The 128584-nt window shown below is 43.2% G+C and overlaps 1 protein-coding gene across 1 annotated transcript; it reads left to right on the top strand.

Annotated features, from left to right (window-relative positions):
* The first annotated feature begins 28858 nt into the window (after positions 1–28858).
* Positions 28859–117019, top strand: COLEC10 (collectin subfamily member 10). The gene is made up of 7 exons (XM_073590260.1): positions 28859–28933; positions 60624–60793; positions 100055–100126; positions 104942–105013; positions 109297–109350; positions 114147–114242; positions 115958–117019. The coding sequence occupies exons 2-7, from the start codon at positions 60661–60663 to the stop codon at positions 116347–116349; spliced, it is 819 nt and encodes a 272-aa protein (XP_073446361.1). The 5' UTR covers positions 28859–28933; positions 60624–60660; the 3' UTR covers positions 116350–117019.
* The last annotated feature ends 11565 nt before the right edge of the window (positions 117020–128584 follow it).

Raw genomic sequence — 128584 nt, 5'->3', positions numbered from 1 at the left:
ACAGGATCCCCAAATCCAGGGGTGAAAAACTTTTTGCATCATTCCCAAGAAAACTCATGGCTGTACTAGCTCAAAAGGTGCTTCTACTCAATGCTGAGCAATGGGTCTGAATACTTATGACCATGTGATATTTCAGTTTTTCTTTTTAATAAATTTGCAAAAATTTCTACATTTCTGTTTTTTTTCCCATCAAGATGGGGTGCAGAGTGGACATTAATGAGAAAAAAAATGAACTTTTTTGAATTTACCAAATGGCTGCAATGAAACAAAGAGTGAAAATTTAAAGGGGTCTAAATACTTTCCGTACCCACTGTATTTATTTTTTGCAGGATGAGTTGTAGTTTTGAATGAAACCATTCACTTTTCCAAATAAAAGAGAAAAAAGGAAATCCCGTCATCGTTTTTGAGTTTGTTCATTGTACAGTAAAGATAACATGGTAATAAGCTTCTCCAGGTCAGTACAATTAGATACCAAATACCAAATGTAAATTTTTTTTTATATTTTTATTTAAACAAATAGCTCGTCTACTTTTCTGAGACCCATAACCTTGAATGGAGCTGATTGTATTATACTGTATTAAATTAAATTATTATATATTTATGTATCTATTATTGAGCTTGTCAATTAAGTGATTTAAACTTTTTTTGTATATTTTTTATATTTATTTTTACTTGATATTGCAGTACATAGAGAAATTGATATTCTTATATGTAACTGGGTTTCAAATAAGGATTACAGCGATGGGGGTCTTCAGCACCCCATGACTTCATTTTGATGCTCCTATGTAGCTGGGTTTTAAACAAGGATTACAGCGATGGGGGTCTTCAGCACCCCATGACTTCATTTTGATGCTCCTATGTAGCTGGGTTTTAAACAAGGATTACAGCGATGGGGGTCTTCAGCACCCCATGACTTCATTTTTGTGAGGCGATGGGCAACAGTGCATGCACGTGCCAATAGTCAATGCATTTAAATACCTTTTTCAGAGATTTACAGCATCATTTAATTGGTTAAACAACAGCGATTGGAGCCGGTTCTTGAGCATGCACCATTCATCAGGAACCCAGCATGTGACATATAGAGATCAAAAATGATCTGGTCATATTTGCTAAAATGGCACCAATGCTAAATGCCAAAATAGCACCAAAAAGTCACTTTATCTTGGTGAAGGCGTTTAGAGTTAGGGCTTCAATAAACTGAATCTTTGACTTGGATGAAGCTACAACCCTGAAAGAACCCGCAAGTCTATTTTATATTTTTGGCATAAAACATTAAAAGAACCAAAAGAGAATTATCTGTAACTATTGTGCAACGTTCCTTCCAAACTATTCAGTTGTTTTTTGAATCTTCCTTTGTCATGGATTAGGAAGATGAATACGGAGAAATAGATTTGATGACTTTGACTCACTTTCCGGCTGCACCCTAAATCTTCCCACATTACCCAGCATTACATTCTTCCGTGATGGGAACCTGTAATTGAAGTATATGGCACAAAGATACAAAGCCAATTCATTTAGCCAAAAAAAAGCTGAAAATCAAACATTACGTAAATCCTCCTACTGGAGCTTCTTCATTAGAACATTTGGCACTTCTGCACTTCGCCTTTTTCAGTCTCAGATGTTTTACTCATTACCGGGAATCTGTTATGGGTTCAACTTTGTACCAAACTGACTGAAATAGCAGGTAGGAAATGAATACTACGACCAGGAAGAAATGGTAAAAATAGCTGAAGATGGGCGTATAATTCTTTTAATTAACTGGGAAAACCACATTAGAGAAGACGTAAAAAACATAATTAAAAGCTAACCTGACAAAAGAACAGCTGAGTGATGAGGATATTAATAAGAGGCCCGTGTCTGTTTTTTTAAAAAAATATTTTTGTGATTTTTTTTTTTACTTTACTGGAACCAAATGAAAAAAAATGTTTTTCATTATGTAAATTTGCAGATATTCACTTCATACACAATGCTAGGATAATATAATTACTTACATTGAAAAGTAATATTCACTCGAATTGCCATAATTTCTAAATCGGTTTTCTACCTTTGTTCAAGCTTGTTGCATCTTAAAGGGACTCTGTAACCATCAAGCTCATTGCCTTCGAGTGAGAAAAATCTCCTTGATCTGTTGCTGGTGTCCACCTGCATTCTTTGTGGCACCCTAGTAGAAAATCCCTTGCAAAAGTAAATGTATCCATTTTGAATGAGGCACAACACACCACCACCTAAGATCTTATGGTCAGCGGGGTCCTCTCTCTCTCCTGTAGAGTGTAAGCTCTTATGGTTATCAGGGTCCTCTCTCTACTGTAGAGTGTAAGCTGTTCTGGTTAGCTGGGTCCTCTCTCTCTATTCTGTAGAATGTAATCTCTTATGGTCAGTGGGATCCTGTCTCTTCTGTAGAGTGTAAGCTGTTATGGTCAGCGGGGTCCTCTTTCTCTCCTGTAGAGTGTAAGCTGTTAAGGTCAGCGGGGTCCTCTTTCTCTCCTGTAGAGTGTAAGCTGTTATGGTCAGCGGGGTCCTCTCTCTCTCCTGTAGAGTAAGCTCTCATGGTCAGCGGGGTCCTCTCTCTCTCTCCTGTAGAGTGTAAGCTCTTATGGTCAGTGGGATCCTCTCTCTCTCCTGTAGGATGTAAGCTCTTGTGGTCAGTGGGATCCTCTCTCCTGTAGAGTGTAAGCTCTTATGGTCAGCGTGGTCTTCTCTCTCTCCTGTAGAGTTTAAGCTCTTAAGGTCAACGGGGTCCTCTCTTTATCTCTCCCTTCTCTCACCCACATGTATTTTCTGTACAACTACAAGCTTTCCAATTTTGAAATTTGCGCAAATTTATTTGCTGAAAATTTATCGATTGGGGAAAATTTGTCAGAATTGGCAAATTTTATTTTTAATGATCTGCTCATATCTATGGCTGCCATAAGTTTGTGTGTCTCCACACTCTGTGAAAAAGACTACAGAACCACACAAGTTTCACTTTCTACTAGGCTCTCTGCGGCCTAAGCCAAACTGGTCTAGTTCTTAAAGAAGCCCTCCTCCTCCCATCAAAATGTTTATCCTCTTAATATATTGCAATCATTATATTATATAACACTGTTCACTTACAATTGCTGATTTTGCCTTTCTATCCGGCTAATTCCTCCCTTTTCCATTAGATCTATGACATCACTTGATTAAAAACTGACGAGCTGAATCCTTCTAAGCTTTATGTAGAAACAGGAGGTCAATTTTGCCTGTATGAGTCATGAGTCACTGCAAAAGTCCCTGGCAGGGATGGAAAAGGAAAGAAGGAAGCAGTTGGGCCAGGGGTTGAAGAGGGGGATGCTAAATGCAGGGACAAGAGACTTCCTGTTTCTATACAAAGCAGAGAAAAGAGAAGAATTAACTGGGTAGAAAGGTAAAATGAGCAATTGTAAGTGCACAGTGGTATATAATATGATGACTGCAATAAATTAGGAGGATAAAAACTTTGTCCTCTTTAAGGACATGTAGTCATGTAACAGTGCAGGTTTTATACACCAGGCAGAAGCATTTTGGAGATTAAGGCAGCAACAGAGCCGGTCTAGAGGCAGCAATAGAAAATGGCAACAAGGAAAGGAAAATTTTTGTGTAGGAGGTCAGTGAGTGATAGACCTCGAATATGAAACTTGGTAAGTGGCAGTCCTGTGTAAAATTGGGCACGTAATAAAACTCAATGAAACTAAAACAGGAAAAATAGGCAATTATGCAAATATTTGTTTGGAGTCTACAGCTCTAGCAGACCTAAGTATCTCCATAGTAACAGACTACAAAGAGCCCCTGTGTAGTCAGATCTTGTCATTGTGCTGATATCCATCTGTCCCTTACTTGTGGTTAATGTTGTTAGTAAGAAGTATTGAACAGATGTAGAGAAGTACGACTGCAGGATCAGATTACACAAGGGTTTTCTTTTATAGCCTGTGGTAGATCGGCTCACTCAGGTGTACACAGAGGTAGACACAGGAACACTGTCTCTTTAAGATCTTCACAGGTTTATTATATATGTGGCATAAACCATGGTGAAGTAAAAATATACATGACCCTTTGGGCAAAAACAGGAAAACAAAACAAAATGGTTACACCAAACACAGTCCCAATGGTAATGGTGATTTGCTCACTCAGGGTTGGCAGCAACACACGGTTCATGTTCGCACAAATACGAACACTTCTCTGAAGTTAGCCTCTCCGGTCACTTTGAACCCTATATGAATCAGGAGGCCATCTATTTAAACCCCAGACTACACCCTGGGGTGGAGATAAGGTGGATAACCTCCTGCCCACTCTATGGCTGTCCAATAAAACCCAACCCTTAAAATGGCTGATTAACCCCGCTCAACACCTAGTGTGCTGGAGCAAACTTCTGGGTTTCAATTCAATGAAGCTAATAGCCTCAGTGAAACGTATCTCCACTCCAGCACTTTGCCAGTGACTTTGTCATAAACCTTTTGTTTTACTATGATGACATAATGGTCTGAATGGAGGCTGTAGACGCAAAACAAAAATGATATTTTAGGTGCACTGGAGCAATAAAGTGAAAACTAAGTTACAAAGGTGAATATATAAATGAATATTGAATTGAAATATTGAATATATATACTATATTATAAGCCTATAAATGATGAAATAATCACATCTGTTAATAAGTAATAAAGTATATAAAAAATAAATACATAAAGCAAAAAATGCAATAATAAAAAATAATGCATAATACAATAATTATATACTGCATAAAGTGCAATAATAAAAAATAATGCATAATACAACAACAATGAAATATTGCATAAAAAAAAACCAGTCAATGCAATTTACAACCAGAACAGAAAAAAATAACTCATTGTTTCCTGTACATTACTTATTTAGCTACGCAGCAGTTTCTGCAATTCGAACAAGCATAAACCGCCTCACATCTCTTTGCCAGCCCTGATATTCTAACATATCGTGGACGAGGGTGATCAGTGGAATAAGGTGACAGAGCGATTTCTGCCCTACGTAACTGGAAACATGCTGCAGTCATTTTACTAGTAGTTTAGAGCCTGGCGAGTATGGTTTCCCGTACTCTGCACCCATCAAACAACAGTCTAAACCACAGGGTTCTTGGAATGAGAAATAACACTGTTTTAATTCATAACTAAAAGTAGAAGACGTCCTATTGAGTCACCCTGAGGTCCGTCTCTAAATTATGTATGGCAGTGAATGGTCAGTCTACAGGTGGATGCAATGATTCATATTTGGAAAATCCCAAAGTGATTTCTCCACAAATGACATACTGTAGATGTACACTACAAAACCACCTAGAATAACAGATCTACAGCCAGAACGGTAGGGTTATTATCTGTCTCGTAGAGATAAGGTGCAGGCAGGTATACAACAACGTTATTAAAGGTGCTCTCCAGCTTGGACAATATCTAAGTGCTAAAAGGGTCATCTGACAAAAGATGGATCACGAAATGTCCCCGGGCTCAGACCCCCAGCAATCAGCTCTAATCTAGAGCAATACTTGGCATCAAGTGTTACATTTTCTTGCCGAGCCACCACTGTTGAAGTAAAGCATTATATCCATTCAAATCAATGGGTTGTCTGCGTAACACAAGACGGCACGAGAGACGGTCCATGTGATTGCTCTTTGGTCTAGAGGTGGAAGAGAGGACAGAACAGATGATACCCCGTCTTCTCGAACAGCGATCTGTTTATGAAAAGGGCTTTGGACACTTCCTTTAAGGGGCTTTTCCTCTTCCATTAAATGATCTATAGGTTATGAGATTACTTACTGAACCAAGTGGGTCCGACTGCAGGGACCACCAGCAATTCCAAGATCCAGGACTTGAGAGTCCCGAGCAACCCCTTTCTAAATGGTACCGAGTAGCGATCAGCAAACCCAAACTTAATCACCGAACACAGACTTCTCCGGGATGTCCGTTGCAATGTTCGGGGGTCCGGGCGGAGAGAGAGAATATTTTTCAGATCAAAGTTCGGGTACCCATTATTTTCAATGGGATTCAGGATGTGGTTCAAGTTTGGGTAGATTTTGGTACTTGAACAGAACTTTGGAATAAAGTACTGGTCGGGTACCAGAACCTGAACTTCCCCGATCATCCCTAGTGCCGAGTATCCACTCTATCCATTGTCTATGGGACCGTTAGAGAAAACTGAGCGCAGAGACGTGTTCTCGAATTTCTAAATCCCCGATCTTGGCATCATTGGGGTCCCAACGCTCGGAATCAGTAAGTTATCCCCTATCCTATCGATGGCAGATAACTTTTTTTGAAGGAGGAATATCCTTTAAAATTCTTCTAAAATTCTTAGAAAAAAAAAGGAGTTTGGTGATTTCCAATATAATATTGTTGACTTTCTCACTAGAGAACATGGTCATTCTCACATTACATAGTCAACTGCTTACCACCCAAAGCCACCACTGTTACTTCTATTATCCTATGAACCCCAGTATCCCACCAAGAACATTACCGTTCGGCTGTTCATTCACCAATACTTTCTAGGATATTATCAATAACCTATGGAAAATAAAAACCGATGTGTGCATGCTGCGGAAAATTACGTGCGGAAACGTAGCAGTTTATTTTCCGCAGCATGTTAAGTCTTTGTGCGGATTCCGCAGCGTTTTTATACCAATTTCATTATAGGAATCCGCAGGTGTAAAAGCGCATGCCAAATCCGCACACAATCCACTATAAATCCGCAGGTAAAACGCGGGTATTTTGACCTGCGGATTCTGCACACGAATCTGCAACGTGTGCACATACCCTTATACGTTTAGAATATTATTCATTGAGATGATTAATTGGACGAGGGAAGTCCCAAAGCCAGACCAACGTTAATGTCCTAATATCCCCCCTCTGGTATGACATGTTAAATCTCAAAATGGAAAATCCCTTTAAGACCAAGTAATACATTTTTTTTTAACAAATTCTGTTCTCTCCCAAAAACAAGATTTTTTATATGAATCATTTTTACAGTGAATTGTAGTTTCTCACAATAAGTGCAACACTTAATAATTAGTTTTCCAATTATATTATCCAAATTAATGTTTTTTGCATTAAATGTCTATTAACATTTAGAAGGATGAGAACTAGAGTTGAGCGAAACGGGTCGGTCATATTCAAAAGTCGCCAACCTTCGCTGAAGTCGGGTTTCATGAATCGAAACCCGACCATAGCGTGAGGTCGGCCATAAGGTTGGCAACCAGAGCACCAAAGTCACGTTTCAAAAGATGCTTCCAGCGCCCTTTTTCAGCCAATGATGGAGGACGCACACTGTGGGCAACGCGATGACATAGGCATCGGTCACCACCATCCTTGAGAAGGGCATGCAAGTGATTGGCTGGCTTTGTATGGCGTCACAGGGGCTATAAAAGGGCGTGAACGCCGACCGCCATCTTACTTATGGCGATCTTAGCATAGGGAGAGCTGCTGCTGATGCTGCTGATTCTGTAGGGAGAGCGTTAGGCAGGGAAGAAGAATCAGAAAAACTGCTTCTGCTGTTAGCGATTTCCACTTACAACACACAACACTTTGTGTGCAGCGACAGTGGAGGGTCTATTTTTGTGCATCAGCTCTGTTGGTTATTAGACTGCCTTATAAGGCTCCCTGATAGCTGCATTGCTGTTTGCACACTGCTGTGCAAACTGCTTTTTTAAAAGCAAAAATACTTTTCTTCCTCTTTTCTGCACAGTTACCAAGCGTTCATTTTTCCACCCTTTTGTGTGTGCACTGTGCAGCAGTCCTGCTTATTAGGCTGCCTGCGTCCATACTTGGACTGAGAGCATCATTGTCAGCGTCCTCAAATCTCTAGTGAGATCCAAATTCTCACCAATCCTATAGACACCCTCCACCTTGTCATACACCATCCAATTTCAGCCTGTTTCATTGAGGTGTAATCTCTTCTGTGCCTGAGACAATAGTTCAGCGTCCTCAAATCTATAGTGAGATTCAAATTCTCACCAATCCTATAGACACCCTGCACCTTGTCATACACCATCCTGTTACCTCTGGCTTCTGGTGATGGTGGTGGAGCTGGCTGTGTTGACAGAGGAGTCAGGAGTTCTCCATCCGGGCTCCCTCTAGTGGTGACAGTAGGTAATGAAGCTGATCTAAATGGCAGAGACCTGCCACCTGAGGAGGACGACTGTGAGTGGACATCAGGAGTCTTTGACTGGATTTAAGACAGCCGACTCCCTAATTTTGTGCTGGTGATTTTTTTCCTGCCCTGAGTTTCTGGTTTCCAGTTCTGTTCCTGCCTTCTCAAGCTAAGTGTGCTCTGCTATTTTTTCACATGAGATTTGGTCTGGTTTACTCAGTTTCTGTGGTCAGCCAGCCCCTGCTGGGGCTGTGCTGAATTTCCATTCTTATGTCTCTGTTTTTGCCAGTTTGCTTTTTGTCCCTGATCATCAGATTGGTCTCTTTTTGCTCTGTCTTCAGAATATACCAGAGTGCTGATATAGGGAATTGAAGTCTAGCGACTTCAGGGTTTTTTGTTATCAGAAAGTGTTGGACATTTTTTGGCAGGGTTTTGTGCAGACAGCATCTTTCCTTTCCTGTCCTTTCTAGTTAGTGTGGGCCCCATCGTTTGCTCAGCCTATTTTTCTATCTGTGTTAGTGTTTTCATCTTGTCTCACCGACAATACATGTTTGGGGGCTGTCTATTGCTTTGGGGTCTGCTCTGGGGGGCAGTTTAGATTTCCACTTTTCTTGCTTTAGGCTTATTTAGTTCTCCGGCTGTGACGAGGCATCTAGGATCATCGTAGGTACGCTCCACGGCTACTGCTAGTTGTGTGGATAGGATCAGGAGTCTGCAATCCGCTTAGTTACCAACCTCTCTGGTTTTCTGTGGCTTAGCTTGTTTTTCCTCCTCGGTGACTCATTCATAACACCATCCAATTTCAGTCTGTTACATTGAGGTGTAATCTCTACTGGGCCAAAGACAATAGTTCTGCATCCTCAAATCTATAGTGAGATCCAAATTCTCACCAATCCTATAGACACCCTACACCTGTCATAAACCATCCAATTTCAGCCTGTTACATTGAGGTGTAATCTCTACTGGGCCAGAGACAATAGTTCAGCGTCCTCAAATCTATAGTGAGATTCAAATTCTCACCAATCCTATAGACACCCTACACCTTGTCATACACCATCCAATTTCAGCCTGTTACATTGAGGTGTAATCTCTCCTGGGCCAGAGACAATAGTTCTGCGTCCTCAAATCTATAGTGAGACCAAATTCTCACCAATCCTATAGACACCCTACACCTTGTCATACACCATCCAATTTCAGCCTGTTACATTGAGATGTAATCTCTACTAGGCCAGAGACAATAGTTCTGTGTCCTCAAATCTATAGTGAGATTCAAATTCTCACCAATAGTAGATACACCTTCTACCTTCTTTTACAGTACCATATAGCTGGTGGTATTTTGGATACATTTTCTCAAAAATGAGCAAGTATGGTGGAAGACGCCATGGAAGTGGGTGGGGCTTGCCAGCTGGTCCCGATGGTGGTGGTCATGGTGTTGCATCTGTTGGTAGTGGCAAAAGCACAATAGCACCTAAGGCAGGAGGTGTTGAGCCTGCGTCATCGTCTGGCTCCACAAGGCCTCGAAGGCTCTCTTTTCTGGGAGTAGGTAAACCACTTTTAAAGCCGGAGCTTCAGGAACAAGTTTTGGCTTACATTGCTGACACAGCCTACAGCTCTCTCGCCTCCTCTTCTGAAGTTTCAAAAAATAAAAGCACTGAGTTGTCATTGGAGGCTCCTGGTCAGGAACAACACCTTTCCTTGTGTCCTTCACCCCTACCAAAAGTGAAGGATGTGGCAGGCCACACTACCGATTACTCCATGGAGCTCTTTTCACATACCATGCCTGGGTTAGCAAGTCAAATTGTGAATTCCCCAGTCCAAGATGAATCTGACATGGAGTGCACTGATGCACAGCCACTGCTAGATTTTTCTGCTAGTACATTCACTCAGAGCACTACATTGTCCTCGCAGTGTACTGAGGCAGAATCAGACCCTGATGAAACTCAGGTGCCCCTTCCCGCATACTATACCATCTTACACGGTGACACAGAGGAAGGTGCACATGAAATTGAAGAGGAGGTGATGGATGACCCAGTTGTTGACTCAGATTGGCATCCATTGGGGGAAGAGGGTGCCGCTGCCAATAGCTCAGAAGAGGAGGAGGATCCGCAGCAGGCAACGACATCGCAAGGCCAACAAAATCCTAATGATCAGGCAAAAGTTATCTGTAAGAAGTGCGCAAAGACCTTTAGCCGAGGGAAAAGTCTGAGAAATTTGAATACCAGTTGCATGCTTAGACATTTATCCACCATGCACTTGCAAGCGTGGACTGACTACCAAACCTCACGTACCACATGTGCACCTGCTCCGAATGAAGGTAGTCAGCAACGCTACATCGCTTCCCCCACTGTAAGCCCACCGGTTAGCACACCACCAGCAGCAAATGTCGAGGTGTCATCGCAAGGGCAAAGCAGTCATGGAATCACAATGTTATTGCTATGAAAGACTGAATCTAGGCCATCAGCAACACCACCAACACCATCACCATCACCAACCCTCTCTCAGTCCGCCATGTCCACCGCTAGTTCCACCATATGCAGCTCTCAAGTCCAGCTCACCCTACCAGAGACTCTGAGTAGGACAAGAAAGTATTCATCCTCTCAGCCGCGTACACTGGCTTTGAACGCCCACATTGCCAAACTAATCTCGTTAGACATGATGCCCTACCGGTTGGTTGAAAGCAAAGCTTTCCGCGAGCTCATGGCCTATGCAGTACCACGCTATGACCTACCCAGTCGGCACTTCTTTTCGCGAAAAGCCATCCCAGCCCTCCACGTGCATGTGAAAGACCGCATTGTCCATGCATTCAAGCAATCAGTGAGTGGAAAGGTGCACCTCACAACAGATGCATGGTCCAGTAGGCATGGCCAGAGCAATTACGTGTCCATCACTGCGTACTGGGTTAATGTGGTGGATGCAGGGTCCACAGGGGACAGCGGCGGTGGGACAGTGTTGTCTAGCCCACGGTATAGGAAACAGTTGGCTGTAGGCGTTCGACCCTCCTCCTCCTCCAGAAGCGAAAGCTCGTCCACTGAGCGCAGTAGCACGAGCACTCCATCCGCAGCTGGCAGTGTTGCACACGAGGTGTCCCACTATCGAACAGCTAGTGGTAAGCGTCAGCAGGCTGTGTTGAAGATGATGTGTTTGGGAGACAACAGACACCGCGGAGGTACTGGCCGACTACTTGCAGCGACAAACTGAGTCATGGCTGGGCAGTCTACATCTTGAGGCAGGCAAGGTAGTTAGTGATAACGGCCGGAATTTTGTGGCAGCCATAGCCCTTTCAAAACTCAGTCACATACCTTGCCTGGCTCAGACCTTGAACCTGGTGGTGCAGTGCTTCCTCAATAATTATCCGGAGTTAACACCCCTGCTCTATAAGGTGCGAAGATTGTGCTCGCACATCCGCCGGTCGCTCGTACACTCCAGTTGTATGCAGAAGCTGCAGCAATTGCTCCACCTTCTCAAGCACCGCCTAATTATCGACGTTGCAACAAGGTGGAACTCCACCCTGCACATGGTTCAGAGGCTGTGCGAACAGAGGCAGGCTGTAATTCATTTGTGGGAGGATACACGGGCAGGCAGTTTGCAGGCAGACATGGAGTTGTCTGGTGTGCAGTGGTCGAAGCTGAAAGACCTCTGTAAAGTCCTTCAGTGTTTTGAGGAATGCACACGGCTGGTAAGCGCAGACGACGCCATCATAAGCATGAGCATCCCACTTATGCGTCTGCTCATGCAAACTTTGACGCACATTAAGGAGCAGGCGTCTGCAGCTGAGGAGGAAGAGGAGGAGGGAAGCCTTGATGACAGTCAGCCATTTTCTGGTCAGGGAAGTCTCGTTGACGAGGTGGAGGAAGAAGAGGAGGAGGAGGAGGATGATGGGGATGATTATTTTGGGGAGGAGGATGCTTCTCAGGGGGCAAGAAAAAATGTTGGCGTGGCAAGGTCAGGTACAGGGTTTGTGCGTGACTGGAGGGATGTGGATTTGCCATAAAGTGCTCCTCCACCCAGCACTCGCAGTTCATCATTGACACCTGGAACATTGGCCCACATGTCTGATTATGCCTTGCAGATCCTAAAAAGGGACCCCTGCATTGCCAAAATGATGAACGATGACGACTACTGGTTGGCCAGCATCCTGGATCCACGCTATAAAGGCAAATTCCAAAACATCATGCCACAGGAGAACCTAGAGCTAATATTGGCTAACAAACAAGCAACTCTGGTAAACCGTTTGTTTGAGGCATTTCCAGCACACAGCGGCGGTGATGTTTTTCCAACAAGCCGTAGGTGGCAACATGAAAGAGGTGTTCGTGGTGCACACAGCCGAAGTGGCGTTGGACACAGGGGTTTCATGACCATGTTGTGGACTGATTTTTCAAGCACCGCTCACACGACTGGTAATACTGCATCGATCGAAAGTGACAGGAGGCAGCAGTTGTCAACTATGGTAACAAACTACTTCTCCTCCCATATCAATGTTCTCCCTCACCGGTCATTCCCCTTTGACTATTGAGCCAGTAAACTTGACACCTGGCCTGAATTGGCACAATATGCCTTACAGGAGCTCGCTTGCCCTGCTGCTAGTGTGTTATCTGAACGAGTCTTCAGTGCTGCTGGATCAATCCTGACAGAAAAAAGGACCCGTCTGTCGACCCAAAATGTGGATGATCTAACCTTCATTAAAATGAACCATGCATGGGTTTCAAAGGATTTTGTCCCACCCTCCCCTGCTGACACGTAGGTTGCCAGAAAAATGGCTTGCTATTGTCCTCCTCTTCCGTGGACTTCTCCAATTACTCCATTTGCAGCTGATGAATGTCCAACATCAACATATGCCAATTTTTTCACCTCCCTAACTGGGCTGCCTCCACCCACAGGGCCGGGGTCACCACCTGGCGCACGCACCCGTGCGAGTGCCGTTGCCCTGGACAGGTGGGTGGGCACACTGTTTGGCAACGGCACTGGCACAAGGTCCCTCATAGTACACTCAAGAGTCTCTGACGGTGGGGGTGGACACCCGCCGTCAGACACACTGGCGTACAATGAGGGGCCCTGAGCCAGTGCCGTCGCCAACGAGTGGGCCCCCCCGCTTGCTCAGGATCACAGCACTTGCAAAGTTGAAATACTTACCTCTCCCTGCTCCACCGCCGTGACGTCTTCCGCATTTCCTGACAGTGACATTCTGGTCAGAGAGCACAATGACATCACGTCTGTACGCCCTCTGCCTAAACAGTCCAAGTGCAGTGAGATGGAAGATAGGGACGAGGAGGAGTCCAGACTAGTACCGGGATTCCCTAGTGAGGAGACTTATTTAATTGTTTTCAATGTTGGGACAGCTATTTTTGGGGAGCACTATACTCTGGAGAATGATATATGAGGCCCACCATACACTGGAGCATTCCAAAGGTGGACATCAGACACTGGAGCAGCATTTACAGGGCCCATTATGCACTGGAGCATTAGAAATGGGGCCCATTATATATGGAGTATTAGTTGAGCCCATAACACAGTGGAGCTTCATCCATGGGGACCAACATATACTGTAGCATTATGTGGAGCTCATCATATACTGTATGGAACATTATATGGGACCAATGATTCTGTATGGAGAAATATATGGGCCTCATTACTCTGTATAGCGCACTATGCGGAGGCCATAATACTGTATGGAGTAATATACTGTCCCTTTTTGGAGCTATTGGAGAATTTACAATGGATATCAGTCATGTGATGTAAGAAGTGAAGTATTTTTCATTGTATTATACCGCTATTTCTCTGCCATATCAGAGGATCATGAATTGTGGCATGTGTTAAAGGAGCCCATTGACACTCTTTGGCCCTGGGCCCACGAAAATCTGGAGCCAGCCCTACCCCACCACAACTTTAGCCAAATAACCCCCAGTTTTCAATGCGTAACTATTATTATAAAGTAAATTAAGGTTGACAAGCTTAAGTAATAAGAATTGATGTTTTGGGCATTAAAATGGGCACTGTAGGTGTGTTTCCTGTCCTCCACTCCCTGCCGACTTTTCTTCCCCATTGACTTGCATTGGGTTTCGTGTTTCAGTCGGCCATCGACGTTTCACAATAATCGGCCGATTTCGTTCGACCCGACTTTTGAGAAAGTCGGATTTCATGAAACCCGACTCGACCCGAAAAAAGGCAAAGGCGCTCATCCCTAATGAGAACTTTAACCCCTTCCTGCCCCAGCCATTTTTCGCGTTTCCGTTTTTTCTTCCCTTTCTTCCCAGAGCTATAACTTTTTATATTTTTGTCCACATATATATATGAGGGCTTAGTTTTTTAACAGGACGCGTTGTACTTTCAAATGATACCATTCATTTCACCACAAAACCTACTGGAAAATGGGAAAAAAAATTCCAATTTCGGTGAAATTGTGGAAAAAAAAAGTCAATTCTGACATTGTTTTTTTAAAAAATTGTTTTAACAGCGCACATTGTGTGGTAAGAACAATCTTGCAATATAATTTTGCTAATCAGAATTTTGGCGTTCTTATATTTTTTCCTTTTACTGATTGGGTTAATTTATTTTATATTTTGATAGCTCGGACTATGAAGGAAGTCAATGAAGGAAGACGTCATATAGGACTGGGCCGGGTGCAGAAGAGACTATAAACTTAAAGTGGCATTCTCATCTCAAAGATCCTATCTAAATATGTAGTAGATGCAATAATATTAGCAAATCCCTCCAATTAGAAATGAAATATAGTTCTTCTGATTAACTATGTCTCTTTCCTCATATGCAGGCATTGCGGAATCTTGGGTATCCATGTTTACCATCACTAGCAACTCACTAACTGTGAGGTATCTATGGTTATGACCACTGATATATTAAGTCCTTCTGTAATGACCAGGCCGAACGTTCCCTGCTATCCACCCCCACACAGTGTCCGCAGCCGAAGGAATTATGATGCACACCGGTCTTGGGGATAACAGTTGCTTTTACTTCAGCAGGAACGGGAATTATAACTTGGAACAAATAAGGAACAGTCTCTCATGGGTAGTCCATGGCAAATACAGTTCACACTTACATGCTGAGATGTGATTGGGGTCCGGAGTTTTAAGAGCACTGGACAATGTCTTTTGGTAGTTTACAGAGGGAGGTAGATGCAGCAATTAGAGGTTACAGACTTGTACTTGGGGCTATCTCCACAGTGTGTCATGGCACGTGCACAAGTACTTATAGGTGAATGTAGAAACTGGTGAATCCTGTCATAAAGACTTTAGATGTGATGAATCCTGTCAGCAATACTTTAGATGTGGTGAATCCTGTCAGCAATAGAATGATGGCTGGACAGGTTAGAGGGAACTCAGGCTTTTATGCCTGCAGGAGATCTTGAGGTAAAAACCTCCTCCACATGTGTTCTGCTCTCCCTGAAGGCATCCCTCAGACTACCCTACATTCTAGACTTGCCTGGAAAAACAGCTCCTCCTATTGACCATGTGACTAGGAGCTGGCCAATAGGAGACCGAATTCACATCTCAGATCCTTACAAAACAATAATTCAGTCATTGTACACTTTCACCATTAGATGGCGACAGAACGCAGCAAACGAGAAATGCATTGCATCTAAAGTGAAGGTGACTAGAAATGGAGAATTACAGCTCACAAATAATGTAGAGAGCCAGTTAGAGAGTGAGCAGTAGTGTACAGAAGCTACTCACAATTCAGTATTACTTAAAGTGACGGGCACACTCTGGACTGGGTCACTACACTTCAATGCCTGGACATGAGGAAAAATACATATTGAATTAAAAGAACTATCCTACATCTCTAATTGGAGGTATTTGGCAGAATTATTATTATTATTACACCTACTACATTTTGGGATAGAATCTCTGAGATGCGAATACCCTTTTAATCACTGAGATAAATGGATTTGTGTGTATGGCAAACACATATAAGGTCTGCAGAACAAATGTGTATGGTGGTAAATTAATATCACAGTTATATAGGACTGCAGGTTACATCTACTACATTATCTGTACTCAGAGTTATCACTGTGTTATTTGTGGTGTTACATAGGACTGCAGGTGACATTGCGTGTACTCAGAGAGTTTCGAAGTTTTGCTGTTATGCTGAATTTGACTACAAGCAGATAGGAAGCCTGTATTTGTGTAAAACTGAATAAATACATATTATCTGATAACTTTGAAAGTTCATTTCTTTCCTGTCCTGATGCTCAGTATCAACAGCTCAGAATATTATGTAAGACTTGGTAAACCTATGTCCGGTATGTGACGCAGGAACGGCATATGCCTTGGGTGCAGCCAGCAGAGGGCACCATTGGGCCACCTAGTATGAAGGTCAGAGGAGTGTACCAGGGGATATTTTGCCAACCCCCTAGGAGTGAGCTTCAGCCCTTCTCCAAGATGCCTGTAAAACTGACAGCCTGCTCAAACAACATGTATAATGCCAATTCCCTTCACCCTATTGCACTCATGTCTTTAATGGGTGAGTGCAACTGATGCCTTGACATCACTTGTGCACCACAGAAGAGCATGAGGGGACAGTTTCGGGGGAAGTTATGAGGTGGAGTGTAAGAAGGAAGTATGGTAGAGAGAAAGTGTAAGGGTACAGTATGGACAGGAAATTTGTGAAGAGACAATATGGAGAGCAAAGTTGTGAGGAGACAGTATGGGGTCAAGTGTAAAGAGAAAGAATAGATGAGAATATGGGAGGAGACAATAAGGTGGCAGAAAATTGTGAGGCTAACTTTTTGAGGGGAGTGAGGGGATAGTGCTTTGGGTAGTGTAAGGGGATAGTATGAAGAGAGAAAAGCATGAGATGAACTTACGGCAGAAAAAGTGTAAGGGGAGAGTATGAGACTATGGAAAGAAAAAAGTGTGAATGGATAGTTTTTGGAGGCAGTAAGTGCAGAAAGTGTGAGGAGACATTATGGGGAAATATGCAAAGGGACAGTATGGGTAGAAAGTGTGAGGGGATTGTGTGGGGCAGAGTGGGTGGGTACTGTATGGGAGAGGAAAGTGTGAAGGGACAGTGTGGGGAGTGTGAGGTGACAGTATTGGAAAAACTGTGAGGCAATTATAAAAAAAAGTGTAATGGGTGTATGGGGGGGAGTGTTAGGGGAAAGAGTTGTGTAGTGTAAGTGGAGGCCATGACAGAGCATAGTATAGAGACTGGATAGTGTGGGTGGGTCAAAGTGGGGGGACAGAGTGTTAGGGGACAGAGATGTGTAGTGTAAGTGGAGGCCATGACAGAGCATAGTATAGAGACTGGATAGTGTGGGTGGGTCAGAGTGGGGGGACAGAGTGTTAGGGGACAGAGTTGTGTAGTGTAAGTGGAGGCCATGACAGAGCATAGTATAGAGACTGGATAGTGTGGGTGGGTCAGAGTGGGGGGACAGAGTGTTAGGGGACAGAGTTGTGTAGTGTAAGTGGAGGCCATGACAGAGCATAGTATAGAGACTGGATAGTGTGGGTGGGTCAGAGTGGGGGGACAGAGTGTTAGGGGACAGAGATGTGTAGTGTAAGTGGAGGCCATGACAGAGCATAGTATAGAGACTGGATAGTGTGGGTGGGTCAGAGTGGGGGGACAGAGTGTTAGGGGACAGAGTTGTGTAGTGTAAGTGGAGGCAATGACAGAGCATAGTATAGAGACTGGATAGTGTGGGTGGGTCAGAGTGGGGGGACAGAGTGTTAGGGGACAGAGTTGTGTAGTGTAAGTTGAGGCCATGACAGAGCATAGTATAGAGACTGGATAGTGTGGGTGGGTCAGAGTGGGGGGACAGAGTAAAGGCTAAATCAAAAAAGGAGGGGACAATATGCAGACGGAAGTGTGAAAAGGGGGCACAGTGTTTAGACTGGTAGTATGAGTGGCACAGTGTAAACAGAGTGCCCACCTGTTAAGGGTTAGCGGAACGCACCAAACAATAAAGATGGTATAAGGTGCGTTCGCAGCCCGGGGTCCACCGTGCAGAGATGTTACCTGCTACTCGGTAATGACGGGTGCAAACACACACGGGTTATGCCACTCGGTGTGTAAAAGAAGAACCCTGTTACATCACAGGGCCGCTCTAACATAAGGAAAGCGCTAGTGACGTGGTCACAGGACTCAGCCCCAAGGACACGGGGATGGAGTCCCTCTGGACCCACAGGCGCACTGAGCCACTACTGTGGTGCCAGGGAAAGACGCTTGTTGAACGCTGTGCCCTGTTAGCTGTCACAGGGTGCAGCAGATAGACGCGTACCGCACTAAGTGCATACAGCGCAGCTCTGGCGGACGCCAATAACCAGCCTAAGCTTAGGTCTGGGAAGCACGTTAGTTGCTCACGGCGCCGCTCAAACGGAAGCTGCTGTACACGCGGTACTGTAGTGCCTGAGGTAGGATGGCACAATGACGCTAACTCTTGTGTATAGACTGGGAGCACTTGGGCACATAGACTTTGCCACTACAAGGTGCTGACTCTTACTCAGATAACCCTATAACATGCACAACCAAGGGAGGGGATCTTAATGAGTCAGTCACCAGATACATGCATGCATCTCCACACACACAAGAACATGTCTGTCTATACTAGCGCATGGCCGTGCGGCCATGTGAGCCTTTTATTGGCACCGCCTTCTGGGACCTTCCTAATGGCCCAATCGGGGCAGCAACAGGACCTGAGCGTGTGACCAAAGAGCTCCAATGAGAGGTCGACACACGGGCATGCTCAGTAGTCCGAAAGGAGGACTTAGTCCCTGGAGCTGCTCGCTGCTGAGTAGTAGTACCAGGGATGGCAGCAGCAAGCAAACCTACCCTGAGCAAGACGCTGGGATCGATGTCTTTGCTGAGCAGACTCCTCTGCGGTCGGGACTGAATGGGAGACCCGCAGATGCAAGGCTCGGGATTCCTCCTTTGCAGAGGCAGGAACCCGACGCCTAACACCGCCCAGTATGGAAAGGGGAAGCGTGGTGGTGGACATTTAAGATACAACAGTGTAGAGGTTATTTTTCATAAGGTATACAGTGATGAGACAGTATTTCACAGGAGAGGACACTGTGGTGGACATGCTCAATAAGAACAACAGTGTAGGGGACATATGTTGTGCAGGGAGCACAGTAAGGGGAAATGATTTACTCAGGAGCACAGGACGGGCAGATATTTTTATTCAGGAGTATTTTAATGACACTGTTATTTTTAAGGCACTATTTCGGGTTGTGCTTCAAAATGTCAGAGAAGATGTCAGTCTGCAGAAAGGAGTTATGGATGTCCAAATTCATCATGGTCTGGGCAAGATGGAGAAGAAAAAAAGCGAATTACTCCACTGCATTCCCCCTCTGTTGCAGATTTCAAGAGTATTTACTCAGGAGGGTGAAGGTACTTTTGAAAACATTGGTCGAAGAGGGAGCCCTCAGTTCCGTTTCACCGTTTAGCCTGTGGATCTGAGTCTGAGCACAGCCATGAGATCATGTCTGCAGCATGGAGACCATCATGCCACGTATGAGTAGCTATGGGGTCATCTTACTTTTTGTGGGTCATTATGCTATGTGAAGGGGTGTAGTGACATCATACTGTAGGACATTATACTGTGAGGGATCACAATGGGGGACATCATACTGTATGGGGGGTTGCTTGGGGCCTTATAATATGTGTGAGGAAGGAAATATAGGAACATCAAACTTTGTGGAGGGGAGGGCACTGTGTTAACATTATACAGTGTTAGGGGTGCTGTGTAGCCATCATACTTTCATCAAGTAGGTATCATGCAGTGTATTGAATGCTTTTTTGGGGACATCATACTTGATGAGGGCGATGAAAGGGGTATGGTTTGCCCTTCTGTGGATGCACCTATGTGCTGCGATTACGCCCACTCTGCTAATTTTCATTATTTTTATGTACACTCTTGACAATGGCGGCACTTTTCTCCCTCTTCATGTATGAGACCGACTTTCATTCTAACAACAATTAGAATCTGGGATTTTAATGCCACCTTATAGTATAAAAGTGGACAGCGAAAACATGCATAATCAAAATATTGTTATTTTTCACTGAAAAGAATGTGGTGTTTGAATTTACAAATGTTCTTTGTGGGAAGGTTAGACATTTCTGTCCTTCACCCTTCTTGTAAGAGACTTCTGTCATATTGGCTTGGCCAGGTGGTCCCACAAATGTTTTTTGCTTAATTTTCTACTGCGTTGTTTCTGTTAGGCATGTCACCCTGGAAAAGCACTGATTATATATGTGTTCTTTTGGGAACCCTACACTGTAGAAATGGAGTAGTTGACAAGTTAGATGGCACATGCCGATCTGGATCTGGATAGTATTCCTAGGTTGGCGCATGGGCCAACAAAAGTAGTGCACATGATTGTTGTTGTGTGTGACATCCAAATCGTGCAAAAACATGTCAAGTGGGTTGAAGCACATGACTCAGACAGGAGGGTTTGGCTTGAAGGCAACATCAGAATGCTTCCAGCATGACTTAGTGGATAAATTGTTTTGTTCCTTACCACTCATAATCAGTCATGGAAGCCTTGAGCAGCAAGTGGGTGCCACACAACTCGAATCATCCAATTTGTAAATGAGTGCTGGCACGTAAGCTGTAACAATGAGCTCCCTCAGGCTCCATCTTTGGAGGTTTGGCTGCCTTTTTAAGTGTCCCAGGTGTGGAAGACTAACAGAAGAGAGAACGCTGCGAGAGAGACCACTGTGTTAACTGCAGTCAAAGAAATAAAACATTTCTTCCTTTGTATACTGCATGTGTTCTCCACCTCCCCACTTTTGTTTCATTTATGGTTTTTAATTGTTTTTATTGTACACTTGGATCTCTCTGGCTATTGTATGTCAATAAAAGCCTTTTTTCACATGGACATTCTGCTGTTGCGTGCATGTTATCCTGTGTCTCTTTTCTCCCTTTTTTTCATTTGATGTACTTGGCACAGTGTTGCACCCAGTTGTCATATTTTCCGTGGTGCCCACCTATATACATATATATCTGCAGTCAAAGAGCCATGCCAAAATCATGAAGTCAGGTGTGAAAGGAACTCTTGAGGCTGGAAAGATGCGATTGCCCGGTTGAGGACAGAGCCATGGAAATACAAGTCCAATGGGGTGTACCTGATGGGTGAGATACCACCTTTGCAGGAAATATTTGAGTGAATTCAGGGAGGTCTGGCAAGGTGCAAGTAAAAGCCTTACACTGCATGTAAGAAGAATGGATGAATCCAGCGCAAGCACAACTGAAAGTGTGAAAAAGAGACAGTGAAGAGTAAAAAATATTGCTAACAACTTGTATAAAGTTGCTATAACATTTGTGTCATGTCCGCCATGTCTGTCATGTCTGCCCTGTCTGTTTTCTCTCAAGAACTCCTGGAGCGATGTGCATGCGCATATCTTGTCTGCTATCCTGCTCGTTCCCTAGAGCAGTGTGCACACTCACTTCATGTCTGAGCTGCAGGATGCCTGCGTTTCTGCTCTGTCTTCTGTGATCTTCTCGTCATGTCTAGAATCTCTGATCAGGTGTCCCTGTCTGGATCCTGCACTGTCTGGTTGTGCAATTATCTCGTCATGTCTGGAATGCTGATCATGTGACCCTTCCTAGGATCCTGCACTGTCTGGTTTGGTAATCATCTCGTCATGTTTAGAACTCTGATCATGTGACCTGTCTAGGTTTCTGCACTGATTCTGCAGTCGTCTCGTCATGTCTGGATCTCTGATCATGTGACTACGCTCTGTTATCCTGTGGATCTGAATCCGGAAGTGCTCCCCTGGTCCTGACCTGGAAGAGGAGGTGCTATGCCCTATATCAGGCCGCCCCTTCCTATGCTCAGGGCCTGAGTATTGTGTGGTGTCCTTGCATGGCTGCTTGGTCTGTGGGGCGCTTCCTCTATTCTGTGCCCTTGCACTCTGCTCTATCGTGCATCTCTGCACACTCTCCATGCTCGTATTCCGCCTCTGGTCTCGTGTCTTGTCTAGTGTTTGTCCTTCGTGCCATGTTTTGTCCCTGCTCTGCTTTGCCTTGTAGTCCTTGTTTGCTCTGATTCTGTTCCGTGTTTCTGTCCTCATGTCATGTCTCACTCTGCTTTGTGGCTTCAGGTACCCTGTCTCTGTACCATCTCCCTGGCGTGTCTCTACACGTACAGGCCTCCGCTCTGAACCTCTCCCTGGCGTGTCTCTACATGTGCAGGCCTCCGCTCTGAACCTCTCCCTGGCGTGTCTCTACGCGTGCAGGCCTCCGCTCTGAACCTCTCCCTGGCGTGTGTCTACGCGTGCAGGCCTCCGCTCTGAACCTCTCCCTGGCGTGTCTCTACACGTGCAGGCCTCCGCTCTGAACCTCTCCCTGGCGTGTCTCTACACGTGCAGGCCTCCGCTCTGAACCTCTCCCTGGCGTGTCTCTACACGTGCAGGCCTCCGCTCTGAACCTCTCCCTGGCGTGTCTCTACACGTGCAGGGCTCCGCTCTGAACCTCTCCCTGGCGTGTTTCTACACGTACAGGCCTCCGCTCTGAACCTCTCCCTGACGTGTCTCCTTACACATGCAGGCCTCCATCTCTGTACCCTGCCCTGACGTGTCTCCCTACACGTGCAGGCCTTCGTCTCTGAACCTCTCCCTGGCGTGTTTCTACACGTGTAGGCCTCCACTCTGAACCTCTCCCTGTCGTGTCTCTACACGTGCAGGCCTCGCTCTGTACCCTGTCTAGTCCCAAGGTCCTTCCTTGGCCCAGCTCTTGGCTTCAGCCTACGCTCCGCTGCTAGACTGTCCCTGTCCCTGGCATGCTCTCCGCATGCGCAGGTCTCTGCCTCGCTCTTTGTCTCGTCCCTGTTGTTTCGTGCGCTCTTGCACATTTCGTACTAGGCTTTGCCATGCTGTCTCGCATGTGGCTCTGTCCTGTACCCTTTGCCTAGCCCTGCCTTGTGGCTCCGTGCCTCTGTGCACGTGCCTGGTCGCCTGTGCCTACCTGGTGTGCCTCAGCCGTGCCGCCTCTAGCCGTGCTCGCCTGTCTGCCCAGCCGTGCCCTGTCCAGTGCTATAGTGGTCTGGCTGCGTGGCCCCGCAGCGGTGCTGCCTCTAGTCGTGCCCGCTTGCAACTGCCATCGTCAGTACCACCTGCCGGTGCTCCCCAGTCGTGGTCTCTGTGCTTCCCTGCACTCACGCTGGTTCTCGCACGGTGCCTTTTCGTGCTGCTCTTGCACAAAGCCTTTGTCTCTTTTGCTCTTCTCTGTTCCCTAGTTTGCCTGCCGGATTCCATAACCTACCGACCACTGCCAGAGGTCCGGACCTAGATGACTGCGGCCTGATGTCCGGAGCTGATGTCCGTAGCCAGATACCTGGACCCTGTCGGTCGATACCAGCATTTGGATTCCGATGCCACCGTACTCTGTGCCTCTCCCTGGCATGCCCCTTGGCATGCGCAGGCCACCGTCCTGTGAACCTGACCCGTCCCTGGCATGCCCCTTGGCTTGCCCAGGCCACAGTCCTGTGAACTTGACCCGTCCCTGGCATGCCCCTTGGCATGCGCAGGTCTCTGTTCTGTGAACCTGATCCTGGCGTGTCCGTTGACACGCACCATGTCACAAACTCTATCTTGTTTCCTTGCATGGAACCCTGGCTGACTTCTGGATGTCCGGATCCTGCTGATCATCCTCTGAGCTACAGACCCTGATGCCCTGGTTGATCGTGGACTGTTGTTCGGAGTCCGATGTCCGCGTACCATCTGCACGTTCCATGCTTGGATCTCGGCGTGCCATTGCACGCACCCTGTTCCACGAACTGTGTGTTCACGTTTGTTCCTGTTGCACCCTGAAGAGTTCCTCAAGTCTTGGACCTCGGTGTGCTCTTGCACGCACCTTGCCTTATGTTCTGTGTGTCCATGTTTTGCACCTGTTGTACCTGAAGTCTTCCTTAATGAATTTTCTTTGAATTAACGACTCGTCTTGCCTTGTCTTGTTTCCCTGAGCCGGCCGTCTGGTCCAGCTGCCGTGGTGGCTCACTCCCTTGGTCTTGTACCTGACACTCCCTGTATAGGGGGTGGTTCTCATTAGGTCAGCTCGCCCTAGGTGGGTGGGTGCTACGGCCCAGAGGGTCCACTCTTTCTAAGAAGAACGACTCAGCGTTAGCAGACGCTCGTCACAATTTGAAGACCATACCTCCTGCCACAATTGTCCTAGTTAAAACTGTGTTTCCTGTCTTGTGACTTCCCGTCGGGCTCCAACCTTGTTATCCAGCCCTGGCAGTGAGAGGGCATATCAACATCTGATGTACCACAGCCATCTTCATTTATGTTTTATTGTACCAGGTCATTAGAAAATGGATCATGCACACATAGGTGTTATGGATCATAACAGTTTTGGGGGGAAATGTGGTGATTCATAGGGGCAGCTTATGACAGCACACAGAGTTCATATGGATAGGTAATGCAGACACATAGCAACTTCTATTCTGTACAAGCAGTGGACACACACAGTCGTAAGTTAGAGCCATATGTGCACACAAGTTACCCATCATCTCTTCAGGGCTGATATTAAAAAAGACTAAATCTAAGTGCCAATCAGACAAATGATCATGAATAGACCTCATGTAGAACTTTAGTTGGACTTCATGTCTAAACATTATCCCCAATGGCAAATAGTGGCCATGAATTTTACAGTATGGGGTGCATTTGCAAAATATTTAGGGATCACTGGGGTTTGTTTAATTTCAATTACATTTGAAAAATTGGCTCAATTTTTTTTAAAATTTTGCTGATTAGACAGTGTAATAGAAATTGTGTTGATCTCTTGGACTCACTACTACGCAGGAGGTAAAGGTGAGCCATTTTTAGACTGAGTCTACATTATGTGCAGTTCTATACAGTTACATTGACCCCTGTTCCCATGGTGTTAATGTAAAGTGACTGCAGGCGGTAGTTATGACCGAGCTGTTGATTTCCATCGCCCGGCACTTTACAGGAAAATCGCGTTCATGTCACAATGTTATCATGAGTGGGGTGCATCACACTCCCTTTTAAGAAGCCACATATAACTCACGGGAAGCCAAGTTCATTTCAATAAATGGAAGTTTACTGGACAGTTCAAGTTCATCAGATTGTAACATGTGGGATAGGGCACAACACTTCTTGTTCCTTTCTTAGCACAACATATCTTCAGCCCTGTCATCCATTCCTCTTGGACAGTTATTTTGCCGACTGGCTCCGTCAGCCCCAGGAATTTCCTACGAGTTCCGCAGTGCACCCGGGATCCATTATCTACTCTATAGACGGTTCTATGTCCCTCTTTCCCTGTGCAACAAAGCACATGAGTTGCCCTTTAGCCCCCATGCCAGACCTTGAGCTCCTGACATTGCGGGAATGTGTGCACGGGATTCTAGTATGGCCTTCCACTGCTTTAAATATTAGGAACATGCTAGCCCTAGCAGCCCACTACACTTGAACCTGACTTTGTTGTTGCACATCCTTATCTGAGTCACTACCAGAAAGTGCCTACTTTTAACTAGCGCTATCCCTTCCCACTGTCGGCTTGTCCCAAACATTAACTGTATCTTAACCCTATACCTTTAGCTAACTACAGTTACTATCCTATAACAGTATGTACTAAGTGTATTGTTCTTATCTTATGTCCTATCCTTATACTGTACACTATATCACATTACACACTAGATGCATAGAAATACATGACACTATGACATTACACAATATTGATGCGATTGGTGTCTTATGGGGTAGAAACGCTATAGTACAGTCCCCCACTCTTACATTAATTTGAGTGAAAGTGAGATGTGTCCTCCCTGTTTGCACAGAAGAGATGGACATCAGATGATGGCCCAAGGGCCTTTGCAAATCTTCTTATACCTGAAGGTTCGGCATTTCCCTTTAGAATAGAATCTCTTTATACATATTTTAGAAAACCTTGTGAAATTTCCTTGGTCAACTACGTTTTAGGTAATTTTTCTTTTTTTTAAAAAATTGAGTTTATTTATTTTCTCAGTTGAAACAGAAGAAAATCAATTACAAAGCCTGCCAAATCGGTTGATAGAAACAAATTGCGTAAATTTTGCTGCCTCGTAAGTCCTTTATGGTGCTGTGATTTTTTTATCCAGGGTCCAAATTTCTTTCCGGACAAAACATCCCTCACATTGGAATTTGTTTTTTTTTTTATATTGTTCTTTCACAAGAACTATGTGTAACAAATTACAGCATGATTTATATCAGGAGACGGTGCCAAGCTTGACCACTAAATTCCTTACTAGAAAGCATATAGGAATGAATAAAACCTCTCGGTTCTTATTTTCCTCTTTTCTGCCACTAAATCACTTTTTGGTATTAGTAAAAGTGATCTATCATGATTGTTCTTTAATATGTCTCTTTGTCTTGTCAAGACCTTGACTGCTCTTTTTATAAAATACCTCTACTACTATTTTGTTGTGTATTTTTTGAGTTACTATTTGAGTACTTTTTTGTGCAATCATGTTCCTATGGGGTCAATAGGAGCTGAGATGCAGTACCCAGTAGCAGCCACTAAACAATGAGTGGAGCTGTGACGTTCTTTCCTTATTACATCTGACCTCCACCTATAGATGCTATCAGTTGATTGGCGGGGGAATCAGGTGTCGGACACCCACTGATCTTAGGCTAGTTTTTTACTAGCGTATGGCCGATGTGCGGAGGGCTGCGGGCTTCCTACATGAAGCTCCGCCCCCTGTTGCGCCTCCTCCGGTCAGCTCTGCCTCTGTCGGCATGCGGCCTGCGTACCATATCTTTAGCATTAGGTACGCAGGCCATGCCGATGTATGCGAATGCCTCCGCATGCGTCTTTTTGATGGTGCGGTGAGCGCACCAAAATGCAACATGCTGCGTTTGGCGCAGGCCGCCACACCGTCAAAACGACGCATGCGGAGGCATATGAATTCATAGGCACGGCCTGCGTACCTAATGCTAAAGATAGGGTATGCAGACTGCATGCCAACAGAGGCGGGGCAGAACGGAGGAGGCGCAGCCGGGGCGAAGCTTCACGGAGGAAGCCCCGAGCCCTCCGCACCTCGGCCATACGCAAGTATGAAACTAGCCTTATATTTATGATTTTCTGTATCCTAAAGACACCCCTTTAGCCCCTTGCACTACAATTTAGGTCACTATTTAGGACGCTGTTCATATATTTGGGAATGTAATAATATCAATATTCCTGCAGTATATTGGAAATTGTAATGTTTAGGCACTACATGGAGGCATTACCTGAGCATCGAAAAGCAATATTATGGGCATTGCATTGAAATAATTTGGCATTGTATGTTTTAAAAAAAAAATTTTGAAAAAAAAAATTGCCTGTTCTTTTCAGTAAACATGACATAATTTTATTTTTCTGTCATTTTTGCGACAATAATAATAATAAAATGTCATAAAAAATGTAAATACCGCACAGCCATGACTTATTTGCGTGCAGGCATACCTCTTTAAGGTCTTGTTTTTAATAAGAAGAGGTGTAATTTTTTTAGGCGCCTTGTTTGCATCCACATAAATAATTGTTCAATTTATGTTTAAAAAAAAAAAGCAAATCGAGAGAGAGTAAAAAAGAGGTAACAAAAAAAAATAATAATGAATGTCAAAATGATTTGAAAAAATCAGAAAAGATTCTTCAGGTAAAACACCGCTGGTGAGTTCTGCTTAAAAAAAATTATGCAGGTACGTGGTTCCTGATGGAAGATTGTGTAACTATCAAGCTCACTGCTTTCTGTAATACTATTGAAACCAACAAGCATGATGCCTCATGTAAGACTATGTAACCACCCCTTACCTACTTTCTCCTTCTCCACTACCCTGTAGACTGTAGGGCAGGGTACTCTCCTCTTCGGTCTTATTTTGTTAATTGCAATATATACTTGTATTTTGTATGTAAACCCTGTACAGCACCAAGGAATCAATGGTGCTCTAAAAAAAGAACGTTAATAACCATCAAGCTCACTGCCTTGTGTAAGACTATATAAACCATAATGCTTGGTGCCTCATGTATTCTTGTGAGATAATCATGCTCTTTGCTGAAATCATCACTTTTGATGCCTCATGTAAGATCGTTAAAGACTCTAAAGGAATAAAAAAGGACAAAAAAAATGCCAAAAATCTTTTCTAACTTTTTTTTAAAATAGACGACCTGTCCATTCTTCTGGTGACTTAAGCTTCTTAATGAATCAGGAGCATTTGCTCTGAACCCCCCCCCTCCCCATCAAGAGCGGCGAGAGAATCGCTGGTCTTGATCAATGGCCCCCCAATGTGTCTCGGATGACTAATCTGGAGTCCATCTTTTCCAAGCTCCGCTATTTTAGGCTGACAAGTCTCTCCCTGTGTATGTATATGCGATAGTTCTGTTACTTTAGGGATCGGGGCAGGTGGAAGCCACATGGCGGTTCTAGCTTCGGACTAGTCATACAAGACAACTAAACCCTGGCCGGCTTTTATAAAGCTTGTTTTCTCTGAGATGCTGCCATCCTTCAGCGTTAAAGCACATATGGTTGAACTAACTCTGGTACTGTCTGACTCATGCTGCCTATGGTTCGGAGAGCTGCTTGCGACTAGCTAATGCTACACGTGCATCGAGCAGCATGAAACTGATGACAGTCTCCCTTTATATATCTATAATCGTCTGCTTCGCTATTTCTTGGAAATAAAGCCTCACACATAAAGGTGCTAAAATTTGAGTAAAATGGCTAGACATTTTTTTTCCCAAGCAGAATATATCACTGCCAGACAATTTCTGTTTGTTTAACAAATGACTGTTCTGAGAAATGAAAGAAGCTCTTCTCCGACGTCTGGCAAGGAGAAAGATGTCAACATTGCAGGGAGTAACAAGCTGAACTTCACTGCCGGAGCTGACAGCGCACGTCTTAATGTAAGTCTTGCAGAACTTCTCCCACTTTTGGATAGTTGCAGGATATGTAAGTATTGTGATATATAGGAGCTGCTGTACGCCAAACACTCAGACCCTATAAATCCCCACCCCCAAAAAATAATAATAATATTAATACAAAATTGCAGAATAAAAGTCTGTCAGGAGGGATTATTTTAGGTGAGAACTGTAGGAATTGTGAAAGCTCCGTTATCCATTGGATAATCTACCCATGTGAGCAGGTAGTCGTCTGATGTCCCCAACGCCGGCGACACTTAGAAAAGGTATTTTTCCTTTACAGAAAACTCCAGTCCCCCTTAATTGCTCTTTACTACTCTACCCTGGGTCTGTTTTTAGCAGCCAATGGATAGGAATATTCTTAAAATGTAACTTTTATTAAACAATATAAAATCTAAAAAAGTGCAAGGTGCTCAGGTGAATCAACAAACAAACAATTAGATCAAGAGGAAAAGCTGGTAGCTCCAGCATTAGTCATCTGTTACATCCTAACTCTTATTTGGATGTCTTGCATTGATCCTATAATGCCAGACCACTCTAAAGGCACAAGGTAGACACAAATATTATCCAACATCACCACTGTGCCCTAACACTGTATATTGCAACTTGCCCACACGGCTTCTACAGTTGTTCTCTAGTAGGATTGAATAGCCAAATGTCTTTCGGATACCCGCCAGCCCATATGTAGATTTGGCATATAGATATTCACTTCATCATACAGCGTATATCATCCTCTAAATGGGCATATTGTAACCAAAAATATTGCCCCACAAAATAACAAAACCAGCTTATCCACATAACTTCAATTCCTACATTTTCTGCAGGTTCTAATCATAATAATATGCACCAATAGTTCTGACATAATAGTCCTTTTTATACGTGTCACCTTCGAGGTATTCAATGCAGCATATCAAAATGTGTTCCCTTAGTTCGGGTCTTATATTTCACACATATGCATATATCCTCATAACTCCATCAAATGCCTCCTATTACTGCTAGAGGCATTATTATGACACAGGACTACTGACATATGTAAAACATAGAACGGTCTCACCAAATTAACAGGGTCGCACTCAGACATGTTACCATCCCCATAAATGGTGAACGCCAGAGGCGTAGCTAGGGTTTTGGTTCAGGGGGGGCAAAATTTCTAAGTAGGCCCCTAACCAGAGAACCTCAGCAGATGACTGCGCTGTTGCCAAAAGTAATCTATATAATATATATATTCCATTATTGCGGCGTCAGCGCGGCCCCCCAGTGCGTGCCGCAATAATGGAAGAGGGAGCGTCACATGACGCTCCCTCTCCCATCATTACCTTCTTCCTATGACATACAACGGGTGCGCGATGTGTCGCGTCCCCGCTGTGTGCCGCTCTGACTGCAGCACAGCTCCTGACATCAGAGCAGAGCCGCCGCCGAAATCAGCGTGGGAGCGAGGAGGAGAGGTGAGTATATATATATATTTTTTAATTTATATATTGAGTCCTGGTTGCTTGATTATGATACCCTGTATGGGGGGGAGGCAGCATAATACCTGTATGAGGGGGCAGCATGATATACCCCGTATGAGGAGGAGGCAGCATGATACACCGTATGATGGGGGGCAGCATGATACCCCATATGAGGAGGGGGCAGCATGATACCCCGTATGAGGGGGGTAGTATGATACCCCGCATGAGGGGGGGCAGCATGATACACCATATAAGGGGGCAGCATTATACCCCATATAAGGGAGGGCAGCATGATAGCCCATGAGGGGGGCAGCATGATACTCTATGAGGGGGGCTGCATTATATTCTGAAGGGGCTACATTATAATCTTTGGGGGGGCTGAATTATACCATATGAAGGGGGCTACATTATAGAGAAAGAAAGAAAGAACAGAGAGAAAGAACAGAGAGCGAAAGAGAGGAAAGAAAGAACAGAGAGAGAAAGAAAGAACAGAGAAAGGAAGAACAGAGAGAGAAAGGAAGAGGGGAAGGAAAGAACAGAGAGAGAAAGAAAGAATAGAGAGAGAAAGAAACAGAGAGAAAGAACAGAGTGAGAGAAAGAAACAGTGAGAGAAAGAAAGAAAGATTCTATAAAGATACTATAGCAGCCCGGCTCCCATTGTAGTGCCCACCTGAGCCTCCCGGTGCAGGACATATCATGATCCGCTCATATGCCCGACATCACCGAGTCCAAAGTGATCCCGCGCTGTCCACGCTGTCGGAGACGGTGATGGATCTGAAGCATTCCCTGAGATGCCTCCATGGTTCCGTCACAATCTACTCCTGAAATTACCCATTTCTGGTCAGCTTCCAGCACGTCACTTCCCGTGGAACGTTACGTGCAAATTTTTAAGTGCTCCTCAGGGCTCTGCCGTGTACTCCTGTGTCCGCGGGAAAAGTAAGCTCCTGACCGGGACAGACTCTCTCTCAAAATCGAGACGGTTGGGAGGTATGGATGCTCCCCACCATACACCTCATACACACATGGTTCCACTTTCTATGCCTCGTACACACATGGCTCCACTCTGTACACCTCGCACACACACGGCTCCACTCAGTACACGTGCGGCTCTGCTCCGTACACCTTGTACACGTGCGGCCATGCTCTGTACACCTTGTACACACATGGCTCCGCTCCGTAAACGTCGTGCACATGCGGCTCCGCTCCGTACACCTCGTACACACGCGGCTCCGCTCCGTACACCTCGCACACACGCGGCTCCGCTCCGTACACCTCGCACACACGCGGCTCCGCTCCGTACACCTTGCACACACGCGGCTCCGCTCAGTACACCTCGCACACACGCGGCTCTGCTCCGTACACCCTGTAAAGTTCTCCTTACCCCACACAGAAACTTCCCTTCATCCAGCACCAAGACAACCAGCACGGCAGAGTCCTGCACACAGAGAGCCTCCTGATCATGTGACCTCGACTCCTCCCCTTCTGTGACCTCATCACAGGTCCTGTGGCAGCCAGAGAAGACAACATAGTAGCGGCAGAGCAGGGAGATGATCGATTCTCCCTCTCTGCCGCAGATACAGTAATTACAGTGTAAATCCGGGTGGGCCCCCTCAGAGCACGGGGCCCGGGGCGACCGCCCCCCTCTGCCCCCCAGGTAGCTACGCTACTGGTGAACGTGATACCCCTTCCTCCCGACGCGTTTCGTATGTTGCCAGTTTGGAAATGAAACGGCCACAACACAACAAATAGGACCCCGGTCGACTCCCCTGATGAGACCTAACGAAACGCGTCGGGAGGAAGGGGTATCGCGTTCACCATTTATGGGGATGGTAACATGTCTGAGTGCGACCCTGTTAATTTGGTGAGACCGTTCTATGTTTTACATGTGTCAGTAGTCCTGTGTCATAATAATGCCTCTAGCAGTAATAGGAGGCATTTGATGGAGTTATGAGGATATATGCATATGTGTGAAATATAAGACCCGAACTAAGGGAACACATTTTGATATGCTGCATTGAATACCTCGAAGGTGACACGTATAAAAAGGACTATTATGTCAGAACTATTGGTGCATATTATTATGATTAGAACCTGCAGAAAATGTAGGAATTGAAGTTATGTGGATAAGCTGGTTTTGTTATTTTGTGGGGCAATATTTTTGGTTACAATATGCCAATTTAGAGGATGATATACGCTGTATGATGAAGTGAATATCTATATGCCAAATCTACATATGGGCTGGCGGGTATCCGAAAGACATTTGGCTATTCATTCCTACTAGAGAACAACTGTAGAAGCCGTGTGGGCAAGTTGCAATATACAGTGTTAGGGCACAGTGGTGACTTTGGATACTATTTGTGTCTACCTTGTGCCTTTAGAGTGGTCTGGCATTATAGGATCAATGCAAGACATCCAAATAAGAGTTATATAAATAAGGATGTAACAGATGACTAATGCTGGCGCTACCAGCTTTTCCTCTTGATCTAATTGTTTGTTTGTTGATTCACCTGAGCTCCTTGCACTTTTTTAGATTTTATATCGTTTATTAAAAGTTATATTTTAAGAATATTCCTATCCATTGGCTGCTAAAAATAATCTAAGAGGAGTGGATATACTAGTGCTATTTCTACCCTGGGTCTGGCAAAGAGTCTCCACCGCTACCCCTGGTGTCTGTTATTGTCTGCAGCTCTGAATCACACCGACAGCGCTGCAGCCAGTCAGTAAACTCAGCAGCTCATACTGTGTGTTCGTGCACAGCAGATGATCTCACTTATTGGCTGCAGCGCTGTCAACGTACAGTGGGCATGGAAAGTATTCAGATCCCTTTACATTTTTCTCTTTGTTTCATTGCAGTATTCAGACCCTTTGCTCAGTATTGAGTAGAAGCACCTTTTGAGCTAGTACAGCCATGAATCTTCTTGGGAATGATGAAGTTTTAAACACCTGGATTTGGGGATCCTCTGACATTCTTCCTTGCAGATCCTCTCCAGTTCCGTCAGGTGGATGGTGAACATTAGTGGACAGCCATTCTCAGGTCTCTCCAGAGATGCTCAATTGGGTTTAGGTCAGGGCTCTGGCTGGGCCAGTCAAAAATGGTCACAGAGTTGTTCTGAAGCCACTCTTTTGTTATTTTAGCTGTGTGCTTAGGGTCATTGTCTTGGTGGAAGGATTATGGAGGGCACTGTGCTCTTAGGAACCTTGAGTACTGCAGAAATTCTTTTGTAACCTTGGCCAGATCTGTGCTTGCCACAATTCTGTCTCTGAGCTCCTTGGCCAGTTCCTTTGACCTCATGATTCTCATTTGGTCTGACATGCACTGTGAGCTGTGAGGTCTTATATAGACAGGTGTGCACCTTTACAATTCTAGTCTTATCAGTTTAATTACACACAGCTGGACTCCAATGAAGGAGTAGAAGCATCTCAAGGAGGATCACAAGGAAATGGACAGCATGTGACTTAAATATGAGTGTCTGAGCAAAGGGTCTGAATACTTATGACCATGTGATATTTCAGTTTTTCTTTTTCAATAAATTTGCAAAAATTTCTACATTTCTGGGTTTTTTTTCAGTCAAGATGGGGTGCAGAGTGTACATTAATGAGAAAAAAAATGAAGTTTTTTGAATTTACCAAATAGCTGCAAAGAAACAAAGAGTGAAAAATTTAAAAGGGTCTGAATACTTTCCGAATCCACTAACTTCAGCTTTACATACAACTACAGACACTGGGAGCAGCAGCAGAGATGTGGTAAAAATCCTTTGTTTTAACTAAAAAAGTGAATAAATACCATATTTTTCGGACTACAAGACGCACTTTTTCCCTCCCAAAATTTTGAGGAAAAATGGTGTTGCTTCTTATAGTCCAGATGTACCGACTCTGGCTGTGGTGGGGAGGTGGAGGAGTGGTTTCAGTGGAGCAGCGGGTCACAGAGGCAGGAGCTGGTGGCTGCGGCTAACTCCTGTGCCCGCTGCTAAAGAGAAATGAATATTCACTGCAGTCCACACCCATGGGAGTGGATGCAATGAATATTCATTTCTTTCTAGCATCCTGGTATGATTGGCCCTATCCCGTTCCTGGTATGATTGGTCCCATCCTTAGTCTGCTATGATTGGCCCCATCCCGGTTCTGGTATGCATGTGAAGGGGATCGAAGGAAGATGCCCTTTAATGTCACCTCCCTTTAAGAAGTCCTAGTGTAAATATGTTAATACTGGATGTGTTAAATGCTTGCGGTATTGCTATACGAGTATGTGTATTACCGCCTGTCTTATTGGTACTGCCACATCATATATGTGTTACCATGTTGTAGATATTGTAATATATTATTTGATATAATGTTTTGCATATTTATGTACAGATTAGGGTAAGTTAGTGCCTCCTTTGGGGACATTATAGGGGGGTACTTTTGGTATATATTTTCATAGATATGTGTAAGTGTAGTTCTGTTGTGGGCCACTAGATGGGGGCATACTAATGGGCCTTGTAGGTATATCTTGTAGGAAGTTCATAGAGGGTTAATTATAGGAGGAGCTGCTATGGGATAAGAGAGTGTAAGATATAGGAACAGGTTAGAAGGGTGAGCATGCCCGAAGTGTCCACAAGGGCTCTAGGCCCAGGACGCTATTGCAGCGATGCAACGTTCTTTAGATGAAAAGTACACGGGTACAGTCAGACGGGTGCTGGATGAGACCAAAGCATCCCGGAAGTTACGGTGTCTCACAGCAGCAAGAGAAGGCAAGAATTAAGTGGTCCAAGAGTCGTGCAGGGTACAGAATATTCACAATGTGGCAGATCTTAAATAAGGCTAAGGCTTGTAAGTCTGGGGCGAAACGGATGAACGGGATCCCCTATGTCCTGAGGTCCTACAGAAGTGATGCTGCAGTACCGCCTAGGGCGCTACTACCCCGTGATGTGCACGAGGACAAAGAAAGCAGGAAAGGGAAACTGCAGGAGGAATGCTGTGTGGACTGTAATGTTACTGATGTGTCCGAGACCATTGAAGAGAAAAGTAAAATCGTTTGTTTGGTATCTGAACCGGTATCTGTGTCCGTTCTTTCTACCCTATGCACCGAAACTGAGTGTACAGGAGTAGTGCCGCACCGCAGTGGAATCCCTGACGGTGAACCAGGACCTCAAGCAGGTATGCCGGCAGAAGCTGTCAATTTTTCTGTGGGAGGAGGCCAGGACACCAAGGCCCTGGTGTCCTCGGCCACAAGTACCGTCCTGGCGGATTCCTACACATGGCCCCATCAGAAAAGATTAAAAAAACAAACCAATACACTTACCTTCCTCCGCTCCCTTGCAGCCCCCTGCTCCATTGCCAGCAGCTGCCGGAATACTCGCCGGGTCTGTTCATCGCAGAGAGCAGTGAGTATTCATTGATCTTCAGTAGTGCGCAGTGTCAGCCACCAGCTTCCTGCTGCTACCGGCGGTCACGTGTGCCAATACTTAAGAAAAATGAATATTCAGAATATTCATTTCTCAAGTATCAGCACGCGTGACCACTGGCAGCAGCAAGGAAGGCTCCAGCTGACAATGCACGCTACTGAAGAGCAATGAATGTTCACTGCTCTTTGTTCACACAGTCCCGGCGAGTATTTCGGCAGCTGTGCTCTGCTTGTGAGCAGCACATGATGTCCCTGCTATGCGCTGCTTATAAGCATTAAGCAGCTGCTGGCATCAGAATAAGATGCTGCCAGGGAGTGGAGAAAGGTAAGTGTAATGGTTTGTTTTTTTTAAATCTTTTCTGATGGGACCATGCATACCAGGACTGGGATAGGGCCAATCATACCAGGATAAGGATGGGACCATGCAAATCAGAACTGGGATGGGGCAATCATACCAGGATAAGGAAGGGGTCATGCTTACCAGGACTGGGATGAGGCCAATCATACCAGGATAAGGATGGGACCATGCATACCAGGACTGGGATGGGGGGCCAATCATATCAGGAAGGATGTGGCCATGCACCCCAGGATCGGGATGAGGCCAATCATACCAGGTTAAGGATGGGGCCCTGCATACCAGGATAGGGATGAGGGTGATCATTCCTGACAGGATAAGGATGAGGGGGACCATTCCTACCAGAATAGGAATGAGGGGGGATGCATACCAGGCTAGGAATGAGGATCCATGTATACCAGGGTGGGGATGAGGGCCATGCATATCAGGATAGGAATGAGAGAGCCATGCATACCAGAGTAGGGATGAGGGGACATGTGTATCAGGCTGGGAATGAGGAGACCATATTTCCCAGGATAGCGGATATTAAATACAGAATTGACCACATTTTTTGCTTCAGTTTTTTTTCCCTAATTTCCTCCTCTAAAGCCTAGGTGCATCTTATAGTCCAAAAATATGGTAGTTAAACACAAAAAAATAATTTGTGTTTGAGCTCCTCTTGCGAAATTGGAAACTCTCCCATCAGAAAGTCCACAGAGAAAGCACCAAAACTGATCTGCACCGCTGCAGCACCTATATCCATGCACCTGGTTCAGGTATTAAAACCGCTATGCCCGGGCTCTTGATTGCCAACCCAATAGAAAACTGAGCATATGTCCGTGAACAAATAGAAAAAAAGAGGGTGGCACTCACTGTCCTATAAAATCCACTTTTTTACGGCAAATTAAAACATCCAGGACAGGAGAGTCTCATGTGGAGTGTGAAGTACGATGATCATTTCGCGCAAATGAGCATTTGCGCGAAATGATCATCGTACTTCACACTCTACATGAGACTCTCCTGTCCTGGATGTTTTAAATTGCTGTAATAAAGTGGATTTTATGGAACTATGAGTGCCACCCTCTTTTTTTCTATTTCTTCCGTCAGAAAGAACTCACTGACAGATGTTCAGTTAATTCATTCGGGGCAACACAGATGCAAAAAAAAAAAAATGCTAATGGTGTGAAGCGATGGCCGGGAAACCACCACAGTGCAGGAGACTACGGTACACAAGATGAGGGGCAAACAACAAAGGGTAAATTTATTGGAAGGCAAGGAATGAAGTGGATAAGGAAGGTGCAAACAGGGGTATGAGTGGCAAAAGATAATTTACAAGAGTTTGTATTCTTTAGCTGGGCCGTCAAATAGCACAGTGCTCCAACTATTACAGGATCAATATATATCACACAGGCAAAAGCAAATAATAAGCAAAGAATGAGGCTACTCTACGTATGATCTCCCTGGCCTCTACTGAACAGGCCACACGGCTGCCGTGTTCTGTCTGTTGAAGCCTACACTAGGTCCTGACATGAGCACAAACGGGCGCAAACTCTCGATGATGTTGGGGACTCAGGTCCAGTCCCGGGGGCCCCCAACAGTCTAGTATGGTGGTGAGCACGACTGTCTGGCAGATCCGTGAAACGCAGTCTTCTCCTTGCTTCAGGATCCTGGAGGTGCTCCTTGAAATTGTAAATCCCTCTCTTGGTCTCTTTGTGGCTTCTCAAAATAGCACAGGACAGCCACCTTTCCTGCACCCAAAGAGTCTGTTCAATTTGACAAGTCCACTACATCCCAGGCTGTGAGACCTTTTACACAGCTACATGCACAGCAGCTCTCAGCAGCTTCCTTCTCACTCCTTCTCACAGGCTCAACTCCTTCCCTCCTCAGTCTTGGGCAGTTCATAGCACAGTCTTTTGGAGGGGGGGCAGAACACTCCATCACACCAAGCAAGGGGGTCCTGTCTCTTAATGTGGCAGTGTGTTTCTTACTGTCCATAACAGCACCCCCCCCCTACAGGTGCAATTTTTTTTAATGAAACCAAATACCAAAAGTGATCTTTAGCCAAATATACACAAAATAAGGGGGAAAAAAATTGCCTCGAAGGTGTCAACTCTATTTCCTTTAACCGCTTCCCGACATTGGACGTATTGGGTACAACATGGCGATTTTGCTTGCACAGAAGCTGTATGCACTCGATCGCCTCCTAGTGTTTCCATAACATCATAGCTGACACCCGGATCTCACTGCCAGGAATGGTGCCCACACCGCTCCTGGCAGTTAATGCACCTAATTGCTGCGATCGATATTGATCGCAGCATTAAGAAGGTAGAAAGAGGAAGGAGGCTGACTGTCCCCTCCAAATGGCGCCCACATCATGGTGACCCCCGGGTCACCAGGCTAGCAAGCTTGCTAGACCATTCTCAGAGCATGGTCTTATAAGCTTGTGTGTCAGTACACTACTGACAGTTTTAAAGCATTGCAATGCTCGTACATTGAAATGCTTTAAAAGTGAGCAGAGAGGTAAAAGTGAAAGTCCCATAGAGGGACTGGTAAAAGTGAAAGTCCCATAGAGGGACTAAGTAAAAAAAAAAATAGCACAAATATTTAGAAAAAAAATCAGAAAATAAAATATCAACAATAAAAATATATTATACCCATAAATTTGTATTTTTATGTAAAGAGTAAATGAACAAAAAGAGTACACATATTTGGTATGGCTGCGTCTGGAACAAACTGCCCCATAAATCCTTTTAGTGAACCCCGTAAGAAGAAAATAATTGAAAACCTGAAAAAAGAACATGCTTTTTCATCATACTGCAAGAGCAAAAATTAGAATAAAGCGGAATCAAAAAGACAAATATAAATAAAAATGGTATTGCTGAAAACGCCATCTTGTCCCACAAAAAATAAGCTGCCATACAGCTGTCAGTGGAAAAATACACAGTTATAGCTCTCAGAATAAAGAGATGCAAAAAGCATTACTTTTTCTATCAAATAGCTTTTATTGTGTAAAAGTGCCAAAACATAAAAAAGATATAAATGTGGTATCGCTATAATCGTACTGACCCGAAGAATAAAGCTGCTTTATCAATTTTACCACGTGGCACGATATAAAAAATACACCCAAAAAAACAATTCATGAATTGCTGGTTTTTGTTTTTTCTGTCTCCCAAAAATCAGAATGGAAAGTGATCAAAAAAAGTTATGTGCCCAAAAATGGTACCAATAAAAACATCAATTTGTCCCACAAAAAACAATCCTAACATGACTGTAGGAAAATTCAACCTCTCAAAATATGGCGATACACAATAAAAAGTGTCTTTTAGTGTGTGACAGCTTCCAAACATAAAAAAACTATATGCGGTATATCTGGGATCGCTGTAATCGCACCGACTCGAAGAATAAAGTTGTCTAATCAATTATAGGGTACAAGGAACAGCGTAGAAAATAAATAAAACCAATTCTTCACCTGCTCGACTCACATTTATCCTGCGAGTAAATCTCTGAAATACATGGTTCAGACGGAACCCCAGATACCCTATAATGAGGCAGATGGAGTCACTGTGGATGCCGCCCTGACCTGTGATACGGCGGTGTTCATCTTTTTAGGAATGCATAAAAGTGTGGTCGACCACAATTTTTTGCACTTCAGAAAAGAAGGACACCGCTGAACAGAGGCCAGACGGACTCCAGAGTAACTCTGCTGCCTCATTATAGTGCCTGGATCCCTCGGGTTTCATCTGAATCATGTCACTAGGAGATTTAGATTGAAACTCCAGAGTTAGCGCTCAGCGTAGAGCGCCGGATAAATGTGATCCCAAACTGTTCTGTAAAATGTTCCGAATAAAAACTTCAAATCATTCTGCAAAATAAGAGAGTCCCCACTCATGTCCGCCATCTGTAAATGAAAATATAGCGTGCTTCCATGTTACTGATAGTACAAAGGCTTTGGAAAAGTGAAATGGCTTCTCTCCCCCCAAAAGAAATACAGCAAATTCTGCACTCCCAAAAACTAATGCCCCCTCCCTTCTGAGCTCCAGTGTGCCTAAACCACATTTAGCGCCCATATGTTTGGCATTTCTGCACCGAGGAGAGCCCGCCTGATTTTCAGGTGTGTGTCTCCAGAAGCATGAGCTGGGCATAATGTACTGGTGACTGCAACGTACTGGGGGCTATAACGTAGTGAGGACTATAACGTACTGGTCACTACAATGTACTACAATGGCAGTTTGCAATTTTCACTCAGCAACATCCATTGCAGCCTGTTTCTAGAAAAAAACACTGTAGTGAAAATCGTCACTACATCTGTAGATAATTTCCCAAAGGGGTATAATTTGCAAAATGTGGCCACTAGAGGGGGAATTCCACTCTTCTAGCACTTAGGGGCTCTGTATATGGAGTCGGCAAACTATTCAAGGAAAATCTGTGCAGCAGGAGGCAAATAGCGCTCTGCCTCTTATGAGTTTCTCAGTACTATACAGCCACATATGGGGTATTTCCACATTCAGCAGAAATTGTGTGACAAATGTTGGTGCCATTTTCACTCATTTTCCTGTGTGAAAATCTAAAATTTGGGGTTAAAACAAAATTTTGGTGCCCCAGAAGTTTTGAGGCTTGTCTCTGTGCTGTTGTGTGTATTGTAGGCAAGATACTTTGTGGCATTTGCACAGTAATGGCTTTCTTCTGGCAGCTCAACCATGCAGCCCATTTTTCTTCAAGTACCTCCTTATTGTGCATCTTGAAACATCCACACCGCTAGTTTTCAGAGAGTCCTGTTTTTCAGGTGATGTTATTTGTGGGTTTTTCATTGCATCCCGAACAATTTTACTGGCAGTTGTGAATGACATTTTTGTTGGTCTACCTGACCATGGTTTTGTTTTTACAGAGCCCCTGATTTTCTATTTGTTAATCACAGTTTGAATGCTGCTGACTGGCATTATCAATTCCTTGGATATCTTTTTGTATCCCTTTCCTGTTTTATACAGTTCAACTACATTTACTCATAGGTCAGTTGACAATTCTTTTTCTTTCCCCATGACTCACAATCCAGAAACGTCAGTGGCTGGATAAAAGATGCAAGAGTCTGTCTGGATCCCAGAAACTCATTCAGCTTTTATGCACACACACTGATCACAAGCAAACAGGTCACAGTTGAGGATCTTACCTTTAGTAGCCATTCAAACCCATTTGTGTCAACTTCTGTGCATGTTATCAGGCCAAAATCACCAGGGTATGTGAACTTTCGATCAGGGTCATTTGGATGTTTTGGGTTGTCATTATGATTTAAAAAGAGAAAACACAGTAGTTTGACAATAAATGGCTTCACTCAACCACTAACCATGAGTGGAGAAAAAAGTTTTAGTGTTATTTATATTCTCTGAAAAAAGGCCAGGAAAGCAAAAATTTGCAGGGGTATGTAAACTTTTGAGCACAACTGTAGGTGTAATCTATTTTTAATGTATATGGGGAGCACTTTTGTTGTCACTGGTTATGGGGGCTCTACTTTCTCACTTTTTATGAAGTGCACTTTGATAGTGCAGTTCTGTTTCTGATGGCACTGCTACATGTAATCTGCTGGCAATGTTTACGGGTGATGCTCCACTGGCACTATATATTTATCTATTTGGGGAGCTCTTTTTATGGTAGACCCTCTTCGCTTCTGACATTTGTTATGTGGTGCACTCTAATAACTCTGTTTATTAGGGCACTCTGACGACACTTCTATCAGTTGGGGATAATTAGTTGATGAAAGGAAGCCTACTGGGACTTTTTATGGGATGCGCGTTGATATTTCTGTTTATGGCGGGACTCTATGTCACTGCAATTAACTAGGCGTAATCTATTTTCAGTGTATATGGGGGCACTTTTCTGGTACTGGTTATGGGGACAATGCTTTCTAACTTTATGGAGTGCACTTTGATAGTTGTTACTGATGGCACTCTTAATGGGGCCACAGTGCTAATTCTATTAATGAAGGCAGTCATTATAGGGCCGATACTTCAGGGAAAAGTTTACAAAGAATTTGGGATACATTCTCCTTAGTCATTTTGAGCGATTACAGCTGCAAGGAAACAAATACTTGGTTTTGGATATATTTCCCACATGGTAAGAATTGTGCTGAAAGTCTGGGAATGGTAAACACTTGAGTGAACACCCTGCACTTTCATCTTTATTTAGTAAGGCCTGCAGGGAGTTCCCTCCGGTGGTCACCAGCAAATTGTTTTGGTGTCATGCAGCCAAGACTCACAAGCCAGAATTATTACAAAAGCTTGTAACTAAAAGAAAGCATCTAACTTTAACTAAGCATTAAACGAACGACTTTATAAAAAGTACAAAGACTTCTTTTCTGCATGTGCCCACATGAAAAACACTTCTATTTCCTATTGTGCATCACATCATCTTTTTCCTACTGAGGTGAAGGCTTTTGTGTCTGTAATAATGAAACTACAGCTTCAGTATTTAGTCACCAAACCGCAGCGTCGATTTGTGAGAAATCCACCTTCAGAGGCTCACGTAGGGGTCCTGGTTCATGAAAGGCAAATGTTTGCATAGTGCGAAACAGGTGCGGATCTTTTTGGCCAGCACACTATGTGGAGAAAAGTACAGGGACACCTACACATTACACCTACAGATTATTTTATGACCTCTCATTCTAGATTTTTGGTAATAATATGGAGAAGGAAGCCATTTTTCAGCTAGAACAACAACCACTTTTATTCAAGATTTTAGAGGTGTCTGTGTAAATTTTTGCCCATTTGTCCAGAAGGTCAATTATGAGATCAGGCACTGATGTTAGAAGAAAGGCCGAGCTCACAATCTCCATTATAATCTATTCTATGGTGTTGGATGGGGTTAAGGTCCAAGATCTGTGTGGTCGGTCATGTTCCTCCCCCAATCATGTCTTTACTGACATTTTGTACTGAAGACAGTCTTGGGGAACAGAAATAGACCTTCCATAAACTGTTACCATAATCATCCACAATGGAGTGCTGAAGAATTAAGATTTCCCTTCATTAGAACTAAGGGGCCGAGGCCGATCCCTGATAAGAAGCCCATGTTATTATCCTCCACCACCAAAGCGCATAGTGGGCACAATGCAGTAAGGCAGATAATGTTCTCCTGGCATTTGCCAAACCCAGACTCATTCATCAGGTGCCAGAGAGAGGACTGTGACCCGTCACTGCACAGAACAAGTTTCCTCCAGAGTCCAGTAGTGGAAGCTTTACACCACTCCATCCAACGCTCGGCATTGTGCTTGGTGATGTAAGTCTGCATGCAGCTGCTTGGCCATGAGGCGCGCAGTGTTTGTGCTGATGTTAATACCAAAGGTGGTCTGGACTCTGCAGTTATGGAGTCAACAGAGCCTTGGTGACTTTTTTGCCCTCTGCTGGTCAGCACTCGCTGACCTCGCGCTGTAATGTTATGTGGTTCCCACTTCATGGCTGGCTGAGTTGTTGGGGGGAAGATTTAGGAGGAAGAATGTCATGGGCTTCTTACACAAGGCTTGTTACGGACTTGTTTCACCGGTAACTTCTATTATAGGACCATGTTGGTATCAGTGAGCTTTGCACAACCAGCGGTTCTGTCACACATCACTAAAGGCAGACGGTATGGTGATGGTGGTGAATGTAACTTCAATTTCATCAGACAACCCATGTTATACACCGGGGGCGAGGGGTCGGATGTTAAACACACAGGGAAGGAAGCCAAATGTTATACACTGGAGGCGAGTAGCGCAAATGTTAAACATCGGGCGCAATGGAGCAGAAAAAACCTGAATTCAATAATTAAGACGTGGGTTCCAATACTTTTGTTAATGTAATGTATTACTAATTAGCCCTTAAATTAATTTAAAAATGTAACATACAAGGAATTGCTCTCCATAAGAAGGTCAGTGGTGTGGAGTTACAGAATCCAAATATCTGATTCTATGCTTGCACTTTTCTAATCAGTAAAAAAAGAGAATCAAATATCTTATAGGGGTATTGCAATGATACGTATAGGTCCCATTTTGGGTTGTTTGCTGTAGCAATTGACAAGATTTTGACAGCTAACCATGAACGATGTTCACACTTCTGTTGGAGGCTCCATCACACTTGAAAGCAACAAGAGCAAAAGCAGTGGCCAAAACACGTACAAAAAGCTTGGAAAATACCAGTAGGGTTTATCATGCAATGTTGTGATCCTTCGTATAACATATCTGGCCTATTTTCATAGCTTTAGTTATGGAGCTTAGCCAAGATGTATTGTATGTGTCAACACAGCTAAGAGGAACTTCCAGCTCCAAAGCTGCTCTTCAGTGGTAACTTGACCACTCTGGTCTGATATTCAGGTTGACAGAATGAGAAGACCTCTATGTCTAAGCAAAAGGTCTGAGGCTATGTTAATGTAGCAATGGATAATGCTCCAGTAAAGCTCTCCGAGCACACAAACATGTCTGTAGAGCTCTAGAGATCTCACAGATGCCAAAAAAGTGTCCTTTCTGCATCTAACACGCAAATCTGTGTCGTAACATCTTGTGCCCCTGCAGCAAACTCTCATCTGTTAAATAACACAAGTATGCAAAATTTGGGTTTATGAAAATATTTTCAAATCCAATGACTTATTCTTATGTTTTCTTATGCCCTGATTTAAAGAAACACTTCTATTTTTAACCATCACTTAAAGATTTTGCTGAAAACACGCCTAAAATTATGCACAAGCAAGATGAACAGGGAAATCTTAATTGTAACTAAAAATGTACACAATATTATATAGAAAAATGTGTTGAACATTCAGTCTGCAACTTTAATGGAAATTAATTCTTGCACCTTTTCCATTGCTCTTCAAAGCTCCTCTTGATACCTTTTTTTCTTATAGAAGGCCTGCAGATCTTCTCTGTGAAGCATCCAGCAGTTGTCTCCAATCATGTTCGCGTTCCATCTACCTTGGTATCGTTGTTGCATCTCCTTGATATCCTGATGAAATCTTTCTTCTTGCTCTTTGCTAACAGCATCAAAGTTTTCAGGAAAGTAGTCCAAATGGCAATGAAAAAATGTAACTTTAATTTCATCAGACAACCCAAGAAGTGACATAGAAATTGTTTTACAAATTCTTTAAAAGAATCCCAAGTCTTCTTAATAATAATCTTTATTTTTATATAGCGCTAATATATTCCGCAGCACTTTACAGTTTTGCACACATTATCATCGCTGTCCCCGATGGGGCTCACAATCTAAATTCCCGATCAGTATGTCTTTGGATTGTGGGAGGAAACCGGAGAACCCGGAGGAAACCCACGCAAACACGAGGAGAGCAAACAAACTCCTTGCAGATGTTGTCTTTCTCAACAACTTTCATTTTTGTTTTGAGCATATCGTCCTTCATGAGTTTCTTAATATCCAGACCCACAAAAATGTCTTCCTTCAGTTTTGCTTTGGACAGTCCTTGAACCATCGTACACAGGCACTTAAAAGTCTCTGCTTCTTTCAGAAGAGATTTCACAAACTGCTTCATCAGTCCAAGCTTAATGTGGAGTGGTGGCAGGAGAACTTTAGTGGAACCAACTAAACTTTCCGCAACTATGTTCTTGAGTCCAGGTTTCAAAGATGTTCTCATTGGCCAACTTTTTTGGCTAAAATAATGAATCATATCCCGGCTCTCTTTTTCACACAAAAAAGTTTGGGTACTTCATGTATCGTCCTTGGTGCCCAAGGAGCAAAAAGAGAACTTTCAGATATGCCACATATTGACCATACTTGATCCTCATACTTAAGTTTCTTGAGAATAAAGTCTAAATTCCCATAACTTTACTTCAAGTGCACAGAACACCCAACAGGCACTGAAGCATACTTTCTGCCATTGTGGGGCAGCACGGTGGCTCAGTGGTTAGCATTGCAGCGCTGGAGTCCTGGGTTCAAATCCCACCAAGGACAACATCTGCAAGGAGTTTGTATGTTCTCCCCGTGTTTGCGTGGGTTTCCTCCGGGCACTCTGGTTTCCTCCCACACTCCAAAGACATACTGATAGGGAATTTAGATTGTGAGCCCCATCGGGGACAGTGATGTGTGCAAACTGTAAAGCGCTGTGGAATATGTTAGCGCTATATAAAAATAAAGATTATTATTGTGCAGTAGCAGCTTTCAGACTTTTTTGATGAATCAATGAAGAGTCTCCACTTGCTCACATTGTATTCAATGTTAAATTTTTCCATCAGCCCAAGAATATCCTGCAATACAGTAGAGCACCGGCTTGGGAAAAGTATGGAATGAATTCCTTTTCTCTGCTTCTTTTCCTCTAGTCTAAAAGTTCTGCAGAATGTTTAGGAAGGTCTAAGTCTTTGACTAAATCATTAAATTTGAGCTTTGAAAAAAGCTGTGGCTCATGTGGACTAGCGTGAAAGTCTTCATCAGAATCCTGCCCTTCATGTTCTGAATCTTCTGAATCAGGTGCATCTTCAAGTTTCTCCATAGGTTAAGGGACAGGTATTCCTGGACCGTGAAGCACAGGGTGAATCGCTGATGGGAGGTCCGGGTATATAATTGCCTTTTTATTTTTAAAGTTGAATCCCTCCACGTTGTACGTTCAAAAGTAGCAGTCATCACTATGATGATTTTGCGGTTCCCTTACAGATCATAGGCATGCTAAAATCAAATCAATCTTTCTTCCTTTAGACCACTGTCAAAGTTCTTCAACACAAACAGAACACACTGCATGTGGAGCCCATGACTTGTCCTGATCACCTAGTTTTACACCAAAGTCTGCATAATACACTTTTCTAATGAAGTCCGTACGACACCCCCTTGTAGCCATTTTCAATCACGTTATTAGAAGCAAAAACTTAATCCATCACAATCTCAAATACTGAAATGAATCGCGGTAAGCAGCGCACCGCCACACTCTTATCAACTCCGCCTAGAAGATAATCTGCCTTTGCTCCCTGTAACAACCAATCACAGTGCTTTTTTCAGTTCTTATACTACTGATGAAGCTGTGCTCTGATTGGTTGGGATGGCACCACCACAGATTTTGTGAAAAAACTGTACGTGATGGAATTTTTTCGATATTTTTTCCAGTAACCGAAAGTATATAATCACCTCTTACTTTTGAAACAATTTTACCCTTACAGAACTGTGTAATTAATATTTTGTTAGAGCTCACTTCTGACAACAATACCACCCAAAAGTTTATTCTTCGAGGTGGTCTCTTATTTTAACTCTAGACTCACGTATATTTTGTTACAACCCACATACATCCTGGCAGTTACGTAAAGATGACTAACCTAACATTTATAGCTAATTGTTAGAGAAGTATATATTAGTAGTGGATCTGTGGACAGATCGCGGTTGTCTTCTTCTGAGGAGCTTTTATTTTGATTTTTATAGAGAACATAAAACAAGACTTTTCTTGAATAAATAGAATTTTGAGAACTACTGTGAATCATCAACTTCTTAAAAACGATCCTCACTACCTGCCTGATGCACCATAAGCTCGCTAACATAAATCATATGGCTCTCGGTGTCTGCAGAGAACTCTGTATTTAGATGTTGAAGCGTGAGTCATGATGGACTTGGATGAAGATCACGCAATGAGTGGGAGTTAGCAAGACTTTGATCTTGTTTCTTGTGAATTAAATGCTTTCTAGTTAGAGAGACTGGAAAGACGTAAAGTGAAAGTTATTTAGGATCCGTTAAATTATTCAGGACATGGTTCACGTCATGCTAAAAAGTGACTAAGACCTTATATAGCAAACACTTGTAAGGCCATTTATTCGCAAGACGTTAATTGGCACTAAAATTGATGGGGATCTAACCAAAGAGACCTCAGGCACGAAGTGAGGAGCCTATCTTTCCCACCTGCTAGACTTTCACTCTGTAGAATCATCATCGGGCTTTGCTCTCCTGCCTATTAGGTCCAAGGGCATAACTATAGTGGGTTCAGAGGTTGCACTCACAATGGGGTCCTGGAAACTAAGTCCAAGAGGCTTCTGTAATTTAAATGATAAGACCAAAACTATTTAAGACCCATGATAAATTGGGTCCCACTGTTTATGTTACACCTCTTGCTAAACCCATTGTGTTACAGCTCTGAACTTTGTCGGGATCACTTTGGGGTCTTTGACAACTTTTCCCTAGGCTGGACACTCACTAGCAGGTAACTCTGGTTTGCACACCTGCAGTGCTCTGCTCACAGGGTTGCTAACAAAGGAACCATTGTGGCTCCCAGTAAAAATATGCACACACCTTAGAGGCATATGCCCAAACGCTACTAGTAGGGCTGAGCCTAATGCTTATATGCTCTTCAGTAGTAATGAGCGAACCCGAACGGTGAAGTTCGCGTACATACCGAACACCTAGTTTCCGTGCACGGACTCCAAAAATATCTGTGCGACAGCACAAGAAGCACCTATAGCACTGATTAGCGGTAATCTTTTAAGTTACTACTGGTCAGAGGTCTACAGTTATCACGCTTCAAACAGATGACAGTGTGTGAGCCAGCAGCTTTGACCAGCAGTAACAAGGTTACTACTCTCATCATCATACATTTGCTCTCTCTGATAGAAGTGACAGCAGGCGTAGTATGATGAGAGTATTCATTAGCTGATGCCTGTGCAATAAATAAATTTAAAAAATGGCTTGGGGTCCCCTCTTTTTTTGACATCCATTGCAGGCAAAACTGAAAGCTGCGGGCTGTAGCCCTCAGCTATCAGTGTTATCTTGGCTGCTTATCAAAAATAGAGGGGTTCCCATGCCCTTTTTAACATTATTTAAATAAATACTTAATTTAAAATAAAAAAGGCATAGGGTCCCCTCTATTTTTGACAACCAGCCAAGCTAAAGCAGACAGCTGGGGGCTGGTATTCTCAGACTAGTAAAGGTCTGTTAATATCAGCCCCATCCAGCCTAAAAATAGCAGCCCCAGAAAAGGTGCATGTAATCGATGCGCCAATTCTGGTGCTTTGCCCTGCTTTCCCACTTGACCTGGTACAGTGGCAAGTGGGGAAATATTTGTGGGGTTAATGTCTGCTGTTTTATGGCCGCTGACATCAAGCTCACAGGTTAGTAATGGAGAGGCGTCTATAAGATGCCCCTATTACAAACCCCATAGTAAGGTTGTGACAAAGACACATCAAGAATAAAGTCCATTATTTGAAATAAAAACTTCACACCATCTTTTACCTAATTATTTAAAAAAATTGAAAATAAAAAAACACCGTATTCCTCATCTGTCTGATGAGAAGATAATCCATATTTGTCACACGACGATCGGGATGGTTTGGAGAACAGTCACATCGGTGATGCAACCACTTTCCACACTGAGCAGCGCATGAAGCTGTGTCTGTTACCAGAGGTAACCTCAATGATGTCACAGGCAGGCAGCGCTTTCACGCTCTGCTTAATATGAATCGGCTGGAGTGAAAAGTGGTTGCATCATTGATGCCAGCTTTGGACCATTTTGATAACCAACCAAGGGAACCCACAACAGTTTTTCTATTTGTTTCTTACTAATATAACTAAATAAAAAATAAATCAAAAAAATACATGCAGTCCCCCAAATTTGTAATACCAAGTTGAGGGCTGATATTAATATTCTGGGAAAGATCCAATATACATAAAGATTCCCAGGCTATTAATATCAGTGTCAGCTCACAGCTGTTTGCTTACCCTTTACTGGTTATTATAGGGTAGACTGCCCCCCTAAAAAAATGACATGGGTTCTCCAATAACCAACAAAGGCTAAAGAGAGAGCTGCAGGTTGATATTCATAACCTAGTAAAGGGCCATGGATATTAACCCCCTCCCAGACTAAGATCATGAGCTCTAAGCTGCCCTAGAAATGATGCATCCATAAGATGCACCAATTCTGGCGCTTTGCCTCCACTTCTTACTTTCCTTGGTGTGGTGGCAAGAGGGGTAATATTTGTTGGGTTGATGTAAGATATGTAATGTCAGCTGACATCAAGCTCACAAGTTAGTAATGGAGAGGTGTCTTTAAGACACCCCCATTACTAACCCTATAGTCATATTATAATAAAGACACAGTCAGAATAAGCTGAGGGGTCCCCACACCATTTTTTATATATTTATTTATTGCAGCAAGAGCAGGCGTACGATGATGAGAGTAGTACTCTCATCAGCCAATGCCTGTGACTGACGGTAACCTTCTTACCACCAGTCACAACTGCTGGCTCACTTGCTGTCATATGTATGACAGCGCGGGAATCGCAGCACTGTGACCGGCGGTAACATGATAGGCTATTGCCGAACAGAGACAGTGTTTCTCACGCTGTCACACAGATGACAGCATGGGAAACACCTGATGCTCGGGTCCCCCTTTCATTTGAATGAGGTCCGGTTTTGGTTTCGAGTTTAGGTACTGCTCTGGTACCTGAACCAAACTTTTTTAAAATAATGATTTAGTCCTCAAAAAAGTCCATTTAGCTTGTAAAGTAAGATCAAAACTAATAAAGATCAGTGGTATTTGTGAGCCCTGTTGTTGATTTTGCAATTGGGGTCTGGTTCCTTAACACTCAACATTCCCAGCTCTTCTATTAATAAGCTAGTTTGGCGTGAAGTCATCACTGCAACATGACATGATGTAACGCCAACTCGGCTAATCAAAATAGGAGCCTAGAATGCCAAGTGATATGAAGATTTGCATACCACCTATTCAGCAGTCACAGATTACTGTCCTGGCAGATGGACTGGAGTCTTGCAAATCGATTCTCCCATCTCTTCGGGTGCACTGTACAAAGGGTGCTCCGGAGCACAGTTTCCTTTATCTAAGGCAGGCAGTCACAACATCCTATTTGTACTTTTGATGTTGAATGACACAGTGCATTGGCGTCACCGGCACAGCTCAAAAAAGTATCAGTATCAGGCTTTTCCTTGATTCATGCTATATTTCGGGCCTACGACCTATAGCTAATAGTGAAAACAGACAAAACAGTAATTTCTAGGATCGGCTGCAGAATCATCTAGGTTACCTGCAAAGAAGAAGCTGAAAAGTCATTATCAACCCTTTAAAGTAAACCTGTTAGCAGGATTTTTCTAAGTAATCTACAGGTATTGTCAGGTTGCTGCTGAAATACTGATTAAAATGATACCTGGGTTAAAGAAATTTGTCTTGTGGTTCTTGTGTAATCAATGTTAGAAGTTTTCAGTTAATGAAGTGCCAAAGCTCTGCGGTGGGACTGTAGGCAGAGTCTTATCTTCCTGCTCTAAGCCAGAGAAACCAAGGAACGACCTGCCTACAAACCGCCCCGAAGCACAACCAGTCTGTCTCTATGGTGAGCAACATGTTTGTGCTTCAGGGCAGCCTGTGGATGGGTCATCCCTTGGTTTCTCTGGCTTATAGCACCATGATAAGACTCTGCCTACAGTCCTTCTCAGGAGCACTGGCATATCGTTAGCTAAAAACTTCTAACACTGCTTACACAAGAACCACAAGATGGATTTCTTCACCCCAAGTATCATTTTAATCAGAATAACAGTGGCAACTTGACAGTGTCTGTAGTTTACTTAGCAAAATTCTGCTTTGCTAAAGGTTTGCTTTAAGGAGGCTTGACACATGACTTAAGGTAAGAAGCCAAACCAGAAACACCATTTGCATACGTGTTTTGGGGTGTTTGCCTCTCATCAATGCAAAGCAGGAGAGCTGATTCTGATTTGACAAAGTGAGAGGCCTTGGACTGGAGGTCTAAGGGGGAACTTTTCTCCTTGTGCATAGTGCCATACTGGAATCAGATCTCCAGCTTTACACTGAAGAGGGGCAACACTCCAAAACATGTATCTGCAAATTTATGTTTTTAATTTGATACTGGAAAGATATGTATCTTTGTACCGTGTTAGCCAGTAGATGCCTGATGAAGAGACCTGAGTAGTCTCGAAAGCTTGCAATGTATTACAATCTTTTCAGTTAGCCATTAAAAGGTATCAACCACTGACGACTCTCAATTCTAAATATTTGTTTGTAATTTGTTAATTTTAATTTTGGCTTCTGTTTCCATCTGATCTGGGATTAATTAAGCAAAGTGTTGTTTCTTGGAAATGTATTTCATTAAATTATTGCAAGAATTTGTTTTAATTACTTTTTATTGTGAAACCGCCGGTAGTTGGGATTATTCATTATTATGGAATAATTTAAGCCTCACAAGAAGAGGAAAAAAACCCAACATTTCTGAGATAAGTAATGTAAACAGCCACCGCAAAGGAATGTATTCGTGTTCTGAAATAAAAACATGTGCCGGATCTGTGCTGAGCGGCCGGAGTTCATACCGTACAAACTGAAGAGCTAATGTGCTAATTGTAGGATATTTTATATCAAATGCATTGAAGGATATGAAAACAAGTCATGGGTGTAAACTTTGGACAGATGTTTAAAAAAATGCATCTAAAAATATTTTTGGCCACAATTTTTTTTCATACTATTTTAAATTTAGCTGTTTATCATAAATCACATTTATTTTATGCAGCATTCACACATTTGTTTCCAAGTTTTACATCCATCAAATACACAGTTTTTTCCCATTCCTTGTACTGTACATCCATTCTTTTCTATTCTGTAAAATGTCTTGAATTTTTCCCTTTTCCATTTACACAGCAATGTATAATTTTATTTCCATTTTTCGCCATTTTTCGAGTTGAATGGTCAACTCTGATCTGGACAGATACTGATGAGAGTACGACTTGCACCATGTTTGACGACATGGACACACGGATCCATTCAAAAATACATGAGCAGATGTTTGTATGATTTCCTTAAAATTCTTTGGTCAGCACATGGACGGGAAAAATAGATGTTTGACTGTAACCGAAAGGGTACCTGCCTTTCACAATGAAAAAAAAAACGTATTTCATGTTTCGTGTATGAACCACAATGCCTGGACCTGCCATGAATTTTCCTGACCTGAAGTTTACAGCCTTATATATGAATATAAAACTGTTGATTTTAGGTCAGAAGATGCTCGGTCGGTCCAAGAATCATGTTCCATACTCAAAAGATAAATTACAAACTTATTAACCTGATGTTAATGCGTCATTTTACATCTGTCGTTTACCACAGCTAGTTAAAACAGCAAATACTTGTCCAAGAACAGCCTGGATTCTAATGCTCAGTAGCTTGTGACTCGCCCCCAGAGGTCGTGGGGCACTCGGTGCCGGGCCCGTTGACTTCAATGGGAGATGTCACAGTGGCAGTGACTCGGTACGTGGCCTCAGGCGGTCAATGTAAAAGGGGTAGAGTGATGGGGATAAAGTTGTTGAGATGCTTCGTGACGCCACCTGTGGTTTCTGGTCAGTTTGACCAGCGCTGCAGGGTTGCTTCTCTGGGACAGATGGTGTGGTGCAGCAATGATGTTGAAGCTCCCCACAGGTGGAGCTGTAGTCCCAGGGCAGAGTAGATGAGGTTGGCAAGTGGGGAGATGGTGTAAAGAAGTAGATGTAGCAGAGCTGGGTGTAAGGCGCCAGAATAAGAGGAGGACACAAGGGCATGTAGTTCCAAGGCTTTACTCACAGTCTGGTGCGCACAGATGCCCGCTTCGGCGCCGTGTCCTACAGGTCAGGGGCTCAGCCAACTCCCAGCCAGGGTAAAGTACACCTTTCCAGCACTCCTCCAACATGTGCCTTCTCTGAACGTCTCCACACTAGCGCCTAATCTGAAGTACTTGTAGTTGCGTATTAAACTCAAGTTCCTCCTTCTTGATGTTAGTTAGAACTCTACTTGTACGGCAGACAGCTGTAGCCTGCTTCGGGGACTCCTTGCTATCATGTCCCAGCTCACCCACGTTGCTGTTGTGCCTCCAAGTCTTAGATGGGAATAAAGTGGTGACGACTTCTATTCCTCCGGTTTCTGCTGCAGGAACATCAGTATCCATACAACCTCGGGGACCGGGCCCCGGCCATGCGCTTCAAACTTGAGGAAGGGCTCTGCTCTGACCCTAGTCCTTAGTTCTCTTCTTCTCCTTACGTTCCGTACTAAACTATCTTCCTTCTGAAGAATCAGGCTTTCTATGGCTCTTTCCTGTGCCAGCAGCTCCAGGTCACAGGAGTCTGCTGCAGCACTTCCTTCACTCCATCCTTCTCAGGGGATCTTCTCTCACAGACTGATCTTTTCCTAATATTCTCCCACTCTCTTGTGCAGTCTAAGCTCCACCCACCTCCCAGCACTCTTCGTGTTCCAAGCAGAAAGCCACAAAGGTTGCTCTGCTACACTACTGGTGTGCGTGTGGGATGTAAGTTTTGGAGTGTGGTCAGGAGTCCCCACCTTACCTGGATAGTGGGGTACCACACCTCAGAAGGAGGTGCAGCACCTCTGTGGCAACTGAACCCTCAGGGGCGCCACACTTGTCATCCACTTCCTCTTCATCAGCATTCTGCCAGAACTATAGGAGCTGGAACTTTCTTTCTCTCATCTCTGGCATTGTTTCATAGCTTGCCTAGCGTGAACATTTGCAACATGGCAACTGAAACTCTGTAAATGATTCTGTATGTCACTAAGTTAAAGGACTTGTTGGTACTTTCAAGACAATAAATGCAGCAAAAGCAACAGACAAAAGGAGCAATTGTGGGATCTGTCGGAAGGATTGCACAAGCTTAAATGTCTTTATCATCCAAGTCATAGATTCTGTATTTAATGTGTTCATTCACCAGTGTGTGAAATTCAGAAGCCTAAGAATGGTACAGCCTAATTACCAAATACTTATGTATAGGAGTCTGTATAATGGAAAGTAGCATGAAAGTATCTAAACTTTCCGTAGGAAAGAGGGACTGACCTCTAGATACAAGTATGCACAGGGGATTTGGTTTTATTTGAAGACTGACCACTGGAAAGTGATGTCACCAGTCATTAATTTAGGATTTATTACAGCGGTCACATCACAGATACATTAAGATCGCACTCTAATTCAATTTTAAGTTAAGAAGTTGTACTGTAAGGTCACAATAGTGTCTATTTATCCTCGTAGTCAATTGCTGAACGTGTAGAATATTGGTCATCTACACGTTCAGCAATTGACTACGAATATTTTCAGCATCCGCAATAGAAAAACTTTTGGACAACTTCATTAAAATCAACATATGTCCAACACGTTTCAAACTCTCAAAGGATTCGTAATAAAAGCTATGATATGCGTTTCTGTACCTATGATTAACCAGTTAAAGACCAGGCCATTTACCCAAATTCCTGAACATTTTGATTTTTTGCTTTTCATACATGCAGTTTAATATTTTTCACGTTTTGTTATTCAAATAATTGAAATAATTTTTGCATCTTTTCTTGATACGTTTGTAGTAATTTTTTATGTCATTTTAATACTTTGCTCTTTTATATTATTTATTTATTTTTGCCGATATCGGGCAATTTCCCTGGGAAAAATAAAAGAAATATGCAGAGAAAGAGGACTAGAACTCTAGCGCCATCTGTTGGACGTAGCAATCCTAAAAGTCACTATCGCCTCTTTAACGAGCCTTGCCATATGACTTAGTATAAAAACCAAACCAGAATCTCAATTTGCAGATGCGAAGTTTCGGATATTGCCCTTAATCATTGCAAATTATGATCCATAAATATATGTATATACAGTATATATATATATAGTGGTAGATCGGCTCACTCAGCTGCACACAGAAGTAGAGAAGGGTGCAATACAGCTTTAACAACTTATTTTGCTTTATTATAGTCAGCATAAACCTAGGTGTAGTAAAGCAAATACAGCCAGGAAAACAAAACAAAATGGTGGCAGAAAATACAGTCCTTCAGAGAGCAGGGTTCCTCCCGTTAACCGCTAGCAGAACACACACAGTTCAGGTTTTAGCATACAAAACATGCATGAACACTTTCCTGGAGTGTGACTCCTCCATCACGTGACAGATCACATGATTGTGACATCACACAGGTCCTGTCAGGACATGGTGGCCGGCTCTGGGCTCTGCAGGTGGAGATAAGATGGACATTCTCCCGCCCGCTCTATGAATGTCCACATAAAACCAGCCCATTTATGCAACTTTAGTTTAAGCCTCACAAAACTTTAGTGTGCTGGAGTAAAATACTCTTTATATCACTGATGCCATTAAGCATAGTGTGCTGCAAAAAAGCGGTCTAAAGGAGCGCTAAAGGAAAGGCAAACACCAATAAAAAGTTAAAAACTCAGCTTTTAATCTTCCTCCAATACCCACAACGCGTTTCCACGGTCACAGCCGTCTTCCTCAGGTGGATTTTGAGGACTAGCGGCAGGAGCAGCTTGGAGGGCAGTTGTTTGTGAGAGGAATTGCGGTTGCTGGGCGATACTTAAAAACTCCAGGATCCTTGGTATCGTACCCTCCCGAGGTGAGAGGATATGTTTCCCACCCACCACTAACGTTTACACCGGGGTTTTTCAAGGGTGGCACAACCCCCTAAGGTGAGCACCCTGTTTATTCAGTTAGGGAAGCCAATTTTAATACAGGTACACTCATTGCGCCTCTCTTTCCATTTTTTTTCCATGTGCCATTAAGCATAGTGACACACATCTCCACTCCGGGACGTTACCAGTGACTTTGACACATTCTCCCCCCTCTGCCCAAAGCTGGGGGTTTTGGCACCTTCACTGACTAAGCAGGGGACTCTGGACAGGGCCTCTGTGTTCCCATGCAAGTTCCCTGGCCTGTGCTTCACATATATTTCCTAGGACAACATGGCTCCCACCCTGAAGTCAGAGGCGTCCATCTGGAGCACAAACTCCTTAGTGAAATCTGGTGCGACCAAGACCAGCTGTCTGAACAGGGTGAGCTTCAACTCCTGGAATGCCATCTCTGCTTCAGAGGACCATTTGACCATTGAGAAGATCTGTTAGGGGTGCGGCTATCATGGTGAAATTCGGGATAATTCGCCGATAATATCCCACAATTCCCATAAACGCCCTGACCTGCTTTTTGGAGACCGGCTGCGGCCACTTTTGGATTGCTTTCACTTTGTCTATTTGTGGTTTTATCTCACCTCTTCCAATGATGTAGCCCATGTTTTTGCCTGTTCTTTCCCGAGGGCGCACTTCTTTGGGTTTATAGTAAGCCTTGCCTTCCTCAGTACATCCAGAACCACTTGGACTTTCTGCAGGTGACTTCCCTAATCCGGGCTGAAGATCATGATGTCGTCCAAGTAAGCGGCAGTGTACTTGTGAGGGACTAGTATCCGGTTCATAGCCCTCTGGAAGGTAGCTGGGGCTCCTTGTAGTCCGAACGGCATCCAGGTATACTGAAAGCACTTGGAGACAGAAGAATTTGCCAGTACCCTTTTGTTAGGTCTAAGGTGGTGATGGATCTAGCTGACTCTAGCCTCTCAATAAGCTCATCAACCCGGGGTATCGGATACGCGTCGAACTTGGACACCTCAGTAAGCTTCCTGTAATTGTTACAGAAGCGCCACTCCACATCCTGTTTCAGCTTCAGGACAATAAGGCTGGACCAGCTGCTCTTTGATTCCTCGATGACGCCCAGGCTCAACATTCTCTGCACCTCCTTGGAGATCACCTCACGGCAAGCTTCAGGAATCCGATATGACCTTTGGTTCACACTCACATGCGGTTCAGTCAGGATTTCATGCTCCACAACCTGCATACATCCTGATAACTCTGAAAACAGGTCTCCGTTCCGCTGAAGCAACTCATGACACTGTTGTTTCTGAGCTGGCAACAATGTCTCTGCCACTGTGACATCCTCAACCTTGGCTTCAGGATTCTACCAGATTCCTGTATCGTCACGGTTTCAGCAGGTTGATGTGGTTGATGTGGTACACTTGGTACGGCTCTCTTCTCCCTGGTTGGTGGACCTTATAGTTGACATCACTCAACTTCAAGACCATCTAACATGGTCCTTGCCACTTAGCCAGGAATTTACTTTCAATGGTGGGGATTAACACCAACACCCGGTCTCCAAGGCTAAACTGTCTCAGTCTTGCTGACCAACTGTAGACCCTTGCCTGGGTCTCTTGTGCTTGGAGGAGACTCTCCTTCACAATCGGCATCACTGATCCTGTCCTACATCTGGGTCACATGTTCAAAACATCTGCATCTGGGACGTTATCCCCGCTTACCAGGTCTCCTTTGCAATGTCCAGAAGACCCAGAGGGTGCCGTCCATATAGGAGCTTGAACGGCAAGAACCCCGTAGGGGCCTGTGGGACTTATCTGATGGAGAACAGTAGGTATGGCAGAAGGCAACCGCAATCTCGGCCATCCTTCCCAACAGCTATATGTCCAGGATCGCAACAACTCCAGCAAAGTAAGTCTTTACCCATGGCTTTTGACAACCTCTCAGTGACCCCTTGGGGTCTAGGACTCCCCCCAGTGGTGGCTCTACTACCCCTCGTTTGGGGCTCAGGTTCCCACTGGGTACCCCAATACCACCCCCTGAGCAACCCAAGTCTGCACCAGCCTAGGAAGGGAGTGCACGAATCTGTCCATAACAAAGCTCTCGACCATTTGGGCTGGAGTGTAGGATTCCAGCTGTAACCACTTTTTTGCAAAAGATGCAGCAGATCAAATATTTGGAATTGAGGCGGTATATCCTCATAATATGCCCTGTGGTGAACCCTTTGTTCTCTCACTGACATAGTCACTCCTGCACGTGATAAAATTTTAGCTTTTAACTTGGGATACTCATGCGCTTCCTGTAATGCCAAATCATAGTAGGACTTCTGGGGCTCACCAATCAAATAGGGGGCCAGCACCTCTGCCCACTGCTCTGGTGGTAGCTTCTCATGCTCCACCACCCGTTCAAACACAGTGAAAAATGCATCCACATCATCAACCGGCGTCATTTTTTGCATAGCTCATCTTACCCTCTTCCGGATGTTTGTCACTTCACCTGGACTTGGGGTAGGGGCTGCTGGCCTTCCACGAACCGCCTCTGCCAGCAACTCAATCTACTGCTGGTGTTGCTGCTTAATGGTCTCTTGTTGCGCCATCTGTTGCTGCTGTAAATGTTGCTGGTGTTGTCGTTGCTGCTGCTGTGCTTGTAGCAGATGTTTTCGCAGGTCGTCCATCTTGCCTGACATATACGCTCGCTTGTATCCATGTCACGTGTTCGCTAGGAATGCTGCCCGCATTCTCCACCACCTGTGTTAGATCGGCTCACTCAGCTGCACACAGAGGTAGACACGGGTACACTGCAGCTTTAAGAACTTCCTTTGGTTTATTATAGGCAGCATAAACCAAGGTGTAGTAAAGCAAATACAGCCCTTTGGGCAAAACAGGAAAACTAAACAAAATGGTGGCAGAAAACACAGTCCTTCTGGGAGCGGGGTTCCTCCCACTCACGGCTAGCAGAACACATATGGTTCAGGTTTTAGCATACACTTTCCTGGAATGCTTCCTCTCCAGGCACACACTGAACACTGTGGCCTTTGGAAGCCAAGTACTTAAGCCCCAGACCATGACGCCTTCATCATGTGACTGATCACATGATTGTGACATCAAACAGATCCTGTCAGGACATGGTTGCCGTCTCTGCAGGTGGAGTCTGACTGTGTCCAACTGTTTGCTCCCATACTTGCAGCTGCACTATCATGTGCAGATGTTTTACCATACAGGAAATTTTAAAATGTCAATGCAGAGTATAAGTACCACGCAGATGTTTTTGTCTGTGGGTGGTGCAGGAGTGGTTAAGAACCCTTTGGTAGTGTGACCATTGGCCATGTGTTTCTGTACAAATGTTATCTGTTTTATCAATTTTAATGGATTCCTCCAATAAAAGGTAATTTTAAAGATTTTGATGCTGGAAACCTTTCCTATCAACTTCATTGTCAGGATCCATCTCTTTTTCCATGAACCGCACCCAACTTTTACGAATTTACATACTTGTAAGCTAGTTACTCCCACCAATGGGAGCCAAAATGTCAGTAGTACAGTGACTGCTGAAGACATTGACTGCAGCGATCGCTCACCAGCCGCTCAGGAGGACTGTACTGCTTAGGTTTTTGCACGTGCTCGACCAATGCTCTATTCATTCCCTATGGTGGAAAGCTTAGTACAACTCCAGTTCAATGGAAATTGAATTGAGCATCGGCTGTTCGGATGATCAATGGGGTCCCAGTGATCGGACCCACACCCATATAGAAGTTATCACCAAACATGCGGTGCAGAGCTTGTCTTATACACACATCTTACAGTTTACAGCAGTTGTTTTGACATTTTATGTTGGGTTCGGTTAGCCTCCAATAAACAACTATAGTCTCTTCGAAACACAAATGATATTTCTAATTCTGCCCAAAGCTAAAACATATTACTTCATGTCCAAATTCCCTTTTTTTAATAAAAAAAAAGACTTCCATACCTCCTTACAAATGAGACAATCCATTACAAATTGGGATTGTGGTGATTAGTAAACTTTCCCAGTCTTTGCGTCCTTAGCATCGAATGCTCCATCATGTATAGAGATGAACGAATATAAACATCTGTCAGGCTGAAGATAATTCCTCCTGACATTGAGCAGACTGCTGGAAGATAATGTGTCAGCCATAATTGGTTATACTAATTATTTGTCTTCCTTACAAACAGCCATTCGAAAAGTCGACAACTCAGAAGTGTCTCCAACATGTTGTGTCGAGTAACTCTCTGCGCTGTTACATTGCTTGCCTTCCTCCCGGGGGACATCTGCCCTTCTGAGGCCGAGAACCGATCAGCTTCAGACGCTTGTTCAACGCACACAATTCTGCCTGGACCCAAAGGTGAGATAACGACTTTTATGTTTCACTGATGCCTACTGTATATGTGATCCGTTACATTGATTTCACAACCCAAACTATTTATACGGTCAAGTAGCTCTTGAGAAGACAAGTCCAGTCATACCTTTAGCTAAAAAGTCTGTTCATCGGTTATTGAGAAATATGCTTTTGAAGCAATATGAAATTATGGGTGAAGTGAGTTTAGCACGTTAGCTCTTCCCAAGCCTCTGTCACTCAATCTCTATTCCCTGCTCAGATCCGCTTCCTGCTTAATTGGCAGCTCCTTTTCTTGAAGCTACACAGCTGTCAGTCCTACAGGAGAAGTCAGTGCTGGGTGGGGAATGAAGTCGGACTCATAGAGTCTTGGGAAGTGCTTCTGGATCGCCCGCCATGGCAGTGGGGATACTCGGTACCAGGCTGGTATTTAAAGGGGATGTGTCACGGCAGCTGTGACCCGGTCCATGGCCATGGGCGTCCAATTAAAGGGATATTTACAGTTTGTGATAAAGAGTTCGTGACGCCTGTGGTATTCGGTCAGGGAACCAACGCTGCTATGCAGATCCTCTAGGATGGTGACAGCGCAGCAGAGATGGTTAAGCTCTCCACCGGTAGAGCTATAGCCCAGGGTAGTTTGGATGTACATGTTAAAGGTGATGTTGGTAGATATGGTGCAGGGCAGGTGATGCAGGAATGATCAGAGGACACAGATGAGACGCATTTTCCAAAGCTTTACTCACTGTTCTGGTGCGCAGATGCCCGCTTGGTGCTGTGTCCTCCAGGTGAGGGGTCCAGCAAACTCCCAGGTAGATTAGGATGCACCTTTCCAGGACTCCTTTCTGTATATGCCTCTCCTGGCCGTCTCACTGTGCTGGCTTTTCGCCCTTCCTGCCCAACACCTCACAGTCAGTGTCCCAAGCCAGCAGCCGTGGGCCTTGTCAGGTAACGCCCCTACTGCGTCCCATTGCTCCCTTAAGGCTGCCTTTTCAGCAAAGATAACTGTGGCTGAAGCACCTACAGGTGCCCCTGCCTCCGGCTTACTAGCTGAGTCTGGTGATTTCTCTACTAGTCTCGGGGACCGGTATCCCACTGCGACCTGGTCCCTCCACCAGACGGCAGTCAGCGTGGATATGGGCACCACGGGTGGACTCCTCACTACCCGTGTCCCAAGGACCCTTTCTCCTTCCTGGAGCTCCCTTCAATCTGTTCTTTTCTGCAGCTCCTCCTGACAGGGAGCTGCCCCACCACACATCTCTCCACTTCCCTTCCCTTCCATTCACTGAACTGTTCTGCTCTCTAAGCTCCTCTTCTCTCTTTTCCTACCTTCTCCACCCAGCTCCCAACACCCTTTACTACCCAGCCTGGGATGAGACCATCCTCCCTTAGCGTACGACCAGGGTGTCCTGCTGCTATAGTGTGTGTTGGGTGCAGGTGTTTGAGTCCAGGGTGGTGCTCCCTCCTTACCTGAGAGTGGGGTACCACACCTCTGGATGAGGTGCAGTACCTCTGTGGCGACTGAACCCTCAGGGGTGCCACACTTCTAAGCACCAAGAGCACTTCTGCCTCATTTGCATTTCAATTCAAACTCAGATTTATCAGTAATGGAGGAATAGCCTGTCTTGCTAAAAATGTCTGGACTTGTGTTTTCAAGACATATAAATAGTTTTGGGTGGGTGAAATCCTGCTGAGAGATTTCCTTTATAAGTCTAAATGTAGCACTGTACCTAAGGCCTGGGTTAACAGATCATCTTGTCTTGTGGAAATTGAAAATTATTGATATATAGAATATGTCTAAAATACTTTATTGTATTCTTATTATGCTCCTAGCATCTCTTGTATACTGTACAATAGGTCTGAGTTTGTCATTTGGTGTAATCGTGCAATCACATGATTGATATAGTGCGAAAATCCAAAACTGAACCTATGCTCCATGGGGAAGAAGAGCTGAGCTATGACTCCAATCCCTGCTCATGACCACCTGTCTCCACTGATGCCATCTTTGGACACATCTTCATGGCATGTTTCTTTAACTATAGTATCTGGAAATTCGGGAGCTGAGTGGCCAGAATGTCTTTTTCAATCTTTACCTCTGTCATTGGCATTTCACTCAGCTAGCCAATCTCTGCTCTACACTGCTAAAAGCAATCACTGAAACAGCTGCTTGTGGATGGGCTTGGACATTGACTTGTAGGGTAGCTGTCTCTACAAGGTGGTACTTTTCTTTCTTTTTGCATTAATTTATTCCAGAGAGCATTGTCACTTAAACAGTTAAACCTTGATGTGGGGCATGTACCCCAAAACAGGTATCTGTATTTGGCTCTCTGGCTTGGCTATCACCTATCCTTGGTCATGTTCTAAGTATTCTTAATGGTACAGGCATTGATTTATGGGGTAGTTACTTCTACTTTGTGTCACTTAAAAGGCTTTCTCTACTTCCTTTTTTTTCTAAATTTTATCTCATTCAGACAGCCATATTTTGCTCTACACTGATGAGGGGCAAGAACCTCCAAACAGCTGTCTGCAGATGGATGTCTTCCTTTTGCTATTAACTATCCCTTGTCATGTTCTAAAGGTTTTTTAAAGGATTGGACATTGTTTTTTTGAGTAGCTACCTTCACTATGTGTCATATACAAGGTTTTATTTTTTTTCATTTTGGATACTTTTATTCCATTGAGCATTGCCACTCAGACAGACAAATTCTGCTCTTCACGGATGAGAGGTAAGTTCCCCCAAACAGGTGTCTGTGGATGATGGTCTGAATTGGCTATCAGCTGTTAAAAATGGTGTCTCAATCAGTCAGCTAAAAGCTGCTCTGCACTGATGAGGGGCAACCAACATGAAACAGATGTCTGTAGATGAGTTCTTGGCTTGGCTAATATCTCTGGTCAGGTTGCAAAGCTTGTCAAATGGCTAGAAATTGGCTTAAAGGGTATGTAGCTCTACTAGGTGGCACTTACAAGTTTTCTTTTGTTCTGCAAGAAAGCTACAATGCATTCCTTGCCTCTGGAATGATGACATCCCCTGTGGAGACCATAATACATTGAGCCACCAATACTTTTACACTGGGAAATTAAGCCGTGAAGAGATTTATGGAAATAAATGGGATGTTTTGTAACAAATGGACCCAGCACATAACTGTGAAAATACTAGTGCCATTTGCTCCCACTCACATACCAGTCGATGCCCTGCGGGACTTCCTCAGGACCAATTGGATATCCAGAAAGGAAGGTTCCCTGGGTGTCTGTATTGTTTTCTTAGTTTTATAATGAGGGCATTGCTTTGTTATTTTAGGTTTTAGGTTTCCCATGTTGTTTTGCAAGTGGTTGGACTGGCACTCAGTATTTCATTTCCGAGGAAGAACAATACCTCATAATGGGAGTTGAGACCAATATATTCCCTGACCTTATATAATGTTTCCAACTGTACGAAAAACAAAATGGTAGTAAAAATAGAAATCTAAGGTAAAATGACAATAAAAAGTACAGAACTTTAAAAAATCACCATTTTATCTTGGGCTCCATGGGGACTTTTTGGTTGTGTGGTGATCAGTAGTAAAACTGAAATGCATCTCAATGTTTTCTATGGGGTTAAAAGTCATGGGTGGCTCCCAAAAACATTATCTCCATAGACAAACACTAAGGTTGATAGATACCCAAGGTAATATGAAAATTAGCTTTCCAAGACAAGATGTAATGATGTTCCCAAGTTAGGCCAGGTTCAGATTGCGTTAGGGCAGTCTATTCAATGTATGCGTTAAACGGACTGCCTTTTTGGATCGTGTTATGCTAGCAGTGACGGACCCTCGGATGCTGCAGACCGCGTCCGAGGGTCCGTCACAGAATGACGGCACATCGCTAACGCATGCCTATTATGACATGCGTTAGCGATGCGCTCGTCTATAACAGTCTATGTGTGTGTTAACGCATCTGTTACATAGCGTTAATGCCGCTATGTAACGGATGCATTAAAAGCAGCACCCGACCGCTATGTGAACCTAGCCTTAGAAAAGATCTAGGAAGGGAGTAAAACAATGTACTTCCCAAGCCCTCATATGCCCCGTTGTGCTGCCCAGTTTCGGTCCTGTAGTCTTCTTTGTTCTAGTCACCGATGGAGTCTTCACCGGCCATGTTATCGTCTTCTGGTACCTGGCATCTAAGGCATATCCTGCACTGACTAGGCCATAATGTCATAAAGTAGCTTGGCATGCACCGTGCAGCATCGGTCAACTTGTAATGAAATGACGTGCTGTTCTAGTCAGCACTGGAGATTGGTGATGGGCGAGCACTAAAATGTTCAGGTGCTTGTTACTCGAGTCTAGCAAATCCTAATGCTCTGGTTCTCGACCCAAGTAATGAGTATAATGGAAGTCAATGGGAAACTCCAGCATTTTTCAGGTGCCCCCCCCCTCAAGGTCTGGAGGGTGTCCAAAAATTGCTGAAAACTATGGAAACAGCGCTGAAATGACATGGTAACATCATGGGGAACATCCCTGGAAGCATCTCTGAATCCCAGGTTGGTGCTGAGAACGATCTTGTCAGAATATTACACCACTTTTACAGACTGACGAACATACAAAACTGCATTTAACCCTTTCGCGCCAGAGCCTGTTTTTGCCTTCGTGACCAGGCCAATTTTTTCAATTCTGACCAGTGTCATTTTATGAGGTAATAACTCTGGATCAACAGATTCCGGTGATTCTGAGATTGTTTTCTTGTGACACATTGTACTTTATGATAGCGGTAAAATTTCTTCGATATGACTTGCGTTTATTTGTGAAAAAAACGAAAATTTGGTGAAAATCTTAAAAATTTCGCAATTTTCAAACTTTTAATTTTTATGCCCTTAAATCAGAGAGTCATATTGCACAAAATAGTTAATAAATAACATTTTCCACATGTCTACTATACGTCAGCACAATTTTGTAAACATAATTTTTTTTCGTTAGGAAGTTATAAGGGTTAAAAGTTGACCAGCGATTTCTCATTTTTTACAACACCATTTTATTTTTAGGACCACATCACATTTGAAGTCACTTTGAGGGGTCTATATGATAGAAAATACCCAAAAGTGACACTATTCTAAAAACTGCACCCCTCAAGGTGCTCAAAACTACTTTCAAGAAGTTTATTAACCCTTCAGATGCTTCACAGAAATTAATGAAATGTGAAATGAAAAAATGAAAGTTTTACTTTTTCCCACAAAACTTTTACTTCAACTGCAATTTTTTTTCATTTTCACAAGGGAAAAAAAAGCACAATTAAATTTATTGTACGATTTGGAATACAAAATTGGCTGCAATCGATAGCAGACACCATGTCGTGTTTGGAGAGCCCCTGATGTATCTAAACAGTGTGAACCCCCAATAAGTGACCTCATTTTGGAAACTAGACCCCTAAGGAACTTATCTAGATGTGTGATGAGCACTTTAAACCCCCAAGTGCAGAAATTAATAACGTAGAGCTGTGAAAATAAAAAAAAAATTTTCCACAAAAATTATCTTTTTGACCTCAATTTTTTATTTTCAAAAGGGTAACAGGAAAAAATGGGCCGCAAATTTGTTGTGCAATTTCTCCTGAGTATACCAATACCCAGTATGTGGTGGAAAACTACTGTATGGGAGCACGGCAGGGCATGAAAGGGAAGGAGCACCATTTGACTTTTGGAATGCGAAATTGGATGGAATCGATAGCGGATGCCATGTTGCGTTTGGAGAGCCCCTGACGTGCCTAAACAGTGTAAACCCCCCACAAGTGACCCCATTTTGGAAACTAGAGTCCCCAAGAATTTATCTAGATGTGTGGTGAGCACTTTAAACCCCCAAGTGTTTCACAGAAGTTAAAAAAGCAGAGCCATGAAAATAAAAAATCATATTTTCTCCACAAAAAATGATCTTTTCGACCTCAATTTTTTATTTTCCAAAGGATAACAGGAGAAATTGGACCCCAAAAGTTGTTGTGCAGTTTGTCTTGAGTATGCTGACACCCCATATGTGGGGGTAAACCACTGTTTGGGCGCAAGGCAGAGCTCGGAAGGGAAGAAGAGCCATATTGGAGAGCAGATTTTGAAGGAATTGTTTGTGGGTGACATGTCACATTGTCAGAACCCCGAGGTGCCTAAACAGTGGAAACCCCCAAAAGTGACTGCATTTTGAAAAATACTTCCCTGAATGAATTCTTCTAGTGGTGCAGTGAGCATACTGACACCACAGATGTTCCATAGAAAATTATACCATTGGGCAGTGAAGAAAAAATAATTACATTTTTACCACTAAAATGTTGTTTTAACCCCAGATTTTACATTGGAAAATAGGTAGATAGGTAAATGGTCACTACACCCATAGATGAATTTGCAGAGGGGTGTGATTTCCAAAATGGGGTCACTTCAGGGGGGATTCTGCTGTAATTGCACTTTGGAGAGCCGCTAAGTGCCAGAACAACAGAATCTCCGCTGAATTGACCCCATTTTGGAAATGACCCCCATCTGGGAATTCATCTATGGATATAGTGACCATTTTCACTACATGGATGATGATTTCCAGAAACACGTAGTGGAAGTTTTAGAGCAAAAATTACAAAAATGTCATTGTAGTGCCCAATAGCAATATATTGTGCCCAGCTTGTGTCTCTGGAGACATCCCCCCACCTACCCCCGGAAATTGTTAAGTCAGTTCTACTCAAATGTGCCTGTTACTAAATAAACCAAATGCTTGAATGTCAAAACAGTTTTGAAAACGTGGTTCTGTGTGGAAGATTTTAAAGCAGTCATGGAGGCATAAGGCTGGCAAAGATGGGCATTGTGGGCAATAATAGCGGGTATCATGCCTCATTCCTCTCTTGGAAAATGCATGACATCTTCTCTGGGGGTTCTTTCTTGTTTCAGTTACTGGAATGAGTGCAATAAAACGTTGCTTAGTGAGTCTTCTGACATCTTCCGATTCTAAAGGATGTGCGGGACAATATTTACAAAAACAAGATTTTCCATGGACCTTTTCCTAATAATCAAGAAAAGTATCTGCATTTCCGTCTTTTTTGTACAACACAAAAGAATTATATGTGGCCACCTGAAACAAATAAATTACTAACTTCTTATACCAGGTATATGATTTTCTTAATACCTGGTATGGCTGTAAAACCTGATCTGCAAGGTCCGCACCCCCCATATATTTGTTGTAGTCAATGACAGGCATAGGTTTTGGAGTAGTGGATCCATGTTCTTCAGTGGCCCTTGTGGCATCTGTGTGAATCGAGCTCAGGATAATAATATCTTTTTTATCCTTATACTTAAGGGCAAGCAGCTCTCCTTTGCGTAAAGCCCCTGACTGCCCCCTTGGAACTTTTCGTTGACCATTGATTGTAGAAACCCCTGACGGTTTTTGCGAATGGTCCCACAAGCCCCTATGTTTTGTTCAATCAGACTTTTAAGTAGGGGTATGCTGATGTAGTAGTTGTCAACATACAGATTGTAGCCTTTTTGTAAAAATGGAGTTATCAGCTCCCATACGATTTTTCCAGATGTCCTCAGATAAGTAGGGCATCCTGGTGGGTTTAGTTGGCTATCTTTTCCCTCATAAATGCGAAAAGCAAGTCTTCAATGATTGGTCTGATTTTGAATAGTCTGTCATTTTCTGGGGCATCTCTGGGCAGGCATTGACTATTGTCGTTAAAATGCCAAAACCTCATGACCATTTCATAACGGGTCCTAGGAAGAACCGCAGAAAACATAGGGGTGGCTTGAACAGGGCATTTGGACCAATAGGACCGAATGTTCCTTTTTTTAATAAGCCCCATAGCAAATGTAAATCCTAAAATTTTTTTAATTTCCAGCACATTAATTGGTGTCAATAAATTTGACCTAGCATAATAGGATCATGGATTCTGGCTGATAAATCGGGACGCATATAAATTTGTTTGTAGGACATTATGCTCTAACAAGCTATCTGTCATAAACAAATTAAAAAAATTAATTGGTCCAAAATTTTCCACCTCCACATTTATACCAAGAATGGCATTAAAATTAGTGATGAATGAAGTAGCCGAATCCGATGCCTCCCATCTGGGAAATGGTACATCAAGAGGCAAGGCCCCTTGGACATTGGTGTGCGCCATTTCACAAGCACTAGGGACAGCGCTGGTACTGGGCATTGTTCCCTGAGTTGGAGGCATTTCTCCAGAAGCGCTATTTGCCCTTCTTGTTGTACTGGTCCTTGTGGGTGAGGATGGACCAGGATCACTGCTCATTTCTGAGCTATCACTGTCTCCGCTACTAAAGCTCTCGAAATCCACATCGCCATCTGACACTGCACTTTCTTCGCTGTCAGAACATAAAACATAAAAGTGCATAAGTCTCCTCTGCACTATAATATTGACGGGCCATTTTGTTTTTTATTTTTTCTGGTAATAGAAAACTGACGTGACTGACAAGACGTGACTGACGTGATGTGACTAACTGACTGATGTGACTGACGTGACCAAATTATTGGTGAATCAATTGAAAAAGGTTAATTCTTTAGCCTAACTTTAACCTAACACTAACCGTAACTTTAGCCTAACCCTAAGCCTAACTTTAGCCTAACCTTAATGCTAACTTTAGCCTAACCCTAGCCTTACCACAACCCTAACTTTAGTCTAACCCTAACTTTAGCCTAACCCTAAGCCTAACTTTAGCCTAATCTTAACGCTAACTTTAGCCTAGCCCTAACTTTAATCTAACACTAACCCTAACTTTAGCCTAACCCTAACCTTAGCCCAACACTAACCCTAACTTTAGCCTAACCCTAACTTTAGCCTAACACTAACCCTAAATTTAGCCTAACACTAACCCTAATTTTAGCCTAACCCTAACTTTAGCCTAACACTAGCGTTAAATTTAGCCTAACAGTAAGGCCTAAGTCAGACTTGGACAAGTCTCGCACGTCAATACCCGGCACTGTCGCCAGCACTCAGATCGGAGCATTCAGCTGCATAGAAATACATGCAGCCGCACGCTCCGATCCGAGTGCCGGCAGCAGTGCCAGGTATTGACGTGCGGAACTCGTCCGAGTTTCTTGCAAGTCTGACCCTGGCCTAATCCTAACTATAGAACTAACCCTAACCCTAACTTTAACCTAAGACAAATCCTAACTATAGCACTAACTCTAACCTGCCTTATCTGTTTTTTTTTTACTTTATAGCAAGATCGCTGCAGCACTTGTAACACTGTTTCTCCTCTAAACTCTCACTGACAGGAGATCTGAGGAGAAACAATGGTTTTATGAGGCAGATCGCCTGGGAAAGTTTGTTGCTACAACAAACTTTCCCAGTAATTTGTTTCATTGGCTGGTGTGACGCTGACGTCATCAGGACCTGAACCAATCAGGTCTTGATTAGGTCGGGGGTCACAGGAAGCATTGTGTGCCAGAATCCGCTCGTTATAAGGTACGTGGGGATCCCGATGAATACAAAGCCGCCAACCAAAGCCCTGCTAACGCTGATGTATAGCTACTGTTGGCGGTCATGAAGAGGTTAAAATGGATTTGAGTGGAAAAAATGTTAAAGGCAACTGTCATCACTTTTATGGCATAGCAGCTAAAAATATCATCTTATTAAGTGTCTGCTATGCTTTCCATACATCATTATAGAGCTCTCTGATTCCCCTTGTATACTAACAAAAACGTGTTTTAACTCCTTTCTGACCTTGGACAGGATAGTACGTCCAAGGTCAGATCCCCCGCTTTGATGAGGGCTGCGGTGGTGAGCCCGTATCAAAGCCGGGACATGTCAGTTGTTTTGAACAGGTGACATGTGCTGACATGTGCCCGCAATAGGCGCGGGTGGATCGCGATTAACTAGTTAAATCCCGCTGTCAAATCACCCTCCTTTCGCCCCAATCAAAATACAACAATAACAAAAACAAAATCACACATACATATATTAGGTATCGCCACTTTCAGAATTGCCCGAACTATCAATAAAAAAAAGGATTAACCCGATCACTAAATGGCGTAGCTGGAACAATAATCAAAATGCCGGAATTATGTTTGTTTTGGTCACCTCGACATTGCATTAAAATGGGCCATCAAAATATCGTATCTGCACAAAAGTGGTATCATTAAAAACATCAGCTCGATGTACAAAAAATAAGCCCTCATCTGTTGTGAGTTCATTTTCCCCTTCACCGTCGATGTCTGATGAACTCCCTCTTCTGGTGAAGGAAGGTAGTGAGGCTGATTACCAAACACCTGATCAGGTAGATGGTGACTGGGTAACGGGAACTTCTGACTGGATATAAGGCAGCCGACGCCCTTCTGAGTCGCTGGTGATTTCTCTGCTGGATTCTTGGAGACCAGTCTGATTCCTGCTTCCCAAAGATAAGTTTTTGCTCTGCTATTGAACTTTTTAGTTTTGTTTTGTTTACCTTGTTTTTTGGAGTTCAGCCATCCCCGGTCTGGGGTGTGCTGAGTTCCATTTTTGTCTCTGATCAGTTTGTCTCTTTGCTCTGTCTTCAGAATTTACCTGAGTGCTGATATAGTCATTTTGAAGTCCTAGCGACTTCAGGGCCTGTTTTTCCTATCAGACGGTTGGGACATTTTTAGGTAGGGTTTTTTACGGATTGCAGACAGCAGCTTTTCTATCCTGTCCTTTTAGTTAGCTTGGGCCCCATCGTTTGCTCAACCTATCTTTCTATCTGTGTTAGTGTTTTCATCTTGCTTCACCGTCATTATATGTTGGTGGCTGCCTATTGCTTTGGGGTCTGCTCTGGGGCAGTTTAGATTTCCCCTTTCTTTCTTTAGGCCTATTTAGTTCTCCGGCTGTGATCGAGGGGTCTAGGGCATCGTAGGAACCCCCCACGGCTACTGTTAGTTGTTGTGGATAGGATCAGGGGTCTGCAATCCGATAGCTACCAACCTCTCCGGTTTTCTGGACTTAGCTTGTATTTTTGTTTTTTCCTCCTTCGGTGACTCATTCATAACACTCATCCAACCCGAGATCACGAAAAATGAAGATGCTACGGGTATAGGAATATGGCGCAATTGTTTTTTTGTTTTTTTTTAGCAAACTTTGGAATTTTTCTTCACCACTTAGATAAAAAAGAATCTAGACATGTTTGGTATCTCTGAACTAGTGATGACCTGGAGGATCATAATGGCAGGTCAGTTTTAGCATTTAGTGAACCTAGCAAAAAAGCCAAACAAAAAACAAGTGTGGGATTGCACTTTTTTTGCAATTTCACCGCACTTGGAATTTTTTTCCCGATTTCGAGTACACGACATGCTAAAACCAGTGATGTCATTCAAAAGTACAACTAAGCCCTCACACGGCCATATTGACGGAAAAATAAAAAAGTTATGGCTCTGGGAAGAAGAGAAGCAAAAAATGAAAATGCAAAACCGAAAAAGCTCCAGTCATTAAGGGGATAATGTGTTGTGAGTTCATTTTTCCCTTCACCATTGAGGTCTGATGAACTCCCTCCTCTAGTGAAGGAAGGTAGTGAGACTGATTACCAAACACCAGGGCAGCTCGATGATGACTGGGTGGCTGGAATTGAGGACTGGATATAAGGCTGCCGACGCCCTTCTTCCTAGCTGGTGATTTTCCTGCTGGATTCTTGGAGACCAGTCTGATTCCTGCTTCTCAAAGCTAAGTTTTTCTGCTCTGCTTTGTACTCTTCAGTTTTGTTTTTGTTTTGCCTTGTTTTTTGAGAGTTCTGCCATCCCCGGCCGGGGTCTAGGGCACTGTAGGAACCCCCCACGGCTACTGCTAGTTGTTGTGGATAGGTTCAGGGGTCTGCAATCCGATAGCTGCCAACCTCTCTGGTTTTTCTGGACTTAGCTGGTATTTTGTTTTTTCCTCCTTCGGTGACTCATCATAACAGAATCACCAGCCATACCGCAGATCCTAGGGTACTCAATAGCAGGAGAGAATTGTAAAAAAAAAAAAAAGAAAAAAAAAGTGTCAGAATTTTTTTTTTTTGTGTGCATATTTTTTCCTCTATATCTCTGAGGCCGTAGGGGGAATTTTTCTCTCAATGGAGATGAAGCAATTGTCTGATCGTGTGGAGCAGCTCACTGCTGAAGTGCGGGGAATTTCTGCCTATCTTGCTCATTCACATGCTGCTGAACCAAAGATTCCTACTCCTGATGTGTTTTTTGGGGATCGGTCAAAATTCTTGAATTTCAAGAATAATTGTAAATTATTTTTTGCCTTGAAGCCTAACTCGTCGGGGAACTCCGCGCAGCAGGTTAAAATTGTCATCTCTTTGCTGCGCGGCGATCCCCAGGATTGGACGTTTTCTTTGAAACCTGATGATCCTATTATTACTAATGTGAATGCATTTTTTCAAGCCTTGGGGTTGTTGTATGATGAACCTAATGCTATTGATCAGGCTGAAAAGGCCCTGTTGGCATTGAGCCAGGGTCGGGATTCTGCAGAGTTGTACTGTCAAAAATTCCGAAAGTGGGCGGTCCTTACTACCTGGAATGATGGTGCCTTGGCAGCTCTCTTTCGGAAGGGTTTGTCAGAAACCGTAAAAGATACTATGGTGGGATTTCCTGTTCCCTCTGGTCTTGACGATTCTATGTCATTAGCCATTCAGGTTGATCGGCTTTTGCGTGAACGTAAAACCGCACGAGAGATGTTGCCACCTGTTGAACAAATGTCTGAACCTATGCAATGTGATAGAGTTTTGTCTAGGGCGCAACGTCAGGAGTTCAGAAGGCTTAATAAGCTGTGTTTTTTTTGTGGAGATGTCTCGCATATTATTTCTGTCTGCCCTAAACGATAGAAATGTGCACACACGTTTTCTGTGGGTGGTGTTCAACCTAAGTTTCTTCTGGCAATTACTCTGATCTGCTCCCTGTCCACATTTTCCGCCAAGGCTTTTGTGGATTCAGGAGCAGCTCTGAACCTGGTGGACTTGGATTTTGCTAAACGTGGATTTCCTATGACACCTCTACGGTCGCCTATCCCTTTGAGGGGTATTGATGCTACTCCTTTGGTGAAGAATAAACCTCAGTTTTGGACCCAGGTGGTAATGCGGGTCGCCACAGACCATCAAGAAAATTGCAGATTTTTGGTGTTGCATAATTTGCATGATACCATTGTTCTGGGGTTTCCCTGGTTGCAAATCCATAATCCAGTTCTGGATTGGAAATCTTTGTCTGTGTTGAGTTGGGGTTGTCGGTGTGCCCTTAGTGATGCTCCTGTTTTCTCCACCTCTCCCCAGTCACATGATGTTCCTGACTATTTGGCTGACTTTTATGATGTATTTAGTGATAATGAGTCTGCGTCATTGCCTCCTCATAGGAGTTATGACTGTGCAATTGAGCTGAACCCGGGGTGTAAACTCCCCAAGGGTCGGCTTTTCAATTTATCTGTACCCGAGCACGAGGCTATGCGATCCTATATTAAGGAGGCATTGGAGAAGGGTCATATTAGACCATCCTCTTCACCCTTAGGTGCTGGGATTTTTTTTGTGGCTAAAAAGGATGGTTCATTAAGGACTTGTATTGATTATCGTGCCCTCAACAAAATTACTGTTAAATATCAGTATCCGTTACCCCTGATTTCTGATCTATTCTCCAGAGTTAAAGGTGCTTGCTGGTTTACCAAGCTTGACCTCAGGGGGGCGTATAATCTTATTCACATTAAGTATGGGGATGAATGGAAGACAGCGTTTAATACTCCGGAGGGACATTTTGAGTACCTGGTGATGCCTTTTGGGCTCACTAATTCCCCTTCTGTCTTCCAATGCTTCATCAACGATATATTCTGAGACTTTGTGGATAAATTTTTGATTATCTATCTGGATGATATTTTGATCTTCTCCAAGAATTGGGACTCTCATGTGGAACATGTTCGGACTGTGTTCCGGATTTTGAGGGAGAATTCCCTGTATGTCAAGGGATCGAAATGCCTTTTTGGGGTACAGAGGATTTCATTTTTGGGATTTATTTTGTCTCCGTCAACTATTGAAATGGACCCGGCCAAGGTACAGGCCATTTATGATTGGGTTCAGCCCACTTCTTTGAAGGCCCTCCAGAAGTTTTTGGGCTTTGCTAATTTTTATCGTAAATTTATAGCTAATTTTTCTGGTATTGCCAAGCCATTGACGGATTTGACAAGGAAGGGTGCTGATGTGCTGAATTGGTGTCCGGAGGCTGTTTCTTCCTTTCAGGAGCTGAAGCGAAGATTCACTTCTGCTCCGGTTTTGCGGCAACCTGGTGTCTCACTCCCGTTTCAGGTGGAGGTTGACGCTTCTGAGATTGGTGCAGGAGCGGTGTTGTCCCAAAAAGATCCTGTGACATCTAAAATTAATCCTTGTGCTTTCTTTTCCCGAAAGTTCTCCCCATCCGAACGTAACTATGATGTGGGGAATCGGGAACTGTTGGCCATGAAATGGGCATTTGAGGAGTGGAGACATTGGTTGGAGGGAGCCAAACACCAAGTCGTGGTCCTTACTGACCACAAAAATTTGATTTACCTGGAGTCGGCCAAGCGCTTGAATCCTAGACAGGCTAGGTGGGCCTTGCTTTTCACACGTTTTGATTTTGTGGTCTCTTTTCTTCCGGACACTAAGAATGTCAAGGCAGACGCCCTCTCTAGGAGTTTCCTTGCTGATTCTCCTGTTGTGACTAAGCCTGCTACCATCTTAGGCGAAGGGGTAGTTCTTTCTGCCATCTCGCCCGATTTGAGACGTGCTCTGGAAGAGTTTCAGGAGGACAAACCTGAGCGTTGTCCTAGTGGAAAGTTGTATGTTTCTGACCAGTGGAGGAAGAGAGTGATGTCTGAAGTTCATTGCTCTGCATTGGCTGGTCATCCAGGTATTTTTGGTACTAGAGATCTGGTGAGTCGGTCTTTTTGGTGGCCCGCCTTGTCTCGTGATGTCAGGAATTTTGTGCAGTCCTGTGGGACTTGCTCCCGGTCTAAACCTTGTTCTCTCTCTAGTGGCTTGTTGATGCCTTTGCCGGTGCCCAGGAGGCCATGGACCCATATTTCAATGGATTTTATCTCTGATATGCCTGTCTCTCAGAGAATGACTGTCATTTGGGTGATTTGTGATAGATTCTCTAAGATGGTCCATCTTGTACCACTCCCTAAGTTGCCATCTTCCTCTGAGTTGGTGCCCTTGTTTTTGCAACAGGTGGTTCGCTTGCACGGGATTCCTGAGAACATTGTATCTGACAGAGGAGTTCAGTTTGTGTCTAGATTTTGGAGGACTTTCTGTTCCAAGCTGGGAATTCAGTTGTCCTTCTCCTCTGCGTTTCACCCTCAGACCAATGGGCAGACGGAGAGAACAAACCAGACCTTGGAGTCGTATTTGAGATGTTTTATTTCCGCTGATCAGGATGATTGGGTTTCATTTTTGCCCTTGGCCGAATTTGCTTTAAATAATAGAGCTAGTTCTGCCACTTTGATGTCACCTTTTTTTTGTAACTTTGGGTTTCTTCCTCGATTTTCTTCAGGGCAGGTGGAGCCTTCGGCCTGCCCAGGTGTTGACACTTTATTGGAGAGAATGCACCAGATCTGGGACCAAGTGGTGGATAAGTTATCTCTCTCCCAGGAAAAGGCCCAGCGGTTTTCCAATCGGCGTAGGATCGTTGGTCCCCAGTTTAAGGTGGGTGATATGGTTTGGTTGTCATCAAAAAATATCGCTATGAAGGTGGCTTCTCCTAAGTTTAAGCCTAGATTTATTGGACCTTACAAGATTTTGGAGATTATTAATCCGGTCTCTTTTCGGTTGGCTCTTCCTGTCACATTTAAAATTCATAATGTGTTTCATAAGTCCTTGTTGAAGAGGTTTGTTGAACCAGTAGTTCCTGTGGTGGCACCTCCTGACCCTATATTGGTTGAAGGTAACATGGAATATGAGGTAGAGAAGATACTGGATTCCCGTCTGGCTAGACAGAGACTCCAGTATTTGGTTAAGTGGAAGGGTTATGGTCAGGAGGATAATTCCTGGGTCTCTGCCTCTGACATTCATGCCGAAAGATTGGTACGTGCCTTTCATCGGGCTCACCCGGATTGCCCTGGTGGCATGGATGAGGGTTCGGTGACCCCTCCTCAAGGGGGAGGTACTGTTGTGAGTTCATTTTTCCCTTCACCATTGAGGTCTGATGAACTCCCTCCTCTAGTGAAGGAAGGTAGTGAGACTGATTACCAAACACCTGGGCAGCTAGATGATGACTGGGTGGCTGGAATTGAGGACTGGATATAAGGCTGCCGACGCCCTTCTCCCTGGCTAGTGATTTTCCTGCTGGATTCTTGGAGACCAGTCTGATTCCTGCTTCTCAAAGCTAAGTTTTTCTGCTCTGCTTTGTACTCTTCAGTTTTGTTTTTGTTTTGCCTTGTTTTTTGGGAGTTCTGCCATCCCCGGCCGGGGGTGAGCTGAATTCCATTTTTGTCTCTGATCTGTTGTTCTTTTGCTCTGTCTTCAGAATATACCTGAGTGCTGATATAGTATTTTGAAGCCTAGCGACTTCAGGGCCTGTTTTTCCTATCAGTCGGTTGGCTCATTTTGATAGGGTTTTTGCGGATGACAGACAGCAGCTTTCCTATCCTGCCCTATGTAGTTAGCTTGGGCCCCATCATTTGCTCAACCTATCTTTCTATCTGTGTTAGTGTTTTCATCTTGCTTCACCGTCATTATATGTTGGGGGCTGCCTATTGCTTTGGGGTCTGCTGTGGGGCAGTTTAGTTTTTCCCCTTTCTGTCTTTAGGCTATGTAGTTCTCCGGCTGTGATCGAGGGTTCTAGGGCACCGTAGGAACCCCCCACGGCTACTGCTAGTTGTTGTGGATAGGTTCAGGGGTCTGCAATCCGATGGCTGCCAACCTCTCTGGTTTTTCTGGACTTAGCTGGTATTTTGTTTTTTCCTCCTTCGGTGACTCATCATAACAATAATGTGTCCCCCACTGTGTGGCAATTTCTCAGTCCGGTATGATAGGCATGGTTTCGGGTCTCTACATCATGCCCATCTGCTGTTGGTCGCCGTCCTACTTCGTCCGATAATGCCTCTTGCCCCGTGCGACATCTTGCGCCTGCTGAGAAATATAACCTTGGGCGCCTGCGCAATACGCTTTGCCAACTGAGGGCAAAGCTTCAAAACAAAAATGCGCATGCGCTGGAAAACGTAGTTCTGGTACATGAGTTACATGAGCTCATGTGGTGAGATAAAGTGATAAAAGATGATTTCTCATCAACAAGGCATCTGCTATGAGACACACAGTGATGACTGTTTTCACCACTTTATAACCCGCATGTCCATAATAATAGTTAACATAGGTCAAATGTGGTGAAAGATTTCCTTTAAAACAGCAAAATTTCTGCCCAGTTTGATGAGAAAATAGCCAAGATAGAATTATGAGCCTTTAACACAGGGTTAGGGTCTTAACAGATCGGGGGCCCAAGCCCAAGGGATGTCTTCCTATACCTCCTCTCAACACTTAGAGGGTACCTGTCATCCCCTGAAACACTATTTGCCTGTATAAAGAGTGATAACGTGCAGGTAAATAGCATTTATATTTTGTGTAGGTGACTTACTGGAGCAGCAGCTACAAGGTGAAAATGAAGTTATATCGTACCTGCAGCTGCTCGCTTCCAGTATCAGCGTGGTGCAGGGAGCAGTTACAGTCACCACTTACTGCACAGTTAGCGATGCTGTTATCGCTCCCTCGCACTTTGATTGACAGTCTGCTCTGCAGAGTGTGTACAGCGTGTGTGCAAAGCAAGATGTCAATCAAAGTGCCGGGGAGTGATTACAGCTACGCTCACTGTACCTGCTCCCTAAATAGTCCAGATACTGAAAGTGAAATGTAGATTACCTCTACATCTGAGATAAAGAGCATTTCTGGAGTTAATTTATATACTGTATATATAATTTTATTTTATCATACAACACAGATGTTATTATACCAGGACTAGATAATAACTACATACTACATAATAATTTTATTTCTATAGTGCCAACCTATTCCGCAGCACTTTACATTATAGAGGGGATTTGTACAGACAATAGACATTACAGCATAACAATAATCACATAGATCAAAACAGATACCAAGAGGAATGAGGGCCCTGCTCGCAAGCTTACAGTCTATAAGGAAAAAGGGGAGACACGAAAGGTGGGTGGTAACAATTGCTTTTATTGTTTGGACCAGCCATAGTGTAAGAATCGAGTGTTCCTGTTGCTGCATGAACCAGTTAACAGTCTAAATATGTACTAATGCAGACACAGAGGGGACTAATCTTATTAACCTGGGTAGTGCATTCCAAAGAATTGGCGCAGCATGTGAAAAGTCTTGAAGACTGGAGAGAGAGGTTCTGATTAATGAGGATGCTAACCTCAGGTCATTAGCAGAATGGAGGGCACGGGTGGGATGGTAGACTGAGACCAGGGAGGAGATGTAGGTTGGTGCTGAGCCATGGAGAGCTTTGTGGGTGAGGGTGATAAGTTTGTACTGGATTCTGGAGTGGATGGGTAGCCAGTGTAATGACTGGCACAAGGTAGAGGTATCGGTGTAATGATTGCTAAGGAATATGATCGCACTATACAAATAACATTATTATTAATATTACCACTCAGCTACGCTAAAATAATACATAAACCCTAACATTGCTGCTACATAGTGATTACATTATATTTATAGGGAACAAAATACACTTTGTGAATATGAATATTACTGATAATACCACTATACACCTCTATAAACAATATAGTGTCCCATTCAAGAGTAACTTAAGGCGGGTTATTGGGGACTTTGCTTATTTTTCCCTACTGGACTAAGAACTTACAGGCAGGTAATTGATAATTACCTGCCTGCTTTGCCAGGCGCCACTCTCTGCTGGCTCGCGGACCACTCATTCTGGCCATTCTGTTTTTTCATTTGGCCTGACGTCAACAAAGCAGCTCTTCCTCTTCCTGGCTGCTCTGTCTGGGGCGTCACTGCCAATGTCTGAAGACATCATACTGATTGAGAGCCAGCTCCCTGCAGTTAGACAGTAGGGAAACAGCTGTCAATCTGTCATGACATCTGTCATTTTCACAAAGTAGCCATGCTTTCAGTTAAGAAGTATTATAATGCTATTTATCTGCCGATTAACCCAATATCTACGGGTAAACAGCCTTCTCAGTTGCACACGTTTCCTTTCAGTATTTGCATACTTTTGCCAGAGTTATGACTAGGGCTAGGGTTAGTGCTAGGGTTAGGGATAATTTTAGGGTTATGACTAGGGCTAGGGTTAGTGCTAGGGTTAGGGATAATTTTAGGGCTATGATCAGGGTTAGGGTTACTGCTAGGGAATAAAAAGTAACACAATGTATAACTTTTTATTTTTAATATCTTATGCTAGATATCAGGGAAAAGCAGAAAAGGAAACAAAGTGTCAAAGGGTAAATTATAATTACATTAGTATTTTCTGAAAATGCAATCATGTGCTTGGTAGATAAGGCAACTGGTGGAAGTGATTAATGGAGAGCTAACGGTACAAAGTGCAAAATACTTTCCTTGCCCTGGGTGCTGTCCACTTCCGCTATGCCAGTGCTTGCACCACATAGGTTGGAATCAGTACCATTAAATAGGACTATGGCTTGGGGGCAGAAGCACAATGAAGATTTTCCATGAAAGCCCGGAAGACCCATGTCTCGTTCTTCTACTTACATTGAAGCCAATGTTTTTCAGTCGTCTTCTTCAATTACGTCATCAATATATCAGTCAATAACTTGATGTTTGGGAATTTATTAAGAATGGGAGCGGATTCTATTTTGACCAGGGGTGAGGAACATTGATCCATCCAGTCTTGTATCATGTCCTGTTCTTCTTTAAACACCACATTATCTCTCCTCAGCCTCCAGGAAGCAGTGTGCCAACATCCCATACAGTGAGAGGCGGAACGTGCCAGCGAGCCCACACTTCCTGGACAATATGTGATTCTGTTTCCCACATCCCGCAGAATTGTCAGCCAACGTTCCTGTTCTGTGTCCTCTTTTATTCTTTCATCTGAGGAAAACCTATAATTTATTGAATTTTGTTTTTTGAATGTCCAGAATCAACGTATCCGACAATTAACTCCTCGCTTCTCTTACTTTGTAATATTTCCAGTAAACCTTCTGATATCAGTTTTGGGACAGTAGTGTAGGAGATATAATAGTTGAAGATTACACCAGCCAAGATATAAAAAAAAAGTATAAAAATAAAGTAACAATTTTAAAATATATAGAGAATGATGATATAATTTTGCACCCTTTCCTTCCCATTTATGCTTGAAATTGATGGACATACATGTCTATTTTCAACCATACTTTAAATTTCTTACCAAATGACAAACTCAGCCCTGTTTCTTGCACATTTTAAATTCCAAAAAAAAAAAAATATATATATATATATAATATATATATATATATATTAATCTGGAAAATTAAAGGCAATCCTAAAATCAGTAGTAACTGCAGATGACCTAAATATTTCACCTGCCTCCACGTTGCAATGACAACGGAGATCTTGTAAATGGTGAGAGTAAGGTACATTAAAAGACATAATAATAAGTTACATAATACAGTTAATAAAGGCATTTTCCCTTTAAATAATTATACGGCCCCCTCACCCTCTTTGCCCTTTAACTGATTTTACTAGAACAGGATGCAGACATTGCCCCATCTCTGTGACATCCATACGCCATGTCAAGGATAACAGTCGGGGGGTCACGCAGAGCAAGTTACAAGTTAGGAGAACCCTTCAACCTCTTTCTTTGTAAGTCTTCAAATGGTTGGCACACACTGTTGGTGGTATGTTGTCCAATTGCTCCATGCAGATCTCCACTAGAGCACTGATGTTTTGGGCCTGTCATTGGGCAACACAGACTTTCAAATCCCTCCAAAGGTTTTTTATGGGGTTGAGATCTGGAGACTGGCTAGGCCACTCCAGGACCTTCATATGCTTGTTACAAAGCCACTCCTTCATTGCCCTGGTGGTGTGCTTGGGATCATTATCATGCTGAAATACCCATCCATGTTTCATCTTCAATGCCTTTGCTGATGGAAGGAGATTTGCACTCAAGATATCATGATACATGGTCCCATTCATTCTTTTATGTACATGGATCAGTTGTCCTGGTTCCTTTGCAGAGAAACAGCCCCAAAGCATGATATTGCCACCCCCATGCTTCACAGTAGGTATGGTGTTCTTTGGTGCAACTCAGCTTTCTGTCTCCTCCAAACAAAACGAGTTTTGTTTCTACCAAACAGATCTACTTTGGTTTCATCAGACCATATGACATTCTCCCATTACTCTTCTGGATAATCCAAATGCTCTCCAGCAAACTTCAGAAGGGCCCGGACATGTACTGGATTAAGCAGGGGGACATGACTGGCACTGCAGGATCTGAGTCCCTGGTGGCGTAGTATGTTACTGATGGTTGCTGTTGTTACAGTGGTCCCAGCTATATGCAAGTCATTCACTAGGACCTCCCGTGTGGTTCTGGGATTTTTGCTCAACGTTCTTGTGATCTTTTTGACCCCACGGGGTGAGATCTTGTGTGAAGCCCCAGATTGAGGGAGATTATCAGTGGTCTTGCATGTCTTCCTTTTTCTTAATATTGCTGCCACAGTTGATTTCATCACATGAAGCTGCTTGCCTATTGCAGATTCAGTCTTCCCAACCTGGTGCAGGGCTACAATTTTGTTTCTGGTGTCCTTCGACAGCTCTTTGGTCTTTACCATAGTGGCGTTTGGAGTGTGACTGTTTGAGGTTGTGGACAGGTGTTTTTTATACTGATTACAAGTTCAATCAGGTGCCATTACTACAGGTAATGAGTGGAGGAAAGAGGAGTCTCTTAAAGAAGAAGTTACAGGTCTGTGAGAGCCAAAAATCTTGCATGTTTTTAGGTGACCAAATACTTATTTTCCACCATAATTTGCAAAATAAATCTTGGCAAATCAGGTTTGTTTTTTCATTTTGCCTCTCATAGTTGTGGTCTACCTATGATGTCAGTTACAGGCCTCTCTCATCTTTTTAAGTGGGAGAACTTGCACAATTGGTGGCTGACAAAATGCTTTTTCCCCACTGTATACAGTATTTATTTCTTGTGTTTACATTGATCTTTTATCCTTTTTAGGGAACTTCAACCTGCAGTATTAGCATAGCAGTATGATATCAAATTTATGATTTCAATGTGGCTTGTTGGGACCCTAAAGTAAGTCTAAAGCTGCCATGACAGCACCATTGGGATTTGGGGGAGGATTGATGGGTGACCACCCCCATCTAACAGCCTAAATCCAGCAAGCAGCATCTAAAGAGTTAAACAGCACTGATTGGAGATAGCTCCATACAGGACAGGTACCAGCATCTGCCTCTAACAGCAGCAGACATTCTTAGCTAGTTATTTTGAGATTGAATTTGTGATTACACCCAAAAAATTGAAAACTTGACCAGAACCATTTCCCAAACTGCTTAAGGGTCATAGAATGGGCTAATGTAATTTTTTGTAGCCTCGGGGCTTCCCCATAATGCCCTGCAGCTATGACAACTAGCGAATTATCACACCTTGTACAATTGTGGTCAGTGCCAGGGCCATCACAGATTAGCGTTTGCCAGTGGAGCATAGTTTGTGTGGTAGAGTCATTTTCCATCTCCAATGTCACTTAGTAAGTCTCTCTGTCCTGTAGAGTGTAAGCTCTTATGGTCAGCGGGGTCCTCTCTCTCTCCTGTAGAGTGTAATCTCTTATGGTCATCAGGGTCCTCTCACTCCTGTAGACTGTAATCTCTTACGGTCAGTGGGGTCCTCTCTCTCTCCTGTAGAGTGTAAGCTTTTATGATCAGCGGGATCCTCTTTCGCTACTGTACAGTGTAAGTTCTATGGTCAGCGGGGTCCTCTCTCTCTCTCTCTCTCTCTCCTGTAGAGTACAAGCTCTTATGGTCAGTAGTGTCCTCTCTCTCATGTGTTTTCTTATGGTCAGCGCAGGTCCTCGCTCTCTCCTGTAGAGTGTAAGCTCTTATGTTCAGCTGAGTCCTCTCTCTCCTGTAGAGTGTGTAAGGAGGAGGGCCCCCCGCAGAGTGTCCGGGCCGGAACCAAGGGGACCGCCATCTGGATTCCTAAAGAAACAGTACCGGGGAGCAAAGGAGGAGAGTGGACTGCTGAGAGTGACAGGACAGCAAGGGGAGGGGCGAGTATAAAAGGGACAGGGAGCGTGCAGGGGAGTCAGTTGGCGGAACGGCAGACGCGAGGCAAGAGACTGTGGGAGTCTGAGAGAGCCAGAGTGATAGACAGTGACGCGAAAGGAGACCATCGGCAGAGGAGAGACTTATTGCGGCCTGTAGAGAGTGGGCGCCGAACCTACCAACAGGAGTCTGTCGCTTCACTCCGATCCGGGGTCTCTTCCTGCCCACTGTGGTCTGCAGCTGTTACCGCTGTGCTTCAGCCTGTCGGGGCTGGTCCGCCGCCCCTCGCAGCCGCTCCACTCCAGCCCGCGGCTGCGGCCTGCCCACTGCCGCCCCACATCAGCCCGCAGCTGTGGCCTCTTCATCATCGGCCGGAGTGGACGTCACCCCGCTGCAGTCGGCAGTTGGGGCCTACTCCTTCGCTTAGGCCCAGGCCGTGCACGTGGCCTGCCAACCACCACTCCTGGGAACTGCGACACAACCCTGCTTGGAGACTGGAGTCTCATTGAACTCGCTTACGATCAGAACCCCGCTGTTTCTACAGGGGGTCACCTCACCAAAAGACTTCCTCAGGGCCTGTTGTGCCCATCTCCTCCTGGGTGCTGGGCGCCCGAAGACTACGACAGATCCTCAGCAGCTGGGCCCAGCGGCTGCGACGCCAACGCAGCCTCATCAGAGACGCCGAGGGACGTCAGGACGGAAAAGTGACCCTATAAGAAATAAGGACCCGTACTCGGCCATATCGCAGCCCTATAGTAACCGGCCCTTGCTGGATTAGTCGTGTTCACTTTTAAAGTGTTTGCTTGTGCAGAGTCCCTGCGAGGACAATAGCTGTTATTAATTTTTGGTTGCTTAGTATAGCCCTAGCGGCTTAAATTCATAAAAGTTCTATAGCCAAAGTTCAATTCAGTCTCGCGTCTCATCACTGCATCCTGCGTACCTGCTGTTACCTACAAGTGTAAGCTCTTATGGTCAGCAGGGTACTCTCTCTCCTGTAGATTGTAAGCTCTTATGCTTAGCGGGATCCTCGCTCTCTTCCGTAGAGTGTAAGCTCCTATGGTCAGCAGGGTCCTCTCTCTCTTCTGTAGAGTGTAAGTTCTTATGGTCAGCAGGGTCCTCTCTCTCTTCTGTAGAGTGTAAGTTCTTATGGTCAGCAGGGTCCTCTCTTTCTCCTGTAGAGTGTAAGCTCTTATGGACAGTGGGGTCCTCTCTCTCTCCTGTAGGGTGTAAGCTTTTATGGTCAGTGGGGTTATTTCTCTTTCCCATGGTCAGTGGGGTATTGTGACTTGTACAATTTTTTTTGCCATGAATTGAATTTTTGAGGAAAAAATCAACAAAGTCAGAAAATTCAAATTTCAATTTAATTTAATTTTACCTCGCTTGGAATTGTTTTCTCATTTTTCATTCCATTGAATGGGTAAGTGAATGGTGTCATTCTTTACTACAACTCATTCCACAAAAAATAAGACTTCATCCGCTATGTTGACACAAAAACAAAACAAAAACATAATAAATGTGTGGCTCTTGGAAGAAGGAGAGGTAAAAACGAAAGTTCAAAAACTTTAAAAAGAAAATCACCCATACCTCTTGTATTATCCTCATATGGTAAAAATTAAAATATGGGATGTCCTTACATCGTATGTCTCATGACTGTACTTGACTGCATAAATAAAACACCAATTTAAAAAAAACTTGGGATGCTGTGTAAAATGTAAAGAAAACAAAAATGCAATGATTTGGAAATTTCTTATACCGTATATTATACACAACAGAACATAAAACACAGATCAGAAGATGAACGTTACACATTTAGAAATTGATGTCAGCAAGACATCTCAAAAAAGTTGGGACGGCATTAACAAACGGCTATAAAAGTGGTACTAATGAAAAACAGATGAAGGGTCAATTTTCAACTAACTCACATGACTGTAAAAAAAAAGTACATGTTAGAGAAGTAAAGCCTCTCCAAACCAAAGATGGTTAGAGGCCACCAATCTGCTCAAATCTGCATTCAAAAAATGTGGAATTATTTCAGAAAAATGTTCCTCAACATAAAATTGCAAAGACTTTGAATATCTCAACATATACAGTACATAATATCATCAAAAGATTCAGAGATTCTGAAGAAATCCATGTGCACAAGAGACAAGGCCGATGGTCAATATTGGATGGTTGTAATCTAAGGGCCCTTAGGAGACACTGCATTAAAAACAGGTTGTGCAAATCACTGCATGGGTTTAAGAATACTTCCAGAAATCATTGCCAACATAGTTTGCCGTGTAATCTACATGTACAAATTCTATCCGGAAAAGAAGTAGCCATATATCAACACACTTTAGAAATACGTTGCCGTCTTCTCTGGGCTAATGCTCATTTATAATGGACGGAGGCAAAATTATTTGTGGTCCGATGAATCAAAATTCTTTATGGAAACCACTGACGCCATGTCCTACAGTCTCAAGAGAACAAGGACCATCTAGCTTGTTATTGAGGAGAGGAACCATCCAGCTTGTTATCAGCTCACAGTTCCTCCATGGTACGAGGCTGCACTAGTGTCAAGGCACTAATGCCAAGGGCAGCTGACATCTACTGAGCATTATATAGAGGTTTTAGAACAACATCTGCTCCAACCAGATAATGTCTATATCAGGGATGGCCTTGTGTATTTCAGCAAGACAGTGGTAAATCACATACTACACCCATCACAACAGCATGGCTTCCAAGAAGAAGAGTTCCGTGATGAACCGGATGCCAGGCCAGACCTTTCACCAATAGGATACATTTGTCAAATTTTGAAACCTGGCAAAGACCACGGACTGTAGAGAAGCATCAGACTAGAAGAAAAGAACATGCCTCTCTCAAAGCGCCAGCATTTGGTTTCCACACTTCCCAGTTGTAAAAAAAAGAGGGAATACTGCACAGTGGTGGACAACTTTTTTGAGATGTGTTGCTGTTATCAAGTTATTTTTTTTATATTGAAAATGGAACAATGGCCAAGGTTCACCTTCTGATCTGTCTTCTATGTTATGCTGTGAATAATATGAAGATTTCCAGATGATTACATTCTTGTTTTCTTTACATCATATACACCATCTCAACTTATTATGTGAATTAGAGCTGTAATTACAGCATCAGTCATATCCACTCGACCAGGGCCATTATCGAGTGCCTGTGCAGATTAGCATTGCCCTTTCTTTCCAGAAGACGGCTTTGTGGTATTTATGATGAATCATTCCGTCTTCTCAGGATATTATGGAAGCACAATACAAGAAAATACCTCCTGAAATAACGTATTTACCGGAATCACATTCTTCAAATTTCTATCATATTTACTTATCTTTTTTTCTTTTATACTTTTTTTTTTCCAGAATCAGGAAAACCATTGTGTTCTATCTTGTGAATAAAGATTTCGGAAAAAAAAATCCCCAAATGTTTAGATTACTTCACCCATGAGTCGATCGTAAAAATAAAACATTTCAGGTGCTTTCCTTCTAAAATAACAACATCTCTGATAGAAGTCAGTGTTTATGTCACAAAGGAGAAGAACGCGATGATTCACAAGCGTAGCATTGTGTCTAGATTACGGCCCGTCTGGGATGCCAACGTTGGACATCTAAAGGCACAAGGTGCTGCTCCAGCCTTAAAGGCAATGCGCTCCCTTTTATCTTAACAGCTTTACAATGTTGTATTTCTGAACTTATCTTTATAGTCGTCATCTTTATGGCTCCACATCCCTTGCATAGACATACATTTAAAGTTAACGTGAAGTTTGTGACATATTCAGAATTTTCCGCACTTCTATCTAAATTAGACCTAAAACTACTCGGATTTTCACATCTCAAACGAAGGAGTCAAAAATATTAGATTTTGTCATTTTTTTATTGAGGAAAAATGATCCAATATCACATCTGTGAAAGGCAAAACTATGTGAACCTTTGCTTTCAGCATCTGGTGTAACCTCCTTGAGCAACAATAACTGCAGCTAAACATTTAAGGTAATTGCTGATTACTAATCCTGCATATCGGCTGGGCAGAATTTTAGTCCATTCCTCCCTATAAAACAGCTTTAACTCTGTTATACTCAGGGGCATAACAATTGCGGTCACAGAGAGCGTGACCGCGACAAGGCCTGGAGGAGGCTGCTAACGTCAGCAGCTATTTCAGCTGGATGTGTGACCGATGACACACATTCAGTTGAAATGTATTGTTGGTGCAGAGACCCGCCGGGTCCCTGTACAGCAATACATGGTGCCGGCCAACATAGCCTGGCAGTAGACGTCAAGTCACTGGCAGCACATGGCAGGGACTTCATGCGCTGCCTGTCACTTGCACGCTGAAGTCAACAGCTGGCTTCTGCAACAGCTATAAAATAGGACCCTGCACGTTTTGGGAGAAGAGGAAGGTGAGTAAAATTGTTTAATTTTTTTTTTACATTTGTTGGATAAGAGCAGCAGAACAAGGACATTATTACCAAAAGAAGCCTGGGATGGGAAGGATTATACCAGGAAGGCACCCATAATGGAGGACATTATACCAGGAAGGGGCCCATAATGGAGGACATTACACCAGGAAGGGACCTAGGATTGGGAACATTATACCAGGAAAGGGAGACATTATACCAGGAAGGGGCACAGGTTGGAGGACATTATACCAGGAAAGGGAGACATGCCAGGAAGGGGCCCAGGATGGAGGACCAGGAAAGGGAGACATTATACCAGGAAGGGGCCCAGAGTGAAAGACATTATACCAGAAAAGGGAGACATGATACCAGGAAGAGGCCTAGCATAGAGGACATTATTCCAGGAAAAGGAGACATTATACCAGGAAGAGTCCCAGATTGAAGGACATTATACCAGAAAAGGGAGATAGTATACCAGGAAGGGGCACAGGATGGAAAACATTATACCTGGAAGGGACCCAGGAGGGGAAAAATTTTTACAGGAAAGGGCCATGATGGAGGAAATTAATATTACATGAAGGAGCCAGGATGGGGGACATTATTACAGGATGTGGGACATTGTTACATGAGAGGGCAAACACAATATGTCTTCACAGGATCTGGAATGCTACAAGGGCTCAAATATCCAACAAACATGCAGGTGAAAGTCCATGTCTAAATTTTGCACTGGGGCAAATTAGACTCTAGTTACACCACTGGTTAAGTTGTTGGGTTTTCTCCCATGAACTGCTCGCTTCAGGTGCTTCCATAACATTTCGATAGGATTAAGGGCAGGACTATGACTTAGAGGGACTACGGTAAGTAAAAAAGAAAAAAAAAAAGAAAAAAATTGTAAATATATATATATATATATATATATATATATATATACACACACACACACACACAGTGCCTTGTGAAAGTATTCAGCCCCCTTGAACTTTTCAACATTTTCCCACATATCATGATTCAAACATAAAGATACCAAAGGTAAATTTTTGGTGAAGAATCAACAACAAGTGGGACACAATTGTGAAGTTGAACGAAATTTATTGGTTATTTAAAATTTTTGTGGAAATTCAAAAACTGAAAAGTGGGGCGTGCAATTTTATTCGGCCCCTTTAACTTAATACTTTGCTGCGCCACCTTTTGCTGCGATTACAGCTGCAAGACACTTGGGGTATGTCTCTATCAGTTTTGTACATCGAGAGACTGACATTCTTGCCGATTCTTCCTTGGCAAACAGCTCGAGCTCAGTGAGGTTTGAGAAATGGCTTTCTTCTTGCCACTCTTCCATAAAGGCCAGATTTGTGCAGTGTACAACTGACTGTAGTCCTATGGACAGACTGTCCCACCTCAGCTGTAGATCTCTGCAGTTCATCCAGAGTGATCATGGGCCTCTTGGCTGCATCTCTGATCAATCTTCTTGTTTGAGATGAAAGTTTTGAGGGACGGCCGGGTCTTGGTAGATTTGCAGTGGTATCATACTCCTTCCATTTCAATATGATCGCTTCCACAGTGCTCCTTGGGATGTTTAAAGTTTTGGAAATCATTTTGTATCCAAATTCGGCTTTAAACTTCTCCACAATGGTATCACGGACCTGCCTGTTGTGTTCCTTGGCCTTCATGATGCTCTCTGTGCTTCAAACAGAACCCTGAGACTATCACAGAGCAGGTGCATTTATACGGAGACTTGATTACACACAGGTGGATTATATTTATCATCATTAGTCATTTAGGACAACATTGGATCATTCAGAGATCCACAATGAACTTCTGGAGTGAGTTTGCTGCACTGAAAGTAAAGGGGCCGAATAATATTGCACGCCCCACTTTTCAGTTTTTGAATTTCCACAAAAATTTAAAATAACCAATAAATTTCGTTCAACTTCAAAATTGTGTTCCACTTGTTGTTGATTCTTCACCAAAAATTTACATTTAGTATCTTTATGTTTGAAGCATGATATGTGGGAAAAGGTTGAAAAGTTCCAGGGGGCCGAATACTTTGAGATGAGGTCACAGGAGGGGAGGAGTCAGGGGTTACATGATCAGGGGCCTCTTTGTCTGCAGGACTCTGCTGTGCTGGTCGTCATCATGGTGCTGGATGAGGGGAAGTTTATGCGTGGGTTCAGGAGGGGTTAACAGGGTGGATGTAGTAGAGCTGTGTATGTACAAAGTGTACGGAGTGGAGCCGCGTGTGTACGAGGTGTACAGAGCGGAGCCGCGTGTGTACGAGGTGTACGAAGCAGAGCCGTGTGTGTACGAGGTGTACAGAGCGGAGCCGTGTGTACAAAGTGTACGGAGCTTAGCCGTGTTTGTATGTGGTGTGCAGAGCGGAGCCGTGTGTACGAGGTGTGCAGAGCGGAGACCGGAGCCGTGTGTGTACGAGGTATGCGGTGCGGAGCCGTGTGTGTACGAGGTATATGGAGCGGAGCCGTGTGTACGAGGTGTGCAGAGCGGAGACCGGAGCCGTGTGTGTACGAGGTGTACAGAGTGGAGCCGTGTGTGTACGAGGTATGTGGAGTGGAGCCGCGTGTGTACGAGGTGTACGGAGCAAAGCCGTGTGTGTACGAGGTGTACGGAGCGGAGCCGTGTGTGTACGAGGTGTATGGAGCGGAGCCGTGTGTGTACGAGGTGTACGGAGCGGAGCCATGTGTGTACGAGGTGTACGGAGTGGAGCCGTGTGTGTACGAGGTGTACGGAGCGGAGCTCGGAGCCGTGTGTGTACGAGGTATGTGGAGCGGAGCCACATGTGTACGAGGTGTACGGTGCGGAGCCCGGAGCCTCATGTGTACGAGGTGTGCGGAGCAGAGCCGCATGTGTACGAGGTGTGCGGAGCGGAGCCGTGTGTGTACGAGGTGTGCGGTGCGGAGCCCGGAGCTGTGTGTGTACGAGGTGTACGGTGCGGAGCCTAGTGCCGTGTGTGTACGATGTATATGGAGCGGATCCACCTGTGTACGAGGTGTATGGTGCTGGATGAGGGGAAGTTTATGCGTGGGTTCAGGAGGGGTTAACAGGGTGGATGTAGTAGAGCTGTTTATGTACAAAGTGTACGGAGCGGAGCCGCGTGTGTACGAGGTGTACGAAGCAGAGCCGTGTGTGTACGAGGTGTACAGAGCGGGACCGTGTGTACGAAGTGTACGGAGCTTAGCCGTGTTTGTATGTGATGTGCAGAGCGGAGCCGTGTGTACGAGGTGTGCAGAGCGGAGACCGGAGCCGTGTGTGTACGAGGTATGCGGTGCGGAGCGGAGCCGTGTGTGTACGAGGTATATGGAGCGGAGCCGTGTGTACGAGGTGTGAAGAGCGGAGACCAGAGCCGTGTGTGTACGAGGTGTACAGAGTGGAGCCGTGTGTGTACGAGGTATGTGGAGTGGAGCCGCGTGGAGCCGTGTGTGTACGAGGTATGTGGAGTGGAGCCGCGTGTGTACGAGGTGTACGGAGCAAAACCGTGTGTGTACGAGGTGTACGGAGCGGAGCCGTGTGTGTACGAGGTGTATGGAGCGGAGCCGTGTGTGTACGAGGTGTACGGAGCGGAGCCATGTGTGTACGAGGTGTACGGAGTGGAGCCGTGTGTGTACGAGGTGTACAGAGCGGAGCTCGGAGCCGTGTGTGTACGAGGTATGTGGAGCGGAGCCACATGTGTACGAGGTGTACGGTGCGGAGCCCGGAGCCTCATGTGTACGAGGTGTGCGGAGCAGAGCCGCATGTGTACGAGGTGTGCGGAGCGGAGCCGTGTGTGTACGAGGTGTGCGGTGCGGAGCCCGGAGCTGTGTGTGTACGAGGTGTACGGTGCGGAGCCTAGTGCCGTGTGTGTACGAGGTATATGGAGCGGATCCACATGTGTACGAGGTGTATGGTGCTGAGCCCGGAGCCACGTGTGTACGAGGTGTATGGAGCGGAGCCACGTGTGTACGAGGTGTACGGAGCGGAGCCGCGTGTGTACGAGGTGTGCGGAGTGGAGCCGCATGTGTATGAGGTGTGCGGAGCCGCATGTGTACGAGGTGTACGGAGTGGAGCCGGATGTGTATGAGGTGTACGGAGCGGAGTCGTGTGTGTACGAGGTGTACGGAACGGAACCCTGTGTGTACGGAGCTGAGCCGTGTGTTTACAGAGCGGAGCAGAGCCGGGTGTGTATGGAGTGAAGCTGCATGTGTATGGGGCAGAGCCGCGTGTCTACGTGTACAAGGTATACAAAGTGGAGCCGTGCTTGTATGAGGTGTATGGTGGGGAACATTCATACCTCCCAACCGAGAGAGACTGCCCCAGCAGGGAGCTTACTTTTCCCGTGGACACAGGAGTACATGGCGGAGCCCCAAGGAGCACTTTAAAACTCGCACGTGACGTTCTACCGGAAGTGATGTGCTGGAAGCTGACCAGAAATTAAGTAATTTTGGGAGGAGATTGTGACGGAACCATGGAGGCACTTCAGGGAATGCTTCAGATCCATCACCGTGTCCTCCTCTGACAACGCGGACAGCTGGATCGCCTTGGAATCGGGGATGCCGGCCATGTGAGCAGATCATATGTCCTGCACCAGGAGGCTCAGGTGGGCACTACAATGGGAGCCAGGCTGCTATGGTATCTTTATAGAATATTTCTTTATCTCTCTGTTTCTTTCTCTCTCTCTGTTCTTTCTTTCTCTCTGTTCTTTCTCTCTAATCTTTTTTTTTCTTTCTCTCTCTCTCTGTTCTTTCTTTCTCTCTCTCTCTGTTCTCTTTCCCCTCTTTCTTTCTTTCTTTCTTTCTTTCTCTGTTCTTTCTCTCTCTTTATTCTTTCTTTCCTTTCTTTCTCTCTCTCTGTTCTTTCTTTCTCTTTCTGTTCTTTCTTTCCCATCTTTCTTTCTTTCCCCTTTCTTTCTTTCTTTCTTTCTGTTCTTTCTTTCCCCTCTCTTTCTTTCTCTCTCTGTTCTTTCCCCTCTTTTTTTCTCTCTACCTCTCTGTTCTTTCTTTCTTTCCCCTCCTTTTTCTCTCTTTCTCACTGTTCTTTTTTCTGTCCACTGTTTCTTTCTCTGTTCTTTCTTTCTCCGTTCTTTCTTTCTTGCCCCGTTCTTTCTTTCCCCTCTTTCTTTCTCTCTCCCTCTGTTCTTTTTTCCATTCTTTCTTTCTTTCTTTCTTTCTTTCTCTCTGTTCTTTTTTTCTGTCCACTTTCTTTCTCTCTGTTCTTTTTCTTTCTTTTTTCTCTCTGTTGTTTCTTTATTTCCCCTCTTTCTTTCTCTCTCTGTAATTTCTTTCATTCCCCTCTTCCTTTCTTTCTCTCTCTGTTATTTCCCCTCTTTCTTTCTCTTTCTTTCTCTTCTTTTCTTTCTCTTTCTCTGTCTAATATTTCTCTCTCTCTTTTCTTTCTTTCTCTCTCTGTCTTTCTTTCTCTCTGTTCTTTCTTTCTTTCTTTCTTTCTCTCTTTCTGTTCTCTCTCTGTTCTTTCTCTCTCTCTCTCTGTTCTTTCTTTCATACGTACACTACTAATCTATAGCCTCCTTCACATGAACGTGTTTTGCCATAGACCGAGTGTCCGTGTGGATCACATGCGTGTCCATATGATCCACACGGAGACAAGTCCAATTTTGGCCGGCACCACGGATGTCACACGGCATGAATCGTGGTATGTGTTAAAGGGGGGGGGGCCACTGAGACTTTTTCATCTGGGGCGCTCAAAAACCTGGAGCTGGCCCTGTATGTGTATATATATATATATATATCACAAAATATTAAAAAGTGAAAAAAACAATATACCCCAAAATACTTATCTTTATGTAAAAACAAAAAATAAACCAAAGAAATACACATATTTGGAATCGCCACATCCGGAATGACCTGATCTATTAAACTGTCACATTAGTTAACCCTTTCAGCGAACACCGTAAAAAAACTATGCTTTTTCATACTACTGAATAAAAAGTGAAAATGGTATCACTGAAAACATCATCTTGTTCTGCAGAAAACAGTCCACTACATAGCTCCATCAGCAGAAAAATAAAAAAGTTATTGCTCTCAGAATGAAGCGATGCAAAAACAATTCTTTTCTCTATAAAACAGTTTTTATTGTGTAAAAGCGCCAAAACATAAAAGAGCTATATAAATGAGGTATCACTGTAATCATACTGACACGAATAATAAAGCTGCTTTATTAATTTTGCCACACGTGGAACGGCATAAAAAAATCCTAAATTTCTGTTTTTTGTTAATTCTGCCTCCCAAAAATTGGCATCGAAAGTGATCAAAAATCGTTATGTGAACGAAATTGGTACCAATAAAAATGTTAACTCATCCCGTAAAAAAAGAAGCCATTACATGACTCTGTCAGCAGAAATATGGAAAAATGAAAGCTCTCAAAATATGGTGATGAGCAATAAAAAGCGTTTTTTAGTGTGAGACAGCAGCCAAACATAAAAAAGCTATAAATCTGGTATTGCTGTAGTTGCACCAACCCTAAAAATAAAGTCTGTTATGACTTATACCGTAGGAAGAACAGCGTAAAAAATAAATAAAATCAATTCTTCACCTGCTGTTGATTTTTTCATTTTGCCTCCCAAAGATCCCAGAAAGGCTCGGCTCAGATTTATCCTGCTCTCTGTACTGATCGCTTACCCCTGCGTTTCTGTGTAAATCTCTGAAATACGTGATTCAGACGGAACTCCCTACGGAAGATTCCCTATAATAAGGCAGATGGAGGCACTGCTGACACCGTCTGACTCAAGATCTGGCAGTGTCCGTCTTTTTAGGCGTGCATAAAAGCGCTGTCCGGCACAGTTTTGCACACTTCTGAGAAGACGGAAAATGCTGAACCGAGGCAAGATGGAGTCCAGAGTAACTCTACTGCCTCATTATAGTGAATGGATTCCTTGAGGGATTCATCTGTCACGCTATTTGGAGATTTAGATGGAAACCCCAAAGTAAGTGGTCAGCGTAGAGCGCCGGATAACTGTGATCTCAAAAGTTATGGAAAATGTTCCCAATAAAAGCTTCAACTCATTCCACAAAAATAGCCTATTCTAGGAAAATCTGTGATCCAGGAGGAAAATAACATTCAGTCCCTCTTGAGTCTCGCAATACTGTACATGGCACCCTCAAACCATTCAAGCAAAATGTGAACTTCAATGTGGCACTTCTTCCTTTATGAGCTTTGCACTGTGTCTCAAAACTAGTTTTCAAACACATATGGTGTATAGGCGTACTCAGGAGAAATTGCACAACAAATTTTGGGGTCCATTTTCTCCTGCTATCCTTGTGAAAATTAAAAATGAGGAGCTAAAACAACAATTTTGTGGGGAATTTATATATATATATTTTTTTCATTTTTACAGGTCAACATTGTAAAATTCTGTGAAGCACCTGGGGGATCAAAGTGCTCACCACCCATCTAGATAAATTCCTTGAGGGTTCTAGTTTTCAAATTGGGGTCACTTGTAGGGTGGTTCCACTGTTTGGGCACATAAGGGTCTCTCTAAATGGGACACGGAGTCCACTAATGATTCCAGCAAATTTTGTGTTCAAAAGCACATGAACAGAAGGATCCAACTTTGGTGAAAAAAATTAGCTTCTTTATTAGAATGACTAAAATAGAGGCAATTGTTGTGACATCTTATCAATATAATTAGGGTATGGAAAGTGCAATAATAGAATAAACAGTGCTTTGTCTCATGGAATGCAATGGGAAACTACTGAGGGTGAGCTCAGCTGACAAATCCTTTTTCACTTTCAAATCCTTCCTTGAGGGATCTAGTTTCCAAAATGGCGCCACTTGTGTGGGTTTTCCACTGTTTAGGCACATCAAGGACTCTTCAAGCGTGACATGGCGTCCACTAATAATTCCAGCAAATTTTACATTCAAAAAGTCAAATGGCGCTCCTTCCCTTCTCAACCATGCATGTGCCAAACAGTACTTCTTTCCTCCCACAATTTTGGGGGGGCATTTTCTCTTGTTACCCTTGTGAAATTTAAAAAATTGGGGCTATAACAACATTTTTTGGGGAAAAAAATTGATTTTTTTGGTTTTCATGGCTCAATGTTATAAATTTATGAGAAGCACCTTGGGGTTGAAGGTGCTTGACACACATCTAGATAAGTTCCTTGAGGGGTTCAAAATAGGGTCACTTGAGGGGAGTTTCCTTTGTTTAGGCACACCAGGGGCTCTCCAAAAGGGACATGTCTTTTGTTTTCAATTCCAGCCAATTTTGCATTCAAAAAGTCAAACAGTGTTCCTTCCCTTCCGAGCCCTGCCGTTCTCCCAAACAGTACTTTTGCCCTACATATGGAGTATCAACATGCTCAGGAGAAATTGCACAACAAATTTGTGGTTCCATTTTCTTCTGTTTTCCTTGTGAAAATGAAGAGATTGGGGTCTAAATAAAATTATTTTTGTAAAAAGTTAAGTTATTTTTTTCCCTTCCACATTCCATTAATTCCTGTGAAGCACCTGAAGGATTAATTAACTTCTTGAATGTGGTTTTGAGCACTTTGAGGGGTGCACTTTTTTTACAATAGGTATTTTCTGTCATATAGACCCCTCAAAGTCTCTTCAAATGTGAGGTGGCCCCTAACAAAATGGTTTTGTACATTTTGTTGTGTGGTGTAATGACCACTGTGCCCACTAGGGGGTGCTTTGTGGATGTCCCAAGAGAGAGGATGAGTGGCAGAATACGGAAGGACCATTATGTATCTCAAGGTGGGTGGCCTTGAGATGGAGACTTATGCGTGTATTGATCATCAGTGATACTGCTGAGGTGCTGGTTCAATGTGTCAGGGAGAAGTCTCCAGGTAACTAGGGAGACGGGCAGACCTAGTTACCTACAAACCCACCCAGGGGGTGTGTTTAGTACACTATGGTAGAGTGTGTATGAGTGTGTGAAGGAACTGTGATGAGGTCATAGCCATGTGAACCGGTGGGCGTGGCTACTAACCATCTAAGGTGGCCAGGGTAGGTCACGTGTAGTGAATGCTTGGACCCGGTTGGTCCGCTGTGGAAGGTCCCGCTGGGAGATGGGGCTTCCTGCCTGACAGCACGTGAATGCTGGGAGTGATGGCTGCAAGCGTCTGATAGTTCCCAGGAGGGAATGAACGTCTGCAGTAATCTGCGGCAGCCATGAGGGAACCCTGACAGGTGAGATAACTTTGAGGCTGAAGAGCCTGAGTACTGGACATTGAGTAACCTGTGTGACCACAGGCTTAACAGAGGGAAGCTCTGTATTGGACGCTATGCTGGTGACAGCGCTACCTCACAATTGGAAAAATTAGATATTGCTGGTCAACTTAAACCTTTCTAACTTCCTAAGGGAAAATAAAATTATGTTTCAAAAATTGCACTGATGTAAAGTAGACATGTGGGAAATGTTATTTATTAACTATTTTGTGTGACATAACTCTCTGATTTAAGTGCATAAAAATAAAAAAATTTTAAATTGCAAAAAAGTCACCATATTTTAGATTTTTTAACAAATAAATGCATTATATAGCAAAAAAATTAAATAAATAAACTATTATTATGAAGTACCTTATGTCACAAAAAACATACTCAGAATCACTGGGATGCTTTGAAGCGTTCTAGAGTTATTACCACATACTGTGACACTGGTCAGAATTGTAAAAAAGAATTTTTTTTTTATATTTTCATAAATAAACGTAAGTCATATTTAACAAAATTTACCACTAACATGACGTACAACATGTCATGAAAAAACAATCTCAGAATCACGGGGATCCATGGAAGCGTTCCAGAGTTATTACCTCATGACAGTGGTCAGAATTGAAAAAAATGGCCTGTCAGGAAGGTGAAAACAGGCTTAGGGGTGAAGGGGTTAAACAAAAATTGTTTTTGCTTTGCTTTGTTTAATAGATATGACTTTTGCAGACACAGCGTAGAAAGGGAGCGGAATTAATTTTTTTAATTTTATTTTTACATTTATAACATTTTTTTGCTTTATTTTTTAGTCCCCACTGGGGACTTGAACCTGCGATCACTTGATCACTTACTCTTTTTACTGCAAAACCTCAGTATTACAATGTATAGGGAAAATGATGGTCTCCTATTAAAGGGAACCTGTCAGCAGGATTGTGCACAATAACTTACAGACAGTGTCAGGTCGGCGCCGTTATACTGATTAAAATGATACCTGGGTGATGAATCCGTCTTGTGGTTGTTGTTTAATATTTATTTGTAGTTTTCAGTGAATCATATTGTGGTGCCCCTGGGTAGCCTGTGGGCGGGGCTGTGGGTGGGGCTTTATGAGGTGTTCTGCTTACATATTCATCTGTTTGGGCTTATGACAGATCACAGATCCCTCAGTGACCTGCCACCTATTTTACATACTGCATATAAAATGGGGGGGAGCTTTTCCTCTTTGTTTTAGAGTACGATGTTAAAAACTTTAATCCAAAAAATTGTTTTGTTAGTTTCTAAAAGTAGTACAATATAAAAAAAACAAATAAATAATCTCTGTAATCATAATGACTTGCAGAATAAAGATTATAGATTTTGTGTAATTTTTACAAATTCACTTTGCTATAAGCAGATTATCACCAGTGGACTATTTGGCCTGCTGCCATGCCCCCCATCATTGATTGGCAGCTTTCTACCTATGTAGAGTGTACACAGAAAGTGGCCAATCAGTGGTGTGAGAGGGGTTACATAGAGCTCAGTATTCGCAGAGCTGCTAGATCGTCAGCAAATAGAATAGTTTTCCATCAAAACTAAAGCACACAGTAAAGTAAAAAAAAACCTACAAGAATTGTACAAGAAAGGTACAAAAAAGCTTTATTAAATTAAATAGAAATAATGTAAGACAATGTAAGACAGACAATGGTTTAAAGTAGAGGAAACACTAGATGGCGACAAACACAGCAGGAGGGGAAGATAATACATGAGAGTAATAGTATAACACAATGTACACAAGTGGATGAAGGAATACATAGTGGAAAAAGAATATCACTAAGGGGGTCACATGCCAGCCCAAGTTGTAATTGATTATAACTGGGTAAGATTAGTAAATGAGCAACATAAAAAATAGAATAAACTAATGACATTCACCCATATAATCCTCCTGCTGGGATGGCTTCAGCCCCGACGCGCGTTTCGGCACTACCCTTCATCACCCAGTGAAATCAGTGAAACATCACTGAAATCAGGGTATCTATCCCTATGTCATGCTGCTCTCAAAAGGGGTAGAAAAAACCTGCTGACAGATTCCCTTTAAAAATATTGCACTGTCTAATGCTGGCTGCAAAATGATTTCACTGAGAATCTGTCAGTGATCATATTCTGCTAGTCCAATAGGAGAGTTTCTAACTACGGTATTTTATCTGTTTTTATTTTTTGTTTTCCCCGAGCTCCTCTAAGCTGATTTATGGCCACAAAATACATCGAAGTGGAATGTGCAGGGAAAAAAGAGTCTGTAAAAGCTGAAGAGTGAAATAGGTTTTAATGAAACCAAATTGTAAAATTTTAAAAAAATAAAGCCATTGGCTAAGACAAAAGTGCCCTACGGTTCAGTCATTTATATATCTAATAAAATGGGTTTTCTGTAAATAAATGATTGTTAGAAGGGCTAAGAATGGTGGAGATGGAATGTTGTTGGTGACAGATGCCCTGTAGCTTTGCATTTAGGAAACAAAAAGAATATAAAAAAAATTCTGCAAAAAAGGGATACAAAGATTTTAAAGATCTTGGGTCCCAAAATAAAAACTTTACAACTTGTCTCCCCATATCACAGGTGACAATGGTGAAAAAGGTGACACAGGTGTAACTGGAAAACTAGGAAAGGAAGGTCCCAAGGGCTTGAAGGGTAAGTAACTAGTTTATTCTGTTGCATAAATTTTATATATTTCTGGTAACTATGTTGATGTCTTATTCCTACAGTAAATATTTGTGCTGATTTATCAGAGAAAGTAACATCAACAGAGGATGAGAGTGCTGGTTTTGAGGGAGGCAGTGACCTGTGTTCTCTGGTAAACCTTGTCTACCCTATCATTTCTTTATTGTTCATCCTAGAATCACTGAGGAAGGACTACAAACCTACCTGCTTAGCTCCCAAGTGCATATCCCAAAAAATCCTGCCCTCCCCATACACCTCCCTCGCATGGTCCAGATATAACAAAAGTATCAGCAAATATCATTGTTCCTCTTTGGCAAGCATATTCTTGATGGTCAAGATCTCCTTATTTAACCAACAAATACAGTTTCACTCTGTAGCGCTATAACAGGGAACCATGAAATATATGACATTTGAAATGCTTTACTGCTCTAGAAAATAAGATGAAATGAGAATTCTTAGCACATAAATTCGCCTATTCATGTGTGCCCAGCAGCCAAGGTGATTCTCTTTGCTGGGAACGTAACCTAATGTAATTCCACTCCTGGGCTGAAGCCTTCATTTGTATCGGTAGATTGGATCCTGCTGTGATTAAAACCGCCAGAGGCTGAGAGGTTGAGTGCTCATTCAGAGAGTCTATATATACAAATAACAAAACACTGACCATCACTTCCAAGCAGAAAACAGGAAAACATAAAGGTTCCCAGCAGAGAGAAATGCCTTATGGTGGCTGCTGGACACACATGAATTGGCAAATTTATGCGGTAAGTATTCTTCTTTTTTCCTAGTTTCTAGAGCAGTAATGCAATTCAAATTTCATCTATATCAGGTTTTCATACTTCAGAGCTACACAGAGCAACTTTATTGATTGGTTTTATATGGAGGTGGCTACTCTTAGCTTGCACCTGTACACACCTCTTTTCTGTTTGGAAATGATGGTCAGTGTTTGATATTTACATGTAGGCTCTCTGATTGAGCACACCACCCATCAGCCTCTGGCAGTTTTAATCATAGCAGAATCCTACCAACCCATAAATGCAGGTTTCAAGGAGAGGATTCACATTAGTTTCCCAGCAATGAGAATCGCCTTATTGCGAATGTTGGGTATACGTCAATTGGCCAATTTATGAGCTACGTATTCTTGTTTCTTCCTATTTTTTAGAGCAGTGATGCAATTCATATTTCATATACTTCATGTTTTCATGCTATAGTGCTACAGAGTGCTACTATATTTGTTTGCTATGTATAGAGATGACTAGTCTCAGTTTGCACCTGTACACACCTGTTTTTTGTTTGGAAGTGACGGTCAGTCTTTTGCTATAAGATTTCGTTATTGCCTAAGGACTTTGTCATGCACAACATGGCTGTCCGTGACTGGCAAAAGTAGTGCACATACGCAATCACATAAATGCACACGTGTGAATCTCATGAGACCATAGTTGAACAGATTGGAAACCTATCTACAAAAGTATCTGTCCATTCCTGTGATTCTGTAACTTGACATGTTAGGAGAGCATGAGTTAAAAGAGAGTGAACTATAAGACATCAAGTAGCTAAATAGATAATAAGAATGATGACAGCAGCTTGGAAGAAGTGTTCTGAATTTGTGGGAGGCAGTGACCTTTCTAGTCTTGTAAATTTGTTGATGTAGACATTAGTTATCTTTAACAAGGAAGTTCTCACAGGTGATAAAACTATAGAATACCATATAATTTAGCAGAGAGAAGTTCAACTATGTCAGCAGCAGGGGAGGAGAGTGTTGATTTTCTGGGAGCCAGTGACCTTTTTTTGTTAATCTGTTAATATAGATATTGGTTACATATGACCAGGATATTGTCACATAGGAAAATGGTGATAGAAAACGGCTGGTACATTTGATTAGAGTAGCAGCAGAGGATGAGTGTACTTACCTTGTTTGAGACAGTGACCTATATTTGTTAATTTTGTTACTGTAGAGAGGGATTACATGTCACAAGAATGTTACCTAAAGGGAGGTAGTGAGAACACCATACAGACTAAAGGATAGGCATAATTATTTCAGCAGTAGGGGAGAAATGCTGGTCTTGTGGGAGGCAATTATCATACTTATTTTTGTAAATAAGTTAATATAGATATTGGTTACCTGTGACAAGGAAAATGGTGATAGAAAACAATATAGCCAGGCAGGTATGTTTGATTATAATAGCAGCAAGGGAGGAGTGTACTGGCTTTGTTGGATCCAGTGACCTATATTTGTATATTTATTAACGTAGAGAGTGATTACATGTCACAAGACTATTGTCACATGGGAGAGACTGGTAAAACACCATATAGACTAAAGGATAGGTAATAATGTTAGCAGCAGGGGAGTAGCGTGCTGGTCTTGAGGAAGGCAGGGACATGTCTATTCCACTATAATGTTGTAGACTACAAATATCGTATATGAATGACTGTTTCTGAGGAAAGGGTAATGTCATGAAGTAAGAGGGACAGAATACCCAGTACCTTATCAGATAATGGAAATGACGGCAGCAGCATAAGATGAGTGTACTGATTTTGTGAGAGGCAGAGACCTGTCTATTTTTGTTCATTTTTAATGTAGACATTGGTTACATTTCACAGGGACATTGTCACGGGATATTGTGAGAGACCACCACGCAGCCTGGAAGATAAGTTCAATTACGTCAGCAGCAGGGGAGGATTGTGTTGATTATTTTAGGAGACAGTGACCGAAATTCATATGTTAGTGTGTTCAAGAGTTCACGTGTCAAGCACATAGTCAGATGGTGAAGCGAGGCACGTACTCACCATCGTAATGCAGACAAAAACATTTCCTCTCTGGAAAATCATTTTAGGATTCTGTTGGACTGAATCCTGTGTTTGATCCCTACTTTATGAATGAAGCAATTCATTCATCCTCCAGATGTATGTGAATGGTTGGAAAGAGTCCACAGTAATGAACCGGCCCACATCAGTAAACACTGAAGCTATTTAATTCATATTAGAGATTTTATTTAACCCTTCATGAGATTTATGCTGCTGCAGCTTGGAACAGAGATCAGTGTCTCCAGTTCAGCTCCGGTTCAGCCTCTCAGTGTGTTGCCTGTGTGCCTGAATCACCACCTCATCACCACTAGGGGGAGCTTATTTTATTCAAATTCATGCAACTTCTTTTAAGTTCCATATGTAAAGAGCTCCCTCTAGTGGTGCCTGCAGGAGAAAACAATTTCTTCATGTGTTTAAAGGTAGCCCATCAATGCATAATCAGTGGTCAAACTCCATGGAAGGACAATACATTGTGGGGGCTTGTATGCTACGAATTGGTTCAGTGTAAAAAAAAACTTTCTATATCCAAATATGCTAATAAGGTGCACAGTGCACCCTGGGTGTGGCAAACCAGTTGGGATGCACTCTGGTAACAAACCTGAATTATAGCTATCGCCATACCTCCTCTTTATTGATTGACAGCACTGGCTTCATAGGAGCCAGCAATGATTCTGCTGAAAATGTTCACATGATCATTAGAGTTCTAGCGCTGTGCACAAAACAGGATGTAGGCAAACACCAGGAGAAAGACTCTTTCAAAAGAGACGACACTGCCTCACGTGCAGCCAGCGCTGCCAATCAATTAAAAGGGGACAGAGAAAACTGGAAAACATGTAAGGGATCAGGCCATGCCCAGGATGCACCGAGTACCCCATAAGCATTTTCAGGTAAAAATCTTTTTTTTTTTTAAATTAACAAATGGATTTTAACTGAATACCTTTAATATTGCTGGGAAAAAGGTAGCGCAGCGTGGCGACAGAGCACAGCATGGCGATATTTGTCTGAGCCAGTAAGGTCAGTCCCTATTGTCAGTCCTGTTCGGTTTGTGCCTTCCTTTTTGCAGTGTTCTCGGGAAAATAATTCCCATCCATGGAGCCCGCGCCTATCAATTCCCAGGATTTAAAGATCTGCCATTAATGACTTGTATCAGATGCGACCTGACGTCCGTGGCACCGGTGCGGTGACATTACTCAGTTTACCTACGAAGACTCAGAGGGTTGGACAAACGAGTGTGACGCATCAATCCAATTTTGCTACATTTCATAGTTACAAAGCTGAACTGTAGAGAATCCTTTCCTTCTTAGGCTACTTTCACACATCCGTCTTTTTTAATCCGGCACGATGCGGCGAAAAGTGTGAAAACCGGATCCGGAACTGGATCCGGTTTTGTCACATAGAAAGTAATGATCGCCGCATCGTGCCGGATGTACATGCGGCGGCCCCGGTTCTTTCCGGATACGGCAAAAATGCGCCGTCCGGCTTCTGCAAAAAACGTTCCCTGCAATGTTTTTTGGCAGCGCCGGAACGGCTTTTTAAAGTGCGCATGCCCGGACACTGTGTGATTTAACCCCACAGGTGCCCGGCAAGCGCAAGACTCTCTCTCTCTCTCCATACCTTTCTTTGTCTGACTTCTCGTTCCCCCACTCTCTCCAGATGGCTCTCATCGCTGCGGCTCCCGTCTCTACAGCGCGGCTCCCGTCTCTACAGCGCGGCTCCCGTCTCTACAGCGCGGCTCTCGTCGCCCGATGCTGCAGCTCCTTTAAATTTTATCCAGGCCGCATCCGGCGACGCATCCACATCCGGTGTCACCGCTACAGGCCGGTTCCGGCGGCACGGCTTTTCGCCGCACGCCGCCGGAACCCTAAACCGGATGTGTGAAAGAGGCCTTACCGTCATTCACAGTGACAGTGCAGCATGAATTATCCTCCGCTGTGAGACCGTTCATGTTACCGTGTGGATTCATGTTGTTTGCTTTACTTTCAGGCGATAAGGGAATAATTGGAAATGAGGGCGATCACGGCTTTATCGGTAAAATTGGTCCGATTGGAAGCAAAGGTACGGTATGTCGGTGACTGTTTTGTCTAAAACTAATTGTAAACAAGATGATAACAGAAAATGATTGAAATGTGAATAAATGAAGAGTCCCGTCCTGGTGACGGCGCTCACAGTTATCATCTGATAATGGCTGCAGTCCCGGGGCCGCTCACGTCAGGCTGAGCTCACACTGCCGTGAGAAAGAGCAACGCAAGTACCATCAGGAGAAAAACAAGTGCAGCATGCGAGAGGACCGTCATGCAAGTGAACCTCATTATAGTGAACGGTATCCGTCTGGCACCATTGGGATGAATGTGTTTCTTGCAGAGTTCCTCTTTGGATTTCCTTTATCAAAAGTCCAAATTGCCAGTGCGAACCGAACCTAACTCTGCATCATTGTACAAACCCACAACTCACCTTGTGAGACGTGAGCAGGACACCCGCTGATCACTGCTCGGGTCATACGTAACCCCATCGGTCCCTTAAATTCTGATGTGGCCATTTCCATAAATTCTCCAAAAATACAAAGGCCGAGAAGAACAGATTGTAATGAATGTTTAATCCTAATATTGGTTATGTGGCTCCATCTAGTGACTATTCATGGCATTTTATCATGTCTATAGGAATATCTATCTATCTATTTATCTATCTATCTATCTATCTATCTATCTATCTATCACCTATAATCTAAGTATCTCATATCTAGAAAAAAAAAGAGAACAAAGAGCAGCAACTTGTATTAATTGCTGGGTGCAAAGCCTCCTAGGTACATACCAGTCCTTGTAATGTAAAGAAAAAATGGAAGCAGCGCACCTTCATAGTGCAAAAGTATGTCATTTTATTAGCCCATCCTGCGACGTTTCGGCTCCGAGCCTTCTTCAAGAAACATAAAAGTGCATATACAGAGTGTTTAAGGTGTACAATAAAGTGAACCTATTTAACAAAATATTTAAAATGTTATAATTATTAAAAAATAGTTTTTTTTACTAATTATAACTATTTAATTATTTTTAAACATTTTTTTCTTAAAAAATTATTGTTTTGTAATTTATTAAGGCTCCTCCTAACAGGAGACATGCAATGGATATATGGCTTTCTTGGTGAGCTGCTTCCATTTTTTCTTTATAGCTCATATCTAGCTGCTATCTGTCTCTTATCCTTTTATTATCTGTGTATTATCTATCTATCTATCTATCTATCTATCTATCTATCTATCTATCTATCTATCTTTCTCATGTATACAGTATCTATCCATCCGTCATTAGGTTTACAGCAGGCCCTGAGTGTGTGCACTTTACTAGAAAACACATCCAGCTCGTCTCTTACAATGCTCAGCTCCAGTTTTGTTATTAATACATTTTCCAGGAAGGATCGGCCGTGTTGGTAAAATACGAAAGACAAAAACTCCTTTCAGATCTCTGCACAGATTAAGACAAGAGGAACAACGGCGCCACGTACCGGAGCCATGTATATGTTATTACTGATAACACCAGAAACCTAGTGGTGCAAACTGGCTACAGGGATAGGTAGATAGATAGATAGATAGATAATAGATAGATAGACAGATAGATAGATAATAGATGATAGATAGATAGATAGATAGATAGATAGATAGATAATAGATAGATGGTAGATAGATAGATAATAGATAGATGGTAGATACATAGATAATAGATAGATAGATAGCTAGATAACAGATAGATAATAGATAGATAGATGGTAGATACGTAGATAATAGATAGATAGATAGATAGATAATAGATAGATAGATAATAGATGATTGATAGATGATAGATAGATAATAGATAAATGGTAGATACATAGAGAATAGATAGATGGTAGATAGATAGCTAGATGGTAGATACATAGATGATAGATAGATAGATAGATAATAGATAGATAGATAACAGATAGATAATAGATAGATAATAGATGGATAGATAATAGATGATTGATAGATGATAAATAGATAGATAGATAATAGATACATGGCAGATACATAGATAATAGATAGATAGATAGATAATAGATGATTGATAGATAGATTAATAGATAGATGATAGATAGATACATAAATGGATAGATAAATATTTAGGTAATAGATAGATTAATATATAGGTAATAGATAGATAGATAATAGATAGATAGATAAATATTGTAGTGCAGCGGGATTGGTGCAGTGTGACAGACAGGCAGTGACCACAGAAAAGTTCAAACCAAATGTCTTATGTCCATAACCGAGACCGATTGCTGTGGGCGACGGCACAAACTGCTTGAACGGGGAAAGACCTGTGGACGCCTGTGGTACCTCGCAGATGGCGAACATTAAATTGGGACATGTTGTTGCCCTTTCTCTCCCATCCTCGGAGAATACCTTTTTGAGCATGGCTTTGAGGGTCTCGTTAAACCTCTCTACTAACCGGTTGGTTTGTGGGTGGTAAAAAGTAGATTTTATTCAGACCCCCATGGCGTGGCAATGTTTCGGCTCACACTGAGCCTTTTTCAAGCCTTGATTGAACTGCTGCGAGTGCAGCCTCAGTGACCGGCAGTGACGTCATCAAGGTTACCTCCGGTCACTGCGGCTGCGTTCCCAGCTGGGCTGAACTGCCTTGACCTCGGTGAGATCCCCACTAGGACCGTGAGAGTTTTTCTCAGGCCGACTGGGAACGCAGCCTCAGTGACTAACGGGACTAAAAGGAAAAGTAACAAGAGTTTAAAAAAAATAAATAAAAACACATAAAAATGTGAAACACGTTTTTTCCTTCAATGAAAATAAAGATAAAAAATAAATAATCATATTCGGCATCACCATAATCATAAAAAAGTTTGATATATCAACATCTAAAATTATGTCACCCGTACGGTAAGCACCATAAAACAAAAGAAATGTGAAACACCAGAGTTGCTGTTTTTTTCGTCACTGCATTTTTCACAAAAAAAGCAACAAAAACCATCAACATGTCGTGTGGATCCCAAAATGGTATCAGTAAAAATGTCCGCTCGCCAGGCAAAGAAAAAACACAAACTCTTACAACTCTGTCAACTGGGAAATAAAAAAAAAGTTTTGGATTTAGAAATAAGAGAAGGAAAAAAAGCAAACGAAAAATTAGCCACAGAGTGAAGAGGCTTATATATAAATCTGCCCCTGTACATATAATAACCAAATGTCAATAAATGAAAATTCTATTGTTGTAATGTTAAAAACCTACCACTAGATGGCAGAGGAATACATAGCCTCTATTCAGTGACCTCTTATGGCGTGTGCACACGCTGCTGATTTTGCTGGGGTTCCGCAGCAGTTTTGGCCGCTGCGGACCCGCAGCAGTTTCTGCTGCGGTGTACAGTACCATGATTCCCTATGGGAATCAAAAACCGCAATGCAGACGGTGCGGAATTTCCGCGCGGATTATCTGCGGTTTTCAATCCGCAGAAAGAATTGACATGTCAATTCTTTCTGCGGATTCTCCTGCGGTTTGCCATCTCCTCCATTGAGGAGATGAAAAACCGCAGGGCAAAACCGCAGAGCAATCCGCAGGTAAAACCGCAGGTCTTTTGACCTGCGGTTTCACCTGCGGATTTTACAAAATCCGGGCGGATGAATCCGCACCTAATCCGCAGCGTGTGCACACAGCCTTAAGGTGCGTAGTGACCAGCTGCAAAAATTCCACCATTTTTGGTTAGTTTTTTTTCCAGCTGGCGTCGATTTAATGACGTCATTTTTTAAAAAAATTTTTAGGGCAGCATGATTCCAGTTTTTATGTTTTAGTACTTTTACAAGAAAAAAAAACTGTTTCTTTTAATCACTTTATTTTTCTTCCATTGACGGAGCTGAGTGAGGGCTAGTTTTATTTGAGAGATGAATCGAGTTTTATCGGTATAATTTTTTGCTACTTTTTTAAATCAAATTTTGACTCTTTTTTTTTTTAGTTTTTGGAATAGTGTGCCAGAAAAAAACAGATGAAAACATTTGTTTCCACAGTATTCAGTAGTCAAATTAAACCTCACAATATCAGTATACAGTAGATGATGATGTTTCGGACATGGCAATAGTAATTATTGTATTGAATTTATTTTTTTTAATCATCTCTTTTTTGGGGGGGGGCGAGTAAGCCCATTAGGCGTCGCTGTCAATCGTGGCCGCAGCATTTAGGAGGTTAGGAACAGAGGCGGCCCATTTCTTCACCCACAAGCGATTGCGGAGTGTACGGGTTGTCTACTGGAGTCCCCTCCTAGTCTGCCATATTATTACACTTTTTTTAATAATAATTAAATTAACTATTAATCAATAATATTTTGTATTTCAGGTGACAAGGGATATAAAGGTTTACCTGGACTCCCGGGAGGAAAAGGGAAACCAGGTACAGTAACCATATTATATATACGGTACATTATAGATGGAGTATAATTTAGAGCACAGTGCCATCCTGCAAGGCCATTCAGGCATCCCGGGAAGGATTATAGGCAATGGAGGGAGAGAGATTTTCAGTCAAAATTTTCACATTTGTACTCTGGAAATTGCCTCTTCTGAAAGGAAGAAAAGTAGAACTTTATAGCGCCACCTGCTGGAAATATCGATCCTAAAAGTCACAATTGGCTCCTTCCATGTCCCTACCGCTAGGGGTGCCCTAGCTCACCCTACTCTCCGGATTACTTCTGATAGTGAAGATGCTGGGGTCACATACCTTGCCTTAGCTCCTGAATTTACCCTTAGTATCACCCAGGGAAGAGTGGAGTATTAGTGTACCATAGTACGCCAACCAGACTAACAAGGTAATACAAACAGTGTTAATGAAAAAATACTAAACTTACAAATATAGTCACACATACAACAGAGGAATTCACTGGGGAGTGGAGGATCGGATTAAACCAAAGTAAAAGAATTAAAGGAAATATCACACACTCAAAACCTAGCAACAGTCACAGATAAATCCACCAAACGCCTTCTCCAATAATAACCAACACCAACCTCCAGCCATGCAGCATAAGCTAACTCTGACAATGAGTGCTAGCCAGGGCCCAGATTATATAGGAGATGGGAGTGGCTAACAGTGCACAGCTGAGAGCCTTAATGCAGGAAACTTCCAGGAGCTCTCAACTGAGCAAATATATCTCTGCACTGCCTAAATAAATTAACACAGTTTAATATGAAGGTGAAATGCTTCTAATTAGTGCAGGAGTAGGAGAAATCAGACACTGCAGTCTTCTGGCTCCTCTCTAAACCCATGACACTCAATTTGCCAACAAGGTGTTTCAGGGTGTTGCCCCTCATCAGTGAAATGTGTGAGATCTGATTTGGCTAGATGAAAGACTCTGAACTGATGTCAAAGGGGTAACTTTTCTCCATGCGGAAAGTGATATACCTGCTCTGGCATGACAATGTAAGGAGACTTACATGTCACAACACATCCCCAGCAAATCCCCAAAAGTAAAAACTCGGGACAAATATTTTTGCAGAATGCAAAAACTATTATTTTTATAATTTAAGTTAGGTCTTTAAATTTGCATTTTTCATCTTAAAAAACAACAAAAAACAAAGAGATCCAACTTATAAATTAATTTAGAAAAAGAGACATATAGTACCTGCTTTAAAATGCATCTGTTTGCGTCAGTTTTACAGTTGATTGTTTTGCGTTTTTTCTAATTTAACTCCTTAACGACTGCCAATACGCGGTAATTAAGGGTACTAAAACTACAGCGCCGTTAATTCACGGCGCTGTGGAGAAAGTGAATAGCGCCCCCCAGTGTCGGATTTTCTCCGGGGTCTCGGCTGCCGGGGGTAGCCGAGACCCCAGAGAACATGAATCGGTCGGTTTTTACCGACCACGCTTTTGCGATTGCCGTTATTAACCCTATAAAGAAAGCCGCGATTTTACATTTAATTTCTCTTTCCTCTGATGTGATCGCACATCAGAAGAGAGAGAAAGAGGGTTCCCGATCCCCCCCCGGTACCTCTCAGTGTTCCTCTGTCCCCTCCCGGTGGTCCTGCGTCCCGCCGACGTCCTCCGGTGGGCGCCGCCATCTTGGATCCGGGGAAAATGGCGGGCGCATGCGCAGTGCGCCCGCCGGGAATCTGCCGGCTCCGGCTGGCAGATTCCATTCATTCATTTTGATCACGATGATAAACTAAATAAACAAAATAGTACATAATCCCCCCGTTTATCACCCCCTTAGTTAGGCCAACATAACGAAATAAAGAAAATATTTTTTTTTCAGTTTTCCAATAGGGTTAGGGCTAGGGTTAGGGCTAGGGTTAGGGTCGGGCTAGGGTTAGAGCTAGGGTTACGGTTAGGGTTGGACTATGGTTAGGGCTAGGGTTAGGGTTAGGGCTAGGGTTAGGGCTCGGGTTAGGGCTAGGGTTAGAATTAGGGTTAGGGCGAACTAGGATTAGGGTTAGAATTAGACTTAGGGATTAGGTTTGGGATTAAGGTTAGGGTTGGGATTAGGGTTATGGGTGTGTTGGGGTTAGGGTTGGAGCAAGAATTGAGGGGTTTCCACTATTTACCAACTTTAGGGGTCTAAAGATTGGGTCTAAAAAAATCACTTTTGTGGAAATTAAAAAGACTTTTTATTTTCACGGCTCTGCGTTTATAAACTTCTGTGAAGCACTTGGGGGTTCAAAGTGCTCACCACACATCTAGATAAGTTCCTTAGGGGGTCTAATTTCCAAAATGTGGTCACTTGTGGGGGGTTTCCACTGTTTAGGCCCATCAGTGGCTCTGCAAACGCAACATGATGCCCGCAGAACATTCCATCAAAGTCTGCATTCCAAAATGGCACTCCTTCCCTTCCGAGCTCTCCCATGCGCCCAAACAGTGGTTCCCCCCCACATATGGGGTATCGGCGTACTCAGGACAAATCACACAACAACTGTAGGGGTATGATTTCTCCTGCTACCCTTGTAAAAATAAAAATTTGGGGGCGAAAAGATCATTTTTGTGGAAAAAAAAATGGATTTTTTATTTTCACGGCTCTACGTTATAAACTTCTGTGAAGCACTTGAAGGTTCAAAGTGCTCATCACACATCTAGATAAGTTCCTTAATGGGTTTAGTTTTCAAAATGGTGTCACTTGTTGGTGGTTTCCACTGTTTAGGCACATTAAGGGCTCTCCGAATGCAACATGGCATCCGAGCTCAATTCCAGCCTATTCTGCGTTGAAAAAGTGAAACGGCGCTCCATCCCTTGCGAGCTCTGCCGTGTGCTGAAAAAGTAGTTTACCCCCACATATGGGGTATCGGCGTATTCAGGAGAAATTGTCCAACAAATTTTGTGGTTGATTTTCTCTTTTAACGCTTGTGAAAATAAAAAAAAATTGATTCTGAAGTAAATTTTTTGCAAAAAAAGTTAAATGTTAATTTTTTCCTTCCACATTGCTTTCGCTCCCGTGAAGCACTTAAAGGGTTAATAAACTTCTTGAATGTGGTTTTGAGCACCTTGAGGGGTCTAGTTTTTAGAATGGTGCCACTTTTGGGTATTTTCTGTCATGTACACCCCTCAAAATGACTTTAAATATGATGTGGTCCCTAAAAAAAATGGTTTTGTAAATTTTGTTGTAAAAATGAGAAATCGCTGGTCAACTTTTAACCCTTATAACTTCCTAACAAAAAAAAAATTTGCTTCCAAAATTGTGGTGATGTAAAGTAGACATGTGGGAAATGTTATTTATTAAGAAATTTTTGTGACACATCTCTCTGATTTAAGGGCATAAAAATGTAAAGTTTTAAAATTGCAAAATTTTCGCCATATTTCTGTTTTTTTCATAAATAAACACAAGACTTATCGAAGAAATGTTACCACTAACATGAAGTACAATATGTCGCGAAAAAAACATTCTCAGAATCAGCGGGATCCATTAAAGCGTTCCAGAGTTATAACCTCATAAAGGGACAGTGGTCAGAATTCTAAAAATTGGCCTGGTCATTAAGCTGCAAACTGGCTCTGTCGCTAAGGGGTTAAAAAGTTACAAAAAATCTGTGAAAGAGCCTTACAAACCCAAAAGAATCCATGGGGATATCAGGCACAGAAAACATGAGTGGGTGATATGTATATAAACTAGGACTCAGATTCAGGATGTTTTCACCCCGACAGATAATAAATATATATATATATATATACACACACATATACACACACACACATATACATACACACGTCTACGTAATAATCATAAACATCAATACGTTATTCCCCAGCCTCCTCCCTATGCCAGGCCCTTCACTGGCTTCCTATTGCCCAGAGGCTCCAATTCAAGACCCTAACCATGACATACAAAGCCATCCACAACCTGTCTCCTCCATACATGTGTGACATGGTCTCTAGGTACCTACCCGCACGCAACCTTCGATCATCTCAAGATCTCCTTCTCTACTCCCCCCTTATCTCTTCTTCCCACAACCGCATACAAGACTTCTCCCGTGCTTCCCCCATACTCTGGAACTCCCTGCTGCAACACATCAGACTCTCATCATCAACAGAAACCTTCAAGAAGAACCTGAAGACCCACCTGTTCCGACAAGCCTACAGCCTGCAATGATCCTCGGTCTACTGAACCACCGCACGACCTGCTCTTCCCTCTCCTACTGTATCCTCTCCCATCCCTGTAGACTGTGAGCCCTCGCGGGCAGGGTCTCCTCTCCTTCTGTACTTGTGTGTCCCTTGTCTTACACATGTTTATTATACTTGACTATATTTCCCCTTTTCACATGTAAAGCGCCATGAAATAAATGGCGCTATACTGTATAAATGCATAATAATGCGTAATGCTAGATGGTTATAGATGGATGTCTCAAAATACCATAGGGAAGGAGTGGGGAACCACAGGCTCTGGGCCGTTTACGATGACCTTTTCACTGGCCACCAGGAGGATTCCCAGGGACCGAAGTGCTCTGGCCAGCAGCTGCCTCTTCATTTCATTTTATTGCGCAAATTGCAAAAAACGCAAAAAGTGATGAGTGAACGTGCTGGGATAAGGTGTTATCCGATCATGCTTGGGTGCTAACAGAGTGTCTTCGGCATGCTTGAAAAATGTGTTCGAGTCCCCCGCAGCTGCATTTCTCACGGCTGTTTGACAGGGGCAACACATGCAGGGATTGGCTGTTTGTTAGGCATACAAAGTCATACTGTACCTTTATTATTCATCACATTTATTCTTCTAGGCACCTTCTGTGACTGTGGACGTTATCGTAGAGCCGTCGGGCAGATGGATGTAAAAGTCACTCAGCTCAAGTCATCTTTACAATTTGTGAAAAACGGTGAGTGATGCCGCCAATAGGAATATTTCTAAGACTGGAGATGAGCGGATTGTTCAGTGGAAGATCAATTTTTGAGTCAAATTTCCTGAAAATTGTGATTTCCAGTAAATTCAAACCTTTTCAAATGTTAGTTACATCTCAAACAAGAGAGAGTGAAGCAGCCGCTGATTGGCTGCAGGGCTCATGTGACATAATGATGTCATGTGAGCCCTGGGAGAGCAGGAGGCGATGTCTCATGTAGGGCACCATGTATGGCACCGGCAGCAGAGGTTTGTACAGGCTGTTGTTATTTTACATGGGGAAATATAGCAATTAAAAATGGGTTTACAAGTAGTGGCCAACCCCTTTAACTTTACAATCTGGCAAGAAAAGCTCAGAAAAAGACAGATAAAAGAAGCTGCTGATACCTTTGTCTATGGTCATAGTTACACGAACCAAAGACGTTGTAATCCTTCTCCAGCTGTGATCACAGGTGTCCTGTGGGTGGTCCTGTCTTGTGAAGTTTTTGGCAGTCTCTGCAGTGATGGTTCCTCAACCCCTCCCCACTGCTTTTGAGTGACAGTTCTACCAGTGTCCTGGATGATCACCAAAGCCATCAATCTGGAGACCATTTTATGCAGATCGCCCAAGACATTTCAGAAGAAGGGATCACCTTTCAGACTCCTGTGATCGCACCATTTCATCAGTTTTAAGGGATCTTGTATGTGCAGTTGGACCTATGTGACCTGAATCCATATGTATTTTAAGAATGGGGCTTCTTCTCTCCTTGTCTGGAATGAAGAGAAGGTCGCGCATGTTCATTTGTAATGGTGGTCCAAAGGGAGCTGCTCATCCACAGCCACCTCCCACTTATGCTGCTGCACAGCGCAGCCCTACTCTCGAGATCGATACTGGTCCCCGCTATATGACATTCATTGCACTCACTATGGATGTTCCATAAATGCTCTTGGCAAAAATAATCCTTTATAATTGCTCCTCTACTTCATGTGCTGAATTCTAGAATTAATGCATTGGGATTGGATTGAGTTGTGTTTTTCGTAAAGGGAATCTATCAACTTATTTTTGGGCTATGAGATGCGGCCACCGCTATCAGGGGCTTATCTACAGCATTCTGTAATGCTGTAGATAAGCCCCCGATGTAACCTGAAAGATAAGAAAAGCGAGTTAGATTATTCTCACCCTGGGGTCCGGTCCAATGGGCGTCGCGGTCCTGTCCGGCGCCTCCCATCTTCTAGCGATGACGTCCTCCTTCTTACTTCTGCTGCGGCTCCTGCGCAGGCGTGCTATATCTGCCCTGTTGAGGGCAGAGTAAAGTACTGCAGTGCGCAGGCGCCAGACCTCTCTGACTTTTCCCGGCACCTGCGCACTGCAGTACTCTGCACTGCCCTCAACAGGGCAGATATAGCACTCCTGCGCAGGAGCTGCGGCAGAAGTAAGAAGGAGGACGTCGTTGTTAGAAGATGGGAGGCGCCGGACCGGTCCGCGACACCCATTGGACCGGACCCCAGGGTGAGAATAATCTAACTCGCTTTTCTTATCTTTCAGGTTACATCGGGGGCTTATCTACAGCATTACAGAATGCTGTAGATAAGCCCCTGATGGCGGTGGCCGCATCTCACAGGCAAAAATGAGGTGACAGATTCCCTTTAAGCAATAGCTTGATGCGTTTTATGTACGGCTGCAGGATGATAATGATTTTCCTCTGTGTCTAATAGTCATTGCTGGCATCCGGGAGACAGACGAGAAGTTCTACTACATTGTGAAAGAAGAAAGCAGTTATAGGGATGCGCTGACGCAGTGCCGGATCCGAGGTGGCACGCTGGCGATGCCCAAAGACCAAAACACCAACGCGTTGATTGCCGAATACATCTCCAGCCTGGGATTATTAAGGGTCTTCATTGGCATCAATGACATTGACAGAGAGAGGCAGTTCATGTATGTGGATGGCACGGCGGTGCAGAACTACAGCAGCTGGAAAACCGGGGAGCCCAATGATGGCTCAGGGTACGAGGACTGTGTGGAGATGCTGAGCAGCGGCGCCTGGAATGACGTCGAATGTAACCTGACCATTTACTTTGTCTGTGAGTTTATAAAAAAGGCCAAATAATCATTGCATGCTCCTGGAATGGCCTTATCTGCACGTGGATGCCGCTTATTGCCACCATTGTAATATCATACACACGTAAAGCCAATAAAACCTTGCAGTTATCGTCACAGCTTTTATATAGCCACACGTACAAACACCAGACGTGGTCAGCGGCACCATCACAGTGACGGAATAGCTTCATACAAGAACCCCCATAAAGGTCCCAGTACGGTGGTCCCAGAAAAACATATGACAGTACCCCACCTAACAGTATAGGAGGGGTTTTTTGCTGTGATTTCAGAGCATGAAATCTCCGAAAACCAAAAGCTTGAATTGACCAGTTGGAGAACTTTTGCTCTGAAAACTCAGTAAGAAATTGAACTAGAAGTGTGAACAAACCAGTACCAGCTACTCACAGTGCCCCCTGAAAGTGCTCAGAGACTAGAAGGAGGCAAAGCGCATATAGGGTCTTATCTGGGAAAACAGATATGGAGGAAAATAGCCCAATTGTGCTCACCTGATTTGGGTTGTGTTCACACAACCACTAAAAGCACTTGAGGCTCCTGCAGACCCACGAGGAAATAACGCGTAGGCAATGGAAAAAACAGAGGGGATGATCAATCACGTGGTTGTCCTGATGAAGAAGCTGTATGTTTCGAGACGTGTTGACGAATAAACCACTTACTATTTAGACTGGCATCTGTCATTCTTCTTCCTAAGGCAGCGCGGGGAAAAGACGACTAAGGGGCGAACTAATAACCATGTATAAGGGGACAATACAAATATCTCTCCGAGGATCTGCTTATACCAAGGAAGGTGACGGTCACAAGGGGGCATTCTCTGCGTCTGGAGGAGAGAAGATTTTTCCACCAACATAGAAGAGGATTCTTTACTGTTAGGGCAGTGAGAATCTGGAATTCCCTGCCTGAGGAGGTGGTGATTGCGAACTCAGTCGAGGGGTTCAAGAGAGGCCTGGATGTCTTCCTGGAGCGTAACAATATTGTATCTTAGAGTGATTAGGTTCTTTAGAAGGACGTAGATCTGGGGATTTATTCTGACGGAATACAGGCTGAACTGGATGGACTAATGTCTTTTTTCGGCCTTACTAACTATGTTACTATGTAACACATCTGTTTTTTACATTGCCTGCCCTGAAAGTGCTTGCCAAAGTGATTGAGAACAATCCACAGTTCTCGGTATCAGAGCGAATTTTACAACATGGAGCTGTATAATACTAACAATATTTCTGAACAAAAGGCCAAATTATAGTAGTTATATTCTTGTACATAGGAGCAGTATTATAGTAGTTATATTCTTGTACATAGGAGCAGTATTATAGTAGTTATATTCTTGTACATAGGGGCAGTATTATAGTAGTTATATTCTTGTACATAGGAGCAGTATTATAGTAGTTATATTCTTGTACATAGGAGCAGTATTATAGTAGTTATATTCTTGTACATAGGGACAGTATTATAGTAGTTATATTCTTGTACATAGGGGCAGTATTATAGTAGTTATATTCTTGTACATAGGGGCAGTATTATAGTAGTTATATTCTTGTATATAGGGGGCAGTATTATAGTAGTTATATTCTTGTACATAGGAGCAGTATTATAGTAGTTATATTCTTGTACATAGGAGCAGTATTATAGTAGTTATATTCTTGTACATAGGGGCAGTATTATAGTAGTTATATTCTTGTACATAGGAGCAGTATTATAGTAGTTATATTCTTGTACATAGGAGCAGTATTATAGTAGTTATATTCTTGTACATAGGGACAGTATTATAGTAGTTATATTCTTGTACATAGGGGCAGTATTATAGTAGTTATATTCTTGTACATAGGAGCAGTATTATAGTAGTTATATTCTTGTACATAGGAGCAGTATTATAGTAGTTATATTCTTGTACATAGGGGCAGTATTATAGTAGTTATATTCTTGTACATAGGAGCAGTATTATAGTAGTTATATTCTTGTACATAGGAGCAGTATTATAGTAGTTATATTCTTGTACATAGGGACAGTATTATAGTAGTTATATTCTTGTACATAGGGGCAGTATTATAGTAGTTATATTCTTGTACATAGGGGCAGTATTATAGTAGTTATATTCTTGTATATAGGGGGCAGTATTATAGTAGTTATATTCTTGTACATAGGAGCAGTATTATAGTAGTTATATTCTTGTACATAGGAGCAGTATTATAGTAGTTATATTCTTGTACATAGGGGCAGTATTATAGTAGTTATATTCTTGTACATAGGGACAGTATTATAGTAGTTATATTCTTGTACATAGGAGCAGTATTATAGTAGTTATATTCTTGTACATAGGGGCAGTATTATAGTAGTTATATTCTTGTACATAGGAGCAGTATTATAGTAGTTATATTCTTGTACATAGGAGCAGTATTATAGTAGTTATATTCTTGTACATAGGGGCAGTATTATAGTAGTTATATTCTTGTACATAGGGGCAGTATTATAGTAGTTATATTCTTGTACATAGGAGCAGTATTATAGTAGTTATATTCTTGTACATAGGAGCAGTATTATAGTAGTTATATTCTTGTACATAGGGGCAGTATTATAGTAGTTATATTCTTGTACATAGGGACAGTATTATAGTAGTTATATTCTTGTACATAGGAGCAGTATTATAGTAGTTATATTCTTGTACATAGGGGCAGTATTATAGTAGTTATATTCTTGTACATAGGAGCAGTATTATAGTAGTTATATTCTTGTACATAGGAGCAGTATTATAGTAGTTATATTCTTGTACATAGGGGCAGTATTATAGTAGTTATATTCTTGTACATAGGGGCAGTATTATAGTAGTTATATTCTTGTACATAGGGGCAGTATTATAGTAGTTATATTCTTGTATATAGGGGGCAGTATTATAGTAGTTATATTCTTGTACATAGGGGCAGTATTATAGTAGTTATATTTTTGTTTATAGGGGGCAGTATTATAGTAGCTATATTTTTGTACATAGGGGCAGTATTATAGTAGTTATATTCTTGTACATAGGGGCAGTATTATAGTAGTTATATTCTTGTACATAGGAGCAGTATTATAGTAGTTATATTCTTGTACATAAGGGGCAGTATTATAGTAGTTATATTCTTGTACATAGGAGCAGTATTATAGTAGTTATATTCTTGTACATAAGGGGGCAGTATTATAGTAGTTATAATCTTGTATATAGGGGGGCAGTATTATAGTAGCTATATTTTTGTACATAGGGGCAGTATTATAGTAGTTATATTCTTGTACATAGGAGCAGTATTATAGTAGTTATATTCTTGTACATAGGGGCAGTATTATAGTAGTTATATTCTTGTACATAGGGGCAGTATTATAGTAGTTATATTCTTGTACATAGGGGCAGTATTATAGTAGTTATATTCTTGTACATAGGGGCAGTATTATAGTAGTTATATTCTTGTACATAAGGGGCAGTATTATAGTAGTTATATTCTTGTACATAAGGGGCAGTATTATAGTAGTTATATTCTTGTACATAGGGGCAGTATTATAGTAGTTATATTCTTGTACATAGGAGCAGTATTATAGTAGTTATATTCTTGTACATAGGGAGCAGTATTATAGTAGTTATATTCTTGTACATAGGGAGCAGTATTATAGTAGTTATATTCTTGTACATAGAGGGCAGTATTATAGTAGTTATATTCTTGTATATAGGGGCAGTATTATAGTAGTTATATTCTTGTACATAGGGAGCAGTATTATAGTAGTTATATTCTTGTACATAGGAGCAGTATTATAGTAGTTGTATTCTTGTACATAGGGGACAGTATTATAGTAGATATATTCTTGTATATAGAAGCAGTATTATAGTAGTTATATTCTTGTACATAGGAGCAGTATTATAGTAGTTATATTCTTGTACATAGGGGGCAGTGTTATAGCAGTTATATTCTTGTATATAGGAGCAGTATTATAGTAGTTATATTCTTGTAAATAGGAGCAGTATTATAGTAGTTATACTCTTGTACATAGGGGCAGTATTATAGTAGTTATATTCTTGTACATAGGAGCAGTATTATAGTAGTTATATTCTTGTATATAGGAGCAGTATTATAGTAGTTATATTCTTGTACATAGGAGCAGTATTATAGTAGTTATATTCTTGTATATAGGAGCAGTATTATAGTAGTTATACTCTTGTACATAGGAGCAGTATTATAGTAGTTATACTCTTGTACAGAGGAGCAGTATTATAGTAGTTATATTCCTGTACATAGGGGCAGTATTATAGTAGTAATATTCTTGTACATAGGGGCAGTATTATAGTAGTTATATTCTTGTACATAGGGGCAGTATTATAGTAGTTATATTCTTGTACATAGGAGCAGTATTATAGTAGTTATATTCTTGTACATAGGGGGCAGTGTTATAGCAGTTATATTCTTGTATATAGGAGCAGTATTATAGTAGTTATATTCTTGTAAATAGGAGCAGTATTATAGTAGTTATATTCTTGTACATAGGGGCAGTATTATAGTAGTTATATTCTTGTACATAGGAGCAGTATTATAGTAGTTATATTCTTGTATATAGGAGCAGTATTATAGTAGTTATATTCTTGTACATAGGAGCAGTATTATAGTAGTTATACTCTTGTACATAGGAGCAGTATTATAGTAGTTATACTCTTGTACAGAGGAGCAGTATTATAGTAGTTATATTCCTGTACATAGGGGCAGTATTATAGTAGTTATATTCTTGTACATAGGGGCAGTATTATAGTAGTTATATTCTTGTACATAGGAGCAGTATTATAGTAGTTATATTCTTGTACATAGGGGGCAGTGTTATAGCAGTTATATTCTTGTATATAGGAGCAGTATTATAGTAGTTATATTCTTGTAAATAGGAGCAGTATTATAGTAGTTATATTCTTGTACATAGGGGCAGTATTATAGTAGTTATATTCTTGTACATAGGAGCAGTATTATAGTAGTTATATTCTTGTATATAGGAGCAGTATTATAGTAGTTATATTCTTGTACATAGGAGCAGTATTATAGTAGTTATACTCTTGTACATAGGAGCAGTATTATAGTAGTTATACTCTTGTACAGAGGAGCAGTATTATAGTAGTTATATTCCTGTACATAGGGGCAGTATTATAGTAGTAATATTCTTGTACATAGGGGCAGTATTATAGTAGTTATATTCTTGTACACAGAAGCAGTATTATAGTAGTTATATTCTTGTACATAGGAGCAGTATTATAGTAGTTATATTCTTGTACATAGGGGGCAGTATTATAGTAGTTATATTCTTGTACATAGGAGCAGTATTATAGTAGTTATATTCTTGTACATAGGGGGCAGTATTATAGTAGTTATATTCTTGTACATAGGGAGCAGTATTATAGTAGTTATATTCTTGTACATAGGGGCAGTTGTTGTGAATTCACTTTCTGGCCTACCTCTGGTTGCTGGTGAAGGTAGTGGAGATGGTTGTATTGATAGAGGGGTCGTGAGTAGTGTTGAGCGATACCACCCGATATTGAAAAATATCGGATCGGATTGGATCGGCCGATATCAAAAAAGTATCGGGTATCGCCGATTCACATCCCGGAAGTCCCATTCAAGTCAATGGAACAGAAATATCGGAATTAAAAAAAAAACCTTTCTTTCCTTGTAGGTTAATTCTACATGAAGAAAAACAACTAATAACAATGTAGAATGTATTGTGGGAGGTGTAGGAGACATTAAAGCCATAGAGGTTTAGCCCAATCAAATGGAATAGCAGGAATTAAAATTTTTTTTTTAAAGACGTTCGGAGTTACAAAGATATTGACTATGTTAACCTTTTTTATATTTTGTCAGATATGTATGTTTCACTACTTCCATGCTCTTCACCTTCTTTTTTACTTCTCCCACACTTTCTCCTTCATCATCCGCAGCAGCAGCAGCAGCAGCAGCATCTTTTTCATCAACTTCTTCTTCACCTTATTCATCTTCTTCTTCTTCACCATCTTCCTATTATTCTTTTTTTGTACATTATTCATATTCTTCTTATTCAACGATTATTCTTCTTCATATTCTACTTCTTCATCTTCTTCCTATTCTTCTTCTTCATCATATTCTTATTTGTGACAGGCATTCCTGTAGTTGTTATCTGTAAAAGTTTGAAGATTACACCTTCCGTTCTGCCTGTCACAAAAGATTTACAACAGGATTTGTTCGCGTTCAGTTTGGCCTGCAGCAGCAGGCATTTTCCAGGGGCACCACGAGGAGGAACAAACTCACCCCCATACACTGCTTAGTCTTCTTCTGCTTATAATTTAGATAATATTTTTTGATCTGATTTTTAGTCTTATGCTTAATGTTCTTCTGCTTTTTGTTCTTCTGCTTCTTTGTCTTCTGTCTCTTGTTGTTCTGCATCTTGGTGGTTGTCTTCATGTTCTTTGTCCTCTTGGTCATCTTCTTCAGGGTCATCTTTTTGGTCTTCTTCGGTGTGGTCTTCAGGGTCGTCGTCTTCAGGGTCATCGTCAGGGAGATCCAGAGTGAGAACCAAAAACCATTTCCTCAAGCTTGAACTTGGAAAAGTAGCAGAAGGTACAAGAAGGCTGAGGAACTGCTGAGAACCAGCTGACGGTACTGGAACCCAGATGGGTAGCAGAAGGAACAAGAGCAAATGGAACTAGCGAGGACCAGCTGACGTTGCAGGAACCCGGAGGGGCAGCAGAAGGAACAAGAGCCAATGGCACAACCGTGGACTAGCTGACGGTGCTGGAAGATGGTTAATAAGCAGGAGGTACCTGTGCTACAAAGCACTACCAAAGACCAGCAGACGTTGCTGGAACTCGGACACCGAGAAGGAGGCACCTAGGCCAAAGGCACTGCCGAGAACCAGCTGACGGTGCTGGAACCCGGATGGGTAGCAGAAGCTGCAAGAGTAAATGAAACTAGCGAGGACCAGCTGACGGTGCTGGAACCCGGAGGGGCAGCAGAAGGAACAAGAGCCAATGGCACAACCGTGGACCAGCTGACGGTGCTGGAACACGGTTAATAAGCAGGAGGTACCTGTGCTACAAAGCACTACCAAGGACCAGCTAACGTAGTTGGAACTCGGATACCGAGAAGGAGGCACCTAGGCCAAAGACACTGCCGAGAACCAGCTGACGGTGCTGGAAACCGGATGGGTAGCAGAAGCTGCAAGAGCAAATGAAACTAGCGAAGACCAGCTGATGGTGCTGGAACCCGGAGGGGCAGCAGAAGGAGCAAGAGCCAATGGCACAACCGTGGACCAGCTGATGGTGCTGGAAGACGGTTAATAAGCAGGAGGTACCTGTGCTACAAAGCACTACCAAGGACCAGCAGACGTTGCTAGGACTCGGATACCGAGAAGGAGGCACCTAGGCCAAAGGCACTGCCGAGAACCAGCTGACGGTGCTGGAACCTGGATGGGTAGCAGAAGCTGCAAGAGCAAATGAAACTAGCGAGGACCAGCTGACGGTGCTGGAACCCGGAGGGGCAGCAGAAGGAACAAAAGCCAATGGCACAACCGTGGACCAGCTGACGGTGCTGGAACACGGTTACTAAGCTGGAGGTACCTGTGCTACAAAGCAATACCAAGGACTACTAGTAATGGGAATGTGGACAGAGCAGGAGACATTGCCGGACACACATCAGGGGATCAACTGACGTGACTGAGCCCCAGTAACACAGGAACAAGTGTGGATTGTGCAGGCGCCATTTCAGAGCAGCAACTGGCGGGGTTGGAGGCCAGGGGAAATACTAGAGACAGTGGAGCCAGAGGCCTAAGTGGAGCACAGTTAAAAATCAGTAGTAGTGTGACTGCAGCAGGAGACTTTGCCATCCGCACAGCAGGGGAGCAGCTGGCGTTACTGAACCCCACTGACACAGGAGCTAGTGTTTCTCTCTGTGTGGACGGCACTTCCAAGCAACAACTGGCTGTGTTGAAGCCCAGGATCAATCATGGAGCAGACTGAGGCCTACTTGGAGCGAGTAGAAAATAAGATGTAGTGTGATTTTGGAGGCAGCAGGAGACTTTGTCGTCCACACAGCAGGGGAGCAGCTGGCGTTACTGAACCCCACTAACACTGGAGCATGTGTTTTTCTCTGTGCAGATGGCACTTCCGAGCAACAACTGGCTGTGTTGAAGCCCAGGATCAATCATGGAGCAGGCTGAGGCCTACTTGAAGCAAGTTTTATATCGGTTGTACACTACTACTGATTGTAACTGTGCTCCACTTAGGCCTCTGGCTCTACTGTCTCTAGTATTTCCCCTGGCCTCCAACCCCGCCAGTTGCTGCTCTGAAGTGGCGTCTGCACAATCCACACTTGTTCCTGGGTTACAAGGGCTCAGTCATGTCAGTTGATCCCCTGATGTGTGTCCGGCAAGGTCTCCTGCTCTGTCCACATTCCCACTACTAGTAATGGGAATGTGGACAGAGCAGGAGACCTTGCCGGACACACATCAGGGGATCAACTGACGCGACTGAGCCCCAGTAACACAGGATCAAGTGTGGATTGTGCAGACGCCACTTCAGAACAGCAACTGGCGGGGTTGGAGGCCAGGGGAAATACTAGAGACAGTGGAGCCAGAGGCCTAAGTAGACCATGGTTAAAAATCAGTAGTAGTGTGACTGTGTAGGCAGCAGGAGACTTTGCCATCCACACAGCAGGGGAGCAGCTGGCGTTGCTGAACCCCACTGACATAGGAGCTAGTGTTTCTCTCTGTGCGGACGGCACTTCCAAGCAACAACTGGCTGTGTTGAAGCCCAGGATCAATCATGGAGCAGGCTGAGGCCTACTTGGAGTGAGTAGAAAATAAGATGTAGTGTGATTTTGGAGGCAGCAGGAGACTTTGTCGTCCACACAGCAGGGGAAAAGCTGATGTTACTGAACCCCACTAACACAGGAGCTAGTGTGTTTTACTCTGTGAAGACGGCACTTCTGAACACCAACTGGCGTTGTTGGAGTCCAGGATCAAGCATGGAGCAGGCTGAGGCCTGATGTTTTTTGCATGTGGAGGCAGCAGGTGACATTGCCGTCCACACAGGAGAGGAACAGCTGACGTTACTGAACCCCACTAAGACAAGAGCTAGTGTGTTTTTCTCTGTGAAGACGGCACTTCTGAACACCAACTGGCGTTGTTGGAGCCCAGGATCAAGCATGGAGCAGGCTGAGGCCTGATGTTTTTTGCATGTGCAGGCAGCAGGAGACATTGCCGTCCACACAGCAGGGGAACAGCTGACGTTATTGAACCCCACTAACACAGGAGCTAGTGTGTTTTACTCTGTAAAGACGGCACTTCTGAACACCAACTGGCGTTGTTGGAGCCCAGGATCAAGCATGGAGCAGGCAGAGGCCTGATGGTTTTTGAATGTGGAGGCAACAGGAGACATTGCCGTCCACACAGCAGGGGAACAGCAGACGTTACTGAACCCCACTAACACAGGAGCTAGTGTTTTTCTCTGTGCGGACAGCACTTCCGAGCGACAACTGGCTGTGTTGAAGCCCAGGATCAATCATGCAGCAGGCGGAGGCCAACTTGCAGCAAGTTTTATATAGGTTGTAGACTACTACTGATTGTAACCGTGCTCCACTTAGGCCTCTGGCTCCACTGTCTCTAGTATTTTCCCTGGCCTCCAACCCCACCTGTTGCTGCTCTGAAGTGGCGTCTGCACAATCCACACTTGTTCCTGAGTTACTGGGGCTCAGTCATGTCAGTTGATCCCCTGATGTGTGTCCGGCAAGGTCTGCTCTGTCCACATTCCCACTACTAGTAATGGGAATGTGGACAGAGCAGGAGACATTGCCGGACACACATCAGGGGATCAACTCACGTGACTGAGCCCCAGTAACAGAGGAACAAGTGTGGATTGTGCAGACGCCACTTCAGAGCAGCAACTGGCTGGGTTGGAGGCCAGTCGAAATACTAGAGACAGTGGAGCCAGAGGCCTAAGTGGAGCATGGTTAAAAATCAGTAGTAGTTCGATTGTGGAGGGAGCAGGAGACTTTGCCGTCCACACAGCAGGGGAGCAGATGGCGTTACTGAACCCCACTAACACAGGAGCTAGTGTTTTTCTCTGTGCAGACAGCACTTCTGAGCAACAACTGGCTGTGTTGAAGCCCAGGGATTACAGTTCAAGTGGTAGAAACATGAACACAACAGGAGGCCTGGATACTGTTGCCAACCAATTATTTATTCTGGTAGAGGACTGGCAAATTCTGGCAAGATCCAGGCCTTGTTCATTTTCAGAAAAGTAAGCCGGTCAACATTATCGGAGGAAAGTCGCGTGCGACGGTCTGTTAGTACACCACTGTGATACAAATGGGATATGCATGAGTGAGAGACTGGTATAGATAGGCATCCAGTCAATAAGATAGTGATTGCAGTACATTGAAACATCCATTTGGATACTATGGATTGTGACCGGAATCTGAACTTTTCCTACCATGAGGAGAGCACACACTCAGGAATGTGAAAAACAACCACCTGCTCAGGCATTGTTGTGGGAGTTGGAAGGGAGGAATGTGAGAACCAAACCAACTGAGATAAAGGAGGAATGTGAAAAAAACCTGATTCACTGCGCATGTCAGTGCGTGATCATTCCAATTAATATTATAAAAAGTACTGACCTCCTCAGCGGGTGGGGACTTTCCAGACGATTCAAGTGGACGCACTTAGTCTGTGATGCTGACCGAGGAAAACCCCTTCCCGCTGATCGAGGTCCCCCGATGTGAAGGGTGATGCTACAATAACTCGGTAATTATTATTGATGCTGAAATCTTTCATGTCATAACTGTCGTTTTTAAATCAATGAGACTATTCATGTGCTATGTAAAACAAAATGATTGCTTGCTAAAATAAAAGATTGTCAATAATCTTTGCCTGGTTGGGATGCCAGTGAGCGCTACGTAAGTTAAGGTAAATAACCTAATTTGGGAGAAAATTTAGCAAGACATAAATTGGCGTAGTCGGCAGGATCTTTGAATTTATATATATGTATATGTATATTGCATATAGATATACGGATTTGGAAAAAAAAAAACCATAATTGTTATTACTATCATTGTTGAAGATGTTTAGAAAAAAAGAAAAGTCTAAAGTGACTCATACGGAGATCCCCGGCTGGACCGAGGCTCCATATAATATAATAGCACATGAGTTGGCTCATTGTGGCTTGGCAGAACCATGGAAGGATAAGCTCAAGGGTTGTGAACCTACCGATGTTGTTTCTGTACTCGGTAGTGTCCCTGCGAAGTCAGGTGATGTTGTGGCGCTAGGGCGCCGTATGTGGATTCTCTTAAATGCATATCGAGGAATGCACGAGAGGAATAAAAAATTACAGGCAAAATGCTCTCAGTTAGAACAAAAGACCATTGAGCTGGGAGGTCAGAAGACAGTGTTAGACTGTAACACCCGATTGCTGAAAGATAAGTTAATAATAATAATAATAAATTTTATTTTTATAGCGCCGACATATTCCGCAGCACTTTACATTTCAGAGGGGATTTGTACAGACAATAGACATTACAGCATAACAATAATCACATAGATCATAACAAATACCAAGAGGAAAGAGGGCCCTGCTCGCAAGCTTACAGTCTATGAGGAAAGAGGTAGACACGAAAGGTGGGTGGTAACAGTTGCCCTGATTGTATGGACCAGCCATAATGTTAGGTGTGTGACAGTACGGACACAGAGGGCTAATGGATGCATAAAGCATGTGGGAGAATGATGCGGGGAACCTGGTTATGGTAAAACTTTTGGCTCTGCCACACAGGGATAGATTAGGTTAATGTGTTGAGGCGATAGGCCAGTCTGAATAAATGCATTTTCAGGACACGCTTAAAATTGTGGGGATTGGGGACTAATCGTATTGACCTGGGAAGTGCATTCCAAAGAATTGGCGCGGCACGTGTAAAGTCTTGGAGACGGGAGTGGGAGGTTCTGACTATTGAGGATGCTAACCTCAGGTCATCAGCAGAACGGAGGGCGCGGGTAGGGTGGTATACTGAAACAAGGGAGGAGATGTAGGGTGGTGCTGAGCCATGGAGGGCTTTGTGAGTGAGGGTAATAAGTTTATACTGAATTCTGGAGTGGATGGGTAGCCAGTGTAATGACTGGCACAAGGTAGAGGCATCGGTGTAACGATTGGTGAGGAATATGATCCTGGCTGCAGCATTCAAGACAGATTGGAGAGGGGAGAGTTTGGTAAGAGGGAGACC

This window comes from Dendrobates tinctorius, unplaced genomic scaffold (assembly GCF_039654945.1).
Source record: "Dendrobates tinctorius isolate UK_male_01 unplaced genomic scaffold, ASM3965494v1 ptg000116l, whole genome shotgun sequence".
Taxonomy (NCBI): Eukaryota; Metazoa; Chordata; class Amphibia; order Anura; family Dendrobatidae; genus Dendrobates; species Dendrobates tinctorius.
The sequence above is the reverse complement of the archived record's forward strand: the minus strand, read 5'-3'. Positions and strand labels throughout refer to the sequence as shown.

Excerpts from the sequence above, each read along its gene's own strand:
- COLEC10 (XM_073590260.1), top strand. The coding sequence starts at position 60,661 with ATGTTGTGTCGAGTAACTCTCTGCGCTGTTACATTGCTTGCCTTCCTC. Across the intron at positions 105,014-109,296 it reads TGGTCCGATTGGAAGCAAAG|GTGACAAGGGATATAAAGGT; the intron begins GTACGGTATGTC and ends TTTGTATTTCAG. Across the intron at positions 109,351-114,146 it reads GGGAGGAAAAGGGAAACCAG|GCACCTTCTGTGACTGTGGA; the intron begins GTACAGTAACCA and ends TTATTCTTCTAG.